At 41.3% G+C, this 144,179-nt stretch overlaps 1 protein-coding gene and 1 non-coding gene across 3 annotated transcripts; both read left to right on the forward strand.

Annotated features, from left to right (window-relative positions):
• The first annotated feature begins 22,815 nt into the window (after window positions 1-22,815).
• On the forward strand, window positions 22,816-105,431 carry LOC126262208 (RNA 3'-terminal phosphate cyclase). Of its 2 annotated transcripts, none has more exons than XM_049958632.1 (10): window positions 22,816-23,015; window positions 23,104-23,221; window positions 44,987-45,116; window positions 66,673-66,796; window positions 76,752-76,810; window positions 84,533-84,674; window positions 90,122-90,246; window positions 90,374-90,527; window positions 94,998-95,102; window positions 105,107-105,431. In XM_049958632.1, exons 1-10 carry the CDS (start codon window positions 22,971-22,973, stop codon window positions 105,185-105,187), a joined length of 1,083 nt encoding a protein of 360 aa, XP_049814589.1. In that variant the 5' UTR covers window positions 22,816-22,970; the 3' UTR covers window positions 105,188-105,431. The 2 variants fall into 2 exon arrangements, with proteins under 2 accessions (XP_049814589.1, XP_049814590.1); XM_049958633.1 differs by having other exon boundaries at window positions 22,922-23,015; window positions 23,104-23,163.
• LOC126191759 (small nucleolar RNA SNORA79) lies at window positions 76,849-76,975 on the forward strand. The gene has a single exon (XR_007538471.1). It is a non-coding gene; the product is annotated as a small nucleolar RNA SNORA79 (small nucleolar RNA).
• Window positions 105,432-144,179: the final 38,748 nt, after the last annotated feature.

The raw sequence follows: 144,179 nt of genomic DNA on the forward strand, positions 1-144,179 counted from the left end.
CTGGCTCTCCCAAGGCTGTCAGTAGTTCTAATGGAATGTTGTCTACTCCCGGGGCCTTGTTTCGACTCAGGTCTTTCAGTGCCCTGTCAAACTCTTCACGCAGTATCATATCTCCCATTTCATCTTCATCTACATTCTCTTCCATTTCCATAATATTGTCCTCAAGTGGATCGCCCTTGTATAGAGCCTCTATATACTCCTTCCACCTTTCTGCTTTCCCTTCTTTGCTTAGAACTGGGTTTCCATCTGTTCTTGTAAATATGAGAAATGACGGCTACAGCATAAAAGAGGAAGTGTAAAGAGTATCATTTCAGTGAGCACGGTTAAAAAAAACTGCATTTATAATGTCTCCTCTGCGCACCAATGTTAATCGTGAATCAACAAATTGTCGTCAGCCAACCGTGCATTTGACCACAGTTAACTCCCTGTATTGCGATCCAAGGTGCCCTCCACTTGCACAGATGTTAACAGGGGTACGAATCTGGACATAGACGTCTACATACATAAGTCTTCTGTACAACTGCTGATGAGTGATATCATTGTCACATGCTCTCACATTCGTAAACAACAAGATGTGTGTTTGTAACTCTCCACTAGTTTGACCGTTCATGTTCAGCGAAGTGGACAATAAAAGAAAAACCAAGTTTCCAAAGTATGAGATTGATACACTTCTCGATTTCGTAAGTGCGAACGCAAAAGTTCTTGTAAATATGAGAAATGATGGCTGCAGCATAAAATAGGAAGTGTAAAGAGTATCGTTTCAGTCACTATTTTGTCCGTTTTTTCCAGTTCAGTTCGAATACTTACATCATTTATATACGAGGGCATTTCGAAAAGTAAAGATACAATGGCTCGCAGTCCTTAAATAGAACATTTATTTAGAAAACGTCAGTTACATCTTATTAACTTGATTATTTGTTATTTTTCGACATAATCACCCCCTTTATCCGAACATTTATTAAGTCGCTGCACAAGCTTTTGTATCCCAGTTATACAAGGTTGCCGCCTGTTGTCGGAACCAGATTTCAACTTCATCTTTGATCTCTTCATCGTTGTGGGATAATTTTCCACCAAGATGTGACTTCAGGTAACAGAAGACATGGAAGTCGGTGGGCGCAAGGTCCGGGCTGTATTGCGGATGGTCCAATATGTCCCATTTGAATTGTTTGAGTAGTGCTTTGGTTACGAGCGCTGTGTGAGGCCGAGTGTTGTCATGAAGCAAGCGGACTCCACTTGTCAGCATTCCCCTGCGTTTGTTTTGAATTGCCCTTCGAAGACATTTCAAAGTCTGGCAATATGCAGTAGCATTAATTGTCGTTTCAGGAGGCATAAATTCCAACAGAAGAATGCCTTGTCTGTCCCAAAAAACAGAAGCCATGATTTTCTTCGCTGAAATCGACGTTTTACATTTCTTGGCTTTTGGTGAATTCGAATGGCGCCATTGCATTGATTGTTGCTTGGATTTAGGTGCATGGTGATAAACCCATGTCTTGTCACCTGTCATAAAGTGATCAAGGAACTCATCACCTGCTTCAGCAAAGCATGTGAGGAAGTCGAGTGCAAAGCCCACTCTTTTCTTTTTGAGTTCTTCCATTAACAGTTTTGGAAGCCAATGCGCACACAATTTCCTGTACCCTCACTTGACAGTCACAACGTCATAAAGAGTTGTCATTTACACGTCCGGTATAATCTGAGGCAATTCATTCAATGTGACACGTCTATTTGCACGAATTACTTCCTCCGTTCTCTGAAGAAGGGCATCAGAGATCACAAATGGTCGACCTGTTCCTTGTTCATCATGAACATTGGTCCTACCTTCAGAGAAATAACGACACCAGTTCGTTACATTTTGTCAATTCATAATGTTCCCATAAACGGAAACAATTTCTTTGTGAATATCCGCTGGTCGCTGACCTTTTGCATGAAGAAAACGTATGACGGAGTGCACTTCGCATTTGGCGGGATTCTAAATTGGCGCAGCCATTTTAAACACGACCTACTCCAAATAGAAGCAACGTTCAACTGCCGAACGACCGCGAGGAGAAAGCTAACGGTTCAAGGTTAACACCAGTGTTGCCAACCTGCTCGCCAAAACTCTTCTGTTTCTCTGGCGTACGGTGTATCTTTACTTTCCGGAATGCTCTCGTATAAAAGTCACCAAATATATACTAACTAACACATTTAATATTCATTTTTATCAAAAGGCACATCTTTCTTCTAAGTTGTAATGTAGTAACTACGTTACATAGTACTGTGTAAATATAACACCCTCCCCCTATTTTTCAGTTTCAATTTCATTTAAAAACTTCAAGAATAATATTTATAATAACAAAAATTGTTTTATTTGCTTTATTGTCCAAACAAATGTGAACATAAGGTGGTCGACTGGTCGAGTGCATGTAAAGGAACTCCGATTCATTGTTTCATGTATGAATTTCTACGTGAGCAAGTGCAATTGTAGTTTCAGTATTAAAAGACCCACACTGCAGTGCAAAATTAACTATTTACAGTTACTCTGAGTGAAGCCAGTATCAAAATTATGTTCTTCCAGTATAAATGTACTGTTCCAGAAGTGGCTAACGTACATAAAATTTGTCGAAGCAGTAGGGCCTGACTGATAGTGAAGAATAATATGTAAACGAATGGCGGATATGTCATCATATCATACACAAGGGAAGATGTTAGCCTGATACTCTGTCATTCGTGTGCTCTCGGATTCAACAATATGTGCCAAGTACTACGGTGATAGCAATCCTTTGCAGATGTCATTTGGGCTTTTTTAGAGGACAATGCGCCTCTTAATTACATTTCAGTTATCAAGGTAGATCTGTTTTCTTATATACAACGAACATTTTCATTTCCAGAATTACTTTATTTATTTATTTCTTCTCAAAAGAGACCATAGTGAATACATTGAGAGCAGAAGAGCGGGACTATCTTTGAGGGCAACTATTGTGAAGTAAAAAGGTTGTGGTCTGTGGTGCGCACTGTTAGCACACTGCTCGCCCTAATTAATGTAACTTGTTTCACACCCTGTTATCAAGTGACTAAACCCTGCCACCGATACATAGCAATAACAATCAAAATTATTGTGAACCATATTACAGGATTTGGTTTAGCCACCATGATAGTCAGGTGGAATAAGTCTCAGAGTGACAACATCTCCACCCAACCTGGTAACTATCAACGTGGCTACCGATTGAGGTGGCGCAGTGGTTACCACACTGGACTTGCATTCGAGAGGAGGACAGTTCGAACCTGCGTCTGGCCATCGTGATTTAGGCTTTCCCTGATTTCCCAAAAACACTTCAGGTGAATGCCGAGATGGTCCCCTTGAAAGGGCACAGCGGACTTCCTTCCACATCCTTCATTAATCTGCTGGGACCAATGACCTCACAGTTCGGTCCCCTCCCCCAAATTAACCAACCTTCCAACGTGGTACCATCATCTGGGAAAAAATTCCATTGTGACGCGAAGCACAGGAAAATTTCACTGCCTAAAGTAATGCTGAATGCACCCAGAAAAGGATGTACCTAAGTAAAACCGGCTAGAGAAATGAATCCAGTAATTTTAAAATTTTAACTTTAGCCAGATAAAGAGTAATTATTAATTATCAGAGAGTTTGAAGACAATTATCGGAATTCCTCAGTGTGAGCCATTGAATGGAATCATTGTCCTATAGTGAGAAATATATGAACCAGCAACCGTAGTGGAGAAGAAGTGATTGCATGCCATATAACAGTATGAGAGAGTAGTGGCAGTTATGGACTTTGGCACAGGTAGCAGCAGGTGGCTGAATATGTCACAGGACGCCGATGCCAGACAGGGTGTCCCTCAAGTACAGCATGTTACCACAGCCAGCAGAGGGGCAGCCTCGTCAAAAAACATGCGTTTCAAGCAGTACGACAGACCACAGGGGTCGACCACTTTCTGTAATGAGTGATTTCAATGCAGTGCAGTGGACTACTGCAAGACAAAGTTAAATGACAGAATTGTTTTGTTAGCGGAAAGTTATTTTAGTTATGAGTAAGAGAATGGCTGAGCGAACAGACAAAGATACGTTCTCACCTGTTGATGAGGTGTATGAACCCTTCAATAGTTTTAAGGATATTCAGATTAAGCAGAAGCCACTTGATGACAGTGTAAAGAATGTGGTGAAAAATGAAATGAGTAGTGTTTATGAAGTTCAAAATGTTCAAATGTGTGTGAATTCCTAAGGGACCAAACTACTTAGGTCATCGGTCCCTAGACTTACACACTACTTAAAGTAACTTATGCTAAGAACAACACACACACCCATGCCCAAGAAAGGACTCAAACCTCCAGCAGGAGTGGATGCGCAGTCCATGACATGACGCCTCAAACCGCATGGCCACTCCTTGCCTACAGTATGGAAGCAAAGGAATAGATACATTTCGTTATATGTAAGGGAAGATGCCGTTATATGGACAAATGGTACCATAGATACTTGCAAAACAGTACAAGAATTTCAGGTAAAGTATTTGCAAAACTACTGGTCGAAAGGAATATAGGAAGATTTAATGAGGGATTTCCTGTGTAGAGAGTGATATCAGTCATGATATGACTCATTAACTGATTTCTGCAAACGCTGGTGAGCGAAAGTATGTATGTACTCAGTAGAACAGCTCACAAAGGGAGGGAATCTCCAGGGTATACAGTCACTGTAAAAAAAACTTCTAAAGAAAAGGAGATTTTTGAATAATAGGTGTAAAACAAAGCATAAGGCTACAGATAGAGAGATTCTGAATGAAACGCACTTGGCTGTCAAGAGAGCAGCATGATACCTCCAGTGACTACTGTAGCAGCATATTGACAAATGACGTTTCACAAAATCCAAAGAAACTCTGGTTGTATGTAAAGGCTGCTAGCAGCACCAAAGTTAGTGTCCAATTCATAACGAACGCCGTTTTCAAATGTTCATTACAAAGGAAAACCCAGGAGAATTGCCTCAATTTAATCGCCATACCAAAGAAAATTTAGATGCAATAAGTATTTCTGTCAATGGTGTTCAGAAACAGCTGAGATCTTTAAAACTGAACAAAGCTCCATATCCAGATGCAATCCCTGTGAGATTCTATACTGAATTGTGGCTGAGTTATTCTCTCTTCCAACTATAATCTATGGTACAGCCCAGTTCTTGGAAAAAGGCTCAGTTCACACCTGTCTACAAGAAGGGTAGTAGAAGTGATCTGCAAAACTACCATCCAGTATCTTTGACATCGATTTGTTGTAGACTCTTAGAACATATTCTGAGCTCAAACATAATGAACAAATTTACCTCCTCAATGCCAACCAGCATAGATTTTGAAAAAATCGTTCATATGAAAACCAGCCCGCACTTTGTTCACATGACATTCTGAAAGCTTTGGATCAAGGCAACCAGGTACATGCAGTGTTCTTTGATTTCTGAAAAGCGTTTGACTCAGTACCACACCTACGCTTATTGTCAACAGTACGATCATATGGGGCATCATGTGAAATTTGTGATTGGACTGAGGACTTTTTGGTAGGGAGGACAGGGCATGTAATCTTGGATGGAGAGTCATCGTCAGATCTAGAAGTAAATTTGACTGTGCCCCAGGGAAGTGTGCTGGGACCCTTGCTGTTCATGTTTTATATTAATGACCTTGCAGACAATATTGATAGTAAAATCACTCTTTGTGCAGATGATACAGTTATCTGTAATGAAGTACTATCTGAGAGAAGTTGCATAAATATTCAATCAGATGGTGATAAAATGTCAACGTGGTGCAGAAATTGGTAACTTATCCTAAATGTTCAGAAAAGTAAAATTTTGCACTCCACAAAACGAAAAAACTTGGTATCCTATGACTATAATATCAGTCGTGGGTAAAGCAAGTGATAGACTTCGGCTTATTGTTGGAATACAGGGGGAAGTGAAGTCAGTCTATAAAAGATATTGCTTACAAATCACTTGTGCGACCAGTTTTAGAATATTGCTAAAGTGTGTAGGACCCATACCAAATAGGTCTAACAGGGGATATTGAAGAGAAGGGTAGTATGAATGGTCACAGGTTTTTTTGGTCCATGGGAGAGTCTCACTTTGATGCTGAAGGAACTGAACTGGCAGACTCCCAAGAAAGTCTGTTAACAAAGGTTCAAGAACCAGCTTTAAATAATTACTCTAGGGATATGCTACAACCTCCTATGTATCGGTGACATAGAGATCATATGGATAAGATTACAATAAATGCAGCACTCACAGATGCATTCAAACACAATAAATGCAGCACTCACAGAGGCATTCAAACAATCATTCTTCCCACATTCCATTTGTCAATGGAACAGGAAGAATCCCTAATAACTCGCACAATGGAACATACCCTCTACCATGCATCTAACAATGGTTTCAAGAGTGTAGATGTAGATGTAAAATTAATTGAAACAGGAATGAATGTCAAATCGTTTAGTTGCAATTTAGAGAGACTTTTGCCATATGATGTACAGGAAGCGATGCTATGAACACTGCAAGACACTAGCGAGGATTATTTTCACTATCTTAGTACAGTAGAGCGAACATGACTCTACAGATCGAATATGACTCTATAAGAGTGAATACATAAAACCATGTTTTTTGGTAAAGTGAGCTTTTAATGAAGAACGCCTTGGATGAACGAGTTAAAAGGACCTACCAACACCATTACACTGCATTTTGAGCAGCAGAATCCAAGTAGGAATAAGTGGCTACATTTTGTTCTCACTCTGCAAATAATGTGTACTGGCTTGCTGTAAGTACTGTGCAACTGCAAGAAACGTTATATTGACCAAGTATAGTAACAATAAATACTACAGTTGTGAAACCACTATTATTTGCTGCAAATTATTCTTTGGGCAGAATTACTTGTTCGCGGTGATAAACTGTGCTCTCCACCAAGTAAGAGACTCAAGTATAATTTTGTTTGTGAAGTTTAGTGTATCATGTACCGTGGGATAGGAACCCATCTACATCTATCTACACTTACATGGTTACTCTGCAATTCACACTGAAGTGCCTGGCAGAGGGTTCATCGAACCATTTTCATACTACTTCTCTACCATTCCACTCTCGAATGGCGCATGGGAAAAAGGAACACCTAAATCTTTCCTTTCGAGCTCTGATTTTTGTTATTTTATTCTGATGATAATTTCTCCCTACACAGGTGGGAGTCAACAAAATATTTTCACATTCGGATGAGAAAGTTGGTGATTGAAATTTCGTAAATAGATCTCGCCACAAAGAAAACCGCCTTTATGTCAGTGGCTGGCACCAAACTCGCGTATCATATCAGTGACACTTTAACCCCATTGCCTGATAACACTAAACGAGCTGCCCTTCTTTGCACTTTTTTGATGTCCTCCATCAATACTACCTGGTAAGGATCCTATACTACACAGCAATATTCCAGGAAAGGATGGACAAGTGTTATGTAGGCTATCTCTTTAGTGGGTTTGTTGCATCTTCTGCCACAATATTATGTATGTGGTCTTTCCAATTTGAGTTGCTTTTGTGCAATTTACCCTATACTCAAAATTTATCAGATTTCTTTTAGTACCCACGTGGATGACTACACACATTTCTTTGTTTAGTGCCAACTGCCACTTTTTGCACCATACAGAAATTCTCTTTAGATCATTTTGTAATTGGAATTGATTGTCTGATGATTTTACTAGACGGTAAATTACAATGTCATCTGCAAACAATCTAACGGGGCTGCTCAGATTATCACCTAGATCATTTATGTAAATCAGGAACAGCAGAGGACCTATGACACTACCTTGCAGAACGCCAGATATCACTTCTGTTCTACTCGATGATTTACCGCCTATCAATACAAATTATTATCTCTCTGAGAGGAAATCACGAATCCAGTCACACAACTGAGACGGTACAAGCTATTTCATTAATAGTCGCTTGTGAGGAACGGTATCAAAAGCCTTCTGGAAATCTAGGAATAAGGGATCGATCTGAGATCCCTTGTCGACAGCACCCATTACTTCATGGGAATAAAGAGCTAGCTGAGTTGCACAAGAGCGATATTTTCTGAATCCGTGTTGGTTATGCATCAGTAAGTCATTTTATTCAATGTGATTCATAATGTTCAGGTACAGTATATGCTCCAAAATCCTACTGCAAATTGAGGTCATTCATATGGGTCCATAATTCAATGGGTTATTCCTGTTTCCTTTCTTGAATATTGGTGTAACCTGTAGTACTTTCCAGTCTTTAGGAACAGATCTTTCGTCAAGTGAGCGCTAGTATATGATTGCCAATAAAGGTGCTATTGTATCTGCATACTCTGAAAGTAACCTGATAGGTATACCATTTGGACTGGAAGACTTGCCTTTCTTAAGTGATTTGTGTTGTTCTGCAACACCTAAGATATCAACTTTTATGTCACTCATGCTAACAGCTGTTCTGGTTTCGAATTCTGGAATATTTACTTCGTCTTCTTTCGTGAAGGGCTGTTGCTTGGTCGATTCTCGTCGTTTCTTTGCCCTGTACCATTGAGACTGGAGCCCTTTTTGATCTTTCCCGTGACTGTCTAACCTAAAAAACCGCCCAATCCACACCACACAGCCCCTGCTAGCTGTGTAGTCGCCTCCTGTCTGTAGTGGACATCTGACCTATTTAGCGGAACTCGAATCCCCACCACCCTATGACGCAAGTCGGGAATCTGCAGCCTACACAATCGCGTTTGACGACTTTTTTCTCTCAAATCTATAAAGTGCAGGCTTAAGCGACTGAATTTCTCGAATGTATAATTGTTTCAGTACAGGTTACTGTTTGCATAAAAGATCACATCTAAGTAGTTAGTGAAAATTGACTTCAGACTAAAGTAAGCAAATTATGTCAAAGATATGCTTAAGTTTATATCAAATAGTTGTACACTTTTCAAAATCTACCACCACAGTGGCTAAGCATCTTCATTGCTTAGCAGGTTTTACATTAAAATAATATTTCAGTGTACTTCTGCATGACTAATATATTTTATCATCGAATATATGTTTTGATGGAATCTTTGCTGAGTGATTTTATATCTGTTGCCCATTCATGTTAGTCACCAAACTGGTAAATGTCATCTCAAAGTTAGTTAGAAGTAGTTGTGCATACATTGGTTAGAAGCAGTTGAATGTACATCTTTATTGTATTAACTTCACAACAGTAATTATTTTGTGCCTTTTCCAACAATTATTTTTGTGTGGTAAAGTACTTGCTGTGGTTTCGGTAGAGCGATTAACTTTGGTTGTTTACTGAGTACTCTACAGGGTGTTTCAAAAAGAACTTTACAACTTTGAAAATTCGTATTAATTAATTCATACTACCTATAGAGGTAACTGTAATGTTAATTTGTAGGGAAATACATCAAGTTTTGTCCCGCCCAGTTCGCTAGTGCCGAATCGCACTACCAGGAGCGCTACCGGTAGTTGCATTAAAGATGGCTACCCTAAGTGGATCCGACCATACTAGTTTGAAGAGCATGCTGGTTTGAAGAATCGAAGTCGGCGACAACAGTTCAGCGTCATTTCCATATCAAGTACCCTAAAGATCCTACTAGTAGTCCTACAATTTATGAGTGGCATAAATGTTTTGTAGAAACAGGGTGCTTGGTAAGACATGGGACAGGTCGATCAAGCATATCTGATGATGTCGTTGAGCAAGTGAAATCACGTTTTGTCAACAGCCCTACAAAATCGCCTCAATTTTATAAATGAGGATTCATCAAGGATATCGTGTTTGTATCTCCTGTGCCGGCTTCTCTACCTGAACTTAGAATTTACGCTGCCACTAAACAAGTCACACCTACAATGCTACAGCGAGTTTGTAAAGAAATTGACTTCTGATGGGATGTGTGCAGGATAACCAACGGAAGCCACATGCAATATCTACAAAAAAAAACACTAAACCCAGCTCTATGACTTCTTTCAATAAATTTATAAAAAATTTTAAAATTGTAAAGTCTCTTTTCAAACACCCTATACTACACATGATTGTCTGGTCATACTTATGAATGAATCCGACCATCACTCATCATCACTTTAAGGAGCAAAACATTTATCCACATTAGGATAAAACTGGGTAGGGTATCGCAACACACTGTCCTTTCTCATTTCTTCAACTGTCATCTGCCATGGCGGTAGCCCCCATTGGCGCTACAGTCACACTGACCTCATGGCATGTGACTTCCAGCTTACTGTGCATGACTGGGAGTTCTCCAAAAACATATTTTTTTAACTATCATGTCGTTAAGTTTTGCAGAGCAGTGGGATTCAACTTGAGAAAGAAAATTTGAAAATGTAAGTCTGTAACATTGCATTGTAAGGAAAAATCATGGACTGTGGACAAACTGCAAAAGATCAGAATCGAAGCACTTGAGACAGGTTGTTGTGGAAGGATGTGGACAAATAGGTGGGCTGATAACCAGAAATGAGGAGGTTCTAAACAAATTCCATAAGAAAAGAATATATGATGAACACTGAGAAAAAGAAGGTACAAGATCACAGGGCATGCGTTAAAAAGTCAGTGAATAACTTCCATAATACTATGGGAGATGCAGAAGATAAAAACAGTAGGGGAAAGCAGAGACTGGAATTTTTCCAGAAAATAACTGAAGTTGGATGCAAGTACTACTCTGAGATGAACAGGTTAACACAGCAAAGGAACGCATAGTTGGATGCATCAAACCAGCTGGGAGACTGATGACCAAAAAAAAAAAAACCCTCTGCTATGCTAACAGCAAAGGGATGCTACTAATGAATTAAGTATCCATAGATGTTAGTTGAATTTTATTCAACAAGCTGCCACAGTGACTGAAGAGCTACAAGGAAGTTCTAAACTATAGCATACAAACTGAGACTTGACTGCTGAAAGAAATTAGCACATTGAGCAAAACTTTTATTTTCGGAAGGAACATGTTATTTATTTATAAATCGAAGTTCACAAAAGCTGTAATCACTGTTTTTGCCCGTTATTAGGACAACCAAAGATGATGTTTGATCTCTGAACGTTTGGGATCTTCAGCTTGTGAACAATTGATGTCATCTACATCACAGCTCAACGTCAATGAACGTTATCAAAGCTTCAGTTTCGCACAAAGTAACTTATTATGCATGTGTTCACTTAGTCATTAGATATAGTATATCTTCTGTGGCAGAAACAGACAAACTTACGAAAAAATTTTAAACTTGAAGAAGAGGGCAATTAGAATAATAACGAAAAAGAGTAAGTGGGCTCACTGCCCGAAAATATTTGAAGAACTGTGGATCTTGACTGTCCACTGTGAATACAATTTAGAAATATTACTGTATACCAGGAAAAATATTCCTCATAGTGCCACAAACTCTGTAGTCAAACATAAAATACGACCAGTAAATTCCTGCACCTAGAAAGAAAAGAGACACTCAAAATAGTAGGCATATCAGATACCAGGAATTGAAACTATACAATGCATTATCTCAAAACGTTAAAGAACAAGGTGAAATGGACAGTTGCAAAAAAACTGTTAAAATATAGTGCCTCAAAAAAGTTATTGCATAGTTAAATATTATTTAAATGAAATCTAGCAAAAGTAGCAATTGATACAAAAGTGCAAAACAGATGTACTGACAACATTTTTTGTTAAATAGGAAGCTGTATATTAGTATAGGTAGTATACTGTTATGTATATTTTCATTCCATTGAATTATTTGCCTAGTTATTAATATTGTATATATTATGTATACTTGTCAATTACACACACACACTCACTCCACACACACACACACACACACACACACACACACACACATCTGTGTGTGTGTGTGTGTGTGTGTGTGTGTATCTTAACATATATATTTATTATGTGTAGGTATCACATTAAATAAATCACACATGATGAGTGACTGATAAATCAATATGAATATGAATATCATAATTCATATTTGCTGCTGAAGAGGTGGTCTACAGTTGAGGCAGCTTAAGAAGATCCCTGACCGAACTCAGCGTCATTGCCAACTTTCAACTGTAAGTGCAGGTGAAAACAGTAGCCATCTACAGAGCTGTTACAATGCTGTGGCGTTGCCATTCACATATTTACAAAATTACATTATTGGTTGATGAATACACGCAAAACTGCCACACCCAGCCTACTGCAACTGTCAGGGTTCAACTTATGACGACTGAAGTACAGCAGCAGGCATTTTCTGTTGTGCATTTGGCGCTCTTATAACAGAACTAGTGGGAGGGCAAGGAGGAAGAAAGTGTGACATTCTTTTGGACAACTTCTATTTATTACAATTTTAAACATAGCAAACATTTTTAAATTCTGAGATCACCAGTAAGAGAAATAGTTAATATAATCATTGACACAATAAATGATAATATTGATAATATTACTAATAATCACACAATTTCAAACAACTGATTCCAGTGACATAGGTCAGTGGAACACATAGTTGAATGAGTTGAATGCTCCAACTAGTACACAAATAAATGATTCTGAGGATGCGCCACCATGAATCACGAAATATTTAACACTCCATTCATGAAGAAGACTGCCACAAAAGTTCTGCACCAAAGGCAGCCAACATTACATGTCTGTTTGCCAAAAGAACAAATTTACTTGCATGCAATAGTACCGGTACAATAAACAGACCCAGTTGCCGCCGAAATACATTTGCTAAGTCTTTCAGAAGCGCCCCACAGGTTCCAAAACCAGCAAAAAGTCTTCCATAACCGCTTATAAAAATATAACGAAGATCAATGGCAGCAGCACTGACACCATTACTGACCCAAAGGTTCACGCGGCGATGCGGCAAGTGACATGCTGCAAGAAGGCGAGCCGACTGATCGACCCTTCCAGGTGGACACCTGGACCACAAGAGAGCTCGCTGTGTGGCCATCAAGGACAAGCTGTGAGCAGATGGCGCCACAGTGACACCGCTCTCAGCACTGTGCCGCAGCAAGGGAATTCAAGTCGCCGCAACTCGTGACGACTTAATGTTGGAATAACTCTGTAGTATCGCTGAATGACTTTCCATGTCCTCAATTCGTTTCTCAAGATTCTCTCTACACCTTGGTTGTTTTTGTTACACCCTGTATATAAATTACTGAAAGCAAAGCGTATAGCATTCTAAGTAAACATCATACCAAGCACAGAAATATGGCGCAGTTTCTGTTTCTTTTATTTTAGAAAATTGCAGGCATTGTATATACATTGGATGATATTCAGACGACGTAGTTTCTCTAAGAATTAATACATAAAATTAAATGAAATACGGGTCTCCTGAAGTTCAACTCATAATGACCATCATGTCACATCACACTCTCAATTTAGTGCCAGTAAGCTTCATAACATACATTCTTTATCAGATTTGTGTGGGAAAGAGCTATAAAGTGAAACATTTCGGAACATCAACATTTATTTATTATCGAAAACATATATATACAAACCATAAAACGACATTTATAAGGGAAAAAATAGAGCCTGTTTACCTTATCCATTGGGTTTTTTCCGCACATAACAGATAGTATCACAAACAACATCTTTTTCGCCTTAATTAGCGCTGACAGTACAGAACTTATATAGCAACATGCACATTGGATGACATAAGTCACTGACAATGGACATAGAATAGTTTCAGCTGCTGCAAGATGTTTAATACTGGATGCATGGTGAGGGAGCTCTAGCACCAGACAGCATATGCAGAGGACAGCAACTTACCGGTGGCCAACATCAACTGACTGCACCAGCGTATTGCAACAGATTATGTAATCATTGACTTCACAGAGAAATCCAGAGCACAGAATTAAGGCGAGAGACCAGGCCAGCTACAAAATGAAAGAAGAAATCGCTTCTTGGCTTTTGACAAGCTTAATGTGTAGTTCATTTTACACATTGTCACATCTCTAATTTATACAGTTTCTTGACGTACTATACTTAAATACTATTATAGGAAATGATATCACCAGTCAAACCAATTTAATAAAATTTAAATTTGTTGGTGATATGACTGTTTATGGTAGTATTTAAGTGCGCCACAAATTTAATGAAGAATTAAAGTGGGTTCACACATGCAACTGAAATGATGGCACAGCATGTGGCATTCTGTTGTGGCAACATGAGCTACCGTTCACACAGAACACAACTAATTCTATTACCTTGCACAGTTTTCAATATGGCATTAACTGAAACCATATGGGCAGATATTAGTGTTATATTCCATGTTATGGCATTACACTAGATGGTGAAAATGTTGTGTACTATGGCAAACCAAACAACAGCTGGCGCATGAACAAGATTTTAGAATTTTATTGTATTCTTTAAGGTAGGAATTTCGAATACAGTATCTCTAATTTTTAGTTTAATAGCAGCCACATCACATTTAGCAGCTAATCCACTATCTATATGGTGATTGGTGTCTCAAACTACAAGGTTTATACCACTGCATTTTTGGTTGCAGCACATATTAAGTTTTTTTTATTTATTCATTCAAAAATCTTTCACAATTGTGCGACACACACACACACACACACACACACACACACACACACAGCAGCTGCAAAAAAAAAAAAAAAACATTAACATCAGGCTATTGTTGTAATTCCAGAAGCTGCAGAAGCATACCTGCGGACCACAATACGACAGTGAAAACGCACTAAAATCGAAAGGAGTGTAGCAGTAGTTATTCCATGATAACTAGTACAGAGTGCTGATGTTTCGAAATACAGCCAGTGTGTAGCAGTCAAATGATGCTATTCATTTGTGGGGGAAGGATAGCTACGCCATGACTGAAGCCATCGGCACACGGGAAGAGATAACTAACGTTGACGTGGAGCTCTACGAGTTTTGTGACGTCACTTCCTTCTGTTTCACTTGAGGAGCTATTTCTTCAGATTTTTCGGCGATATGTCGAGTAAAACTAATAGGAAATAAAAACGCTCCCTGCATCACAAAGCAAGACACCATACTGTATTTGTCGTTTTAGTAGAAGCCCATATTCGGTGGGTTTTATGTTATATAATACATTCTATGAATAAAAAAATTTTCCCATTAAATTGTGGCAAGGTACCACAGCAACAAGTTTCGAACTATTTCAGAATAAAAACAGTCTTGGTTGCAAAGTTTCACCCTTTTGGGGCTTCATCAGATTGTGTAAAAGTAGCTAAATATGTAACCATTCCATTATAAAGCCATATAAAATTCAAAATGGAGTGGATATGTAATCTATCCGTCATAAAATCATATAAAATGCAAAGTGTACCTAGAGCACACCAGCTGACTGCGGCATAGCGGTATAAAATAGGGCCATGATTACAAAATAAACGCTGTATGAGACGCATGCAGCAGAATGCTGTTCGCGTTGGTACATACAAAAATATTATTGTAATATATGTGTGCAAGCCAAACCAGCACTGCACTGTGTACTGCTCATATGGCGTTTATTTTCTAATTTGGCCCTATTTTGTACCGCTGTCAGCTGGTGTGCTCAAGGTCCACTTTGCATTTCATATGATTTTATGGCAGATGGATTACATAGTCAATCACTGTTGCGTCCAATTTCTATTTTATATGGCTTTATGACGGATATTTTACATGTGCAGCCACTTTTACACAATCTGATGCTGCCCCAAAAGGGTGAAATCATTCATTGATGTTAAATAACTTAGCAACCTAGACTGTTTTTCTTCTGAAATAATCCTATGAATATATGCTGTTTACGTCCATGATAGACACCGAAGAGATAAAATTTTCTATCTCTTCGGTACACAACCGAGCGAGGTGGCGCAGTGGTTTGACACTGGACTCGCATTCGGGAGGACGACGGTTCAATCCCCCGTCCGGCTATCCTGATTTAGGTTCTCCGTGATTTCCCTAAATCGCTCCACGCAAATGCCGGGATGGTTCCTTTGAAAGGGCACGGCAGACTTCCTTCCCTAATCCGATGAGACCGATGACCTCGCTGTCTGGTCTCATTCGCCAAACAACCCAACCTTCTTCGGTACACACATCGTTGATTCACTATTTCATCATTCTATGTCTAGATTTCTTTTTGTTCATTATCTTTGGTATAAATGTTACTCCCGCTGCGGTTGACAATGACAGGCGTCTAAAGCTAGCGAAATGAGGGATGCTCAACTACCGGACTTTACCGATAGATGGCTCTACCAGCTGATTACTGTCGTCTGTATTGACCGCCATATTCGAATTTGGCAAGAAGTTTCTCTCGGTCTGTACGGTGTATAAGGAATTAAGTATTATCGAAATGGTGATTTCTTGTTCCGATTTCAATTGTACGAAGCGATGGAGTAAGGAAAGTGACTTACCATTTCACAGGTAATAGGACTACCGATACAATACGATAAAAATACAGACTTAGTGCGTTTGCTAATGCGATGTTTTTGAACAGGTTTCTCCTAAAGCACCCAGAGCTGCTAAAGAAGTGTATTACTTCCGTGAAGCGGAAAGGTTTTAATCCTACGTCTTGCAGTTCTCTTTGCGGAAACCATTTGCGACAAGATGATTACGTAGTGAGCCCTAGAACGTGGAAGAAACGTCTCAAACCCGAAGCAGTGCCATCAGTTTTTGACTTTCCGACTCATTTGATGCCACCAAATAAACAGCGACGATGACATGTTGTTAGGATTTTGAGTGACAACGAATGCTTCTCCATTTGAGGTAGCTAATTAATTTCCTTGCTATGTGTGTGCTTTTTACTTTTGTGAATTTATTTCGTACGAACACAAATGAGCTACATAGGTCTAAGCAATGTTGTAATACAGGTCCATATTTTTGTTTTTAGCGTTCTGTCATAGAATCTGTGCTCGATTTGCCAGCTGCAGAACCTACTGATTGCGTGGAGAATGTTGTCAATGAGAATTCTTCCGTGGAAAGCATGTCCCAATTATCCAATGCAGAAGCTGCCAATTGTGTCAAAAACGTTAGTATAAGGGTGTTTTCACACGCCCAAAGTTTTCTTATAATATTTTTTCATCAAGCCTTGAGATATTTCAATCATATATAACGAAATTATTTCTTTGTTTCAGAGTGCAGTTGGTTCTTCAGCAATTGATTGTGGTATACAGTCGAAAGTAGAAATGGAAGACAAGGCGACCGAAACTTGCAATTTTTTCTCAGACATTGTGCACGAATTAAAACGTAAACTGAAGTGCGTCTGTGAAAAACTTCGAAGAAGAGAGAAGAAAGTATGTTCCATGGATGACATCATAAGTTCATTGAAGGAGAATGGGCATCTTCCTAAGAAGTTACATAATTTCCTCAATCATCAGAAAGGAACACAAGTGGAATTAGTGTGCAATTTAGTGAACAACTCTCTCTCGTCAAAGGGTAATAGATACACAACAAATGTGAAAATGTTTGTGATGACTGTGTACTTTTATTCACCAGCAGCATGTGATTACCTGCAAAAATTAATGCCTCTGCCCCATAAATCATTGATTTCCAAATGGGTGGCAAGTGTAGACTGTGAACCTGGCTTCTTAAAAGATTTTTTTAAGTACATTGATTTGAACCAAATTGTAAGGGACCAGTTCAGTGATTCATGTCTAATTGTAGACAGTATGGCAATTAGGAAGCAAGTAGTTTGGGACCGAGGAACTAAGCAATACACAGTTTTTTTTTAGACTTTGGTGGGGAAGTTTCTCAGTCAAAAGAAGTAATAGAGGCATCTAAGGCTCTGACTTTCATGCTTGGCTCTATTAAAGGCAAATTTAAATGCCCGATTGCATATTTCTTTATCAACGGTGTACAGGCAAATAATCAGGCCACACTGATAAAATCTGCTTTGAGAGGCTGCATAGTTCTGGCATTAGGGTTTGGTGTGTTACATGTGATGGCTGCAAGGTAAATATAAGCACTTGGCTGTACTTTAAATTTTTCCGAGGGTGATTTTAAAAGCCACTTTCCTCATCCTGTGGAAAAATACAATGTTTATTGTATCTTTGACATGTGTCATATGATTAAGTTAGCCATAAATGCTGTAGCAGAAGTATCTATCGAGTCTCCAACTGGCATTATTAGATGGCATTTCATTGAGCAATTGAAGAAGGTACAACAAGAAGAAGGTATGACATTTGCCAACAAACTATCATAGCAACATATAAGTTATGTAAATAGAAAAATGAATGTTTCATTAGCTACACAGACTTTGAATTCTAGTGTGGCAGATAGTATAGAGTTTTTGAGGAGGGTTGGTGAACCAAATTTTAAAGGAAGTGAAGCAACAGTAGAATTTTTGTATTATATTGATAGGATTTTTGATATTCTGAACTCCAGAAATCCATTAGGTAAAGGGTATAAGAGCCCCCTGACACTTGACAACAAATCTTATTGGCTTGTTATTTTCAGACACTAAAAATTATATCAAAAGCTTAAAAATTATTGGTGTTCCGTTGCTGCTCCATGCAAGAAGTACTTTTGCTTTTGGGATAATTTTCGATATGCAATCAGTCAGGCACATAGCTCTGTCAAGTATGCTTCGTGTCGACTCTCCTCTGAAGTATTTGCTGACATATAAACTGTCACAAGATCACATAGGGCTTTTTTTTCCTGCTTTCGGCCCAGAGGTGGTTGGAACAACAATCCAAATGCATACCAGCTCAAATGTGCCATGAGAAAGTTTCTCTTGGGTAACAGTGTCACTGTAATGAATGAGAATTGATCAAATTTTAATGTGTGTTGTTTGCCACCTGTTTATGATTTTCATGCAAGAGAGCATGTAGTAGAAAGTGATGAAAGTGTTGCAGAAAATGAAATAGAGAAGTGGTGTGCACTTCTTGATGATAAGATTAAGTTCTCATTTTACAAGCAAAACATAGTCTATTATATTGCAAGATATGTGTCATTGCGCTTGTCAAGGCAGATCACATGCAAAGACTGTCTTCACATACTGAAGCCACCAGTAGTTAAATTTGCATTAGAATGTGATGCTCTCTATGCTTTTCCCAATATGGCCAGTAAAAATGCATTTGTAAATTTTGTTAACCGGGGAGAACTGGTTAAAACAAATGGCTGCGTATACTCTGTTGTAGAATACTCAGATAAATTGTTTCAGATGTTTGTGATTGCTGGGGATATGCGACGGAAATATATACAGGCCAAGATTTTGCATTCTGTTAAAAATAATTTTGTAGGATTACCCATTTCCTGCTCTTGGTCATGATTACTGTTATGAAATTGGGATTGAGGACTTACATCAGACTCAACTTGTTTGTAAGATTGCATCCCTGTACTCCTGCATACGCTTAAAAACATATGGGAAAAAATGTCTGCTGAGAAAATTTTAAACAACTAATCAAGTATAAGGCAGAAGTTAAATAAACTCATATTGTTTAATCATGTATAGTGCGCAAATTGGAAAAGATTATGTAATGGAACATTCCATGCAGATGGGTGTGATATTTTGACAGCTTTTTTAAAACTTTGTCCATAGATTTGTTGTTGTGTAATGATGAACTTCAAAGGACGAATCACATTGAAGTAAAATTAACTCTTTACATCCTGTGTAGATATTGTAACAAAATTGTAATTGTTTATTATATAAGCTTATTTTAAGATGTTTGGTGTTACAAAATATGCACTTGCATTAAAAACAGGTGATTTGTGTGAAATTAATGGAAAAAAAAGTTCTGAGACTTATTTGACAGATGGCTTTCAGTGTGAGAAAATATTTCCCTCAATAACCATGTTAACTTGAATTTGATCTAATGGAGTATGCAGTGGCCCTATGTTTCAAACAGTAATGTTTGTGGATACTCTGCAACATAAGAGCAATAAAATTGTTACTCTGTCAGTTCTTGTTTTAATACTTCCTAGAATGAACACAATGTTCCAATTGATCATAAGCATTCTTTTTACTTTAGAACCATTCTAGAATAAGGGAGCCTGAGTCAGGTGAAACCTAATTCTCTGAATTTTGTCTTTATTTTGCTAGGAGGTCTTTCTATTATATTTTCCTGTGTTGGAGGGGGGGGGGAGATAATGCAAATAATCATATAGAATTATCTTTCTAGCACTACAAAGTACAGAATACAGTGATTGCAGTTGCACTTGGCAATCTAGGAAATTTCAGTACTTGTTACATGCCTAATTTTCATCATTTACCTTAATTATATGGTTGCACTTTTTGCTGATTTGAACTGTGTACTAAATGTTAAAAATATTTTGTTTGGTCATAGTAATAAAAGCATTTCATTTTGTTAGTTCATATGTCCCACATGGAACTGAAGTTATGGCGACAAAGGAAGGAATTAACATTAAGGAATCTTACTTCACAGAAATTATGTAACAATGGTTACACTTTTTGCTAGTTAACGTTAACATAAACCATTTAGTTTTCCATTAAGAGTGAAAGCAGTTGCACGAGTCACGTGTAGAACAAAGTTACCCATAGGGAACTAAAGTATTTTACGTTTGAGCTGTTGCAGGCCCAAAGTATTGTGCTCTTCATATTTCTATTTAAAAAAGTTTGTAACTCAAATTACCAGACAATTTGGAATCTGTACATACATGTGTGTAGCAAAGTACTTTTCATGTGCCATGTGGAACCTTTAATTTTCTGGTTTAAATATAATTTATTTCATGAATTACCTTTTAATACCAACAATGTCTGAATGCATTATTTACCATTTAGAAGAAGCAATATTAGTGTACAGGATAACAAACCTCATGAAAAATGGGAGAGATTGTTCTGTAGAGAACTTGGAATGGCTCTCTATCAATAGCAGGTAAAAAGAAGGCTTCTATTAAATGTTCAAAGAAACCAGTCAGCACCTCTTAATTATACAGTAATAAAACAATTTACTTTTTTCAGAATTTCTGGTAAGTATTAAAAGTGTGAAGACCTATTCAATTAGTATTTGCTTTACCAATAACCTGTAGTACAAGCACACATAGAAGCAGGTAATTATGGGAGTAAAGAGTTATGTTAAAATTAAAGATACTGACTGGTATTACTTGCTCACAGAACATTGTAGTTGCTGTACAGTTAATGCTGTAAGTGGTGTACCCAATGTGATTCCTGGAGGATATAATATTCTGTTATCCTATGGGAGTGCACTGGTACCACACCTATTGAAAGTAAGTTTTGCTGTGGAATAGTTGTATCAGACGTCTGTACCAGAAAACAAATCTCCACTGTGACACCCTTATGTTCTTGGTATGCTATTAGCTATTTATTACAGGAATACTCTAAACATGGAGGAGGGAGGGAGAGGGAGAGAGAGAGAGAGAGAGAGAGAGAGAGAGAGAGAGAGAGAGAGAGAATGAGAATGTTACTCTCTTTCCAGATACTGTTCTATTTCTTCAAACCAATTATGAATTTCTCAGGTTATTACATATTATTTACTGTACATTGTCCAGCAATACTTCTGTTGTACCGGATAGTTTGTAATTTGGCACTACCTTTGTGCCACTGGTATTGGCTAGTGTACTTTTGCAGATAAGAAACTCGGCTGGACTAGAATGTCCTGTCAGTATAGAACAAATTCAGACAATATGGAACTTTTTACACTAAATTTGCAATATAATGACACCCTTGTCTCTCACAGATTGTAGCAGCCATTGGAGTGCCTGTCTGGCCAGCTTCTGCAGCTTTCACTTTCAGGTTTGGTGTTTGCTTGGGCCCTATACTGACAACCAGTCATTCCAGTGACAGACACCATCTCAAAGATTGGAACCAAGATTCACAGAAATAAAATTCCATGGTTATAATTCATAGTGTAATTAATTTTGCTCACTCACATGTTTTGAATTCCATTTTAAAATAAAACCATGGTACCAGTCATTGTTTGGGTGTCAGACTGGAAAATTGGTTTTAAGACACCCCAACCATAAAATTAACAGCTGTGATCGATGTTATTTTCAGCAAGTTCCTTCACTTCCTACATCATCATGGATCAGTCCAATATAATATTAGTACTAGACTTAACTTCCAAATGATACAATTCATGCATTTAAGTGAAGCCTTAACGTTGGCCTTTGTGTTTGTCTCATTGAAATGTATTTCTTGTCTCGTATCAAAGACTGAAGCACTGTCAAAAACTGGTGCTTCTACCTTATCACTCAGTTAAAATACACCAAGCACGTACAGCAGTTAATAAAATCATGGCATTTAAATTTCTGATCAAAGAGAGAGCCAAATTCGTAAGTGCATGTTGCAATTACATTGTCAGCATATATGTAGATCGGTAATGCATCACTTCAGATAAAGAAAAATAATAAATTTTTCCGTTTATACGTAAGTAATACTTTGACAGTTCAGTTGTAATTTCTGTTGTCAGTAAAGATACCCCTAAGCAACCGGAAACGATGTCAACTTTTTATTTGAAGAGACGTCTTCACTGTTTTGCACACTAGATTTTTCGAATTATACCTGTAGTTAATAGCTTTGGCAAGTAAGGTAATTTGTTGACCTCCATTGAATCTTAAATAGTGTTTTAAAACGGGCAAATAAGTAAAGCACTCATAAAATTAATAGTAAATGATTTATAGGTCAGCTTGTCAAACTTCCAAAACACACTCGAATTTAGGAATTTCATAGCAGAACTGTCACTGTTTTTTCTCGCTAGATTAGAGACACTTCATTATGTTGATGTGTAGATATCTAGAACATCCAATATAAAAGACTTATGAGGGCGCAGAACGAAAAACATTTTCATCCGTGTTTTGATACTTCGTTTCTTGCCAAATTCAGATATGGCGGACACCAGTGATCTCTGGCGGACACTCAACGATATGAACTTTGGCCGGCACGCGCTAGAGCCATCTATCGGTAGTTCCGGTAGTTGAGCATCCCTCATTTCGCTAGCTTTAGACGCCTGTTTGACAGTGACAGTATTCGCCGGATTAGGAGGTTTGGTGTCGGCGAGCGGAGTATGGGAATGTGTGGGTGGAAAAACAATTGTGCAGAAATATTGCGTTGATAATAAGATTTCTGTTGTTACTGCTTCCGAAATGGCAGCACAGCCAGTAGACATAGATGGTGGTGTTTTGGAAGGCGTAAGTAGGATCACATGGAGTTATAAACCTGTTATTTGTCGTTTTAGAGTGATTCCGATTGAGATTATTTCACATTTATCTGCTCTAGGGTGGCCAAATCTTGCGTCTAGCAGCGTCATTCAGTTACCTGACGAAAGTACCTATAAAGGTGAGAAATATACGCGCTGGACGCAGCAAGCCCGGTCTTATGGCCCAACACTTGAAGGGTAATTAATCGCAATTTGCATCTTAACACCTAACGAATCTGTAATAGTGATGATTTGAGGTAGTAACTTCCTCGCAATAGAGCGGGAGAGTGTTCATACTTCTGTTCACATGATCAATCGTGAGCACCATTTGCACAGTATCTTGTGAATAACCTGTGTACATAGATCATTTTACACTAATAAAGTTTTTTAAATTACCATTCTTTACTGTCACAATTGTAAGTTAAGTTATAATTATTCTGTTTACTTCTTTTTTCAATAATTAAAAAGATGATATCGCCTTTGGGAAACAATGAAGTAACATACCTGTAAGTTTCGTTTTGTTAGAACTGTAATTAAGCAGCTGCGATTTCCTACCAGTGTTTACTATTTGATCCCGTTTTATAACCATACAACATACCTTCAGAAAAAGACATCCAAACAAATTTCAAAATTAATACGCCAACTTCGAAATCCCTGGCATCACACATTAACTGCCCAATAGTGACGTGAAAATTTGTGTATGCCCGGAGCGAATTCTCAATCAGCGAATAACTTTCTGAATGGTTCTTGCAGCTGCGGATTATCAACTATGTGTGTTCCTTCACAGTTTACGTTAGATGGTAACATTGTTTCTCAGAACAGCTTATCTTGCAGTTTGCAGTATATACCCTTTTGATTTCTTTACTCGGTTTAAGTCCTTTGCTGCCTCTGACTGTAACACCATTGGAAACCGCAAACGGTAATTTCATTGAAAGCGAAAACATAATGGGAAACTGAAATTCAGTATATTTTGTCTTCCTGTATATAAATAGAAAGTCAGGAGGTATGATTTTTGAAATAGTGTAAGGGCCCAATCAAATTAAAGCAAGCCAGGTTGAAATAAGTAAACTGTTTATTATTTCAAGAAGTAACCGCAATAACTGTCGAGTTTATCCCAGTGTGAGACTAGATGGTCAGTGCCTTCACATAAAAATGTTTGCATTTTCCAGTGGAACTATGATTTAACAAGGTGTGCATCTCTTCATCTGAAGCAACTTAAAAGCCATGTCTTTCTTCAGTGCTTCAAAAATATGGAAATTGCACGGGGAGAGATCAGGACTGTACAGGGGGATTTGTAAGGGCTCCCTAGCAAAATTCCTGCCTTGTAATCGAACATTTACATGGAACCAACATGTTGCCAAGGTTGTTTTAAGTGTACTGAAGTTTCACTAGGAAGCCCTTACACATCCTTCATACAGCCCCAAACTCTCCCCACGCAGTTTCCATATTTTTGAAGCCCTGAAGAAAAACATTGACTGTCTATATACTTTGTAGAGGTTAATACCTGGGTACAATCATGGTTCTGTAGTATAGTGCGGTCTTCAGTGCTTAATATTCAGTGATACGCCTTTGAAACTGGTGTTGATCTCTCACTTTAAGTAAATTGTGTAGAATTCCTCATTCACATCTAGAATTCTAAAGTATTGTCTTATTTCTTCAGTGGCATCATTGTCTCCTGTGGAATATGATGCCGGTGTCAAATCCTATTTCTTACGCAAAGCAACATTAACTGGTGAAATGACTGTTGTTTATGTGGCTTCCAATCATTATTCAACTAAATAAAGTTTCTAATCTGTGAAAAAAATATGTTCACTAATACTTGCACATGCTGAACTATTAACAAAAGGTGCTTCCCCCTTCAGCAGCACTAATAAAAACACCTCACCCCCGTAATGAAGTATACATTATGTTGTTAGTGGAAAAAGAACTGATGAACTACTCAAATAAAGTGGAGGAAAAAGTGATGGCTTTTGTTGCATTGCATCTTGGTACAAAAAAATTTCTTTGATGTGTAATTGTTCTCAGTTATTTAGATATCTTCAAATAATGTTTGGAAACACTTTACATTTTAGTAACTAAAGAATAAAGGAGTTAAGGGAATTCGTTCACTGTTACATCTGTAACAAATTAAGTGGAAATGTTTGCCTCATACCCTTGATTTTATACTTAATGAGAGAGAAAGTATACGTTTTTAATTAGCTATGACAAAATTGCAGTGAAGATAGTGTGCAACATATTACAGTTGGCAGAAATTTCTGAAGACACAAATAATTCCAAACTTGTTCCTGAAAAGATGTTCGACACATTTCAGAACTTTGGAAATATTAATGAATTCAATTCCTTGTCTCCCTGCTAAGGTGATCTCATCAGCAGGTATCGGTGGACTAATGACAAGACAGGATGTGAAGCAATTCTTTCTTTGAAATCATAAAAGCTCAGTGCTTTGAATGATTCGGTCTTGCTGATACACACTCGAGTGAGCATTATCCATGTGTCCTTTGATTATTGCTACAACTGCCATCAATGCACGCAAGACACTGGAAGGTTTCCCAAGCAGATTGGACACTTTCCTCCTTTCTAGCAACATTTGATGACCATCAGTTTCCTAGCATCGATGATAGTCACTCATGTTACGGAAGTTATTCTTACAGCTGCGGAACGTTCAGTACCTTCTACCTCTTCTTTGCTCCGGCATCCCGCCAGTTCCTTGGTGGAATGAGGCCTGCCATGACACAATACGGAATGGAGACGTGCACTTCACGGGGTTCCGTGTGTGATGCCGTCGCATCATACACGATAGCAAGAAGGCAAGCTGGAACTTCTTTACCAGCTCCTTTAACACTTCCACTCCCTCATCAGTTGTTCGGAGGTGAATCCGACAGATATCTAGCCTGTCCGGTTTTCCCCTGACCTCTGGGCTGTCACGCAGGATACCTTAGTGGACTCAGTCGCAATCTCTAATTCACTGGGTTGAAACTTTGTTTCTAATTACCCACCAGCTTTTCTCCCAAAGAAACGGGTAGTGGAAGAGCAACCTCTTGCTTTTTCCTCTCAAAATCGTGAAAGCAGTAATGCCTTTTTTCAATGCGGGACCTTAGACATGCATTCTCCTCGTCTGCTCCGGGATGACAGTATCCACGTCCAAATGTTGGTGCACCTAGTCTTTGCTGCCCCTTCGCCTTTATAATTGACTTTGTGTTGACAGTACCTTTCCCCAAAGATGGTGGGAAGCTATCATCATTCCTGTCATCTCCCCTCCAGCTATTGCCCAATCTCTCTCACGAGTAGTGTTTGTAAGGTTTTGGAGTGTATGGTAAATTGCTGTTTAGGCTGGTGGCTGGAGTCCCGAAACCTTTTAACAATGGCCCAATGCAGTTACTGAATGCATTGTTCTGCAATTGACCATTTTGTTGCTGTCTCCACGTATCTCGTGAACAATTTTCTCAAAAACGCCAAACGGTAGCTATATTTTTTTATCTGGAGAGTGCATACGATACCTGTTGGAGGACTGGCATCCTCCGCACATTGTTCTTTTGGGGCTTTCAATGTTGGCTACCCCTATTCATTTGTGAATTTATGACAGAGTGCACATTTAAGGTGCGGATGAACACTACTCTATCCCTACTTTCTTCCAAGAAAGTAGTGCCCCAGGCATTATTTGCCATCGCTATAAATCCAATTATACCTTGTCTCCTTCCCGATGTCTTGGGGCTCCCTCTTTGTCAACGATTTTGCATCTACTACAGCTCTCAACACACAGGACTTCTTGAAAAACTTCTTCAAGGATGTCTCAATTGTCTCCACTCACGGAGCTTCGAAACTGGCTTCCGACTTTCTCCCAGTAAGACTGACTGTGCAAAAGTTATGGCGTTGTATGGGGAAATGCAAAGGCTCAATCTAGATATAGTAGGGGTCAGTGAAGTGAAGTGGAAGGAAGACAAGGATTTCTGGTCAGATGAATATCGGGGTAATATCAACAGCAGCAGAAAATGGTATTACAGGTGTAGGATTCGTTATGAATAGGAAGGTAGGGCAGAGGGTGTGCTACTGTGAACAGTTCAGTGACCGGGTTGTTCTAATCAGAATCGACAGCAGACCAACACCGACAACGATAGTTCAGGTATACATGCCGACGTCGCAAGCTGAAGATGAACAGATAGAGAAAGTGTATGAGGATATTGAAAGGGTAATGCAGTATGTAAAGAGCGACGAAAATCTAATAGTCATGGGCGACTGGAATGCAGTTGTAGGGGAAGGAGTAGAAGAAAAGGTTACAGGAGAGTATGGGCTTGGGACAAGGAATGAAAGAGGAGAAAGACTTATTGAGTTCTGTAACAAGTTTCAGCTAGTAATAGCGAATACCTTGTTCAAGAATCACAAGAGGAGGAGGTATACTTGGAAAAGGCCGGGAGATAAGGGAAGATTTCAATTAGATCACATCATGGTCAGACAGAGATTCCGAAATCAGATACTGGACTGTAAGGCGTACCCAGGAGCAGATATAGACTCAGATCACAATATAGTAGTGATGAAGAGTAGGCTGAAGTTCAAGACATTAGGAAGAATAAATACGCAAAGAAGTGGGATACGGGAGTACTAAGGAATGACGAGATACGTTTGAAGTTCTCTAACGCTATAGATACAGCAATAAGGAATAGCACAGTAGGCAGTACAGTTGAAGAGGAATGGACATTTCTAAAAAGGGCCATCACAGAAGTTGGGAAGGAAAACATAGGTACAAAGAAGGTTGCTGCGAAGAAACCATGGGTAACAGAAGAAATACTTCAGTTGATTGATGAAAGGAGGAAGTACAAACATGTTCCGGGAAAATCAGGAATACAGAAATACAAGTCGCTGAGGAATGAAATAAATAGGAAGTGCAGTGAAGCTAAGACGAAATGGCTGCAGGAAAAATGTGAAGACATCGTAAAAGATATGATTGTCGGAAGGACAGACTCAGCATACAGGAAAGTCAAAACAACCTTTGGTGACATTAAAAGCAACGGTGGTAACATTAAGAGTGCAATGGGAATTCCATTGTTAAATGTAGAGGAGAGAGCAGATAGGTGGAAAGAATACATTGAAAGCCTCTATGAGGGTGAAGATTTGTCTGATGTGATAGAAGAAGAAACAGGAGTTGATTTAGAAGAGATAGGGGATCCAGTATTAGAATCAGAATTTAAAAGAGCTTTGGAGGACTTACGGTCAAATAAGGCAGAAGGGATAGATAACATTCCATCAGAATTTCTAAAATCATTGGGGGAAGTGGCAACAAAATGACTATTCACGTTGGTGTGTAGAATATATGAGTCTGGCGACATACCATCTGCTTTCGGAAAAGCATCATCCACACAATTCCGAAGACAGCAAGAGCTGACAAGTGCGAGAATTATCGCACAATCAGCTTAACAGCTCATGCATCGAAGCTGCTTACAAGAATAATATACAGAAGAATGGAAAAGAAAATTGAGAATGCGCTAGGTGACGATCAGTTTGGCTTTAGGAAAAGTGAAGAGACGAGAGAGGCAATTCTGACGTTACGGCTAATAATGGAAGCAAGGCTAAAGAAAAATCAAGACACTTTCATAGGATTTGTCGACCTGGAAAAAGCGTTCGACAATATAAAATGGTGCAAGCTGTTCGAGATTCTGAAAAAAGTAGGGGTAAGCTATAGGGAGAGACGGGTCATATACAATATGTACAACAACCAAGAGGGAATAATAAAATTGGACGATCAAGAACGAAGTGCTCATATTAAGAAGGGTGTAAGACAAGGCTGTAGCCTTTCGCCCCCTACTCTTCAATCTGTACATCGAGGAAACAATGATGGAAATAAAAGAAAGATTCAGGAGTGGAATTAAAATAAAAGGTGAAAGGATATCAATGATACGATTCGCTGATGACATTGCTATCCTGAGTGAAAGTGAAGAAGAATTAAATGATCTGCTGAACGGAATGAACAGTCTAATGAGTACACAGGGGGCCTACAGTCCTTTTATGGGTATGTGTGTGGTGCGCACTGGGCCCTGAGCTATTGCAGTTTCCTTTCCTTTCCAGGCTGCATTACTATCCCTGTTCCTCTCCCTCCTTTGTCCCTGCCCCTCTTTTCCCTTTCAGTGGAATTCTTTGTCGGCCTGGCTATCCCCGTAGCTTTGTTTTGGTCTGTGCTATTGTTTAATTTGCTGTTTCCATCTGCTTTTTGGCATTTTTGGTCCCCTTGGGATTTGACCTCCATTTCCAAAATTTTCCGTTTAGTGTGAGCCATTTGGGGATGAACTCCCTACCTAGCTTCCATGGTGCAGGTTCCTCTGCCCCTCCCCTTTCCCTTTGCATCCTGCCCTCCCCCCCCCCCCTCCCCCTCCCCCACTCCTGTTTGGTTACCAGCACAGTAGCCAGTGCGTGTTGTGGGTCTGTTAAGTAACCACTTGGCTGAGCCCCTGAAACCACAGGGATCACACTACTAGTACCTGAGCTGATAACGCCTTCTGTATGCCCAGGAGTCAATGCTCATCACTTTGGGGCACCAGAACTCCTGGCAATGGCCGCCACGCCAGATGGCCCTTGCTGTGGCTGGGTGTCGCCCACAGGACGAGCCCCTGATCGGAGTTGGTGGTACTAGGGCGGACGCCTTGGGCATGAGGCGACAAAGGCTTCACCATTCTGGCCATTCTGTGGCCGTCCTAAAAGTGGTAACAGACGTGACACTCATTCTTCCAGTCCTTCAGCCTTCCCCTCCCTGGTCACCCCCTGGGAGGAGGGTCAGGCTCTGCGGATTGATCTGAAACCTTTCCCTCGGTACCTGGTTTGTACCAGGACAGATGGTGGAAGTTTTGCCACGACCAAGCCTTTGTTTTTCGTGGAGATGATTGAAGATAAATATGTCAGAGTGGTATCCATGAGTAACATGTGGTCCAGTGCCCCACCCATCTTTGAACTCGGGACAGGGCGTTATTTTCCACTGAGATTTTCTTCTCCAAATTGACGATGCGCTCCTAACCTCGAGCAGCGAGGGGTTAGATTTATCTGCCGTGTGCAGCAAGGCCCTCCAAACAATCGCACCGCTTCGGCGCCTTTATCCTGGCCTTCGAGGGGGATGTCCTCCCAGAGGAGGTAAAGATCATGGTGTATCGGTGTGATGTAAAACCTTGTATTCCACCACTGATGGGATGCTTTAATTGCTTACGGTTTGGACACGTCTTCCCGCTGCACCAGTGATCCCCTCTGCGATGACTGTGGGTGCCCCCTCCGCCAGTGTGTGTAAATTGTCATGGCCAGCATTCTCCACGCTCACCTTCATGCCCAGTGTTTGTGAAAGAAAGAAGGATTCAAGAGTACAAGACCTTAGATTAGCTCCCCTACACTGTGACTTCTACTTTTGCTTCAGTTACATCCATCCCCCCTCCTACGCCCTCCTCTTCCCCACCTCACCCCATTTCCCCCATGCCTTCAGCCTCCTCCTCCCTCTCCCACTCCTCCTCCCCTCCCCGTCAGTACCCATACCCACCCCTTTGGGTGCTGCTCCCCCTCCTCCTCCGGAGAAGTTCTCCCCTCCTTCAGCGGCCGCTGGCAATGGAGCTCTCTCCTGGGACTCCTCTTCCCGGCACCTCCCAGAAAAGCGATCTACTGCTCCACATCGGCAGTGTGATCCGCGGCCGGTGGGCGTCAAGATTGCCCGGTATAATTCCGTGCCCGACCTCACTGCAGTCTGCCCTTCTCTTCCTTCACAAGAGGAGAAGCAGAAACACAAGAACAAGGACAAGGCCCCTGTGGTACCCCATGAGGTGCAGCCTTCCCCTCCTCCAGTCAATGAACCAACAGAGTCTAACCCCACCTATATGGATATTAGCCCATCCTTATTGGTAACGGATGGCAACTCAGCGGTGTGGCTGACTTGTGTCTGTTCGCTTCCCATTTGGACTCCTGCTTGAGAATCCTCCAGTGGAATTGTAACGGATATTTGTGTCACCTTCCAAAGTTGCAGCCCCTTCTTTCCTTCTACTCTGCCGCTTGTATTATGGTCCAGGAGACCCATTTTGTCAATTCATATTCACCTGCCCTTCGTGGGTCCCACGTTTTCTGTAGGAACCGAATTGGCCCCTTGCGGGCTTTTTGTGGTGTTTGCGCCTTGGTCCGCAAGGACATTGTTAGTAAATGGGTTCCCCTCCAAACCATTCTAGAAGCAATTGCTGTGAGGGTCCATCTGGCCACTCCAATCACAATCTGAAATCTCTACCTCCCACCTGACAGGCCGTCCACATCCCCTGCCCTAACCACCCTTCTTCAACAACTCCCTTCTCCCTTCCTGCTACTAGGGGATTTTGATGCCCACAACCCTCTTTGGGGTAGTTATACAACTACAGCTCTGGGCAGGACAGTTGAAGCTGTTCTGGCAGGTCTTGACCTGTGTCTACTAAACACGATGCTCCCACACACTTTAGTGTGGAACACGACACTTTCTCTGCCATTGACCTCTCCATCTGCAGTCCTGGCCTTCTTCCCTCCATTCAGTGGGGTGTCCATGATGACTTGCATGACAGCGACCATTACCCGATTGTTTTGACCTTCCTTCAGTGTCTCTGATTCCATCACCCTCCCGGGTGGGCCATCTCTAAGGCTGACTGGGGTGTCTTCTCCTCTGCTCCCCCCCCCCCCCCCCCCCGTATTACCACAGACTTTGACTACCGCCATCCTTTCAGCAGCTGTTAAGCAATCCCTTCTTCCTCAGGTTCCTCCCGCTGGAAGATGTTCCTTGGTGTTATCCGGAAATTGCTGCAGCCATAAAAGACCACCGCCATGCTCTTCAACACTTCAAGCGGCGCCCTTCTACTGCTCTTCTTCTGGTCTTTAAACGACTACGTGCCAAGGCCCACTACCTAATCAAATTTCAGAAACAGGTTTGCTGGGAACGATACTTAGCTGCCATAGGGCCACACACTCCCTATTACAAGTCTGGGCGAAACTCAGGTGAATTTTTAGTCACCAACCTCCCACCGGGGTTGCTGGAATTTCTGTGCATGGTGTTGTCCTTACCAATTTGGACTTTGTAGCAGAAAATGCCGCTCAACACTTTGCTCAGGTTTCAGCATTGGCTCAGTATCCGTCCACGTTCCTTCTCCTGAAAGAGTGCTCAGAACGACTGCCTTTGTCTTTTGTTTCTCGCTGCTCAGAGCCATATAATGCCCCATGTAGCGAGTGTGAGTTTGCCAGTGTCCTTGCCCTTTGTTTAGACACAGCTCCTGGACTGGATCGAATACATAACCAAATGCTCCAACACTTACTGATCCTCTTCAACCATCTGTGGAGTGAGGGAGTCTTTCCTATCCAGTGGCAGGAAAGCATTGTTGTTCCAGTGTTGAAGCCAGGGAAGCCACCTCTTCAGTTGGATAGCTACCGTCCAGATAGCCTTACTAACACCCTCTGCAAGCTCCTTGAACGCATGGTGAGTCGGCGGCTATTTTTGATCCTTGAATCCCACGACCTTTAGTCATCGACTCAAGGTGGTTTTCGCTGTGTCCGCGCTACGGTGGATAACTTGGCCCACCTGGAGTTTGCTATCCAGTCAGCTTTTGCCCATCGGCAACACCTCCTTGCAGTCTTCTTTGATCTGCATAAAGCCTATAACACTACTTGGCACCACCACGTCCCCACCACCCTTCACGAATGGGGCTTTCGTGGTGCTCTGCCCGTTTCTATCCGTAACTTCCTTTCTTGCCGCTCTTTTCAGGTCCAAGTTTTCTCCTCCTACAGCACTCCCCATTGGCAAGAAAATGGGGTTCCACGAGGTTCCGTGCTGAGTGTCCCTCTCTTTCCTATAGCCATTAATGGTCTGGTGACAGCTGTAGGGCCAACAGTGTCCCCCTCTTTGTATGCTGATGATTTTTGTATCTATGTTGCTTCATCCGTAATGGACGCTGCAGAACGCCGTCTACAGGGGGCAATCAGCCAGGCACACTCATGGGTTCTCTCCCATGGCTTTCAGTTTTCGGCGACCAAGTCGTGTCATGCATTTCTGCTGTACGGTCCATCCCCATCCGGAATTGTTCCTTGATGGCCAGCCCCTCGAGGTAGTGGACACCCATCGCTTCTTGGGTCTGGTCTTCGATGCCCAGTTGACATGGCTCCCTCATCTTCACCAGCTGAAGAGGATGTGCTGGTCCCATAAGTGTTCTTAGATGTCTGTGCGCTACCACCTGGGGTGCCGACCGCTCTGTTCTCATGTGTTTGTATCAAGCGTTGGTCCAGTCTCATTTAGACTATGGAAGTCCTGTCCGTGGTTCTGCGTTGCCTTCGCCATGGCAGATACTAGACCCCATCCACCACTGTGGGGTCCGACTTGCGACTGGTGCCTTCCGGACTAGCCCCATACTTAGCCTTCTCGCAGAGGCGGGGATTCCACCACTCTGATTTTTTTGCCAACAACACCTGATATCTTATGCGCTCCGCATTCGCTGCACCCCAAAGCACCCTAATTATGGTCCCCTGCATCCAGACATGGAGATTCCTCTGCTGCTGCAGCGGCGGCCACGATGTGGGCTTACCATGGCTGTATGCACTCAGTCGCCCTTTCCTAAGCTCTAGCAATTCCCTTGACTGCTTATGCATGTACCCCTCTGTGGTGCATCTCTCGGCCGCAGCTCTCAATCGATTCAAAGAATTCTGTCTCTCCGATGACTCTTCACCACCAGTTCTACTGTCTTCTCAGTTCTTTTCAGGTTTCAGAAGTGATCTATAGTGATAGCTCCGTGGTTGCTGGTCGCACTGGTTTTGCTTACACCTATGCACGACACATGGAAATTCGTTCCTTACCAGATGGCTGTAGTGTCTTTACTGCAGAATAGTTAGCCATCTTGAGCGCACTGGACCATATCCACTCCTGCTCAGGACTACCCTTCGCTATCTGTAGTGACTCATTGAGCTGTTTGCACATTATCGGCGAGTGTTTCCCCCGCCACCTGTTTGTCATCGCTATCCAGGACCCCCTTTCTCTCCTTCCTCAACTTGGATGCTTGGTGGTTTTCATTTGGACCCCAGACCATGTTGGGATTCCTGGCAATGAACTTGCTGATCAGCTGGCTAAATCAGCTACTACCAGGCCATCTCTTCCTATTGGCATTCTGGAAATAAACCTTTGCTCAACATTACATCATCAGGATTTGTGCCTTTGGGATGCAGAATGGAACACTCTTTCTTCGCCAAACGAGCTCAGGGCGATTAATGATTCTACAACTCCGTGGTGGTCCTCCTTCCGGACTTTCTCGTAAGGCCTCTGTTGTCCTATGCTGGCTCCGCATCAGCCAGATGTGGCTGACTCACGGTTATCTCCTCTGTCGTGAGGACCCCCCTTTCTGTCATTGTGGATCAATGCTGACTGTGGCTGACATCTTATTGGACTGCCCCAATTTAGCCACCCTGCGACGGACTTTAAGCCTTTCAGACTCGCTACCCCTGGTGTTGCCTGACAGTGCCTCAGCGGCGGATCTCATTTCCCGTTCTATTTGTGATGGGGGTTTTTATCGCTTCATTTAAGGGAGGGACCTTCCACCTTATCGGTGAGTGGAGGGGCTGGTTGGCTCTCTTGCTGCACCCTTCGCCCCGACTGGATTGGCTTCAACTGGGTTTGGTGGTTCATCCCGGCCCTCAGCTTTCCCCCTCCTTTCCTTATGGGGTCTGTTATGTCTTGAGCGGTCTCTGTCACCTGTCCTTCTCCCTTCATGCCCGTCATTAGTCACTTTCTTTCCCTCACCTTTTCTTCCGCCCTTTTCCTTCCTTCCCTGTCAATAGTTTATCATTTTATGGCCATTGTAGTTCCCTCTTCTAATGTGGGATTTTATCGGTTTTAGTTAATCCAAGGTTGGAGGGACTGATGACTGCGTAGTTTGGTCCTTTCTCCACCCAACCAACCAAATCCATGCCCCGGGTAGACAGGTAGGACACGTATGTACACCCTGCTAAAGGCCAGGCCCAGGGAGGGATGAGCTGGTACCATCCGAACGGGCCGATTGGTCACTCCATCCGTTTCTTGGGAGGTGTGATCTGAGGTGTGGACAATCGCTTAAGGCGGGAGTGCCCTCAGAGAAGGTCCCCACGAGGAAGGAGCGCACCATCGGAGATGCTGGTAATCATGGGGGATACTTTCGCCATGGCTTCCTACGTCTACAACTTTTGCTCACAAGCGAAAGCTAGATGAGTCTCAGCCACGGACAATTCTTCCATCTGTGCCAAAGTTAGTAGTTGTTTCTTTGTCTGATGAAGGTCAAGACTTTTCCACAGTCAACCCTTTCATTATTCAGAAAGGTGTCGACGCTATTGCAGGTCCTGTAAAGTCTTGTTCCCTATTATGAAATGTCACCTTGTTGTTAGAAACAGTCAGTTCCCTCCAGGCACAAAAATTGCTGTGAACTACACTGCTACACACCTTCCCTGTCCAGGTGGAAGCACACCGCACTTTAAATTCATCACGCGGGGTGGTTTATACACGCTCACTCAACGGATTGTCCGAGGACATTCAAAACTGCCTGTCTGACAAGGGTGTAACGGCTGTACATAGTCGTGAATAGGATTGACAAGGACTTGGTACTGACTGTACTTTCTTCTTGACGTTTGACAGAGTTCAACTTCCATAGAACGTTAAAGCCGAATATGAGATCATTTCAGTGTGCCCTTACATCCCCAACCCTACGGATTGCAATCAATGTCAGCAGTTTAAACATACCAGCCAGTTGTGTTCCAATCCGGCGAAATGCGTTACATGTGGCAGGGATGCCCATGTACGTGATTGTCCACCCCCATCCCCTCGTTGCATCAACTGTATGGGCGGCCACGTCTCTTCCTCTAGAGATTGCCCTATTTTCAAAGATAAACGAATTATTCAGGAAGTCCAAGTGAAGGAAAACGTGTCTACCTTTGCAGCTCGTAAGTTATTTGCCAGTCGAAAGCCCACTGTGCCCCCAGCGGGTAAAAATAGCACTGTCCTTGCATCTCCTCAGTCTTCTATGGAGGTAGCCACCTTTAGTGCCACAGTCGCCAGATTGGCCAGCCCAGAGAACCCACTTTCAACATCCCCACTATCACCTGCTCACTCTAAGGCTCATCCTTTAACGGCTCCTGCAAAATCACGGGGCCCCGAAATCGGACGCCCAGATTTCCAAAAAAGAGCCTACTTGTGAAGATTTTTTACGTACCCTAATTTCACAACCATCGAATCTTCCATAAGAAGGCTCATAAGAAACAGTTCCTCTCCTTCTCTGCCATGGTGTGTCTTATCTACGGTGCCTCGGCTGTCTTCCGTGTCGCCGAGACGTACCGCTGGCGGCCGATCAACCAGCTACCCCCGAACAACTTATGGATCAGGATTTTCTGCCTTTGGCTGAATGCCATTCCAAGCTGTTGGCCACCAGAGGTTGTTGAGTTGACAGCAATCATGGTGAGATTCTTCCCTTTTCTGTTCACCCTATGTCACTTCTCCATTGGAATGTCTGCGGAATTCGAGCCATTCAGGATGAATTGTTGATCCTCTTACGATCCTACTCTCCGGTCGTCTTCTGTCTTCAGAAAACAAAGCTACGTCCCCACAATTGCTTTGGTTTCCCCCATTTCCAATCAGTCCGGTTTGATGTCGCCCCTGTTGATGACACTCTGGGACACGGGGAACTTATGATTTTTCTCCGTAATACTGTCCATTATCACCCAATCCCTTAAACAGTCCCTTCCAAGCTGTCACTGTCCATCTTTCCCTTTCTGGATACACCTTATTGCTTTGTACTGTATACATTTCATCGCCCACACCGATGGTAAGAGCTGATCTCCTTCATCTCCTTGGTCACCTCCCGCCCCACTATTTGCTGGTTGGGACATCAATGCCCACTGCTCACTTTGGGGATCTCTGCATCCTTGTCGGCAAGGCTCTCTATTGATCGATCTCTTCCACGAAGTGGATCTTGTTTTCCTCAACTCTGGGGAATCTATATTTTTGCCTCCATCTCAAATTTCTCTCATTCGGACCTTTTGGTTGGTACTGTTCAGCTAGCTCAGTGCTTTGAATGGTTCGCTCTTGCTGATACACTCTCAAGTGACCATTTTCCATGTGTCCTATGATTACAGCCACAACTGCCGTCTATGCGCCCAAGATGCTGGGAGTTTTCCCAAGCCGATTGGACACTTTTCTCCTCTCCAGCGACATTGGATGACCGTCACTTTCCCACCATTGGCGATCAGGTCACTCATCACTCATGTTACGGAAGTTATTCTTACAGCCGCAGAACATTCAGTACCTCGTACCGCCCCGGCCACACGGCATTTCCATTTTTTCTGTGCAGGAACTCCAACACACTCTCTCTTCCTCTTGCATTTCTGCCCCAGGACCGGATTGAAGCCACGTCAAAATGTTGCTGCATTTATCATACTGTAGTCTGCCTTCACCTTTATAATTGAATTTGGACTGGCAGTCCCTTTCACGGATGGTGGGGAACTATCATCATTCCTGTTCCGAAACCTGGAAAGGACAAACATCTCCCCTCTAGCTATCGCCCCATATCTCTCTCGAGTAGTGTTTGTAAGGTTTTGGAGCGTATGGTGAATTGCCTTTTAGCCTGGTGGCTGGAGACCTAAAACCGTTTAACACCTGCCCAATGCGTTTTTCGAAAGCATATTTCTGCAGTTGACCATCTTGTTGCTCTCTCCACTTATATTGTGAACAATTTTCTCAGGAAACTCCAGGCGGTAGCTATATTTTCTGATTTGGAGAGAGCATACTATACTTGTTGGAGGACAGACATCCTCGGCACACTGTTTTCTTGGGGCTTTCTAGGTCAGCTACCCCTTTTTATTTGTGAATTTATGGCACAACGCACATTTAAGGTGCAGCTGAACACTACTCTCTCCCGTACTTTCTCTCAAGAAAATGCGATGCCCCAGGGCTCCGTGCTAATTGTTTTACCATTTGCCATTGCCATAAATCCAATTATGGATTGTCTCCTTCCCGACGTCCCAGGCCCCCTCTTTGTCGATGATTTTGTGATCTCCTACAGCTCTCAACGGACCAGCCTTCTTCAACAATGACTTCAAGGATGTCTCGATTGCCTCCACTCGTGGAGCTTCGAAACTTGCTTCCGCTTTTCTCCCAGTAAGACCATCTGTGTAAATTTTTGGCATCATATGGAGTTTCCTCCACCTTCCCAACATCTAGGCCCGGTCAACCTTCTGTTTGCAGACATCGCTAAATTCTTGGGCCTTATGTTTGACAGAAAACTGTGCTGGTCTTCCCACACTTCATATCTTTCAGCTCGCTGTCTGCAATCCCTCAACACCCTCCGTATTCTGAGTGATACCTCCTGAGGAGTGGACATAGTGGTCCTCCTCCTCCTCCTCCTCCTCCTCCTATATCGCACCTTAGTGTGCTTGAAATCGGTCTATGGAATCATAGTTTACTCCTCTGCACGGCCATCTATTCTTTGGTGTCTCGACTCTGTTCACCACCATGGATTGTGTTTAGCGTCTGGAGCTTTTTACACCAGCCCCGTGGAGAGCCTTTATGCTGAGACTGCTGAACCTCCGCTGTCGAGTCGGCGAGCAGTCCTTCCGAGTCTTTATGCTAGTCATCTGTCTTCCATGCCTGCTCATCTGGCCTATGCCCCTTTTTTTTCGACGCCTCCTTGTATTTAGGTATGCAGACCGCCCTTCCTCTCTACTACCACCAGGAGTCCACTTCCGTCAACTGCTACATTCTCTTTCCTTCCACTTCCCTAAAACTTTCTTGACAGCTGGAAGTTGTTTTCCCTGAAAAGGGCTCCAAATGACCGATGTCACCTCACTGACACTGATAAATGCAAGGACGCAATCGGCTGAGCGCGTGTCATCTGCTAAAAGGGAAGCCATATCAGGCGACATCTGTAAATGGGCATGTTGACTTTGCCTGCGGACCTGCCTTTGCCTTCTCCGTGACCTTTGTCAGCTTCCCAAGGACAGTACACCCCCCCCCCTCCCCCAACCTCTCCCCACTCTAGTTTATCGTCGGGAATTTGCTGCTCTATGCACACAAATGGAGCATGCCACATTTATTTACACCGACGGATCAAAAAACAACATTTGGTGTTGGGAGTGCCTATATTGTTGGTGGTACCCCTAGTAGATTTTGGCTTCCCATCCAGTGTTCCGTTTTTACTGTGGTGCTTTACGCTGTTCCCCAGGCTGTCCAATATATTTGTCGCCATAAGTAGCTACAGTATATTATATGCTCGGATTCACTCAGATCTCTCCTCAGCCTCCAAGCTCTTTATCCTGTCCACCCTCTGGTCCACCGGATTCAGGACTGCCTCCACTTGCTCCACTTGGGGGGCATCTCTGTCGCATTCCTCCGGATCCCTCGGCACATTCGTATCCACAGAAACGAGGCGGCTGATATAGCGGCAAAGGCTGCAGTCTCTCTACGTTGGCCCACTGTTGGCATGGTTCCCTTAGCCGATCTAGAGCGTTTTATGTTGTCGTGTTGCTCTTTTATGGCATGCACATTGGTCTACACTTCCTGATAATAAATTACAGGACGTGAAACGCCTTCCCTGTGCTTGGACTTCTTCCTACCGGCCTTATCATTGGGAGGAGGTAATTTTCACTAGACTCTGGATAAGGCACTATCTTTTTAGCCATCGACATCTTTTAAGTGGTGATCCTCCCCTGCTCTCAGCCGTGGACAGTGAGACACCTTTCACTTCAGTGCCCCTATTTTAATCCGCTACATGCCCAGTTACAGCTGTCGCCTGATATGGCTTCCCTTTTAGCAGATGACATGTGCTCAGCTGATTGCGTCCTTGCATTTATCAGTGTCAGTGAGGTGACATCGGTCATTTGGAACCCTTTTCAGGGAAAACAACTTCCCTTCAACGGCACATTTCTAAGATTTCCTGCCGTTTGTAGTTTGCTTCCGTTTTTAGTTTTGCTTCCATTGCTGCTGATTTATATTTCTGTTTTTACGCTTCACTAAGCCACAGCATGGGCGCTTATGACCATAGCTGTTTTGTGCCCTAAAACCATAACTAAAAAAAAAAAAAAGTATACTGTACACTACAGGCCGTGTCATTCACAACACTGAAAAGCCTGCTTCCTCAGTTCAGGACTCATGTGTTAGCCTGGGTTCTTTTGATATCCGTATGATGTTTCCTCATACGATACACCTATCAGTATCTTAGGCTCACTAGTTAAACTTTCAGGAGTAGGTCTATGTTTCATGGTTTGGGGACCCTAATTTCATGCAGTAACATTAAGCATCTCAGGCAACAGCTTCCATGTGTAAATTTTCTCAGCTAGTGTTTTGGAAGTATTGAAGAACATGATACAGCCTATAAACTTTGACCATTGATTTTGGCAGCCAGTATAGTGACTGTGATGTTAGGTATAACATCACATGTATTTTAAATATTGGGATATTATGACCTCAGCAGGAATAAAAGGGATTTTGGTGTGAATGATTGTGTTACTAACCCCTTAATTTAATGATCTTTTTTAAAGTCATGTTCCAAAAGATAACATATTATTATTAATGAAATCATCCTATAATGAATGACAATATGTATAGACCTACAAAGACAACTTTTAAAGCTCAAAATAATGAGTTACAAAATTTTGAAAATCGCTAGTAATGAACCCTAGTTTACTCGTGCACCAGACATTGACTAAAATATCCTGAAATCTGAAAAAATTTTTCATTTGTGTTGCTGTGAAATCTTAACTATGTCTTTCACAATAGTTTCCGTGTGCATAAATCCTGGAGAAGCTGGCTGGAGCACAGTGAATGTATTTATCTTGTACTACCAACGAGCACTTGTTGCTCAACTGACAAACTGTCATCACTTTTTGCTGATGAAGTAACATAATGTTCTTCTTCACTTTATGAGCTGCTAAATTCAGTGTCAAACTCTGGGTCACTAGTAATCCTTTTTTGGAAGGATTGCCTAAACAACAATATAGGAGTGTCTGAAAGTGCGTGTTTTGTTGAAGAGTATCCAAAACTGTGACAATAAAGATGATATATAGGGGCAACTACTTAACCGGAACACAATAGCCAGGCTACAAATGTAGTACCAGATGCTGTCTAGTGGCCAAATGTGTAACTGTCTGTGCTAAAATGGATATAAGTGGGTTTTTATGTTTTTGAAAGTCTCTTCTTAAGTTGCCAGTGTATACTTGGGATTTTAAATTTGTCAGAACAATAAAAACAAGGTAACTCATGGTTTTATGTTCAAACATATGGAATTGAAATTATCAGACCACAGTGGGAAAAATCTTTCTTCTTTACATGGAGAACATAATTTTAGCTACGAAAGGCGCAACTCATATGTAAGGGGCAGTCAGATGAAAAAGAAACAGACTGGAAGAGAGTGAGTGTTTATTATTTTGAAAGTGATTGCCATGACTTTTAATATATTTATCCTGCTATGGATAGTCAGTGCTTTCATGGAAAAATGTTTGTGGTTTGTACCCAGCCATGCACCTCTTTGAAACAAATCAATGCCATGAATGTATTTTTTCAGCTGTCCAAAAGTATGGAAATTGAATGGTAAGATATCGGGATTGTATGGGGAATGTGTAAGGACCTCCAGAGAAACTTCTACAACTTACTCAAAACAACCTTGGCAACATATGGGCTTAGCCACATTTCAACTCTGCTGCAGAAGATTCAGATTCACTGGAAAGCCCTTACTCGTCCTCTATATAGTCCTGATCTCTCACCATGTGATTTCCATATTCTTGGTGCCCTGAAAAGAAGACATTAGCGGTCGTTAATTTGCTTCAAATGAAGAGGTGCATGCCTTTATACAATCACTGTTCTGTAGCCAACTGCAAACATTTACCCATGAAGGCATTGACCATCTTGTCTCACAGTGAAATACGTGTATTAACAGTTATGGCAATAAATTGTGAAATAATAAACAGTTTACTTTTTCTTCTCTCATTTTCATTTGACAGCCTTGTACACATAAAAAAGATTGACATACATTTGTTGGCTATGTTGGTACATTACTAAACTGTCACCTTCCAACCTAAGCCAGACCTCGGACTTCACTAGAGATCAACTTCCATTCATAAAGTGGTCCCATTGCTGGCTGAAGTAGAACAGCTGTACCATGAGCTTCAATACACCCAGTGGTGATGTCTCAATTCATTATCTTTTACAGGGTGCCTGTAATTAAACTTTAACTACTTGAGTCAGTGTAGACAGAAAACTATTTACCTTATGGGTACCCAGCTTTATAGGAATTATGCTCAGCCTGTGCCCTGCAGGATTTGCGTTGTTAGTAGAGTCTGTGTCATGACTTGCCATTAAACACCAGTACTGGTATCGTGGCATAGGTCTGAAACACAAGCATCAGTGTGTGTTAGTTGTGGACAGTCAACATGGGTCTGGACAAGATGGGCAGAGTTTTACCAATAAAATTGTTTTATTAAAGCATATATAGAGCTGTTGCTCTTTGAGAGTGATGCATTGAGTGAGTGACCCAGGGAAGTGTATTGGGACACTTGCTGTTCATGTTGTATATTAATGGCCTTGCCAACAATATTGATAGTAACCTCAGACATTGGAGATGATGCAGTTATCTATAATGAAGCAGATGATGCATTTATCTATAATGAAGCACTGCCTGAAAGAAGCTGCATAAATATTCAGTCAGATCTTGATAAGATTTAAAAGTGGTTCAAAGATTGGCAACTTGCATTAAATACTCAGAAACATAAAATTGTGCACTTCATAAAATGAATAATAGGAGTATCCTTTGACTATAATGTCACTGAGTCACTGTTGGAATCAGCCAACTCCTGCAAATATTTGGGTGTAACACTTTTTAGGGATATGAAATGGAATGATCGCATAGGCTCAGTTGTGGTTAGAGCAAGTGGTAGACTTCAGTGTATTGGTAGAATACTGGGAAGTGCAATCAGTCTGCAAAAGAGGTTGCTTACAGATCGCTCGTGCGACTAGTTCGAGGATATTGCTCAAGTTGTAGGACCCATGCCAAATAGGACTAACAGGAGACATTGAATATATACAGAGAAGGGCAGCACAAATGGTCACTGGTTTGTTTGACCCATGGGAGAGCGTCACAGAGATACTGAAGCAGCTGAACTCTGGTAGACTCTAGGACAGACGTAACCTATCCAGAGAAAGTCTATTAACACAGTTTCAAGAATCAGCTTTAAATTGTGAATCTAGGAATGTACAACAACCCCCTATGTATTGCTCATATATGAATTGTGAGAATAAAATTAGAATAATTACAGCATGCGCAAAGGCCTTCAAACTATCATTCTTCCCATTTTCTGTATGTGAATGGAAGGGCAAGCAACCCTAGTAACTGGTAAATGGGATGTATGCTCTGCCATGCACTTCATGGTGGTTTTACAGAGTACAGATGTAGCTGTTGATTAAAGGAATATGGAGAGGTGCTCTTTCCACACACTGGTTGAAGAGCACAATTCGGAACTAAGAATTAAGTGGAGATTCAGCAATTGCTCCTGGGAGAGAGAAGCTAATGGCCTATTGCACCACAAATTGTTGAAGTTACTGTTGCCATGGCTCAGAATACTGGTCACAAGTACGATCTTCAAGTAGTGCATGGGCTATGTCACAACAGCTGAACAATCTGTGGTTCACTGTTAGAAAAGTGCTGCAAACAATTGTGAAATGGTGTTAGTGCTGTTCCAGGCTGTTGGTGGTGCTGTTGGTTGTCACATTGAGCAGTGCTTGTAATGTGGAATGTAAATATGTTATAGATTGTTATCCTCTCATGTGGAAAGTATAATGTTTCTTTGAATGGTTTATTCGTCATTTCTCTTCCACGTGCCTCTTCAAATGGTTCCAAAAAGTTTAATTGTCCTCCTGTCACTCCTTTCTCATGGGGCCCTATCAAGTAGCGAAAGTTTCATTATAACCACCTGGTAGTTCAAAATTGGTCAAAGCTATTGCCCTAGTCACAGGAGTGTAAGAAACTAGCTTACTTCTCTTCTTCACAGCTCCATTAACTTTATAAATAAACTTCACTCAATATACGGCTGTGCCTGGGTCATGTGTTAGGTTAATTCAGTGATCTGGCATGTTTTGGTCTTGAACATTTAGGTATTTAAGTTTCAACTTAAAGATTACTAATCAAACACTGCCAAATGTTCTCGCCACCTGCAGCAATAGATCCACCCATCAACCCTGAAATGAGAGGATTTAAAGTGTCTGGATAAGCTTTACTTGTTTTACAGGCTAACTTCCAACATCTGGAAACCTCAGTGATTTTTAGCATCAGGTACTGCCACTCTACCAGATACTGTCTTGTGGTGGTTGCATGTAAAAGGTCATCCAAGGAAAAATATTTATGTGATTAACTTTCACAACATTGAAATGATACTTAAATCGACACCCTAGCTGCAAACAGGCATTGATATACATAATTGGGAACATGTTGAAAATGTGTGCCCCGAACGGGACTCGAACCCAGGATCACCTGCGTACATGGCAGACGCTCTATCTGAGCCACTGAGGGTACAGAGGATAGTGCGCCTGCGGGTACTTACACCTTGCATGCTCCCCACGAGATCCACATTCCCAACATGTCCACACCACTACATTCGTAGTGGGCCTAATAGATGTTTGCCCATCACACTCTTTACATGTGGCAGATTAATCTACCATGTCCCTTACAAGTTGGGGCATAGCGTGAAGTTCAGTGGTAGGGCATACATTTTCAACATGTCCCCCATGGATATATATTAATGCCTGTTTGCAGCTAAGGTGTCAATTTAATTATCGTTTCATTCTAGAGAAGCTGCACGGTCATCAATGGTATCTGTTTTTACAGGAACAGATACTACCTTCACATATAGTTTCACATTAGATGTATGCACAATTGCAGACTTTTACTTGGCAGGTGTTGTCATTGTACAGACCAAATATTTGTTCAATTTACTAATCTTCTTTTTTTTCTACAGGTCTTGAATTGGTGCAGAAATTGAGTGGAGGTCAGCTTGTAGGAGCTGAAATGGGTTCAACAGAAGTCACGTTTTTTCCAGGAGACAGACGAGGAGGAGGAGAGTTTAGTGCTGACACCCAAACAGCTGGGTATGAAAAATTATTGCTGTTAAAATAAGTGCCTTTTCTTCTTTTTCTCCTCCTCCTCCTCCTCCTCCTCCTCCTCCTTCTTCTTCTTCTTCTTCTTCTTCTTCTATCAACCAGTAGATGTTACTGTTTGTTGTGACTTCAAATGTGCATTTAGACTCTTCCAGTTTGTTGCCACCATGTTCCTTCTTCCTCCTGGGTGGTTCTTTCAGGTAACCTTTAATTTGATACCCTCTACATATCTGCCCTCTTAAAGTGTAACAAGTAATAAATTCGTTAACAATTAATGAAATGAAATGGCAGTTTTGACGTTTATTAAGTAATGAAGGTGAAACAAATATTCCAACGTACAGTCCTTATTACTGGCTTCAGTTTCATAAAAAGGAGAAAGGATATGTGGCAGATGAAGATTATTAAGTTTAAAAAGAGGAATCGGCTAAGATATTTGATCATAATACTTGCATGACTACTTCTGAGACTACTGTCGTCATAGTGACATGGAAATCTGCAGCAATACAGAGTGCCTCCTATAGTTTAGTCAACAAAGGAAAATTATGGGGAAAAATTCGTGTAGTTGCAAATTTTTACATGGTGCTAGGAGGGAGTATTGAGAACAGTGCACTAAAAATCCTGAGTGGTAGGGTGTGAGCATTGGGATGTGGGGGTGTTTGAAGGTCACTTTTGTGCGATGCTTTTTCTTGTTGCAGGGGATGTAAAAAAAAAAATGCAGATGATTAAAAATATTGTTGTAACCTTGTAAAACTTATGTTCATCTTCAAATGAAGTGGGTTAAAATATTAAATGCATGTAACACATTCTAAGTGTAGTAGAGATGTATTAAGGGATAAGTTGTGTTTGGGGGGGTGGGGTGGGTGATAAGTGGAGTAGAAGCACGAGAGAAGATAGATCGCCAGATTGTGCTCATGCATCCCCCCCCCGCTCATGTGTCTGCAAACCAAAGGTTGAGCAGGTAATGCCCCACTCTGTCTAGCTCACTGTGTCACAAAAAGCTACTACAGGGTGTTCCACAAATTCATACCAAACCTCCACAGTGCTCCTTAAGCACTGACGATGCAGTGCACAGACACGGCGGGGTGTATATCTCCTACAAAATGCATTAAAGCTGCAAAGAGTGCAGTTATATACTAATAATACTAACACAGATGGACAGCACCTGTATAAATCTCTGCACTCTGTTGTACAGTGCCAGAGGAAAAATAGATTCTTAGTCAGCCTGTGTGGGATCTGTAATGTTCTTCTCGGAGAGTCAGCTTCCCCCACTATGAATGCTGCTGTATTTTCAGTTGACAGACTAAACCAACCTAGCATTTCCTGTCCAGTTCTTTTATATGGGTAAACAAGATAATGTCACTGAGCTCGTGTTTCGATTACTTTTTTGCAGGTGTTGAGTAACCTTCTATGTAAAATACATTCCTGTAAACAATGACTGAGAAGTGTTTAAATTATAAATGTTATGATGTGAGATGACCTGCATAATGTTTGTGGAAAAAGGGATTGGATTGGTGAATGTGACACCTTACTGCTGCTTATCATTGACAGTGTATTGAAAACTCGTGCAATTGTCTTGTACTCATATGGTGGTCAATTAATGAAAGACCAGAAAGTTACTGCACTTCTTCCACCTTTAGTTGTGTTAATGGTAGGCTGTGTAAATCTTCTCTATTCAAGAATTGCTATCACTTGTAGAGAGGTCTGCACTGAGTGGTGCCACTTATCTGACATCCATAGTATATCTTCAAGCATGGGTGTGAATGTGTCTTCTGGAATGGGACTGATTATGTTAGTGTAGAAGAGTAATCTGCTGTGAACCATTGCTCAACTTAGGCTGGAATACCTGAAGTTCTGTTACACATAGGTGACTTGTTGGAGAGTAAGACAATTTAAGCACCTGGGCCTCTTCAGTTGCTGGGTGAGCTGACACTGGGGTGATGCATTTGACACCCATAATGCTGTGAAAAGTATTCCAGCCAGTGATAGTGGAGACAGTGAAATCACCATTGTCGAATACGTATTGATTGTGTGCTACAATTGGGACAGGCACTTCAGTGTGGTACAGTTGACAGCTCTTGTCTGTCTGGTATTGTTTACATAATAGCTCTCTAATCAAATGCAAATACATGCTTAATCAACTGAAAATAACTCTACATGACTACGAGCTCAATGAAGTAATTTTGTCTACTCACATAAGATAACTGGACAGAAAATGTTGGGGATGTATGGTCTGTCTGTAAGCTGAAAACTGAGCCGCACTCATAGTGGGGAAAGTAGCCTTTCTTGGAAGAACCCTACAGTAATCGTACAGGATAACCGAGAATAAATTTGCCCTCTGGCAGTGTAGGACAGTGTGCAGAAATTTGTGTTGATTCTGTCCATGTGTGTTTTTGGGTTAGTGTTATTAGTAACTCACGTCTGCATTCCCTGTAGTGTTAACTCATTTTGTGGAACATAACTGTCCCCAGATATAATTGTGTCACCAGTGATTCATAGGGCAGGATCTGGAGGGTTAGTGTAACTTGTGGTGTAACTTTGTGAGGCACCCTGTTGCTGCTTGTTGTGATGTAGTGGGTAATCATCTGCAATCCTCAGTTTGCAGAAATATGAAGGAGGGAACTGTGTGAACACAATCCTACCCTCACATTTCTATACCCTCCCCACCACCCCCCCACCCCACCCCACCCCACCCCCTCCCCTCCTCTCCATGTTACCTCCTTGGAACACAGTTTATCACTTAATATGGCTCTGTTGAATATTTGTTTTTAACCCACTTCTTTAAGAGACAAACACAAATTTCATATGATTAAAACAATTTTTAATAAGTGATTCTACCATCCCTGGCAGTGTGGAAACTATTACTCCTAGGGAAAAAAATTAATAAGGCCTTTTTGAAGGGAATTTCATTTTGCACTGGAGAATATTTTCATTGAGAGCTGCAGTTTTTGACTTACTCGAGAAAAACACATAATAGTGACCTTCAAACAACCCCGCCACCCAATGTGCACACTTGTTCTGGTTAGGTTGTTCGTGATAGCAGGTAGAGCACTGTGCAAAAATTTGTGACTACATGATTTTTCCCCTACTCGACCTTTTTTGGTCTTCATTGACTGGGCCCCAGGTGAGCAAAAAAGTGACTGTCAGCAAGCTGATATATGAGCTTAAATCTGTCTGACTTTTAAAGTTATGTACATTTTGCAGGATATATGTGGGAGAAAGTAAGAAGTTGTTCAAACATTATTGGAACAGTGTCTCAGAATTTTAACAGTTAACTTGCCTTCTGTTGTGACGTCTGTCATTGAAGCTAGATGAACAATGCTATAACGCTTTCACATTTACTGATTTACCCATTATAATCTGTAGCTGTTCTTGGTATATTCTCCAGCTCCTCTGTTAATCCGACTCGCTAAGGGTTCCAAACTGCTAGCAACACTCAAGAATCAGCCGAACAAAGTTTTTGTAAGCTACCTCCTTTGTGGATGGATTAAACCTCCTTAGCATCTTTCCAATGACTCTCTACCTGCTATCAGCCTTTCATAGAACTAAATGAAAAGGAAGGTCAGCATTGGCCATAATATTGATGTTTTATTGATAGCAAAATCAATTTTCAATCACATAGTGATCATCTTCAGTGCTGGAAGTTAAAAATTTCACATAGCGATCAGTGAATAAAAACAAAAAATCATAAATACACCTGAGTATAAACCAACTGTTGGAAAGAACATACCTGTGGTGTACAAATTAAATTCAGACATTGGTATCAAGCCATCAGTGACAAAGACTGAGAAGCGATCACAATAACTGAAGCCACTGTTTACATTCATCTATACAGCAGACCTCGGTGTGACAGGGTCTTGGAACGCCCTCTATGTGGCGTGTGTCACGTGAAGACTTAACAATTCTTTATTTGCCAAGAGATTACCACAAAATACCTATGTGCACTTGCAAATCATTAATTGAATATTTCAATTTTAAAATTGTACATTAAAAACACATAGCAAAAAAGACGGGGGGAAATGCACAACTTGCCAACATACGCTGGTGTTATTTTCAAACAACTTAAAAAACATGTCAGAATAAAAATAAACAGGTGAAGTTATATGGTGTCAGATTACAGGACTATAAAAGGAGAAAAGTATACAAATAACATGACATCAAATATAACAGAATTTGTTGTAACACAGTAACCGCCATCTGGCATAGGGAATCAAAGATATAAAGTTCTTAATTTACGTAAAATATTACATTGAAACCAAGAAGTCAAATACAGAAATGTAATTATACAATGTATGTCACAATATAGCAGATCAAAATACCATGAAACTCATTACATGTTATAAAAAACATTTTTAGGGTGCAGACTAACAATTTTTTGTCGTATTTAACGACATGATAAACACACATCTCATTTATCCTGTTGGGACATGTGAACACTTTATATAAATTAAAAAGTCATCATAATTATGAAAGCAGAATGTTTTAAAAGCTCATTGTGACATACATTGTGTAATTACATTTATGTATTTGACTTCTTGGTTTCAATGTAATATTTTACGTAAATTAAGAACTTTATATTTCTGACCCCCTACGCCAGATGGGGAGTAGAAAACTTCAAGCAATCCCCCTTCAGCTTAACACATTTGTGGCATCTTTGTTCCAGTTTCTTTTCCCATCTAAAAAAAAAATTCAGCTGTGCAGGAAATTGCTCATCCATGCCCTTACTGGCTTTCTCAGTGATCAGAAGTCATCTGCCCTTGAGATGTGTCTTGAGGTTTGCAAACAGATAATAGTCTGAGTGGGCTAGATCAGATGAGTGGGGGTGGATGTTTGAGGATGTCAAAGTGAAGATCTACCAATTTTTACTGTGTGATTCCCCACCTCGCCAGGAGGGGCATTGTCTTGTGGAAATGAGCTTCCTCTTCTCAGTATTCATTGAAGTTCAGATACCAATTACTGCTTCAGTTTGTCGAAGTTCAACATATTACTTTGTCATGATGGTTTCGCCATGTTGTACGTAGTCAATAAGTAGGACTCCATCTTTATTCCAAAAGACAGGCCACTCAGGGATCTGTGGCAGTGAACAAGTCGATAGATTGGCTAGGATGGGGGCAACAACTCCATTTATTGGACCGGAACCTGTCTTGACAATCACCAAGGCTACGATCAAATTAGAACTATGGAACTGGCTTAGGAAACAGCACGTAGGATATTGGACCAAGGTCCATAAACAAAAATATGGTAAGGTAATGATGCCCAATCCATGTTTTAAAAGAAGCTCTGTAATCCTGGGATTGAACAGGAAAGAGATCAAATTCATGACTGGACTGATGACCGGCCATGGGAACTTCAAAAAACACCTACACACAATGGGTATAATGGAAGAGGACCCTAAATGTTGGATCTGTGATGAGGGTGAAGAAACTGCATCACACCTAATCTTTGAATGCATGGCATTGGAGAGTAAAAGATGCAGAATCTTTGGGACAACTAGACCTGAAGAAATTGTGTCTAACAAAAAACTGGTAGAGGGACTCCTTGCACTATTTAAGGGCACTGGTTGGCTTTACTAGATATACAGGGAGCGATACCGCACAATAAACCTAGTTTCGGTGCAGGCAGTAGCGGGTTAGACCTAAGCTGTTTTAGCTCTCCTGTTAAAATCAAATCAATACCAAAAGACAGATATAAACAACTCATCTGCCAATCATTTTGTTTTTGAATGTCTTTGGATGTGGAGAACCACTGTGTCTTCGTTCTTCTGACTCTGAATTATAAGTGTATATCCGTTTTCATTCACAGTGATGAAGCTATTAAAAAATCCTGCAGGATTCTGGTGAAATTGGACCAAATAGACTGTGAAGCAAACTCTTTTGTTTTGCATCAAGACATTGGAACACATTTGGCTGAGAGCTTTCTCATGCCCAAAATATCATGAGTAATTATGCACGTGTTCTCAGGACATCCCCAGTGTCTTGCTCGCTAGCAATTATCCTCTGATCATGCAGGATCACGGAATGAACATCATCTGCAGTTTCCAGAACTGTGACTTGAGTTGGCCTTCCAGGAAACTCATCATCTTCATTGCTGAAATGCTCTGTTTTAAATGCAGCAATCCAATTATTGATAGTGGAGTAGGAAGGGCCATTACCACCCAATGTACCAGACACATTACCATAACCCCTCCATGGGGTCCACAACTCCCTTGTGGATACATGTGTGGCAAGCACGGGAGCCCGAGCTAGTGCAGCTCTCTTTCCTTTCTGGGCTGCATACCTCCCCTTTCCACATCCCTTCCTTTCCCCGATCATCCACCCCCCCGCCCTCCACCCCTTCCCTTCCCCTTCACCCTCTTTGGGAGTATGTTTTGCACCTACATCTGGAGATGGATACATGTGAATGTAGGACATGGTTTTTCTTTTACCTCTGTAATGGAACGTCTCTATCCTTACTTTGTCCTCTTTTCCTAGATTCTTCTCTTTACCTTCTTCTCCACTGTGGTGTTTGAGAATTCTTCTCTTCTTTCCTTTTCTTTGTTCCTCCCTTTCTCTTTCTTTCCTCCCAGTGCATGTCTGTAGGCAGACTCATGCGTTCCCATGCATAGCTGGTGACAGGGTAATGCGTAATTCCCCACTCCAGGTAGACAAGCAGGACACATACATACCCCTGGTAAAGGCCAGGCCCAGGGAGGGGTGATTTCCCAAGCTGGTACCTTCTGAACTTGTCGATTGGTCCCTGGTCCCTCCCTGTTTATCGGGAGGTGTGACTTGAGGTGTAGACAGTCATCTAAGGCGGGAGTGCCCTCAGAGAGGGCCCCCACTAGTAAGGAGCACATCATCAGAGACGCCGGTAATCGTGGGGGATACTTTCGCAATGGTTTCTTCTATTTCTACAACTTCTGCCCACAATAGAAAGCTAGACTAGTCTCAACCACAGAACATTCTACAGTCAGTGCCAAAGTTCCTAGTTGTTTCTTGGTGTGACGAAGATCAAAACTTCTCAATAGTAAACCCTTTCATTATGCAGAAAGGTGTCAACACAATTGTAGGTCCTGTAAAGTCTTGTTCCTGGTTACAAAATGGCACCTTGTTGTTAGAAACAGGCAGTGCCCTCCAGGCATACAAATTGCTTTGAACTACACTGCTACACACCTTTGCTGTTCATAAGTTGTTCGCCAGTAGAAAACCCACTGTGCTCCCAGTGGGTTAATATAGCACTGTCCTCACCTCTCTTCGACCTACTAAGGCGGTAGCCATGCAGAATTGCGATCTCACCTTTGGTGCCACGGTCGTCAGACTGGCCAGTCCAAAGATGGTCCCTTCCATGTCCTCACTATCACCTGCTCACTCTTAAGGCTCAACATTCAGCAGCACCCGCTAAATCATGGCCCCCAAAATTGGATGCCCGGACTTCCAAAAAAGTGCCTACTCGTGAAGAATTTTTACGTCCCCGGATCTCACAACTGTCCACTCCTACTTCATCTTAACGTCCTGCTTCCAAGAAGGCTGATTAGAAAAACAGTTCTTCTCCTTCTCCACCACCGCACGTCTCTTCTCCAGCACCATCCAGTGGTAGCTGCCCTCAGCCACCACCCGCGTTGCCGAGACTCACCGTTGGCGGCCGATCAACCAGCTGATCTCTGCTGGCAGGAACTGCCCCCGAACAACCTATGGACAAGGATCTTCTGCCTCTAGCTGAATGCCATTCCACACCGTCGGCCACCGGCTCTCAGCGGTCGCTACGTTGACAGCAACGGTGGTGAGTGCTTTTTTGTGTGTGTGTGTGTGTGTGTGTGTGTGTGTGTGTGTGTGTGTGTGTGTCCATTGGAATATCTGTGGAATTAGCTCCAATTGGGATGAACTGTCGATCCTCTTACGATCCTACGCCGCCGTCTTCTGTCTTCAGGAAACAAAGCTACATCCCCAAGATCGCTTTGTCTTCCCACATTTCCAGTCAGTCAGGTTTGATCTCCCCTTTGTTGTTTGTGTTATGGCACACAGGGGACTAATGATTCTCCTGCATGATACTATTCCTTATCACCCAATCCACTTACGCAGTTCCTTCCAAGCTGTCGCTGTATGTCTCTCCCTTTCTGGATTCACCTTCTCTCTTTGTACCCTATACATTCCTTTGTCCACACCAATGTGAAGAGCCAATCTCCTTCATCTCCTTGGTCATCTTCCACCCCCCCCCCCCCCCCCCCCCCATTTACTGGTTGGGGAATTCAACACCCACTACCCGCTTTGGGGATCTCCTGTCAGAGAGGTTCCCCATTGATTGACCTCTTCCACCAATAGTATTTTGATTGCCTCATTAGTGGGGAACCTACATTTTTGTCTGTCTCCACATCAATGTACTCCCATTTGGACCTTTTGATTGGCAACGTCCGGCTAGCTCGATGCTTTTGAAAGGTTCGCTCGTGCTAATACACATTTGAGTGACCATTTTCCATGTGTCCTTCGATTACAGCCACAACTGCCATCAATGTGCCCAAGACGTTGGAAGTTTTCCCAAGCCAATTGGACACTTTTCTCCTTTCTGGCAACATTTGATGACCATCAGTTCCCTAGCATCAACAGTCAGATCACTCATGTTACAAAAGTTATTCTTACAGCAGCGGAATGTTCATTACCTTCCCTTTGTTCTCGCACCCCTAAGTTCCTTGCTGGAACGAGGTGTGCTGTGACGCAATATGCGAGCGGAGATGTGCTCTTCGTTTTTTCCACCGCCATCCTACATTGGCCAACTGTATCCGCTATAAGCAGTTACGTGCGTGATGCCGTAGCATCATACACAATAGCAAGAAGGCTAGCTGGGATTTCTTTACCAGCTCCTTTAATACCTTCACTTACTTATCAGTTGTTTGGAATCTACTCGGACGGCTATCCGGCACGTCCAGTTATTTCCCAATCTCTGGACTAACTGTCATGCAGGACACCTTAGTGGACCCAGTCGCAATCTCTATCTCATTGGGTTGACACTTTGCTGAGTTTTTGAGCTCTTCTAATTACTCACCAGCCTTTCTCCCAAAGCAGCAGGTAGCAGAAGAGCATTTTGCATTTTCATCTCAAAATTGCGAAAGCATAATGCTTTTTTTTAATGCGGCACCTTAGACATGCAGTCTCCTCCTCTCACTCTTCTGCTCTGGGACCGGCTGGTAGCCAAGTCCAAACGTTGCTGCATCTATTATGCCCTAGCCTGTGCTACCTCCTTCACCTTTATAACCGACTTTGGGTAGACAGTACCTTTCCCAGAATATAGCAGGAAGCTGTCGTCATTCCTGTTCCGAAACCTGGAAAAGCTATTGCGCAATCTCTCTCACGATTAGTGTTAGTAAGGTTTTGGAGTGTATGGTAAATTTCCTTTGAGGCTGGTGGCCGGAGTCTCAAAACCTTTTAACAACTGCCCAATACGGTTTCCGAAAGCATTGTTCCGCTTTGACCATTGTATTGCTCTCTCCACTTATATCATGAACAACTTTCTCAGGAATCGCCAAACGGTAGAAATATTTTTTGGTCTAGAGAAGGCACGTGATACATGTTGGAGGACAGGCATCCTCTGCACACTGTTCTCTTGGGGCTTTCTTGGTTGGCTACCCCTTTTCATCCATGAATTTTGACGGAGGGCACATTTAAGGTGCAGGTGATCATTACTCTATCTGGTATCTTCTCCCAAGAAAACGGGGTGCCCCAGGGCTCCACGCTAAATGTTGTTCTGTTTGCCACCACCATAAATCCAATTATGGATTGTCTCCTTCCCAATGTCTCGGGCTCCCTCTTTGTCAGCAATTCTGCATCTAATACAGCTCTCAATGGGCCAGACTTCTCCAATGACGTCTTCCAGGATGTGTCGATCACCTCCACTCATGGAGCATCGAAACCGGCTGCAAGTTTTCTCCCAGTAAGATCGTCTGTGTCAGTTTTTGGCATCGTACAGAGTTTTATCCACATTCCCTACATCTAGGCGCACTTGCCCTTCCATTCGAAGCTGTTGCCAAATTCTTGGAACTGAAGTTTGACAGAAAACTGTGCTGGTCTTCTCACGTTTCATATCTTTCAGCTCGCTGTCGGCAATCCCTCAACACCCTCGGTGTTCTGAGTGGTATCTCCTTGGGAGTGGACAGAGTGGTTCTCCATCTCCTATATCGCACCTTAGTGCGCTCGAAATTGGACTCTGGAAGCCTGGTCTACTCTGCATGGCAGTCGGTTCTTCAGTGCCTAGACTCTGTCCACCACCATGATGGATTGCATTTAGTGTCTAGAGCTTTATACACCAGCCCCGTAAAGATCCTTTACACTGAGACTGCTGAACCTCCAATGTCCAATCAGTGAGCTGTCCTTCTGAGTCATTATGCTAGTCATCTGTCTTCCATGCCTGCTCATCCAACCCATGTCCTTTTTTTCAACTCCTCCTTGGATTTAGGGTATGCAGGCCGCCCTTCCTCTCTCCTACCACCGGGAGTCCGCTTCTGTCAAATGCTGCATTCCCTTTCCTTCCAATTTCGTGAAACTTGCTTCACAACTGGGGGTACGCTGCCACCTTGGCTTCGCCCCTGGACCTGTCTTCTCTGTGACCTTTCAGCTTCCCAAGGATAGTACCACCCCCCCCCCCCCCCATAGTTTATTGTCGGGCATTTGCTGCTCTATGGGCACAAATTGAGGATGCCACATTACACTGACAGCCCCAAGACCACGTTTGGTGTCGGGAGTGCCTACATTATTGACGACACCCCTATTAGATTTTGGCTTCCCAACCAATGTTCGGTTTTTACTGCAGAGCTTTACACTGTTATCCAGGTTGTCAAATACATCCATCGCCATCAGCGGATACGGTATATTATATTCTTGGATGCGCTCAGATCTCTTCAGTCTCCAAGCTCTTTATCCCGTCCACCCCCTGGTCCACCTGATTCAGGACTGCCTTCACATGCTCCACTTGAGGGGGCCATCTCTGTGGCATTCCTCTGAATACTAGGGCATGTTAATATCTGTGGAAATAAGGCAGCCGATATAGCGGCAAACGCTGCTGTCTCTCATCCTCGGCTTGCTGTTTGCATGGTTCCGTTTGCCAATCTACGGAGCGTTTTATGTCTTTGTGTTGCTCTTTTGTGGCACACAACTTGGTCTGCACTTCAGGATAGTAAATTGCGGGACATAAAACCTCTTCCCCTTGCTTGGATCTCTTCCTCCTGGCCTCATCATCGGGAGGAGGTAATTTTAACTTGACTCCAGATTGGGCACTGTCTTTTTAGCCATCAACATCTTTTAATTGGTGATCTTCCCTGCTTTCTTCCCACTGGTCTTAATCACGGATGGTGAGACACCTTTTACTTTAGTGTCCCTATTTTAATCCACTACGTGCCCATTTACAGCTGTCACTTGATATATCTTCCGTTTTAGCAGATGACATGCTCAGCCGATCATGTCCTTGAGTCTGTAAGCATTAGTGGGATGACATTGGTGATTTGAGGCTCTTTTCGGGGAAAACAAACCCCCTTCAAAAGCACTTTTCTAAGATTAGCTTCCGTTTTCAGTTTCCTTCCTCCTTGAGTTTTGCTCCCGATTTAAATGTTGGTTTTTTACCCTTCTCTATGCCACAGAATGTGCGCTTATGACTATAGCAGTTTTGGCCCTTAAAACCATAATCAAATAAAATTATCATAAGTTTGTTTGCCCATTGTTCCCTTTGAAGAAAGATACTTAATCACAGCACGACTCTGTGTATTATCTACATTCTTGCGCCACAAAATATAAAAACCAGTGTTACCTCTATACAGGTACTGTCACATATAATGTAAAGGATTAATAGCAAAAATTCAGGACTAGTCTACAGTCATTTTAACTAGAGAAACCAAAGGACTTACCAGCACCTCTTAGAATGTGCTAAATATTGTGTTCAAGTAGAGAGGGGGACCTGCAACGCAGTCAATCTTTTTTAAGCAAAATTCCATAATGACGAATATTATCTGCAGGACAATTGTGCTGTCAATGACCTTTTTACAAACAGCTGTGACATATAATGCGTGAGTAATGCAAATCAATGCAGAAAAAATGTGCACTTCGGTTTATTGAAGTCCAAACATGAAGTTCAGAACTGTAATTGCATTTCTCTTCTTGTGATAAGTCGACCTGATACTATAACTGTGTGTAGTACTTTCTGACAGACATAAAATTGAAGGTTCAGAAAAAATGAACCACTGGTTGCCGGCACATAAACATTTATGTTCTCATTATAAAGTGATGGTGTTAGACCAAGAGCAATTGAACAGACACAAATACACATGTGCGTCTATGAATCAGCAATATTATGTTAATGCTGTGACTGGTTCTCTTTCAGTGTAAGGCAGAGATGACTCCAGTAAACAAGAATGGTAAAAGAACATACCCGCAAAATTACAGACCAATACCCGTAACTTCTGTTTGCTGCAGAGTTCTTGAACATAATCTCAGTTCGAATATAATAAATTTTTGTGAGACTGAGAAAGCATCGCTCATGCGAAATTAAGCTTGGTCTTTACTCACATGATAGACTGTGAACTGTGGATGAAAGGCAACAGGCAGATTCCTTATTTCTAGATTTTCAGAAAGCATTTGACACTCTGCCCCATTGCAGGCTGTTAACGAAGGTATGAGCATATGGAATAAGTTCAGATATGTGAGTAGCTCGAAAACTTCTTAAATAATAGACCCCAGTACGTTGTCGTCAAGTGTTCATCAGAGAGGAAGGTATCATCAGGGGTGCCTAAGGGAAATGTGATAGGACCACTGTTGTTGCCTGTATATACATAAATGATTTGGTTGATAGGGTGGACAGCAATCTGTGGTTGTTTGCTGAATTTGCCTTGGTGTACAATAAGGTGTCAAAGTTGAGTGACTGTAGGAAGATACAAGATGACTTAGACAAAATTTCCAGTTGGTGTGATGAATGGGAGCTAGCCCTAAATGTGGAAAAATGTAAGTTAATGTGATTGATATCAAATCTGTAATGTTCAGATAAAGTATTACTAGGGTCCTGTTTGACACAGTCAGGTCATTTAAATATCTGGGTGTAACACTGCAAAATGACGGAACGAGCATGTGAGAACAGTGGTAGGGAAGGCGAATGTTTGACTTCAGTTTATTGGGAGAATTTTAGGAAAAAGTGTAAGGAGGCCACATACAGGACAGCGGCCATGCCGCCTCCTCTCGGGAGTGTCCATTGTATCTTGCTGAGTGGGCTGTTCAAGAGATCGGAGTAAAGGAAAAGGTGCCTTATCCAGTTGCTTGCAAGTTAGTGGCTAGTTGCAAACCCTGCGTTCTCCCGTCTGGTACCTATAGTTCTGTTCTTGTTACCTCTTGCTCCATGAAGGACATGGCCACCAGACATGTGACCTCCAATTCAGCTCTGAGGTTGTGAAATCGCCCAGTGTCAAGGTAGCATTGTCATCCCCTCGTCCAGCTGTGCAACAAGCTGTCAAACTCTTGCCTCAAGGGGCGAAACCACCAGCTACACAGCTCCTGCTTCTGTGCCCTGTAGTAGCACCTCTTCCCCAGCTGTCAGCCGCCAAGGTGACACCCCTACGTCTCTTCCTCATCATGACTCTCCTCCAATGGAACATTTGTGGCCTTCGGTCCCACGGCGAGGATTTACGGCTGCTTTTAGCGTCACAGCATCCCCTTGTACTCTGCCGTCAAGAAACGAAATTGCGCTCTCACGGCTGCTTTGAGCTTTCACATTTCTTACCGATTCATTTTGACCTTCCCCCTGAGGTCGGCATTCCCTCTCATGAGGGCATCATGCTGTTCATATGGGATGATATTCGTAGTCAACCCATCTCTCTGACTGCCAATCTTCAAGCTGTTTCAGTTTGCCTTTTTCTTCCCCACCCGACATTTCCCCTCTGTACTACATATATATGTCCCTCCCTCATTCACTGTCACCGGGGCAGACTTCCTTCAACGTATTGGGAGCTACCTCCCCCATTTTTCGCTACTCGGTGACTTTAATGTACATAATCCCCTTTGGAGTTCTCCCAGAACCTGTCAGAGAGGTGCCCTCTTGGCTGACGTTCTTAAACAATTTAACCTCTTCTGCCTTATCACTGAAGTATCCACTTTCCTTTCTGACTCATTGCACATCTATTCCCATTTGGACCTATCCTACTGCACTGCCCAGCTTGCCCATCGTCTTGAGTGGTCTGTTCTTTCGGACACCTACTCTAGCGACCATTTCCCGTGTGCTATCCATTTGCTGACTCCTACCCCATCCACGTGCACGGCTAAATGGCAGATTCCTAAGGCTGACTGGCAGCTCTACTCCTCCCTGGCGAACTTCGAAGAACAAGATTTCTCCAGCTGTGATGGCCAGGTCGAATATCTCACAAACGTTATCCTTACTGCTGCAGAAAGTTCCATCCCCCTGCACTTCCTCTCTACTATGTCGTGTCCCAGTCCCTTGGTGGACTGAGGCATGCCGCGACACAATTCGCGCACGTAGATGTGCTCTCCGCATTTTTAACCGCCACCCTACACTGGCAAATTGCATTCGTTATAAACAGATGCGTGCAAAGTGTCGTTGCGTTCTTCAGGATAGCAAAAGAGCTAGCTGGATTTCTTTCACTAGTTTTTTTAAACAGTTCCACAGCTTCCTCTGGCGTGTGGGCCAACCTTCAACAGCTATCTAGAACCAAGATCCAATCCTCAATTTCCGATGGACAGTCGCTGACGATGTCATCGTGGACCCTATTGCTATCTCCAACACCTTGGGCTGCCATTTTGTGGATGTTTTGAGCTCTTCCCACTGTCAGCCTGCCTTCCTCCATCGGAAATGAGTGGAGGAGCTTGGGCGATACCCTTCTCTTCTCTGAATCGTGAGCGCCACAATGCCGCCTTTACTGTGAGGGAGCTAGATCTTGCTCTCAGTTCACTCCGATGCTCCACCCCAGGACCAGACATCATCCACATTCAGATGTTGAAGCACCTTTCTCCTGCAGGGCGAGCACTTAATGCTTAACACTTACAACTGCATCTGGGCAAAGGGCACATTTCCTGGACGCTGGAGTGAAGCCACCGTCATACCCATACCTAAGCCCGGTAAGGACAAAAACCTTCCTTCTAGCGACTGCCCCGCCTCTTACCAGATGCGTTTGCAAGGTGATGGAACGTATGATTCGTGCCTGGCTGGTATGGTGGCTTGAGTCTTGCCATTTACTAACGAATGCACAGTGTGGATTTCGAGCACCGAGTTCTGCAGTTGACCATCTCGTTACTTTGTCCACCTATGTCATGAATTGTTTTCTGCGGAAATCCCAGACTGTGGATGTGTTTTTCAATTTGGAGAATGCCTACGACACCTGCTAGATAACTGGTATCCTCCATACTCTTTACACGTGGGGCTTCCATGGGCACTTGACCTGTTTTCTTCAGGCATTTCTACAAGACAGAGTTTTCAAGGTGCGTGTGGGTTCTGCCTTGTCGGACACCTTTATCCAGGAAAACGGTGTGCCTCAGGGTTCTGTCCTGAGCGTCGTCCTCTCTTTGCTATTGCCAGTAACCCTATAATGGCCTGTCTCCCGTCGGGCATCTCGGGATCTCTTTTTGTTGATGATTTTGCCCTCTATTGCAGTTATCCACGGACCTCTCTCACTGAGCAGAGTCTTCAGCGCTGTCTTGATTGTCTTCACTCCTGGAGCATCGCCAATGGCTTTTGCTTTTCCCCTGACAAAAATGTCTATGAATTTCTGGCAGTGCAAATGGTTTCTCCTACCATCTCTACATCTTGGGCCTGTTACCCTTCTGTTCATTGAAACTACAAAATTTCTGGGGCTCATGCTCGATAGCAAACCTTGGTCCTCCCCTCTGGCAGCCTGCTGTACGCAGTCCCTCAATCTCCAACATGTCCTCAATGGTACTTCCTGTGGTGCTGATAGAACCATCATTCTCCGTTTGTACTGGTCCTTTGTCCATTCAAAACTGTACTGTGGATGCTTTGTTTATGCATCTGCACACTCATCCCTCATATGCCGTATCAGCACCATCACGGCTTCTGTTTGGCCATGGGCACCTTTTACACCAGCCAGGTTGAGAGTCTGTATGCTGAAGCTGCTGAACTACCACTGTTTTAACATGACGACTTTCTCCTCAGCAGGTATGCATGCCGTTCGACTGCCGTGTGGCCACACCTGCTATGCCTCCTCTTCTGATGATTCCTTCGATCGTCAGTATGGGGCTCATCCCTCTTCTGTTACCTCCTGCAGTCTGCCTTCACCACTTGCTACGGCAGCTTGCTTACACACTACCTGCAGCTTTCCCAGTGGATGTGAACCTTTCACCACCTTCGCTTCGTGAAGTGGCCCATGTTGACCTTGGCCTTCATTCGCTTCCTAGGGACACTTCTCCAGCCTCAATCTATCGCCTTCAGTTTCGCGATCTTTGCATGGAACTTGGTGATAGTACCTTTGTATACACTGATGGCTCTTCTTGGACTGACCGTGGGGTCGGGTGTGCCACATTCATTGGCACCCATGTCTTTTGATATCGGCTTCCCGCATGCTTCTCAGTATTTACAGCTGAGCTCTTTGCCTTGTATCAGGCCACAGAGTACATCCGATGACACAGGCATTCCAATTGTGTCCTTTGCTCAGACTCACTCAGTGTCCTCCGAAGTCTCTGTGCACTGTACACTGCTCGTCCCTCAGTGCAGCAGGTCCAGGAAAACTGTCACTTGCTCACTCTTGGTGGAGTCACTGTGATGTTTATGTGGGTTCCTTCTCATGTCGGTCTGCCAGGAAACAAGGCTGCTGACGCTGCTGCCAAGATTGCAGTCCTCTCACCTCAGCCCGCGAGTACCTATATTCCCTCCAGTGATCTCTGCGTTGCCATCTGTCAGGAGGTGGTGTCTCTTGGGCATTGCCAATGGTCCTCCCTTCATGGGAATAAGCTTAGTCTTATTAAGCCTCTCCCAGAACCTTGGACGACCACCTCTTGGTCCTCCTGTAGGGAGAAGATTATTTTAAGTTGGCTGCATATTCGGCACTGCCTTTTTAACCATCGTCATTTGCTAAGTGGTGCTACCCCACCACTTTGTACACATTGCGCCCAAATTTTAACTGTCCGCCACTTCCTGCTGGAATGCCCCTGTTTTAACCATTTACGCTCCAGCTAGGGTTTGCCATCTTATTTATCAGCCGTTTTAACGAATGACACATGGGCTGTCATCCGCGTTTTGCTTTTTATCCACCAAAGCAATGTGGCAAAGGCCATTAATTTTTAGTTTTGGACCTCCATTTCTGAATGGTGTTTTTAGCCCTTTTTCCATATGCTTGTTTTAAGCTGTCTACTATTCTCTCAATTGGGACTGATGTATAGTCATTTAACTCCTCTCTGTGTTTGTGTTCTATCGTTTTGACTTGAGCATGTATGACCCCAGTTGTTTTTTTGCACCCTAAAAAGAAAAGAAAAAAAAAAAGAAAAAAAAAACAGGACACTGGTGTGACCTATTCCTGAGTACTGCTAGAGTGTTTGGGATCCATACTGGGTCGGACTGGAGGAAGACATTAAAGCAATTTGGAGGCAGGCTGTTACATTTGTTACTGGTAGGTTTGAACAACACGTAAGTGTTACAAAGATGCTTCAGGCACTCAAATGGGAATCCCTGGAGGGATGGTTATTGAGAGAACCGGCATTTGAAGCTGACTGCCAAATGATTCTATGCTGCCAACGTACATTGCATTTAAGGACCACGAAGATAAGATATGGAGGCATATAGACAGTCATTTTTTCCCTCGCCCTATTTGCGAATGGAACAGGAAAGTAAATGACTAGTGGTGGTATGGGGTACCAGCCGCCATCCACTGTACAATAGCTTGCAGAGTATCTATGTAGATACAGAAGAAAGTTCATACAGTTTTCGTGAATTTGGTATGATGGTATCTCTTAATTTATTACCTGGAAGTCACAAAGTTTTAATACACAAGTTGTTGCTGCTGCTGCATAATCTAAAAATCAGATTTTTTATTTTTTTTATTTTTTTAAGTGCATTTTTATCCATTTGAAAAGTTAAATCTGAACAAATGTATGATATCATTTTTGAATGCTGGAGTGAAAACCTACTTAAAAATTTTAAACACCAATATTAAATGAGAAATGTGCAAATGTACTACAGCCATCTATGACTCATAGGAGCAGCAAAGACAAAATTACACTAATTGAGGTGTGCAAACCCCATTCTCCCTCCCCCCCCCTCGCTCCCCCTCCTCACTGCATGCCGCATGCCCCCCCCTCACACACACACACACACACACACACACACACACACACACACACACACACAAAGCATTTAAGTGGTTGTTCTTTCCACACTCCACTGAGAAGAAGATATAGTAGGTGATGCAGTGGGAAATACCCTCTGCCGCACACTTTCAGTGGTTTGTATAGTTTGTATGTAGATCTTGACTCTATTCAATGTGTGTTAATTTTAATCTATTTTACATACTTTTGTACTAGGCCTGAAGTGCAGACATATTAGTTTCACATGTAAGCATTGATACTAAACATCACCAGCAGAAAGTCATGTGTATCTTGCTCATCATTTTCAGCTTAATAACTGTGCAAACAGGATATTTTTCTAGATAACAAACATAGTGTATTCTTCATATTTGGACACGAGAGATGCTTTGGTACATTATGGAGAAAGTTACCAATGTTTTTCTGTATCGTTAAAGTTGCAATTGTGGACAACATTGTTGTTGACAAACCGCATGTCAATATAAATGATTCAGATGCAGTTGCTATGAAATTGTAGTAAAAAATATTGTTTTGGTGTAACTCAGATTGTGTCATCGCAAGTGGTGTCTCATAACGTATAGTTTTCATGGCTGACACGCACAGATTTGTGTAATATTGCAGTCTTATATTCCAGGATAGTACAAACACTGTTAGCTATTATATTTCTGATTTTGATCTTTTTTGTATAATTTGTAATATGTTTAATTCTGTACTTTTGTAAGACTTGAGAGAATATTTCGTTATGCAATATGTAAGAGACAGAGAAAAGTTAGGAGAATTGCAGTGGAGTTAAAGACTTGATGAAATTTACGAAAACAAAGGGTACTGACATACGGAGAAAGATGGTAGTGTGTAGAACAGTGTTTCCTAATTTTCTTGCATTCAGGAGGACGACGGTTCAATCCCGCGTCCGGCCATCCTGATTTAGGTTTTCCGTGATTTCCCTAAATCACTCCAGGCACATGCCGGGATGGTTCCTCTGAAAGGGCACGGCCGACTTCCTTCCCCATCCTTCCCCAATCCGATGAGATCGATGACCACGCTGTCTGGTCTCCTTCCCCAAAACCAACCAACCTAATTTTCTGTTGGTCAGGTATACATTGCTTTAGTGTCATAAATTACACATAAAGTATCAAAGATTTCATAATCATTCATAAGTGCAAGCCATAATGAATGGAAAAGCTTGCTTAATGCTTCAATATAATTTGAGACAGGGGTACTGGTAAACTTTACTTTTTATTCCTGGATTAAATTTTCTTTCAGTTTTTTACATACAAAGAAAGCAGGAAATACATCTCGTTGTTGCATGAAATGTATTCTCAAGTTTAATATTAGTACACGTAGAAAAAGGCAGCCACTTACCTATAGTGGATGGATGTATGGAGTGCGTAAGTGCGGGCACCGTGAACACTGTTACATGCGTCTACACTCCGCACCTCCAAACACCAGTCTGTCAGATGAGTGGTTTCCTTTCCTTTATTTTACATTTTGGTCCACCCAGGAATTTTCATTATTGTTATACACTAGGTATGTAATCGAAGATTGGTGGTGTTTTATGATTCTGTCCAATGTGTAAATATATGTTGCTGCTGTTTGTTGTATGAACAATAAAATAAATTTATGTACAGTCTTTGTTGTTGAACTATCTGCACAATAGTTGTATTGAAATTAATTGAGCTGTGATAGGCCCGTTTCACACTTTGTTGGCAACTGTCTCTATTCCACTGTGTACATGGCATGCTGCCATGGTGGTTCAGATTTATCCAGATGCTGTTGTACATGGCATGGCCCATTAACTTCCTCCATCTTCTTCTTCTTCTTCTTCTTCTTTCCCAGTGTCTTGGCACAACCCCAATGAAATGAAAAATAAACAGATGCTATCATGGGTTTTAGTTTATCTTTGCTTAAAAAGGGGAAACAGAATACAGTTCATTCATTGAATTAATTTAAAAATGAATGCTGACATTTCATACTCAATTTCAAGAGCTCTACAGTGATCCTGAGTAGTTCTGCCATTATGATTGAGTATAATATCAACATTCATTGAACTACATGAGAGACAGAAGGATTCGTTACAGTGCATGAATGTGTTCTTAAAGAAATATATTCAGCCCATACAAATATTGACTGTTGCCATCACATAAATAAAATAAAATAGAATAAAAATACTATTTCAGCATATGGCAAGGTCTTAATAATTTGTGCTCAGCACATCATAATTAATTGGGTAACCAACTACTGCAGGAACAGAGGTATAAAAAAATATTATTCAGAAGTTTCAAAAGCAGTTGATTTTCTTTACATTTAATACTGAGCAACAAATGAAGAATTTCTCAAATATCTTTGAACTTGGACCCTGATTTATCCTGTAGATATAAAAGCCTGTGTCACTTTTGCATAACTTTGGGCATGGCAGAGGTGGCTTTGAAACCAAAGATATGTTATCAGTAATTGGGCTTCAGGCACAGGCAATGAAACAGGTATATGGTGAAATTTTAGCAAATAATGAGAGGAACATAATGTTGGATTACTTTTCAACTTCAGTTGGTTCTGTAAACTGGCAGTTTTCTAAAGTATAGTTTTTTGTTCCATTCAGTGTAAATATGTTTTTGAAAAGGTACAATAAAACCTCTTCAAGTGATTGGACAACTTACTGTACTCACATTACTGTATTCATGTTATGAAATGATCCACTTAATACCTTGAGTACACTGATCCACACAATTTCTTATGAAACCTATCCTTATAATTTTCTAGGCTTTTGTCCTATAAAACTGGCCATTTTTCTATTACAGAAATTAATTGCTTGATGTCCGTTTTTGAAGCTGTATGTAGGCCTACGAGAAGTTATGAAAACAAAAAGAACGCCAAATAACCTTAGAACAGAGTAACTGATCTGCACCTTGTTGTGGCCTCAGTCCTCCATGCTGTGGCAGAAAGATGTGAAGGCATCAATGTTCCCTAAGCAACTACCCCACAGGTCACAATGCTAGTGAAATGGCAGGTTTCCATTGCAATGGGAGTGCTCGGCAGTTCCACGAGTGCTGTTTGCTGTTTGGATGGCAACGGCTCATGCCATGTAGATGTGAAAGGCTGTGTAGGGCTCTCCATACCATGGCCGTGTGCACAGTACTGTGTAGAGGGCTGCTGGACAAGTGTGAAATGCGTCTTGGAGTGTTTTTAAATTTATGCCTAGGTCTGGAAGCTGAATTATCAGATTTCATTTAAGTGTATTGCATTTCATAGTCAGAGCTAAAGGACATTGGTACAGATGAATGCCATTGCAGGAGTGTTGGTCTGCTGATTCAGGTGGCATTGCCGTGTGCTCTGTTCTCAACAACTACTACCATTCTTCAGTTGAGAGGAGGGACCAACGCTGAGATGGCGCCTCAGTTTGACTATACCACTGAGGTAAGTTGACATTACTACAGAACTTATTCTGCAGACAGTAAAGTGAATACATTTTCCACATGTGATACAAAATAAATCAGTAGAAAAATCTACTCACCAAGCAGCAGCAGGAGAAAATACTCACAGAAGCTACAGAAGTGTGCAAGCTTTCGGAGTCAGTGGCTCCTTCTTCTGACAGAAAGGTTGAAGGGGAAGGAAGAGTGATGAAATAAAGGGACTGATGCAGTCAAGTAAATAAGGAAAGTTGCAGAAAAGTCACCCAGAACCAGATGGGATGAGAAGGAAAAACTGATAATTGGGACTGTACCAAATGAGATTTGAAAGCCTGAGAGGTTAAAGATGGAAGGCAGGGTAATGAGGTAGAAGGAGATTACTGACAAAGCGTTGTGCAAGTGTTATTAAGAGTAGAAAGCAAAGTGCATTATACATAGCAGACATGTGGGATGGGAGGTGGGGATTGACAGGTCAGTAAAGAAGACCTACTGATAATAAATACTGAGAACGTTAGGTCAGGTGGGTGACTAGATCCAAGGACATTTTGTAACACCAGTTCCCACCTGTATAGTTCTGAGAAACTGGTGTCAGAAGAATCCAGATGGCACAAGGGATGAAACAGGCAGCAGTATCATGACTATCATGTTGTAGAGCATGCACTACGATAGGATATTGTGCGTTGCCAGTATAAACCTTCTACGGCCATTCATCCTATCTGATAACTTGGTGGTAGTAATACTGATGTAGAAGGCTGACACATACTTACATAACAGGTGGTACATGGCGTGTGTCATTCCACATGTGGCTCTCCCTTTGATAATGTTTTGCCAGTTACAATTCTAGAATAGGTGGTGGTAGAATGGTGCATAGGGCAAGTCTTACAGGGGGGGGGGGGGACTGTCAGAGGGGTAGGAACCACAGGGAAATAAGTGGAGGAGGAGCATAGGGTCTGACCAGGATGTGGCAGATGTGTGGTGATCAAAATGTTCGACAGAATGGACCTTGTTTCAGGACATGATCTTAAGAAGTCATAGCCTTATTGTAGTAGCTGATTAATACATTCCAGACCAGGATAATACTGAGAGACTAGTGGTGTACTCCTAAGTTGTTTTTTTGGAGGGATCATCAGTACCCGGGTTGGATATGGTGGACTGGGAAATCTGCTTTTGATGTAGGCTTGTGGGGTAATTATATCCTGTGAAGGCTGAGGTGAGAATGGCAGTGTATTGCTGCAAAGAGTCTGCATCAGAGCAAATATGTTTGCCTGGCTGTATGTGAGGGAATGTTTGATATGGAAAAGATGGCAGCTATCAAAATGTGAATACTGTTGTTTCATAGTAGGTTTAATGTGAACAGAATTGTGTAGCTGAGCCTCGGTAGGGATGGGGTCAAAATTAAGGAAAGTGGCATGGGAGTTGGATACAACCATGTGAAATTTAATTGGGAGTATGTATTTAGAGATTCCAAAATTTTAATAGATCATCCTTGTGTGAGGCTGACCTGTTAAAATTGTCATTCAGCATTTTCTTCCATTGTAGTCCTCTCCAGTTTCGATCATCTTTCGCCAGGTCTCTCCATCTGTTCATGATCTTCCAGTCTGTCTTCTTCCAGATTCTGTCCACTTCATCTTGATAATCTTCCCTTTACAATTCTTTTAATGTGGCTAAATCAGTTCAGCCAATTTCCACCCATAGTTTTCTTTTAGGGGATTGATCTGAAACATGTTTAGTATTGTTTCATTTTGTGTCTTGTCCCTTCTTGTCTTACCCAGGGATCCCATTTAGAAAGTGCATCTCTGTTGCTTGTATTCCACTCAGATATTTCGGTTTCTAGGTCCAACATTTTGATCAAAATTGGTAGATAATATGCATAAAATAAACAAAAGGCAACCACTTCTCCATAAAGGAATAGTGTGTGGCACACAGAAACACATAACAGGGGATATATGCCCAGGGAAATCCAGGAAAAAGAGAGAAATTTTTTCATCCAGGAAAAACCTGGGAATTTTTTAGAATTCCAGGAATTTTCCATTGTTTGTTTTCAGCTATTTTTTTGTAATTTGGACTGGTAAGAACTGATGTTCTAACAAAGAATTTTACTTTAGCCTACTACTAATTTTACTCTAGCCTACTACTCAGAATAATACTGTGGCAATAAGAGATAAATGAGTGAATAACACTAAAATAAAACTTTAGTTGCAAAGAAAATGGACCATTTACAACAACAAAACACAATGCACACACAAGCATCTGCCGACAGCGAAATGTGTAAAAGGCTGTAGGACGAAGACAGTACATTTCTAATGGGTCACTGAAAAATATTTGGAAAGGGGGGGGGGGCTGGTTTGAGAAGCGGTATTTTCAAAGTAAATTTCCTCTAATGAAAGATGAATTATGTGTGAGAACATTCAATGAATTTCTTAAATCACAGAGCACTTGACTCTCATTCACAACTTAACACTTTGAGGACCAGCAACTTAGAAAAATTTTGGGCCCTGAAGACCAGCCATTTATGCCATTATTTAAAATTCTTAGGGCACATTAGTGTTTGACATGTCTTAAAGGGTAACACACACTAAAGAAGGCCAAGCTTCAGTGTTAGTTTTTCACATCTATTTAAGTTTTTGCACAATAATGATAGCAGAAAGTATAATTATCCTTCAACAAAAACTGTGAGCTGAGTTCTTGAGCAATTTCACACATAATTGGCTATTCTGTGGAAATATCAAAGTGCTCAACAGAACATTTATTCAACAATTTAGGGAAAGATATATACCTACTTACTGTAAAGAAGACATGTTAAGTTCCAGACAGGCATAATTAACACACTTACACAAAGCTTTCAGCCATAGCATTCATCAGCAAAACACACACACACACACACACGACCACCAACTTCAGCAGCATGGGCCAGAGATGCTGGAGGTGGTGGTCATGGGTGTGTGAGGGGTACCTGCTTCTGTGTATGAATGGTGTGTTTATCTTTTGTTGATGAAGGCTGTGGCCGAAGTGTAAGTGTCTTTCAATTGTGCCTGTCTGCAACTTAACATGTCCTCTTTACAGTAAGTAGAGTTCTACCTTATCCTACATTTTTAATATTCATACTTCGAGTTTCCATTGCTTGGAACATTTATTCAGTCAGATAACCAACGAAATGTTTGATGCACAGCAGTGAAATTTGTAATTGTGCTTGTTAGAAATATTCAGCTGTTGCAGTGATTTTCACATTTCCTATGCTCTGAATATCTGTCGTCATTGGTTGGCGAGATCGTGTGACAGCAGCAATGATTGGCCAGGAAAAGCGCATCACAATCTTGATTCCAGTGCTTCAGAAGCTGCTGTGCTGTATTTGGCGGAATTTATATTTATATTTTCATAACACAGGAAATACGCAGTGTACATGTTAACATGCATCAAAGATTTTTACAAAATGTGGGTTTTTCTTTTTGCTGTGGGAGGTGGTCATTTCTTAGCACTGGGAAGTTGGATGCCAGAGTATAGAACCTTTACCATTCAAAGAATTGTTACGTTTTACAACTCTGAGGGAAAGTATGTTGTCACTTAAAATAGAAAGGTTGTACTTCCACCGATGGTATAATGTATTTTCAGCCAGGAAAAAGTGTTTTCCCTTGGAAATTCAGGAAATTTTTTTCTTATCTGTGTATACACCCTGTAATAGAAAACAACTTTTGAGTCCTTACTCTTTTATGTAGTAAGATTACACATTTACATACACAACCACATAGACATCCAAATGTAGATACCTGTGCTAGCAGCGAGGCTGATTACCGAATATCAATTATTGAAAGCAGTTGGCAGTAGATGGAGGTGGGGAGGGAGTAGCATTGCACTGTGAGGCACATGTTTCACCAGAAGACACAGCAGCTGCACAATAAGATGAAAGGAGTTCAGAGAATAGAGCATGTAAGGGGTAGAGAGAGGCAGAGGATGGAGAGGAAGGTGGTGATGAAAAGGGAGCAGGGAGGAGAAAAAGGGGGGTGGTGGTGAAAAAAGGGGGAGGCTAATGGGGGGGGGGGAGAGAGAGAGAGAGAGAGAGAGAGAGAGAGAGTGAGTGCTAGCTTACATGAATAAGGGGAGGGGGATAAAAGCCATGGAGAAACCAGTACATGGTTTGGAAGGGAAGAGGGGTGTGGACAGAAGAGAGAAGGGAAAAGGTGAGGCAGTGAGAAAGAAGTTAGCGGAGGTTTAGGCCAGGGGTATAGCAAGTTCACAGGTTATGCTGGGGTAAAAATTCCTACCTGCGTAGTGTAAAGAAACTTAAGTTGGAATGGAGTATCCAAAGGGTGTAGTAAAGCAGCTGTTTAAGTCATAATTGTTGTTGTGTGCAGCATGTTCAGCAACTGGATGCCAAGTTTGTGTTCTTCCACAATTTGGCAATTTTCAATAGTTCCTTTCTCATTACCACTAGTTTCTTTTGTTGCTCATAGTGGATGCGACATCCTAAACATCATACCCCATGCTACCTTTTGCACCATTGTCCTGATATTGAACCTACAATCTCTTCCCTTATCCTCCTAGCCAACAACTTCCCGACCCACAATTATTTAACTTTTGAAGGCCAAGTTTATTAGGTTGATGAATGATTTTGAAGTGTTTTTCCATAATTTTAATAAACACAATAGATACTCATAACAGAGAATTTAATCATCAATAGTACATTCCCCTCCACTATTTACAACAGTCTGTCAACACTGTTGTAAACTTTCAATTCCATGACTATGGAAATCGTGTGATTTTCAGGCAAAGAACTTGTCGAGCCATGTTCAGAGTGCATTTTCACCTGCTAAGGAAGTTTCTTGAAGGTTGTTCAATAGGGAGCGGAAAAGATGAAAATCTGAGGGCGTGAGGTCAGGTGAATAAGGTGTGTGCAGAATGACTTCCCAACACAATTCCTGTTTGGTGTTTTTTCCAGTCTAGCAGAATGTTGGCTTTATCGTGGGGTAGCATCATTTCACACAGTCGTCCTAGTTGTTGTTCGTGGATTGCATCTGCAAGACGCCTCAATTGTTTACAATAAATGTCAGCAGTGATGTTTACAACAGGGGCAAGCAATTCGTAGTATACCACACTGTCGCTGTTCCACCAGATGAACAATGTTATCTATCGTTGGCGTGCACAGCTGTTTGTGTGGGGAGCTGCTGCTTTGTTTGGGCTCAGACATTCCTTTCTTTCCCGTATATAAACGTAAACAAACTGTTTCTTGTCACCAGTAATGATACACAGGCCAACTGATGACAAGCAAGCAGAGCTGCACATACTGCCACCCATTAATTTTTATGATTTGGGCTTAGAGCATGCGATATCCATACACCCAAATCTTAAACCTTCCCAATTGCAAGCAGGTGTTGCACAGTGGTGGAATGGTTACAGTTCATCACATTTTCCAGTTCTTGAGTACACTGACATGGCTCATTGTGGATTAATGTGTTTAAATGATATTCACATCCTGAAGGTCTTCCCAAATGTGGAGAGTCACTAATGTTAAAATAATCCTCCATTACATGAAAGAACCATTTTCCAGCTGTGCTCTATGCAGTGGAATTATCCCCATACACTGCACAAATGTTTCTGCCTGTCTCTGCTGCTGTCATCCCTCTATTGAACTCAAACAGAAGAATTTGTTGGAAATGTTCAAATAGCTCCACTTCATACTCCATTTTCTTGTGAACAGCTCCACTCAGTAATGACAAATAACAAAATGTCAATGTATAAACTCAAATAGCAACAGTGAGCTAAAAAAAAAGAGAGAGAGAGAGAATAAATAAATAAATGTATAGCAACCAGAATACAAACATTCATAACAAAAATGCTATGAGCTTATGCACAAACATAATATAAACAAATATGTGGTACTCTGCCATTGGTACTCGCATGGCACCATCTTACTTATTTATGGGCCATCTGGAGGCTTTGTCGCTATACTGTCGTAGCCTAAGACCCTTGTCTGGTTCAGATTCATTAATGACATTTTCATAATCTGATCTCATGGCAGGGCCAACATTTGCTCCTTTCTCCAATCCTTAACACTTACTCCCAGATCTGCCCGCTTCTTCTCAGACCAAAGAGATGTTGGTCTCCACCTCTCAGATGGTTCCGTAAATATGTCCATTCATATCAAGTGCACCAACCACCAACAGTACCTTCACTTCGACAGCTGTCAAAGTCTCTTCCATAAACCCTTGCTACGTGTGAATGCTACACATGCAGGGGACAACAGGTTATTCACTACTGTCCAACTACACTATTGAATGCAAATTGCTGGAAACAGGATCTACCACAATTTCTGCAAGTAACTCTCCAGAACAACCTTCAGTGGAATGATCACATAAGACCAATTGTGGGAAAATCTTCAGAAATTTAACTCATCCACAAAGGAAGTAGATTATACAGCATTTGTTTTACCGATTCTTGAGTATTGTTCTTCACTCTAGGATCCCTACCAGGTAGAACTGACAGAAGAGAGAGAGAGAGAGAGAGAGAGAGAGAGAGAGAGAGAGAGAGAGAGAGAGAAGATCCAACAAAGAGTTACACATTTTTGTCATGGGATTGTTTAGCTATTGTGAGAGCATTACAGAGATGCTCAGCAAACTCCATTGGCAGACATTACAAGATAGGTTTTGTGCATCATGGAGAAATTTATAACTGAAATTTGTAGAGAGCACTTTTCGGGAAGAGATGGACAACATATTTCTTACCCCCAGATAGATCTTGTGTAATGACCATGAGGAGAAAATCAAGGAATTAGAGCCAATTCAGATGTGTACAGTCAATCATTCTTCACGCGCGCTATTTGTAAGTGGAACAGGGTTGGAGAGCTCAGTTAGTTGTACAAAAAGTATACCCCGCCACACACCTTTAGGTGCCATGTGGAGTGTGATGTAGGTCTAGATGCAGTTGTCGAAATGAACCGATAATCTTAACAGAGCCATCACTGACAGACAATATTCTATTTATATCATTGTAGAGAACTTGCATGTCATCCCTACCTCTGACATCACTAACCCTGTTAACTAGCCACCAACTGTTATCTCCTACCCAATAAAAGACAGGGTCCCATGTAAAGCATCCATGTTATGCTGCAATTACTGTGCAGCATTCTATGTGGATATGACAAGTCACCAATTATCCACTTGCTTGAACGCCAAACTGTGACAACCCAAAACTTGACAATCCAGTTGCCAAACATGTTGCACACCACAACGCAAATGACTTCCAACTGCTGCCTTGCTACACAGGTCAGTTGGATACTCCCAGTGCAAGATCCCCTGAGCTATGCAGGTCTAAATTGTCCCTTCAGCATATCCTGCACTTTCACAATTCTGCGGCTTAAAGCTTCCTAACATGTTGCCCATTGCCTCGCCATACCTTCTTTCTACTGTCCATACTACTCCTTCGCCACCCATATCATGTACTGTCTTTTCCTATGATCCCCCCTCCTATCCCATCCCCACGCCCCACCCACCCTCCCTCCCCTGCACTCGCAACGCCCCACCCACCCTCCCTCCCCTGCCCTCGCAACGCCCCACCCACCCTCCCTCCCCTGCCCTCGCAACGCCCCACCCACCCTCCCTCCCCTGCCCTCGCGAGGCCCCACCCACCCTCCCTCCCCTGCCCTCGCGAGGCCCCACCCACCCTCCCTCCCCTGCCCTCGCGAGGCCCCACCCACCCTCCCTCCCCTGCCCTCGCGAGGCCCCACCCACCCTCCCTCCCCTGCCCTCGCGAGGCCCCACCCACCCTCCCTCCCCTGCCCTCGCGAGGCCCCACCCACCCTCCCTCCCCTGCCCTCGCGACGCCCCACCCACCCTCCCTCCCCTGCCTCGCCTCGAACTCATTGAAATGTGCATCATGTTTAAGGGGGCAGTGGTGAATGTGAAACTACTGGCCAGTTATGATTAAAGAGCAGCTACTCACCGAGGTCCAGTGCGGGCTGTAATTATTGTATGGCAGCAAAACTTGGTAGATGCGATAGTGGAGTAATGCAGAACTGATTTATGCTTAAAAAATTTCTAAAAACACATTTGTTGCTATTGTGGCCATAAGGTACTAATCTGGTACTGTACATCATCTTGTCAACATCCCCGGTGCTCATATTTAACAAATTGTGTAAGCAGTAGTTAATAATACAGTCTATGTTATGCCTTTCTCACTTGTTCGACCTTTTCTGCATATGTCCATTCCTAATCTGTTAAATACAGAAACATTTATATATCAAACAATGGAAAATCCAGGATGGAATGTAACAATACCAGAGAAGGAAGTTACTACTCACCATATAGCGGAGATGCTGAGTCGCGATAGGCACAATAAAAAGATTCACACAATTAAAGCTTTCGGCCATTAAGGTCTTTGTCAGCAGTAGACACACGCTCACACACACACACACACACACACACACACACACACACACACTCACATGAACACAACTTGCACACACATCCGCTGTCTCACAGAGCTGTGGTCTCAGCTCTCTGAGACTGCTGATGTGTGTGCAAGTTTTGTTTATGTGAAACATGTATATACATCTTTCTCACATTCATAGCGCCATATTTGCATCTGGAGGCCAAAATTGGAACTAATTTTTTCCGGCATACATTAGTTCAGCATTAACGCTTTAGAATATATACCAATATACAATAATTACATTCCACACTGGATCTCTGTGAGTAGCTGCACTTTAATTATAACCACCCGGTACAAGTAAGACAACCTGCAGCTTTGCATCATGCAAGGTGGATGGCCAAAGAAATTTATTCATTGAAGACATTCCTCTTTCATCCTCATCTATCCATCAGTGTTAATGAATTGGGTTGCCTGAAAAACACTGTTTGTTGTAAAATTGTATGAAAAATAGTGGTTTCAGAGTTCATCAGCAGTCAGTACACCTACGAATTACTTAAAAAAAAAAATAACACTGTACGAAAAAGTAAATGCAAGGGTTTTTTAGAGTACTCTAAAGAAGTTTTGTCAGTGCATGTGGTGTTTAAATGAAGAGATTTGAGTGTTATCTCTGTCTGATAATGTTGCAAAAACACACATGGTTAGAAATCTGCAACAGGAAGCTTTGTGGACTGAAAGGAGGTAATGTTCCACCTGTTGCAGTTACAAAACATTTGGTAAGTCTAATTTTTGGCTTAATGTAATTTTATAAATGTAAGTTGGTACTTTGGCTTAGGCTTTTTGGAATGTATCAACATGTTTACTGGCAGATTGTGCTTAGAATCTCTCTATTATTTCAGACAAGAAAAATGATGAGTTTATTTCAGTCAAGAGTGTGGACACAATGAAAAATTAAGCATTGATTCAGATTTCTTAAATAAAGTTTGTATTTATTGGGATTCAAACCCTTGATACCTTAGTGCTAAAGAGTGCTGAAAAATCTTTAGGTGGAGAGAGGAGTGATGTTAATGCAAGATTCCAGTGGGCTATTAACAGATGATGAACAACAAAAAGAACTCATTTTGTGATGTCTGCAAGATCACTGGAGCCCATGACCTGATTGTAAAAAGACACTGAAAAGAAAGTTGTGATACAACTAGTATTGATTTATGCTGCATTCACACATTTGTTATGGTCTGTTATATAGTAATACTTAAATTTCTCCCATTAAAATATATTTAAGCATATATGCAAAACATACATACGTTGATTTCAGTTGTTTATAGCAACAGAAAAAAACACTTTCTTCCAGTATTTAAATCTTATCTAGATATTGAAGTCCAATGCAGCATGGGTTAACACTAAAAAATTGTAATGAAACTTTGCACATTTTCAAAACATGACAAAAAAGGGGGAGGGGTCATACACTCAGATCATTTGCCATTTTATGTAACCATCAGATAAGGACCACCCTAATATTTAGTAACAGATATACTAATGTGGAAAACTTTTTCTTAATATCATTTGTCATTAAATAGAAGTTAAGAATTTTTTTATTTTTTCAGGTTTTCAGACCACTGTTAGAGAGGTTTGGGGCAACATTCGATTACAAACTTTTAAGAAGGTAATACTTACTAATCTGTAAGAGTGATTAAAACTATTTGGCAATTGTTCCTCATGCAGTGCTTTCAGTAACTGCAAGATTTCAAATTGCCATAGAGCAAATATGGATTGCTTCACCCAGAATTGTTTTGTGTAACGCTGTTTGGCTTTGCGGATCCATACATTTCTCATGTTCTTTGGAGATTAATAAATTTATGACTTCTGTTTAAGAAATAAAATTTTTATCCAGTGATATCAAACATATCTGCTTGAGAAAAGTGGAAGATTTATAATTCTCTGTAAAGGCTGTCTGCTTTCTATTTTGCACTTTCATTTATTATATTTATGTGTAACGTAGTCAGTAATAAGTTTCTTAGAAGCAAGTTTCAGTGCTCAGTACTGTGTTAGTTCAGTAGACATAATTTTAAAATACTTCAGTGAATGAATTAGATAAAACAGTACTAGATTTATAAATAATAGGGGCAAAGTGTGAAGCTTGTTGTTCTGCCCAGTTTCAAAGTGGCATAGTGCTTGATTTTGAATTTTAATTTTTAAGATCTGAATTTTACAGTAACATTAAGTGTACTGATAGAATAGTACATGAAATGATTGTGAACTATCAGATGAGAAATATCTTGAGGTGACAAACACTGTTCTTCAAAGACAAAATGATTAGTGACTAAAAGACACACAAAAACTAGTAATTTTTGTTAAACTTCCAAACCTTTGTGCTTCTTCCAAGCATAGGGAGTTTGCACGTACAGATGTGTGCTGCTGCATGCAAACATAAGTGCAATGGGATATCAAATGCTTGATGTTGCATTTGTAGCATCCATGGGTGCCCAGGCTGTAGGGCGGAGATATTTATGTCTGGAATGGCAGCATGTATTTAAAGGGAAGTCCCTGTCATTGTCTGTATGTTTAATTTTGTCAAAGTTCATATGAAACAATGAAGAAAATTGAGACTGACATTGAGGAAAATAGTCCTCAGGTCGGAGGAATACAATAAAACATGACCAGTGAGCTAAGTGTGACTCTATTTGTGTAAACTTTGGTGGGAATATTTTAGCAAAATCATCATCTTGGACGCCATATTTGATAATAACAAGAGGAGGGGTAGGGTAGGTAGAATACCAGTAAATTTCCTTCTGTATGTGACCTGCTGAAGAGAAAGGTAGCGGAAAATAATTTACTCCTAGCTCTATAGTCCTCCATCAATTGTCAATAACTCTTAAACCTTAATTGTTTCTTCTGATGGTTGCAGGAAAATGTTAGTATTCCTGTTACGTATGCAGCACAGATGTTGAAAATTAAGCAAAGATCATCATAAAAGATTAACAGGCAGAACTCACATTCAAAACAGATGCTGAAATATATACCAATATCTCTTCTGCATGTTAGCAGGTGCATTTTCTGTGGCATTTTGCCAGTTATTACCAATTTCATTTTTGGAGTCAGCCCAAACAAGTTCTACTCATCACGGGTTTCATGTGACTATCGTCAAAGAATGTCAATTCTCATTGTAAACAAAATGTTTCTGGAAGTGCACTTGTATGTGCCTATTCAATAAAACAAACCCAGATTGGTGTAGTGTGAGACTTGTTTTCACAGTAAGTATTAATACAAAACATGAAGAGGAACCAGTGCTCCAGCAATGACTGAGTAGTGCTTGGTAATAGCAAGAGTGTGGCAACTCCTTCCAGTTTCCTCCACTAACAGCATGTAATCTTACCCTCCCACATATCACCTTTGAATTTCTCTGTCTCTAAAAGTTTTGAAAGCTTTGAGAGGCATAAGATATACAAAAGAAAAACTTTTTACTTCATTTTCTCTTTTTATTGGTTGCAGTTCTCACACCTAGGGGTACATTCTCGAGGCTGAAATTTTGATTTTGTAGGTTCCTGCTGATCTGAATTATGTTTCAAGATTTGCCTGTTTTGCTCTTGAATTTTATTTTTTGTCACATTTTTCAATATCACACCGTCTTTACAATTTACACTTCTTTAACACCACAAATTACATTGTTAGTGTCAATCATACAAATACGTCTGATTCCATCAGAGACATGCCCACTGCTACTTAAATTCTGCAATACTCGCAATATTCCAAAGAGTTTACAAAGCAGAGGAGTTTACAAACTTTCTTGTCAAAAGAATAATAATCACCAAGATATAACATTATTTTAGAAATGAATCAGAAATAAATCTAATAATTAGCATTAGATTGTGCAATGAATAACATGAATTTTAAGTATGTCAGATATTTCTTAATTTCAGATATTTCTGAAAGAAGAGTAATTTTAATCATTAGTACATATCAGTTGTAACAAATTAATATCTTTCTATAAATTTTAGCCTGAAATATAGTACATCGTTTACAAAATCGTATGAAGTTCATTCAGTTCACCTATTCAAGAATTGATAGTACACATGGTATTGGTTATTCCTATAAAAAAAGGTAATGTTAGAGGAGGGGGTCCTATTACAGGCAGCAGATGATGTTCCATGCCTACAAAAAAACAATGATCAGAGGGGCTCCTACTGTTATTTATTCTTGCCAATTTTGTATAAGCTTGGCAACTTGCAAGCCTTTAAGAGCAAAGGACGAAACATAGTCATTTCTTAAAGAGCAGACAGACAACACTTCTCAACTGAACCTATCAAACCTGGATGTCAACTTCACCCCGTAACGTGATTTGGCATATGACATCATAGGTGCACACACAGAAAAGTAACAGATCATTGACAGTACTTCCTTTGCGGCTGTATTAGTTTCTGAAATGTGAGTTGCAGTGACAGACTGACCTCTTGTCATGCTAGAGGTCTAGGTTGGGTTGAAACATCAAAGTTCAGGTGCGAGTTTGTGAAACTGTAAGACACTTCATTTGATTCGACAGTGCGGTTGGGGCAACATGAAAGATACTTAAACAGAACAGTCTCTTACACAATATTATCTGCTGCATTCTGCTATGCTTTGGGATTAAAAACCAGCCTGCTTTAGTGTCGTATGGCACTTCCATTCGCAGTGTGCCAAGTATCTTGTGCGCTGGAGCCTCACTGTCTGCATAATATTACTATATCTACATCTACATCTACATTTATACTCCGCAAGCCACCCAACGGTGTGTGGCGGAGGGCACTTTACGTGCCACTGTCATTACCTCCCTTTCCTGTTCCAGTCGCGTATGGTTCGCGGGAAGAACGACTGTCTGAAAGCCTCCGTGCGCGCTCTAATCTCTCTAATTTTACATTCGTGATCTCCTCGGGAGGTATAAGTAGGGGGAAGCAATATATTCGATACCTCATCCAGAAACGCACCCTCTTGAAACCTGGCGAGCAAGCTACACCGCAATGCAGAGCGCCTCTCTTGCAGAGTCTGCCACTTGAGTTTATTAAACATCTCCGTAACGCTATCACGGTTACCAAATAACCCTGTGATGAAAACGCGCCGCTCTTCTTTGGATCTTCTCTATCTCCTCCGTCAACCCGATCTGGTACGGATCCCACACTGATGAGCAATACTCAAGTATAGGTCGAACGAGTGTTTTGTAAGCCACCTCCTTTGTTGATGGACTACATTTTCTAAGCACTCTCCCAATGAATCTCAACCTGGTACCCGCCTTACCAACAATTAATTTTATATGATCATTCCACTTCAAATCGTTCCGCACGCATACTCCCAGATATTTTACAGAAGTAACTGCTACCAGTGTTTGTTCCGCTATCATATAATCATACAATAAAGGATCCTTCTTTCTATGTATTCGCAATACATTACATTTGTCTATGTTAAGGGACAGTTGCCACTCCCTGCACCAAGTGCCTATCCGCTGCAGATCTTCCTGCATTTCGCTACAATTTTCTAATGCTGCAACTTCTCTGTATACTACAGCATCATCCGTGAAAAGCCGCATGGAACTTCCGACACTATCTACTAGGTCATTTATATATATTGTGAAAAGCAATGGTCCCATAACACTCCCCTGTGGCACGCCAGAGGTTACTTTAACGTCTGTAGACGTCTCTCCATTGATAACAACATGCTGTGTTCTGTTTGCTAAAAACTCTTCAATCCAGGCACACAGCTGGTCTGATATTCCGTAGGCTCTTACTTTGTTTATCAGGCGACAGTGCGGAACTGTATCGAATGCCTTCCGGAAGTCAAGAAAAATAGCATCTACCTGGAAGCCTGTATCTAATATTTTCTGGGTCTCATGAACAAATAACACGAGTTGGGTCTCACACGATCGCTGTTTCCGGAATCCATGTTGATTCCTACAGAGTAGATTCTGGGTTTCCAAAAACGACATGATACTCGAGCAAAAAACATGTTCTAAAATTCTACAACAGGTCGACGTCAGAGATATAGGTCTATAGTTTTGCGCATCTGCTCGACGACCCTTCTTGAAGACTGGGACTACCTGTGCTCTTTTCCAATCATTTGGAACCTTCCGTTCCTCTAGAGACTTGCGGTACACGGCTGTTAGAAGGGGGGCAAGTTCTTTCGCATACTCTGTGTAGAATTGAATTGGTATCCCGTCAGGTCCAGTGGATTTTCCTCTGTTGAGTGATTCCAGTTGCTTTTCTATTCCTTGGACACTTATTTCGATGTCAGCCATTTTTTCGTTTGTGCGAGGATTTAGAGAAGGAACTGCAGTGCGGTCTTCCTCTGTGAAACAGCTTTGGAAAAAGGTGTTTAGTATTTCAGCTTTACGCGTGTCATCCTCTGTTTCAATGCCATCATCATGCCGGAGTGTCTGGATATGCTGTTTCGAGCCACTTACTGATTTAACGTAAGACCAGAACTTCCTAAGATTTTCTGTCAAGTCGGTACATAGAATTTTACTTTCGAATTCACTGAACGCTTCATGCATAGCCCTCCTTACGCTAACTTTGACATCGTTTAGCTTCTGTTTGTCTGAGAGGTTTTGGCTGCGTTTAAACTTGGAGTGAAGCTCTCTTTGCTTTCGCAGTAGTTTCCGAACTTTGTTGTTGTACCATGGTGGGTTTTTCCCGTCCCTCACAGTTTTACTCGGCACGTACCTGTCTAAAACGCATTTTACAATTGCCTTGAACTTTTTCCATAAACACTCAACATTGTCAGTGTCGGAACAGAAATTTTCGTTTTGATCTGTTAGGTAGCCTGAAATCTGCCTTCTATTACTCTTGCTAAACAGATAAACCTTCCTCCCTTTTTTTATATTCCTATTAACTTCCATATTCAGGGATGCTGCAACGGCGTTATGATCACTGATTCCCTGTTCTGCACTTAGAGTCGAAAAGTTCGGGTCTGTTTGTTATCAGTAGGTCCAAGATGTTATCTCCACGAGTCGGTTCTCTGTTTAATTGCTCGAGGTAATTTTCGGATAGTGCACTCAGTATAATGTCACTCGATGCTCTGTCCCTACCACCCGTCCTAAACATCTGAGTGTCCCAGTCTATATCTGGTAAATTGAAATCTCTACCTAAGACTATAACATGCTGAGGAAATTTATGTGAAATGTATTCCAAATTTTCTCTCAGTTGTTCTGCCACTAACGCTGCTGAGTCGGGAGGTCGGTAAAAGGAGCCAATTATTAACCTAGCTCAGTTGTTGAGTGTAACCTCCACCCATAATAATTCACAGGAACTATCCACTTCTACTTCACTACAGGATAAACTACTACTAACAGCGACAAACACTCCACCACCGGTTGCATGCAATCTATCCTTCCTAAACACCGTCTGTACCTTTGTAAAAATTTCGGCAGAATTTATCTCTGGCTTAAGCCAGCTTTCTGTACCTATAACGATTTCAGCTTCGGTGCTTTCTATCAGCACTTGAAGTTCCGGTACTTTACCAACGCAGCTTCGACAGTTGACAATTACAATACCGATTGCTGCTTGGTCCCCGCATGTCCTGACTTTGCCCCGCACCCGTTGAGGCTGTTGCCCTTTCTGTACTTGCCCAAGGCCATCTAACCTAAAAAACCGCCCAGCCCACGCCACACAACCGCTGCTACCCGTGTAGCCACTTGTTGCGTGTAGTGGACTCCTGACCTATCCAGCGGAACCCGAAACCCCACCACCCTATGGCGCAAGTCGAGGAATCTGCAGCCCACATGGTCGCAGAACCGTCTCAGCCTCTGATTCAGACCCTCCACTCGGCTCTGTACCAAAGGTCCGCAGTCAGTCCTGTCGACGATGCTGCAGATGGTGAGCTCTGCTTTCATCCCGCTAGCGAGACTGGCAGTCTTCACCAAATCAGATAGCCGCCGGAAGCCAGAGAGGATTTCCTCCGATCCATAGCGACACACATCATTGGTGCCGACATGAGCGACCACCTGCAGATGGGTGCACCCTGTACCCTTCATGGCATCCGGAAGGACCCTTTCCACATCTGGAATGACTCCCCCCGGTATGCACATGGAGTGCACATTGGTTTTCTTCCCCTCTCTTGCTGCCATTTCCCTAAGGGTCCCCATTACGCGCCTGACGTTGGAGCTCCCAACTACCAGTAAGCCCACCCTCTGCGACCGCCCGGATCTTGCAGACTGAGGGGCAACCTCTGGAACAGGACAAGCAGCCATGTCAGGCCGAAGATCAGTATCAGCCTGAGACAGAGCCTGAAACCGGTTCGTCAGACAAACTGGAGAGGCCTTCCGTTCAGCCCTCCGGTATGTCTTTCGCCCCCTGCCACACCTTGAGACGACCTCCCACTCTACCACAGGCGAGGGATCAGCCTCAATGCGGGCGGTATCCCGGGCAACCACAGTCTTAGTCCGATCGGGGGATGCGTGGGACGAGCTGGCCGTCCCCGACAAACCCCCATCCGGACCCCCACAGTGATGCCCATTGGCAACAGCCTCAAGCTGTGTGACCGAAGCCAACACTGCCTGAAGCTGGGAGCGAAGGGATGCCAACTCAGCCTGCATCCGAACACAGCAGTTGCAGTCCCTATCCATGCTAAAAACTGTTTTGCAAAGAACGTCTGAACTAATCTACAGAGAGCGCAAACAAATCGACAAAATTTAAACGGTTATTAAAATACAAGATTGCCTAGTAAATGCAGTAATGCTGCTACTTGCGCACTGCTGACACACTGCTCGACAGCGGAAGGAGACTATGCGATTTTACACTGTTCAGGTACTAAAATGCGATGCTACAACTCTCAAACACTATAATACGCCCGAAATTTCTGAATTAAACAATGCAAGTACCAAAAACACGCAAAGAAATTAAGAATTAAACTATGTAACAAATGAGTGAGCTAGGAGTATACGACTTGCTGCTGCAGCTGCTTATCCAACGGCGGCAGGGAGCACACTGACTGTGACCAACCGACACTGGCCGTTCAAAACAAAAACAGAAGACAAACGACTACGCGAATTTACACTATTCAGGTACTAAAACGCGATGCTACAACTCTCAAATACTATAATACGCCCGAAATTTATGTATCAAACAATGCAAGTACCAAAAACACGCAGAGAAATTAAGAATTAAACTACGTAAGAAATAAGTGAGCTAGGAGTATACGACTTGCTGCTGCAGCTGCTTATCCAACGGCGGCAGGGAGCACTGCTCAGTCACTCTTGGAGTACTGCTTATTTTTAACATTTTGTTGCCCCTGTTAGTACTACATTAAACTGAATATTGTATGCAAGCAAGCACGCACACACGGACTTAATGTTTCCCCCTTCCCAACAGCACTTTTAAGTTACTTATATCAAGCTATTTTTCACATGTCTTTGCTTTCATTACAGGGGCTACTTCCCACGTGGTGGTGGCGAAGTGCATATCAGGGTGAATCCTGTAAGACAACTAAAACCAATCAAAATGATAGATGGTGGAAAGATCCTAAGAATTTGGGGTTGGGCGTTTGTAGCAGGAACATTGCCAATCAAGGTAAATTTTTCCAGTGTCACTGCATTGATGAGCACATGATCTTTAATTAGCTCCAAACTCCCTAGTGTATCTACGAATTGGAATGATAGGAAAACTGCGTCGTTAAAAACATAGTATTATGTTTTTCTAGATAAGTACATATGGTGAATATGTATGTTTACTCTGATGTAATAAATTACTTGCATGGTTGAATGAATCATTTATTCACTCATTCAATAATTTGACATACTGATGGATACGTAGTGTATAATTAGATATGAGCCTTCAATGTTTTGATTTTACACTGCCATGAACGTAGTGTACTGTAAAGTTTGGTGAATATATAGAATGGATTACAGCATAATAAACAGGTGATATTTTACAGTGTATACAGTTGTTATTTACTTTAACATGCACATATGTTTTTATTGTTGTATGCTCATTTCATTATCATCATTCGTGACAGTGGCTCGCTTGGACTGTGTAAAAGATTGGATTGTACTGATCACCACTCAGTTGAGCACCCCACAAACCAAACACCACCACCTCATTGTTGTATTCACCAAAACAGATCCAAGCTGCAACACTCAAGTTAGCAGGAAGCGAACCCTGTACTACAGGCAATTTGTTTCTGTACAAGGCACTGGCAACAGATGTCATCACAGGGCATTATATCTAAAACAAGTAATACAAGCAACACAAAAGGAAACATTTAATAAAAGAATTTATTCAGAGTACTCAGCTTTTAGTGATTTATGGTGTGTGGCTCTGTGGTTAAAGCCCTAAATGCTAGTCTGACCTAACAGATTGAAAGAGAACTATCTAATCTAAAGTAGTTCAATCAGGACTGCTGTATTTAACATTTGGCTTCTGTCTATGAATTGAATATCACATAAACAATTGGCATTTAATTTTTGATGATCAGTCATTAATAGCAGTGATCTGTGATGATGGTGGCTGCTGATACGTGTCAGCTGGAACTGTAGGCAACAGTTTCTATTGAACTGGAACATAAACTGTCAGCAACTGCAGCTGGCAGTGTGTTTGAGGTGCATTTCCATTCATCTGCAACTGATGTATTGATGTCCGTTTGTGCTCTAGTAGTACATTCTATGTATCAGTGCCCTGTGTGGTGGCTGACATAACTATAAACATATGGAGAGCACTGTTTGGAGGTTCCATGAAAGAAGCATGAATTGGTTCCAGATTATGAGTGTCATGTAGGTGGTGACAGATCAAAACTGAGGGGTGCCTGGTGTGGGAAGTGCCTGAATGGCAGTGCCCTTTGGTGTTACAACTGTGTTCCATATGCCTGCATGTACAGCATTAATCAAAATTGAATTATGGTTACTTCTATTTTCTTGCTTTCGTGTTCATTGTACTTCGGGTTTACAATCCTGTATTTCTGACTGTGTGCTGTAAGGCATTAATACTCCTTATTTGGCTGATGCTGTTTGGAAGGCAATAGAATAAGTAAATCACCATATAAGTCTTTTCTCGTAACAACTTGGTCTGTGTGTGTGACACACACACACACACACACACACACACACACACACACACACACACACAGAGAGAGAGAGAGAGAGAGAGAGAGAGAGAGAGAGAGAGAGAGAGAGAGTTGTCTGCATTTGCCAGCTGTTCTCCATTGTCATTGGATTTTGCTTCTCCAGCAACAGAAAGGCAGTCTGTTCTTAAACCTGAGAGATTTCTTGTCAACTTCATTACTGCTATAGATCAGAGGGAAGAGAACACTTATCGTGTACCTTGGAGGAATAGTAAGTCACTCAGAAGTGATATGTATTGGTTATTTTGTCACGGAAAAGAGAGAGGTGGGTGGGCATGAATGAATAGTTTAAGGAAAGAATGAGTGTTGTTTGTATTGATACTGTAATTTTGAGAGAACGATTTGTGAATTATTTTTTGTGACCTTCTCTAAATTAATGAGGTGAATTATGAATAAAACAGAATATGGCCTGTTTCTCATGAATACCTGATACTGTTTGGAGTGGCTGGGAGAATGAATTAGTTAACCTTTTTTTAACTGAACAAAGAAGCTTTTAACACATTTTAGTTGTTCCTAGATCTCATCAAATTTGGGTGGTGCAGATATTGTCAACATGCCTAATTACTTGGTGCACCATGACACACAATATTCCCAAGACTACTGTCAAGAAAGAATAACCAATACCTCTTTTTTACTTTCTTGTTTTGTTTCATTCAGAAGCTGTCACTCAAGATGTTGAAGCATAGTTTTATTGAACAGCCTGAGGGCCACAGAGTTAAGCTTCCACTGTGCTCCCTTCTGGCAAGGCAGTCATCTTTCTTGTACATGCGCACAAAACCTAGACCAGCTATAATTAAAACTGTTTATGTCGATAAATTTAATCATCATTAATCAGTTTATATCATTTGAGGCTTCTTTCATCATTTCACTAATTATCAAATTTTTAAAACATGGAACTACCTCGGAGATAATGAACACATCACTTCATGAAATCAACTGAAATCTTAAAAAACTTAGTATGTGTAAAGATGCTTCCTTCAGGTGTTTCAGAAATGATTGTAGAAACACTGAAGTAGCTAAGTAGTTAAAATTGGCCAAAATTAACATTTTGGAGAAGTTTTTTCTTGGAAAAAAAGTTATTTGTACTTCAGGCTCATCTGTGTATACAACCATAGGTGTAACTGTATCAGTAAGTCTTGAAATTCTGAACTGGTGTGTAAACTTGACCTTTATTTATTTTACATTGAGAAAGATCACAGCATTTGTAATGCACCAAATTCTCATTGTGAGGCACAGGCTGATGGGATGGAATGCCCTGGAATATGAAAGCAGTCAGTCACAATTTTGTAATTACATTGCTGATAACTAGAGCCCAGATTTTATGTAATATCAAGTTAAGAAATGTGTACACAATATATAAACAAAATTTGTGAAATACTGTATGTCCATAAATATGTAATGAAGCAATTATATGTAAAATACAAAATTTAATTTTTTTTGTTAGAAAACATAAGTTAACAGGTAGTTAGTTCCTAAAAAATTCACTTCTGCTACAGAGTGTTTATGTAAAAGTGTTCCTATTCAAGTTTTTTTTTAAGTCACAAAGGAACAGGATGCTCAGTTAATTATAATATAATTTTCCAAATGCTTTGTAGCCATGCACAGTCTTATGTCTGGCAGTATGTTTTCATAAACAGAGAGGAGGACGACGGTTCAATCCCGCGTCCGGCCATCCTGATTTAGGTTTTCCGTGATTTCCCTAAATCACTCCAGGCAAATGCCGGGATGGTTCCTCTGAAAGGGCACGGCCGACTTCCTTCCCCATCCTTCCCTAATCCGATGAGACCGATGACCACGCTGTCTGGTCTCCTTCCCCAAACCAACCAACCAACCATAAATAGAGAAAGAACGCTCAAATTGATAATTCAATGGTGCATATTTATACATAGGGACTGTGCTACAAACAATGTTCTCAGGGTTTTCTAAAATAACACCATTAAATAAGCTAGATAAAGTAACAAAATTTTGAGAATCCAGGGTTCTTGTTGAACACAGACTGCAGTTTACTGGAAACTACACCATCTACTTCACCTGGTACAACACTGACTTTCTGAACTGCATCTTCCACTACTCCCACAGCCTCTTGGAGAGGCATACTTGAAGTCCCCAGTTTTTTGATACTGTTGGGAAGCCAGCTGAAGTGACTTGGAATGTATGAAACTGAACTGAGCACTTTAGAACTGTTGAATGCTGACAAGGATTTACTCAGAGAGACTGCAGGATCAGCAGAAAAGTTTTCCGACACTGACTTCAAAGCTTCAAAGTGCTTACTGTAAAAAATCACAGCTTGTATCCATGTTGACCACCTTGTTGTCACTGGCTCTAGAAGCAGAAGTACATCAGTTAGACATTGTTTGTGGTGTAAGGACATTTAAAGGAAACCACCTTTCTTGCTTATATCCGTGTATGAGAATTGATGCCTAACTGTCTCTGCCACTTGTTACAGTGTGTGAGCTGTACATGTAACATGCACTAAGGTTTGATAAAATACACTAAGTGATTTCCCTGTGTGCAACATGTATGGAGCTTCATCTGTGTACATCAGTAGGATGGTCTTCTTTTTTACACCATCTGGCCATAGTACCTTCAGTTCATCATTAATGAGTCTAGCAACTGTTGACCTGTGTGTTGCCTCCAATGGTGTACAATAAATTAAATTGGGTGTAGGTGCAGCCTCATAAAGAGTCCAAATTGAACACAAATAGATTAGCAGTGAAACAGCCTACTGCATCTGTCATCCCACCAACAGAAATCCTGATAGCTGATTTGCCAGTGTCAGCCCTGATTTTTTTCTAATATGTTAACGTAGCAAGAATGCAGGTAATTCTTTCTGATATTCTGCCCGTTTGGGATGTTACTGTTGCAGTATTTCTATAAGAAATGTTTAAATTCCAGTACCCATAGTTTGTTCCAAGGTATGTTCCCTGGAACCAGTGCAATACACATTTCTTTGCAACATTCATTGTTAGATTATGCAGGCTGTTCCTGCAGCTGTGTAAATAGAAACTATTTCTTTGAAGCAATCATTTGTTTATTCATAATATGTAGATTGCTTCATAAATGTTTTTCAGTTTAAGATTTCATCATACACCCTGTATGTTTATCACAAATTTGGCAGAGAACTATTTTACCATCAGTGGTTAAAGCACTATCAATAGAAATCCATGTTTGCAGCTTTCGTGGCAATGAAGAGGCATACATGGCCATGATTAACCTAAATGCAACTGACTACTAATCAATTTGATGTATTTGAGAACAAGAAAGGACAGCATTTAAAATGAGTCGTCGTTGTTGGTATCAAACTTGTGCAATTTAGCTTTGATTGTAATGGGACTTATAACAGTATGAGAAATGCAGTAACAAAACTTCATCTTTTTTTCCTTTCTTGATATATAAGGAAAACGTATGGGACTTACAAAAATGTATAATAATTATGCAATAATATTAAAATATGTAAATTATATAGTATAGTGTGAAATACATATTATGAGTACCACAGAATATATAATTAACTCTTGACATAAGGTCCTTTCAGTGTAACAGGTTGACATTCTCTTTTTTCTTATAACTAAGTCTGAAGGAACAGAATATGTTAATACGTAAATCCAGTCTCTACTGATAACTCTACTTTCTCATAATGTGGACTAAAGATTTCTTTTCTGTGAGAATGTTGTAGAACATTTTCCCTTCAATACTTTGGCTCACTCATCATGCTTACTGAACTTTTCCTGTATTACAGAGATCTTAGCTATTTAACATGTTGGATAGCTCCTTTGTACAATTTTTATTGAAACAATGTAAACAAGTGTGTTTTAAAAAATAGTCGGGTTTTTATATTTTTTGGATGTTTTTGGGACAGTTTTGAAACGTATTTAAGTAACATCTTTTTATTTCCTTGCAGTTGGCCAGTGTGATGGCAGACAGTGCAACAGTTGCCTTGCAGCGTGCGTTCAAAGGAGTGGAAATAAACATTGAGGCTTATAAAGAGAGGGAAGAAGATGCAGTTGGAAATGGTTCAGGGATCAAGTACGTATCTGGTATTGTTACATTTTCATAATGTTATGTGAATATATTAAATTACTAAGCTAGCAAATGACACATTTATATACTACTGTGGCTTCATTTATGCTCAGTCTTACCCCTCTCTCTACAGCATAGTTGCAGAAACGACTACAGGTTGCATTTTGGGAGCATCAGGCTTGGGAAAGAGAGATGTGCGACCAGAACAAGTAGGGAAACAAGCAGCAGATGACCTCATAAGCACTGTTGAAACTGGTGCCTGTGTTGATCCCCATGCACAAGATCAGGTAAATTGAAAGTAAATTTAACTCCATATTTTGAATGAAAAATTGACACTGTAATGTATCTGGACCATCGACTAGTTCATAAAAAGTCTGGGGAAATAGTTTGAAGCAGTGTCAGTTTCAACTGTTTCTGCACTTAGTTTGTGTCTCTTGACTTATATCTGAGTGTCATTTGCTCTGTTCATAATTTTTAATACACATTTAAGGCAGTGTAAAATCACTCTAATGTAAAACACTTGACTGAACTTAGTCAATTGTAGAGGACTGTCATGCTGTGGCAGGAGTTGGAAGTAAAGTTGGCTATCGAGGAGGTTTGACCCATCTCTCTCTCTCTCTCTCTCTCTCTCTCTCTCTCTCATCCACTTGTAACTCTGCAGGACATAGGAATAAGAGTGTAAATGTGTTAAATGATATGACATGTGACTAGGAGTATTGTAGGGTAGGTCATAACAGGTAACATCATAGAGGCTGGTGGGATTTTATTTTGGAATATTGAGCATATTTGTGTAGTCAGTCTCATTTCAAGGCACGACATAAGGTAGTTGATTGTGTGTGTGTGTGTGTGTGTGTGTGTGTGTGTGTGTGTGTGTGTGTGTGTGTGTGTGTTGCTGAAAAATAATGAAAGGAGTAAAAGTAATGATTCACCATATAGTTGACTGTGGTGAGGGGTGGAGTAGGGTGAAGCAGGCAAAGGGGGGAAAAAGTGAGGAGGGTTGAGGAAGAACGGTAGCAGGATAGAATAGATGGCAGGTGCATGGGACAGGAATGTGGGGTCAGTAAGCTTGCTCTTGTGGCACTGTGGCAGTTGGGTGCAATGCACAGCAATGTGGATTTGGAAAGGGGGTGGGGTGCAGTGGAACATGGATCAGAAACTGCAGAGAGGGGTTGACAATGCATCAGTGAAGTTAGGGTCTTGGGGGTAAGGCTGTAAGTGGGTTTGCGATAAAGTCTAGTGAAGACTGCCACAATGATTGAGTTGAAAAGGATTTGTTGCAAGGATTATTTGCCACTATGTAATTCAGAGAAGTTAGTCTTCGGCAAAGGAGTCAGATGGCACAGGTTGTTTGAAGCAGCTATTGAAATTGAGCAAATTGTGCCCAGCTACATGTTCTGCCACTTGGTGGTCAACTACGTTCTTTGGTGTAGTTAGGTGATGGCCACTCATTTGGGTGAACAACTTGTTGGTTGTCGTGCTCGCATAAAGTGCTGTGCTGAAGTTGTCCTCCCCCCTCCCGGGTGCCCCACATCTCTTTTTGTGAGTACCAGCCCTTGCAGCAGCACTAATTCCCTTTCTGAGCTGCAAGTATGTCCTACTATTCTTTTTCCTCTCGACCTTTCCATTGGATGGTTTTCATGCTGGATCAGAATTGTGATTTTCAACACTAGTTTTGTTTCCTTCCGATGTTCTATAACTTTTCATTAATTATATGGTCACCTCGTTGGGACTGACTTGCCATTTGTTTTCAAAATAATTTTCCAGAAGTGCAGATTGTGCAGGGAAGGTCACCCATTTCATCATATATTCCATCTTTTTGTGCCTTTCTTTCTTAGTACCCTTCTTTTCATTTAAAGGTACTATGCCCAAAACCCAGCTTGGTACCATTCTGTTGGGGGTGGGGAGGGGGTCAAGTATCTGCATGGGGGTAGCTCCTTGACCACACTGGGATTGCACTGTTGGTGCTTGAACTGGGAACTACCCATATAAGTCAAGAATTTTGTGTCCGTCATGACTGGGGTATAGGGAATCCTGGCAATGTTTCATTGTTGTACTGGTCAGGTTGCTGTGGTTAGGTGGCACTCGAGGGGAGAGTCCACATTTGGAGTGGGTAATACTAGGACGATTCTTCTGCAATTTGCATTTCCCTCCAAGCAACACACTTTACACATAACCATTCTCCAATACTCTGCGGTTATTATGCATTCTTTCGGAACTGTGCTGATCCTGAAAGGGCATCTGGAGGGTTCTGTACTTTGGTTGATCCAGATGATGTCGGCAAAATTCATTCCCCTTCGTACCTTGCTAGAGCTATGTCAATTTGACCACATTAATCCAGCCTGTCGCCCCACCCTTTCTGCTGCTTGGGGACTTCAATGCACACCACCACATGTGCTGAAGTTACGGCTTTCTAATTGACAAGCTTCTCACAGACCATGACATGTGCCTCTTTTAAGTAATACATGACCTACCCACTTCAGTGCTGTGCATGGTGCCTTTTCAGCTATCAATCAAATGATCTCTTTCCCCTAATCTACCAATTCAGTGGTTCTTGCAGAACCCCTTGTGACCCACCTTGTGACAGCAGCAGCACTCTCTTCCTACCGGGCTCCCTTTCTACTGCAGAAGTGACAAGTTGAAGACATCCCCTTACCTTTCTTTCTCCACCAAACTGAATCCTATAATGAACCCTTCACTGACTGGAAGCATTTGAGACTCTTGCCTCACCAAATAACACGGCCCCAGGCCTGGATTCAGTTCAGTCAAATGAGCCAACACCTGAATGTTCCCCAAAGGCATCAGGCTCTTCTACTGTCTTTGGCTCTAAGGTGCCTTTCCCTTGCAATGGTGAGACAGCATATTTGCCCCAATACTTATGGCAGGCAAGAACCCAGCACATGTTGATAGTTACCAGCTGATTAGTCTGACCAACGTACTCTGTAAGCTGTTTGAAAAGATGGTTGCCCGCAGATTATACTGAGTTCTTGAATCTTGGGGCCTTAACTGTGGTTTTCAGGAGGGATGATCTACAACTGACCACCTGCTTAGGTTGGAAGCAGCAATCCGACAGTCTTATTCTAAATGCCAGCACTTTGCCACTTTGACCTGCATGAGGCATATGATACTGCTTAACGTGCTCATATTCTACTCGGCCTATATGACTGGGGATTTTGAGGTCCCCTACTGATCTTTATTTATCAGTTTTTATCCCACTGGTAGTTCTGGTTTAGAGTCAGCTCTTCACCCAGTTCCACATCAGTCCAAGAGAATGGTGTCCTGCAGGGCTCTGTGTTGTGTCACTCGCTTCCTCATCGCTACTAATGGTCTAGTGACCTCTGTTGGGCCACTGATCGCCCTTGCATTGTGTATTGACAGTTTTTGTGATTTACTGGACCCAGGTTTCATCCTGTCCGGATTATGATTGCCAGATTTATAGCTTGACAGCTCCTTCAACCTTAAAACTTTTACACCCAGCATGTGTGTAGATATGTTTTTACATCCCCTAACATTATATAATACCATTTGCTGCTGGGACCAGTATTCATGGCAGAGCTGACAGCTGTTACGAGAGCCATCCACTTTATTAAACGGGCCTCCCTTTACTGTTTAAATATTTACTGATTCAATGAGTAGTCTTCAGGCTATTGACCAATGCTGTTCTTGTCACTCTATGGTATCTGCTATTCATAAGCTTCCCACTGACCTTCGTTGTGTTGCCTGCTCGGCCGTCTTTCTCTGGATCCCAAGTCATGTGGGTATCCTGGGTAATGAAATGGCTGACAGTTTAGCTACAGGAGAACTTACTCATTCCGTGTTCACTTTGCTGATTCCGGTTTCTGAGTTACGCTTGCACATAAGATCTCTGCTTGTTCAGAGCAGCATCTGGTTGACTACTGCCCCATATAATAAACTTTGCACAATCAAGGAGATTGCTGCAGCATGGGACTCTTCTTTCCACTTCTTCTGGAAGGAATCTGTAGTCCTATGTTGTATCCACATCAGTCATACGAGATTAACCTCTGTTTTTCTTCTGTGTAACAGACATTCCCCACATTGTGATGTTGGAATCTTACAGACAGTTGCTCATATTTCGGTGGAATGCCCCCTCCTTTGGCTATCTGTGCTAAGTATGGACTTAGGGCTCATTGCCCTAATATTGGCAGATGGCTCTTGGATGGCGGAATTGGTCCTTGGTGGTTTTCATTCTCAGTTATAACTACCTCAGGAGGAAGGGCAGGGCAGTTGGGGAGGATGTTTGTCCCACTGCATTCCAGGTCTGGGGAATCCCCGATCCTACCTCCTGGAATAGGCTAATCTTTCATCCCTGTTTTATTCTGTTATAATTACTTTTAAATGTGGTTTGCCTCATTTCTGCTGCAACTAATTTCTATTCTTTGTGTTACACTTTAATAGTGGGTGCCCTTGACTGTAATGGACAAGGGGTGGGACAGCTGTGGATGAGATGTGTCTTATTGAGAGACAGTACACAAGAACAAACCCTCGTTGAGTTTGAAGTGGATCAATGTGTGGAAGTTGTCCTTTTCCGTATTTACACTTCTCCTTTCTCTCAACAAAAGTGTTGATGTTATATACAAAAGCTATAAATTTGACCATATTAATTTGTCAGTGGACCCAAAACATATTGTGCGGGCGTGGATGTACGCAAATTTTTTTTTTCTCCATCATTAAAGTTATGTATGGAAATGGTTGTTGTGTACATCGTTTGATTTTTCTTCCTCATTTCTTTTGCTTTACAGATGGTAGTCCTCATGGCCCTAGCAGATGGCATTTCACAGGTGAAGGTGGGCCCAGTGACACAGCATACCGAAACAGCTATTTACATTGCAAAATCTCTAAGTGAGGTGAGTAATCATGTTTTCTATAAATAACACTGATAGAAATGTCACATTTGGAAACGTGATTACAATAATATGACAAATCCATCCCAGATTTTCCTTTCTTTAACTGCAGTGTTGCTTGTTTTCATGTTATGCTGTAAAACTAAATTTTTGCAATAAGTGGACCTATACAACAGAAAATCTTCTTACAGTTAAGGTAGTCAGTCATTTTACTGTTAGGAGCAAGAGAGAAACAAAAGAGGAAAAGAAAGATTAGATTTGTACTTGTGACGGAGAGGAAAAGTAGTTCCTCTCAACCTCACATCGGCTGAGACAATAAACACAAAATGGTTCAGAAGTAAAAATAAATTAACATCCAAGATTAAAGTTCCAAACTACTTATAATGCGGTGCACCATAAAAAGGCTAGTCCAGAAAATGTGTGCGTTACAGCTGCTATCCATGTCAAAGTTCACCATGTAGTGGTAGACAAGTATGGTTTATTTGAACAATACATTGTTCTACAACTGTGTCAAAGTTGTTTGTGAGGTCAACATACATTTTCACCTCAAACATGTGATGCATGGCACTTCAGTTTCCATAAAACTTACTAACAATTGTGCCATTAGTTTACCACAAAGGCATGTGCATAGTTCATAAACTTGGCTGTCTCAGAAATACTGCTATCCTCTGTAGAGAATTAGATGATCTTTTTTAACATCTTTCATCAGTTAATTTCATCTGCAAATGACATCAAGGAGGTGGTGTGTATGTAGCACGCCAGACCCCTGAAGTGTGGCAGTAATACAGATAACAACACATTTATATCGAGCAACACATTGCAAATGTCGTGCAGATTGCAGAAGGCCCAGTGTAATGTGCTAGTTTATATTTGATAAAAATGTATTGTCAGACTAAAGTAGTGGGGTATATTAAGTATGCAACAAAATCTAAGTTCCTTCCTTGGATGGAAAAGGGATAGGTTGGGGCAAACAGGTCACTCGGACCCTAGGATGGGAAAGGTTAAAAAGGGAGTATTGTTTACAAAACTATTTAGCTAACCAGAAGAATGCGAGGCAATTTGTAATTTTGTGTTTTTCTTTTGCTGTCCATACAGTCTTCATCCCCAGCTGCCAAAAGTATGTAATTCATGACTTAGTTAAATAATACTGCATTTTAATACTTCCTTGCAGTATGTTGATCAACCACTATTTCTGTTTTAACATTGAATCTGAGACTGACTTGGAAATTTGATCTGTCTAGTTCCTGTATTATTTCTTGCAAACAGTACAATGCAATCGGGAAAACGAAGGTGGTTCAGCTTATTCCCTTGATGCACAGTCCTTTCTTTGCACCTGGAGGAGTAGAAAATTTCTTTTATACAAAATGACAGTTTTAGAGCCTAGGTGTCTCCCCTACCCCCTCCGATGTGTTAAATAATGCCCCAAATGTTTTACAGCTATTAATAAAAAAGCTCATTACAAGTAACATAGTTTAATTGAATTCTCGGTTGTGTAAAAGGAAACAGGAGTCATCATTCATAAACATTCATGTGCAGAGTATGGCAATGTGCTAGGAGTGATTTCAAGTGATGGATTAAGAGAGTTAGTGCCAGGAAGTGCAGGAACAGAGCTCAGTGATCAGCTATGTTTAGGAGACCCTGTCACAGCCACTGCTGCTGACATTTGAATCACTCTGGCTTCCATTTATTTGGAACACACATGGATTCTCTACGAGGAATACTTCGAAGAAGGGAGTGTAATTCATGTAGAGAAAACATGGCCTCAAGCACAGGACAAGAGCTTTTACCAATGCGCAATATATGGTCTTAAACTTTGCTGACTTGTTGTTGTTGTTGTTGTTGTTGTTGTTGTTGTTGTTGTTGTGGTCTTCAGTCCTGAGGCTGGTTTGATGCAGCTCTCCATGCTACTCGATCCTGTGCAAGCTTTTTCATCTCCCAGTACCTACTGCAACCTACATCCTTCTGAATCTGCTTAGTGTATTCATCTCTTGGTCTCCCTCTACGATTTTTACCCTCCACGCTGCCCTCCAATGCTAAATTTGTGATCCCTTGATGCCTCAAAACATGTCCTACCAACCGATCCCTTCTTCTAGTCAAGTTGTGCCACAAACTTCTCTTCTCCCCAATCCTATTCAACACTTCCTCATTAGTTATGTGATCTACCCATCTAATCTTCAGCATTCTTCTGTAGCACCACATTTCGAAAGCTTCTATTCTCTTCTTGTCCAAACTAGTTATCATCCATGTTTCACTTCCATACATGGCTACACTCCATACAAATACTTTCAGAAACGATTTCCTGACACTTAAGTCTATACTCGACGTTAACAAATTTCTCTTCTTCAGAAACGATTTCCTTGCCATTGCCAGTGTACATTTTATATCCTCTCTACTTCGACCATCATCAGTTATTTTACTCCCTAAATAGCAAAACTCCTTTACTACTTTAAGTGTCTCATTTCCTGATCTAATTCCCTCAGCATCACCCGATTTAATTTGACTACATTCCATTATCCTCGTTTTGCTTTTGTTGATGTTCATCTTATATCCTCCTTTCAAGACACTGTCCATTCCGTTCAACTGCTCCTCCAAGTCCTTTGCTGTCTCTGACAGAATTACAATGTCATTGGCGAACCTCAAAGTTTTTACTTCTTCTCCATGAATTTTAATACCTACTCCGAATTTTTCTTTTGCTTCCTTTACTGATTGCTGAATATACAGATTGAATAACATCGGGGAGAGGCTACAATCCTGTCTCACTCCTTTCCCAACCACTGCTTCCCTTTCATGCCCCTCGACTCTTATAACTGCCATCTGGTTTCTGTACAAATTGTAAATAGCCTTTCTCTCCCTGTATTTTACCCCTACCACCTTCAGAATTTGAAAGAGAGTATTCCAGTTAACATTGTCAAAAGCTTTCTCTAAGTCTACAAATGCTAGAAACATAGGTTAGCCTTTTCTTAATCTTACTTCTAAGTTAAGTCGTAAGGTTAGTATTGCCTCATGTGTTCCAACATTTCTACGGAATCCAAACTGATCTTCTCCGAGGTCCGCTTCTACCAGTTTTTCCATTCACCTGTAAAGAATTCGCGTTAGTATTTTGCAGCTGTGACTTATTAAACTGATAGTTCGGTAATTTTCACATCTGTCAACACCTGCTTTCTTTGGGATTGGAATTATTATATTCTTCTTGAAGTCTGAGGGTATTTCGCCTGTCTCATACATCTTGCTCACCAGATGGTAGAGTTTTGTCATGACTGGCTCTCCCAAGGCCGTTAGTAGTTCTAATGGAATGTTGTCTACTCCCGGGGCCTTGTTTCGACTCAGGTCTTTCAGTGCTCTGTCAAACTCTTCATGCAGTATCTTATCTCCCATTTCGTCTTCATCTACATCCTCTTCCATTTCCATAATATTGTCCTCAAGTACATCGCCCTTGTATAAACCCTCTATATACTCCTTCCACCTTTCTGCCTTCCCTTCTTTGCTTAGAACTGGGTTTCCATCTGAGTTCTTGATATTCATACAAGTGGTTCTCTTCTCTCCAAAGGTCTCTCTAATTTTCCTGTAGGCAGTATCTATCTTACCCCTAGTGAGACAAGCCTCTACATCCTTACATTTGTCCTCTAGCCATCCCTGCTTAGCCATTTTGCACTTCCTGTCGATCTCATTTTTGAGACGTTTGTATTCCTTTTTGCCTGCTTCATTTACTGCATTTTTATATTTTCTCCTTTCATCAATTAAATTCAATTTTTCTTCTGTTACCCAAGGATTTCTATTAGCCCTTGTCTTTTTACCTACTTGATCGTCTGCTGCCTTCACTACTTCATCCCTCAAAGCTACCCATTCTTCTTCTACTGTATTTCTTTCCCCCATTCCTGTCAATTGTTCCCTTATGCTCTCCCTGAAACACTCTACAACCTCTGGTTCTTTCAGTTTATCCAGGTCCCAACTCCTTAAATTCCCACCTTTTTGCAGTTTCTTCAGTTTCAATCTGCAGTTCATAACCAATAGATTGTGGTCAGAATCCACATCTGCCCCTGGAAATGTCTTACAATTTAAAACCTGGTTCCTAAATCTCTGTCTTACCATTATATAATCTATCTGATACCTTTTAGTATCTCCAGGATTCTTCCAGGTATACAACCTTGATATTGCTGATATAAGCTCATAGAATGTGATGGAGATTGTAGAAAATAGTACACGTAAAAGAAATGTTGATTGATACTGTCAAAAATCCTCTCTTAAGAATAAATGTGTTCTAAAAAAGAAATTGCAGGGCATTAATTACTGAGTAACTCTCATAAAATTTTAGAATACTCAGTCCTAATTATGATGACATTCTAAACATTCTTTACTCCCCTTTATAACTTACCCTATTGCCCAGGTGGCTAAGCTATTTCAGTTTCTTATGTTAAGTTCACCCATGGTGAACATCTACATGTAGATGTAGATGGTCTGTGGGTAGTGTCTTTGATTACTAGTTAAAATGTCCTGGGTCCCAAGTTAGAACCCAGTCATAGCTTAAATTTTAAATGAACATCAGCAGTGGTGGCAGCCGATGAGTTCCGGCATAAAAATACATTATTCTGTCAATGACCTTCTCAGAGTGGTTGGAGGAGCAGGCTGAGTTTCATGGCACTCTCTTGCTTATAGGGTGAGAAACAGCTCTTATAACATGGAATTCTCAGAAATGATCAGTGGAATGAGGATGCAGAATGCAGTGGAAACCAATGCATTAAAGACCTCTAATTGAAAAAGTGCTGTGATGTTCTCTCCCAGTGGCAAAAGATGCCATATTAGTCCCTCATTCAGATCTCTGGGAGGGGACTGCCAAGGGGGAGGTGACCATGAGGAAAACATGGAATAATAAATGATGGGATAACTTTCTAAGAGTCTGAGCATAGAATGTAAGAAATTTGAATGTAGTAGGAAAGCTATAAAATCTGATGAAAAGGGAAAAATCAAAGGCTCAACGTAGGTGTAGTGGGGGTCAGTGAAGGGTAATGAAAAGGAGATCAGGATTTCTGGTCAGCCATATATAGGGTAATATCAACAGCAGCAGAAAATGGAATAGAAGGATTGGGGTTTGTTATTGATAGAAAGATTGGGCAGAGAGTGAGTTACTGTGAACAGTTCAGTGATAGGGTTGTTCTCATTAGAACTGATGCAAACTGACGACAATAGTTCAGGTACACATACCAACATTGCAAGTAGCAGATGAAGATAAAGTTTATGAGGCTATTGAATGGTTAATTCAGTATGTAAAGGGGGATGGAAATCTAATAGTTACGGGGTATCGGAATGTGGTTGCAGGTGAAAAAATAGAAGAAAGGGCTACGGGAGAATATGGGCTTGGCAATAGGAATGAGAAAGTAGAAACACTAATTGAGTCCTGTAATAAATTTCAGATCTTAATAGTGAAGACCCTGTTCAAAAATCATAATAGGTGATATACTTCGAAAAGATCCAGAGGCAAGGGACAGTTCCAGCTGGATTATGTCATGGCCAGTCAGAGATTCTGAAATCAGATACTGGATTGTTAGGTGTACCCAGGTACGGATATAGACTCAGATAATACTTTAGTAATGACGAAGAGTAAATTGAAGTTCGTGAATAGTCTGAAAGAATCAATGTGGAAGGAAGTTGGATACTGTAATACTGAGGGATGATGAGGCACATTTGAAGGTCACTAAAGATGTGGATACTGCAATAAGGAAAACCAGAGTAGGCAGTTCAGCTGAAGAGAAATGTACGTCTCTGAAAAGAGCATTCACAGATGTTGAACAAGCAAACGTAGGTACACTGCGAATAAACTTTGGGTAACAGATGAAATGGTTAAATTGATCAACGAAAAAGGTATATAAATGTTCAGGGAAATGAGAGGAATAGAGCAATACATGATCCAGTCACATTATGACCACTGCATATATTTGTCAACCTGCAGTAACCTCTCCCAGATGGCCAGTGGCAGCTCCAGCAGTGGAGGGTATATAAAGCGTTTCAAGGTGCTGAAAACAGTGCAGTCATTATTGTTCTGTTGAAATGGAGCAATTTATCTGATATCCAAAAGGGCATGATCATTGGCTTCAGGGCCGAGGATGGAAGCATTTCCAAAAGTACTAAGTTTATGAACTGTTTGTGTGCTGCTGTGGTTAAAGCAAATGGTTAAAAAAAATCAAAATGTCACTATCCAAAAATGGTGCCAAGGCAACCGTGGTGTTCTAAGGGCCATAAATGACAGGTGAACAATAGCTGTGGAGAGGTGTACAGGCAAATAGATGTCCAACTGTTCAGCAACTGGCGGCCCAGATGAACCAAGGGGCAACCTGAACAACTGTTCAGTGCAGGCCTCCACATCAGGCACCTGGTTCATGCACCCGTGCTGACTGCTGTTCAGCAGTGACAAAGGCTAGAATTGGGATTCCAATTCCACAACTGGATGTCAGCTGACTGGCAACAGGTGGCTATTTCAGATAAATCTCATTTTGTGCCCCATTGAACAGATGGCAAACACGCTGCAACAATTGTCAGAAGGGTCCAGGCCAGAGGCGGATGCAGTAAGGTCTGGAGAATGTTTTTGTGGCATTCCCTGGGTGAACCCGTCATTCTGGAAGCCACAGTGGATCAACAAAAGCATGCATCTATCCTTGGAGACCATGTTCAGCCCTACATGCAGTGTGTTTTTCTTTGGCATGGTGGCATATACCAGCAGGACAATGCAGAGTGTATACAGTTTGCAGTATATGTGCATGGTTTGAAAAGTACCAGGATGAGTTTACCATACTCCCATGGCTACCGTACTCATGGATTTAAGCCCAATGAAGAATCTGTGGGGCCATCTCGACTGGGCTGTTCGTGCCGTCGATCCTCAGCCAAGAAATCTAGTGCAGTGAGTCGTGGCACTGGAGCTTGCCAGGGTCCACCTTCCTGTTGGTTCCTCTCAGAACTTCACGGTCTCTCTTCCTGCACGTCTTGCAGCAATCTGCATGGCAAAAGGTGGTTATTCAGGCTGTTGACAGGTGGTCACATTAATGTAACTGTACGGTATATAAATCATTTAGGAATGAAATATAGCAAGTGCAGGGCAACCAAGGCAAAATGGCTACAGGAAAGATGTAAAGAAATTGAAAAAGAAATGATCACTGGAAGGCTGACTCGGCACAAAAAAAAAAGTCAAAACAACCTCCGGTGAAATTAAAAGCAAGGTTGGCAACATTAAGAGTGCAATGGGAATTCCAGTGTTACACAATTCCAGTGTTACACACAGGAGAGGGAGAGAGAGGGCAGGGGGGGGGGGGGAGGGAGGGGGAGAGAGAGAGAGAGAGAGAGAGAGAGAGAGAGAGAGAGAGAGAGTTGGGGGGGGGGGGAGAATACATTGTAGGTGTCGGTGAGGGGGGAGTACTTGTCTGATGGGATAATAGGAGAAGAAATTGGAGTCAACATGGAAGAGATGGTCATAATTTAAAAGAGCTCTGAAAGACTGGAGATCAAATAAGGCAGAAAGGATAGATAACATTCCATTGGAATTTCTAAACTAATTGAGAGAAATGGCAACCAATGTTGGTGTGTAGAATCCAAGACTGGCGACGTACCTTCAGACTTTCAGAAAAATCCCATCCACACAATTTCGAATATAGTAAGGACACACAAGAGTGAAAAGTACCACACAATCAGCTGTTAAAGTTGATGCATCCAAGCTCCTTACCAGAATAATATACAGAAGAATGGAAAAGAAAATTGAGGAACAGTTAGATGACAATCAGTTTAAGAAAGGTAAAGGCACCACAGAGACAATGCTGACATTGTGCTTGATAATGGAAGCAAGGCTGGAGAGAAATAAAGGTATGCTCAAAGGATTTGTTGACCTAGTAAAATCTAAAATGGTGAAAGAGGTTTGAAATTCTGAGAAAAAAAGGAAGTAAGCTATAGGGAGACAGTCCTATGTTCAGTCAATTCATAGTTTCTCAAGGCCATTTTGTACAGATTTTCTTGAAACTGGAGTCGAAAGCTTTCTCATAATACATGGATCATTGACAGAGCAGTAAGTCATACCCATTGTTCGAGCCTGTAATTTCCTTTGTGACTTTCAAATGGACCATTGTAATGTCTGCATGAAAATCCAGCTTGTTAATATGTTTGTCAGATTGAAACCCAATGTTCTTTCTCGTGGTTGGTGATGTTGCTGCAGCCAGAGCTCACTGCAGAGTCGTAGAGGTCAGTCGTACATCAGCGCTCTGAGGTACATGCATTTACTAAACAGTAGTCCCTTAGACCAGTATAATTTACTAAACAGTTTAGTGAAATAATTTATAAACTGGATAAATAAATCCTGTGGATTTAATAATGTTGTTGAAACAGGAGAATTGTTCTTTAAACCCAGTAAATATTTATTGCAAGTAGTTCACACGATTGTGATTCAAGGCTCTATGTAGTCATAGATTCAAATGAAAACAAAGATATATAATTAATGTAGATGACAGAGCACTGTAAATAGAATATGTGCGTTGGAAAGATCCTTTAAAAACCCATGAATCGAGAAATTTCAAAGCAAGCACTCATAGTCAGACAGCACAATTTCTCAGTGTTTCTTGCAAGATTAAAATGATGCTCAATATCCTAAACAATTACTTCAAAAACGAATAAAAAAGTTCATCACATGACGCAAGTCTCAATACAAACAGCTGCTAAATAATTAAAGATATCAGCTGTCTCGAGTCTCGCATATAATGTCCTTATTGTTGCTCCTCGAACTCAATCACCAAAAGCCAATGTCCAATATTTTTAAGTCAAATGATTTGTACCCAAACAAAGCTGCTTCACTGCCTAGACAATCTTGACTACCGTCAAGCACATCCACTGACACAGTACCATTTGCAAAAGACAAAACCTTCCTTTTCGAAAGAATGAAACCAGAAGACCAGTGTCCACACATGCACTGCTGCTCTCCCTTAAAGCGCACGCACACGCACTTTCTCTCTCTCTCTCTCTCTCTCTCTCTCTCTCTCTCTCTCTACTGAATCCATGTTAAATATTGAAACAATGACCATCATTAAAAATTAAGGCTATTTGCATGTATTTACTTATTATTGGAATAATCCCACAACTATTAAGGTCATTTTGCGACCTCTCACTAAAAAAAAAAAAAAAAAAAGAGGCAAAATCCTTAAACGTGCTTGCATCTGTTTTTAAAATGTGAACTAGTTAGTCACAGTTATACATATGGCCAGCTTTAGCAAACTGTTGTTCTGACCTCTAGATATATTTGCTTTCATGCAAATGTTAAACGTTTTTTTATACACACTTCCATAGCCGTTCAATATAACTTCTTTTTATGACTAGTTACACAATCATTTAAAGCATATTTAATAGTTGGCTGTAGATATTATCTGGCAAGACACAGTGAGGAACTAGGTAACTCATTCTGCCCTCACACTACATGTAGCTTGTGGAGGATTTGACTTTGGCACATTTGCATATCTATATTTTAGGAAACCAATTGTAACTTTTAATATACATGCAGGATTTGGAATGTAGCTTGTTGTGATGTTTGCTGATGTAATCAGCTTTCGTTTGATGCCTTATATTATGTGATGCTTCAATGGTTTAATTTTCCAGCATAATATTCATAATTAAAAACAGTTGTAACTTTCTTAATACTTATTGTAGAACTATACTTGCCACTGGTTTCCATTTTTGTGAATTAAGTGTTGTTATGGCAGTGTTCCAGTTTTTCAGGAATTGTACTACTATGATACTCTGCAAATAATTTTGCTAGTTTGTTTCAATTTTCCTCCAGCTTTAATCTTCACTGCTGAGAAACCTTTTTGAGGCACCTTTATTTACTTCAGACATATTTGTGCCTCATCTGGCATCATTTTGAAACTATATTATTTTCATTATTCACCATCTGCACGTATATTGTGCTATACAGACATTTAAAGAAATAGTAGAATCCTCAATACTATAATGTAATTTTGTATGTCATCTGAAGCTATTTTTGTTTGCAGGCAAAATTCAACATCATTAAGCAAGGACCGAATTCGAACATCATAGAGTGCACTGGAATAGGCCTGCTTAATCCTGTTTAATAGCCAGCTGTGATCATAATATTGAAATAATGTGTGGCATTATCCTAATTATTTTGGAAACAGATGAAGTTCCCTTTTTTAATATCTCATATTTATTCCTATAATAACATATGTTGAACATATGACTTGTGTGCCCAAAAAACTGATATCTTACACTAGTGGTATCATTAAAAGAAACCTTATTGTTGTTTGCTGATTGTGATAAGCAAAGCTGCGTGAAATATACTCTCTTAAAGTACCAAAATTATGTTGCCTTTATTCCTTCACTTCCTTGTGCTAGTTTTGTAGCCCAGTACAAATAGCTATATATTGAGTAAATGACATAATGTAACTGTTAGTGTAGAATAATATTTAGTACATATATTTAAAAAAAATTGTGGAAGGAAGGTTCACAGCTGGAGACAGATAATTTGATGGTAAGGCCATTCGAGGGCATTCCATGAGCCAAGCTACAACGCAGGAACAGTACTTGGGGCTATGGATAAGGAAACTTTGTGTATTGATGCAGATGGAAACAGAAAGGATCATGGTGGTGGATAAAAACACGTAAATATAAGTAGATATAATTGGTAACAAGTGCTCTTTCTGATCTTGATGCACGGTCAGTTAGGATAAATGATTGTCTTAAAGTACAGATACTCTTCATGGGAAATCGGAAAAAGTAATGACACCAGGACAAATGTTTCTAAGAGGAGTTACCAGAGATGATCTGGAATCAAATTTATAATGAGACAAATATTAACATAAATTTAATCTATTCCATAATAAATTCATATCATTATTTGAAAATAGCTTTGGTGTGACGTCATAAGCGCGTGACTGCGTGTGAGATCGCTCTCTAAGTTTTCATCTATTTTTAGGTTGCAGATATATATTTTAACGGTTTTTGTGATAATATTTACTATATAAGTGACTTATTAGTGGTTTCTTCATTCACCTCTGCCTTTCTTGTGTTGTGACCTGATATTTGTGAGTGTTTTTTATCGAGCAACTTAACCTCTTACCCGTGTTTACATTCCACGCTGACCAGCTTCAGCTGTAGCGGCGCATCGAAAGCTAAGTACTAATTAATTGTTTGTGTATAGTAGTTTATTTAGGAACTTTAGTAGTCTTCAACCGGTGTTCTTGGTGTTTTCCGGTGAAATAACTTCAGAAGAAATTTTTGCGAACTGCTTTCAGTTTCGTTACTGTAATTAGACGTTTGATTTTCTTTCTGTGTTAGTATTTTGTTATATTCTCATTTGTTGTTGATTAATACTGTCAATAATAGTAGTAAGTTTCCTTGTAGAGCAAGTTTGTGATATTGTAGTCAGTTTTTAACATCATCTTATTGTAGTAGCGGAACTTAGATAAAGTTGTTCTCTTGTTTCAATAACTGTAAAATTTTACTATGGGTGAGAAGTGTGGGCTTTGCCGTAGGTTCGTGAGTAGTGGATTGTGGTGTTAGACTTGTTCGAAGTATTTTCACTGGGGGGAATGCAGTGGGGAAGCCAGTGGGCATTCTGGTGAGATCGTCTCCTGGAACTGCAGGTTATGTAGCAAGAGTAAGTTGATAGAGGAGCAGGAGCGTAAGATCTGTGCCCTTCAGGTGCAGTTGAAAAATGCACAGGAGCAAGATAGGATGAGGAGGGAGAAGGGGGTTGGGGAATGGGAGCTGGCTGTTGGCAAGAGATCTGTTAGGAGGAGGAGACTTTCAGATAGTTTTACTATTGGTGTTTGTAATAGATATGACCAACTGTCAGAGTCTAGTGGAGAGGAATCTCTAGTAGCTGTAGATGTAGGAAGTATGCAGCAGACCTCAGTAGTTACGGTGGCTAGGACAGTTGCAAAGTCTAAGAGAAAGAAGAAGGTTCTGCTGTTAGGTAGTTCTCATGGTAGAGGTGTAGGCCAGCAGTTGCAGGAAGTTTTGGGGAGTGAGTACCAGGTCACCAGCATTGTGAAGCCTAATGCAGGATTGGCTCAGGTGACTTTTAACATAGGGGGGTTATGTAGGGATTTTACAAAAGAGGATCAGATAGTGATTGTGGGTGGGGCTGGTAATAGTATTGGTAGGGATGGGGAGTATGAGATAGATGGTGACCTGGAAAAGATAGCCACTCAGACTGGCAACACGAATGTGCATTTCATGGAACTGTTTCAGCGTCACAATCGGCCTCATCTTAATACAGCCATCAGGCGTAATAACATGAGACTTGGGGGTGTGCGAATGACAGAAGGCATGAGTCACATTTCAGTGGTGTCGGTGGAGTCTATCAGCAGGACGGGTTTCACTAGACATGGCCTGCACCTCAACAGGTATGGAAAGGGGAGGTTGGCAAAGCTTATAGGTGACAGCATAGGTGGGGGTGGTGGGATCACTCATGGGAAAATTGCGGTAGTTGTGTGTGTTAGAGCTGTACCTTTTTTAGATTGAAGTCAGCTGACAGGTATTCCTGCTTAAGGGAAGTCTCTCTAACAAAGAAACCACTTTCGACAAAGCTTAGGTATCCGATTAATGAGGGAATTAGTACATTTCATCAAAACATACAAGGCATTAGAGATAAAGTTAGTGAACTGCTTATAGATGTTGACTCTGAAATTATTGGTATATCTGAACACTTCTTAAATAAGGAGATAATTCAGAGGCTTCCTTTACCAGGATACAGGTTGGCTAGCAGCTTTTCTAGGAGCTCTTTGCGGTGTGGGGGAGTAGCCATGTATGTGAAAAACTGTATCCCATTTGAGTCAATCGATGTTTTAAAGTACTGAACTGAAAAGGTGTTTGAATGTTGTGCAGGTGTGGTTAAATTTAGTGGAGCTAAACTTCTTACTGTTGTTATTTATATATCCCCAGACTCCGATTTCACAACATTTTTGCTAAAGCTAGAGGAGGTTCTTGGTTCACTTTATAGGAAATACAAAAAGTTAGTTATACGAGGTGTGGCTAGAAAAAAACCGGACTAGTACTGGTGAAACAATAAAACGAATGCAATAAGGCTGAAAGTCGCGTGGCCTGTCACGTGACTCTCGCTCCGCCTACTGCTCGAGTTTCATCTGCCTCGTGCGCTCAGTCTGCCCGTGGCGTCTGTTTTAAGTAGTTGACGTTTTGTCTGTGCGTCGGAAAATGTTGAGTGTACAGAAAGAACAGCGTGTTAACATCAAATTTTGTTTCAAACTAGGAAAATCTGCAAGTGAAACGTTTGTAATGTTACAACAAGTGTACGGCGATGATTGTTTATCGCGAACACAAGTGTTTGAGTGGTTTAAACGATTTAAAGATGGCCGCGAAGACACCAGTGATGACACTCGCACTGGCAGGCCATTGTCAGCAAAAACTGATGCAAACATTGAAAAAATCGGTAAACTTGTTCGACAAGATCGCCGTTTAACAATCAGAGCAGTGCCTGAGTTAACAGGAGTTGACAAGGAAAGTGTCGAACAAGTTTACCGATTTTTTTCAATGTTTGCATCAGTTTTTGCTGACAATGGTCTGCCAGTGCGAGTGTCATCACTGGTGTCTTCGCGGCCATCTTTAAATCGTTTAAACCACTCAAACACTTGTGTTCGCGATAAACAATCATCGCCGTACACTTGTTGTAACATTACAAACGTTTCACTTGCAGATTTTCCTAGTTTGAAACAAAATTTGATGTTAACACGCTGTTCTTTCTGTACACTCAACATTTTCCGACGCACAGACAAAACGTCAACTACTTAAAACAGACGCCACGGGCAGACTGAGTGCAGGAGGCAGATGAAACTCGAGCAGTAGGCGGAGCGAGAGTCACATGACAGGCCACGCGACTTTCAGCCTTATTGCATTCGTTTTATTGTTTCAGCAGTACTAGTCCGGTTTTTTTCTAGCCACACCTCGTATGTGGTGACTTCAATATAAATTGTATAAGTGATTGTGCAAGGAAAAGGATGCTGGTAGACCTCCTTAATTCATATAATCTTATGCAAACCGTATTCTTTCCAATGAGAGTGCAAGGGAACAGTAGAACAACCATAGACAATATTTTTGTTCATTCGTCATTACTAGAAGGGCATTCTGTTAGCAAAATGGTGAATGGCCTTTCAGATCATGATGCACAAATTTTAAGTCTAAAAGATTTTTGTGCTGCAACACATGTTAAATATAGTTACCAACTTTTTAGGAAAGCTGATCCAGTTGCTGTAGAGACTTTTGTAAACCTTATCAAGGAACAAGAGTGGCAAGATGTTTATAGTGCTGATACAGTAGACAATAAATATAATGCTTTCCTCAAGACTTTTCTCGTTCTCTGTGAAAGTTGCTTTCCGTTAGAACGTTCAAAACAGGGTACTAGCACAAACAGGCAGCCTGGGTGGCTGACTAAAGGTATAAGAATATCTTGTAGAACAAAGTGGCAATTATATCAAAACGTTAGAAACAGTCACAATCTAAATGCAATAGCCCATTACAAACAGTATTGTAAGGTGCTTAAAAAAGTTATTAGGAAGGCAAAAAGTATGTGGTATGCAGATAGAATAGCTAAGTCTCAGGATAAAATTAAAACCATATGGTCAGTCGTAAAGGAAGTGGCTGGTCTGCAGAGACAGGTCGAGGATATAGAATCAGTGCGTAGTGGGAATGTCCGTGTTACTGATAAGTCGCATATATGTACACTATTTAATAATCACTTTCTGAATATAGCAGGTGAACTAAATAGAAACCTAGTCCCAAGAGGGAATCATATAGCGCTCGTAGAAAAAAGTGTTCAGAGACTGTTACCTGAAATGCTCCTCCATGATACTGACAAGAGGGAGATTGAGTTAATAATTAAATCACTAAAGACCAAGAATTCTCATGGATATGACGGGGTATCTAGCAGAATACTGAAGTATTGTTTCATGTATGTTAGCCCAGTACTTAGCCATATCTGTAACTTTTCCTTTAGGAGTGGTCGGTTTCCTGACCGATTAAAGTACTCGGTAGTGAAGCCACTTTATAAAAAGGGAGACAGGGATAATGTTGATAATTATAGACCTATTTCTATGCCATCGGTGTTTGCTAAAGTTATCGAGAAGGTTGTATATACAAGGTTGCTGCAGCATTTAAATTCACATAATTTGCTGTCAAATGTACAGTTTGGTTTTAGAAATGGCTTAACAACTGAAAATGCTATAGTCTCTTTTCTCTGTGAGGTTTTGGACGGATTAAATAAAAGTTTGCGAACGTTAGGTGTTTCCTTTGATTTAACGAAGGCTTTTGACTGTGTTGACCACAGAATATTACTACAGAAGTTGGAACATTATGGAGTAAGGGGAGTAGCTTACAATTGGTTCGCCTTTTACTTTAAGAACAGAAAGCAGAAGGTAATTCTCCGCAATATTGAGAGTGGTAATGATGTTCAGTCCCAATGGGGCACTGTTAAATGGGGCGTTCCCCAAGGATCGGTGCTGGGGCCACTGCTGTTTCTTATTTATATAAATGATATGCCTTCTAGTATTACAGGTGATTCAAAAATATTTCTGTTTGCTGATGACACCAGCTTGGTAGTGAAGGATCTTGTGTGTAATATTGAAACATTATCAAATAATGTAGTTCATGAAATAAGTTCGTGGCTTGTGGAAAATAATTTGATGCTAAATCACAGTAGGACTCAGTTTTTACAGTTTCTAACTCACAATTCAACAAGAACTGATATTTTAATCAGACAGAATGGGCATGTTATAAGCGAGACGGAACAGTTCAAGTTCCTAGGCGTATGGATAGATAGTAAGCTGTTGTGGAAAGCCCATGTTCAGGATCTTGTTCAGAAACTAAATGCCGCTTTTTTTTACCATTAGAACAGTATCTGAAATAAGTGATATTTCAACACCAAAAGTAGTCTACTTCGCATATTTTCATACGCTTCTGTCATATGGTATTATTTTTTGGGGTAATTCTTCTGATTCAAAAAGGGTATTTTTGGCTCAAAAACGGGCTGTTCGAGCTATGTGTGGTGTAAGTTCGAAAACCTCTTGTCGACCCCTATTCAATAGTCTAGGAATTTTGACATTGCCCTCACAGTATACATTTTCTTTAATGTCGTTTGTTGTTAGCAATATTAGCTTATTCCCAAGAGTTAGCAGCTTTCACTCAGTTAATACTAGGCAGAAATCAAATCTGCATGTGGAATGCACTTCCTTGACTCTTGTGCAGAAAGGAGTGCAGTATTCTGCTGCATCCATTTTCAATAAGCTACCACAAGAGCTAAAAAATCTTAGCAGTAGCCCAAACGCTTTTAAGTCAAAACTGAAGAGTTTCCTCATGGCTCACTCCTTCTACTCTGTCGAGGAGCTCCTGGAAGAGCTAAAAAACTAAACAAATTCCAGTGTTACATTCTCGATTTTCTTTATTTAAACTAACGACGTGTTGCCTGAATATGTTTCTTATATTTCATTTTATCTGTTTCTACAATTGTGTTGTAATTTCATGTATTGACTTGTTCCATGACCATGGAGACTTCTCCTTAGTGTGGTCCCACGGAACAATAAATAAATAAATAAATTAAAAATATATAAAACCTAATCAGAAAGGACATTAAACAACCATGTAAAAAATCATGGGTCGCTAAGGGAATTAAAGTAAACTATCTGTTTGCAAGAACAATAGAGCTTACGCAGTTGTTGCACACTAGAGAAACTCCGCAAAGTTCCAAAAATCGGTAAACTTGTTCGACAAGATCGCCGTTTAACAATCAGAGCAGTGTCTGAGTTAACAGGAGTTGACAAGGAAAGTGTCGAACAAGTTTACCGATTTTTTCAATGTTTGCATCAGTTTTTGCTGACAATGGTCTGCCAGTGCGAGTGTCATCACTGGTGTCTTCGCGGCCATCTTTAAATCGTTTAAACCACTCAAACACGTGTTCGCAATAAACAATCATCGCCATACACTTATTGTAACATTACAAACGTTTCACTTGCAGATTTTCCTAGTTTGAAACAAAATTTGATGTTAACACGCTGTTCTTTCTGTACACTCAACATTTTCCGACGCACAGACAAAACGTCAACTACTTAAAACAGACGCCACGGGCAGACTGAGTGCAGGAGGCAGATGAAACTCGAGCAGTAGGCGGAGCGAGAGTCACGTGACAGGCCACGCGACTTTCAGCCTTATTGCATTCGTTTTATTGTTTCAGCAGTACTAGTCCGGTTTTTTTTCTAGCCACACCTCATATATATATAGTTTTTAAATATGTCTGCTTGTGTCTGCATATGTGTGGATGGATATGTGTGTGTGTGCGAGTGTATACCCGTCCTTTTTTCCCCCTAAGGTAAGTCTTTCCGCTCCCGGGATTGGAATGACTCCTTATCCTCTCCCTTAAAACCCACATCCTTTCGTCTTTCCCTCTCCTTCCCCTCTTTCCTGATGAGGCAACAGTTTGTTGCGAAAGCTTGAATTTTGTGTGTATGTTTGTGTTTGTTTGTGTGTCTGTCGACCTGCCAGCACTATCATTTGGTAAGTCAAGAGAGATGATGTGACTTACCAAACGAAAGTGCTGGCACGTCGATAGACACACAAACATACACACAAAATTCAAGCTTTCGCAACAAACTGTTGCCTCATCAGGAAAGAGGGAAAGACGAAAGGATGTGGGTTTTAAGGGAGAGGGTAAGGAGTCATTCCAATCCCGGGAGTGGAAAGACTTACCTTAGGGGGGAAAAAAGAACGGGTATACACTCGCGCACACACACACAAATCCATCCACACATATACAGACCAAGCAGACATATTTAAAGACAAAGAGTTTGGGCAGAGATGTCAGTCGAGGCAGAAGCGGAGAGGCAAAGATGTTGTTGAATGACAGGTGAGGTATGAGTGGCAGCAACTTGAAATTAGCGGAGATTGAGGCCTGGTGGATAACGGGAAGAGAGGATATATTGAAGAGCAAGTTCCCATCTCCGGAGTTCGGATAGGTTGGTGTTAGTGGGAAGTATCCAGATAACCCGGACGGTGTAACACTGCGCCAAGATGTGCTGGCCTTGCACCAAGGCATGTTTAGCCACAGGGTGATCCTCATTACCAACAAACACTGTCTGCCTGTGTCCATTCATGCGAATGGACAGTTTGTTGCTGGTCATTCCCACATAGAATGCATCACAGTGTAGGCAGGTCAGTTGGTAGATCACGTGGGTGCTTTCACACATGGCTCTGCCTTTGATCGTGTACACCTTCCGGGTTACAGGACTGGAGTAGGTGGTGGTGGGAGGGTGCATGGGACAGGTTTTACACCGGGGGCGGTTACAAGGGTAGGAGCCAGAGGGTAGGGAAGGTGGTTTGAGGATTTCATAGGGATGAACTAAGAGGTTACGAAGGTTAGGTGGACGGCGGAAAGACACTCTTGGTGGAGTGGGGAGGATTTCATGAAGGATGGATCATATATCATAACTATTAAATTATTTGAAATATGTGTGTGAACAACATACTGTTGGAAAGGGGAAACTCTTGAGTTTTACATTGTTCCCACTAGGCAGCAGCAGGGTGCACCCAGTTAAGGGGACCACACCATGGTTCAGGTTGGAAAACATCGATTTTCGGTTTCCATCATATTTTGACAAATTAAGGTTTTATTTAAGTACTCTGAAATGGATTTTGCTGAATTATTATATTTTTTATTTATTTATTTATTTATTTATTTATTTATTTTTTTTTTTGAGCATTTAAAGAGCACTTTCCTACCAAGTGTGTGTATGTGTCACGCCCACTTTTCTGCATATATTTTAGATCTTTATATCTCCTACATTGCACGTTAGGTTTTTTTTTTTTTTTTTTTTTTTACTTCCGAGTGTGTTGGCTATTCTTGGAATGCAACAGTCGGTATTCTTTTATTTCTGCTGTTTGTAAACAACACTCTTTCAAACACGCGGTTAGTTTTGTTCAAGTGTGATTGCGAGTAATTTTTATACTTACATTAGCAGTGCTTGTTTGTGTGTTTTGTTGTGTTTATTGAAGATGACGAAACGTAAAGGCATTTTCAAGAAACGACAATTTAGAGGAAACAATTTTAGAAAGCTTTCTGTACAAGAGGCTATGTCGCCTGGTAACGATGTTTCTAATTGTAATTCTTCAACAAGTGCATCATCAAAAAAGCTCTCTCCATTTCAAGAGAGTTTCAACGAATTTACTGTAAGTGACAAGGGGTGCAGCAATGTTGTTATAAATTTAAGAATATTATCAGATGTAATTTTTAAATTTGTACAATGTAGACAGTGTGGTGAGTCACAGAGTGTGAAAATTTGTGTACGGTACACTAAATATTTGGGCGATGGTGACAGTAAGCCATACAACAATGTGGTGAATTCTAAGCCATATAGAGATACCATTATTAGCAAAATAGAATGTGTAGGCCATGTTCAAAAATGTTTGGGAACAAGGCTGAGAAAACTAACTGTTGATATGAGAGGAAAAAAATTAGAAGATGGGAAAACTGTTGACCCGGCAGGGTCGGTTAACTAAAACTTTTTTTTTTCATCAGTCTGCTGACTGGTTTGATGTGGCCCGCCACAAATTCCTTTCCTGTGCTAACCTCTTCATCTCAGAGTAGCACTTTCAACCTACATCCTCAATTATTTGCTTGACGTATTCCAATCTCTGTCGTCCTCTACAGTTTTTGCCCTCTACGGCTCCCTCTAGTACGATGGAAGTCATTCCCTCATGTCTTAGCAGATGTCCTATCATCCTGTCCCTTCTCCTTATCAGTGTTTTCCACATATTCCTTTCCTCTCCGATTCTGCATAGAACCTCCTCATTCCTTATCTTATTCCACCTAATTTTCAACATTTGTCTACAGCACCACATCTCAAATGCTTCAATTCTCTTCTGTTCCAGTTTTTCCACAGTCCATGTTTCGCTACCATACAATGCTGTACTCCAGACGTACATCCTCAGAAATTTCTTCCTCAAATTAAGGCCAGTATTTGATATTAGTAGACTTCTCTTGGCCAGAAATGCCTTTTTTGCCATAGTGAGTCTGCTTTTGATGTCCTCCTTGCTCCGTCCATCATTGGTTATTTTACTGCCTAGGTAGCAGAATTCCTTAACTTTATTGACTTCGTGACCATCAATCCTGATTTTAAGTTTCTCGCTGTTCTCATTTCTACTACTTCTCATTACCTTCGTCTTTCTCCGATTTACTCTCAAACCATACTGTGTACTCATTAGACTGTTCATTCCGTTCAGCAGATCATTTAATTCTTCTTCACTTTCACTCAGGATAGCAATGTCATCAGCGAATCGTATCATTGATATCCTTTCACCTTGTATTTTAATTCCACTCCTGAACCTTTCTTTTATTTCCATCATTGCTTCCTCGATGTACAGATTGAAGAGTAGGGGCGAAAGGCTACAGCCTTGTCTTACACCCTTCTTAATATGAGCACTTCGTTCTTGATCGTCCACTCTTATTATTCCCTCTTGGTTGTTGTACATATTGTATATGACCCGTCTCTCCCTATAGCTTACCCCTACTTTTTTCAGAATCTCGAACAGCTTGCACCATTTTATATTGTCGAACGCTTTATCCTGGTCGACAAATCCTATGAAAGTGTCTTGATTTTTCTTTAGCCTTGCTTCCATTATTAGCCGTAATGTCAGAATTGCCTCTCTCGTCCCTTTACTTTTCCTAAAGCCAAACTGATCGTCACCTAGTGCATTCTCAATTTTCTTTTCCATTCTTCTGTATATTTTTTTTCTTGTAAGCAGCTTTGATGCATGAGCTGTTAAGCTGATTGTGCGATAATTCTCGCACTTGTCAGCTCTTGCTGTCTTCGGAATTGTGTGGATGATGCTTTTCCGAAAGTCATATGGTATATCACCAGACTCATATATTCTACACACCAACGTGAATAGTCGTTTTGTTGCCACTTCCCCCAATGATTTTAAAAATTCTGATGGAATGTTATCTATCCCTTCTGCCTTATTTGACCGTAAGTCCTCCAAAGCTCTTTTAAATTCCGATTCTAATACCGGATCCCCTATCTCTTCTAAATCGACTCCTGTTTCTTCTTCTATCACATCAGACAAATCTTCACCCTCATAGAGGCTTTCAATGTATTCTTTCCACCTATCTGCTCTCTCCTCTGCATTTAACAGTGGAATTCCCATTGCACTCTTAATGTTACCACCGTTGCTTTTAATGTTACCAAAGGTTCTTTTGACTTTCCTGTATGCTGAGTCTGTCCTTCCGACAATTATATCTTTTTCGATGTCTTCACATTTTTCCTGCAGCCATTTCGTCTTAGCTTCCCTGCACTTCCTATTTATTTCATTCTTCAGCGACTTGTATTTCTGTATTCCTGATTTTCCCGGAACATGTTTGTACTTCCTCCTTTCATTAATCAACTGAAGTATTTCTTCTGCTACACATGGTTTCTTCGCAGCTACCTTCTTTGTACCTATGTTTTCCTTCCCAACTTCTGTGATGGCCCTTTTTAGAGATGTCCATTCCTCTTCAACTGTACTGCCTACTGCGCTATTCCTTATTGCTGTATCTATAGCGTTAGAGAACTTCAAACGTATCTCGTCATTCCTTAGTACTTCCGTATCCCACTTCTTTGCGTATTGATTCTTCCTGACTAATGTCTTGAACTTCAGCCTACTCTTCATCACTACTATATTGTGATCTGAGTCTATATCTGCTCCTGGGTACGCCTTACAATCCAGTATCTGATTTTGGAATCTCTGTCTGACCATGATATAATCTAATTGAAATCTTCCCGTATCTCCCGGCGTTTTCCAAGTATACCTCCTCCTCTTGTGATTCTTGAACAGGGTATTCGCTATTACTAGCTGAAACTTGTTACAGAACTCAATCAGTCTTTCTCCTCTTTCATTCCTTGTCCCAAGCCCATATTCTCCTGTAACCTTTTCTTCTACTCCTTCCCCTACAACTGCATTCCAGTCACCCATGACTATTAGGTTTTCGTCCCCCTTTACATACTGCATTACCCTTTCAATATCCTCGTACACTTTCTCTATCTGTTCATCTTCAGCTTGCGACGTCGGCATGTATACCTGAACTATTGTTGTCGGTGTTGGTCTGCTGTCGATTCTGATTAGAACAACCTGGTCACTGAACTGTTCACAGTAACGCACCCTCTGCCCTACCTTCCTATTCATAACGAATCCTACACCTGTTATACCATTTTCTGCTGCTGTTGGTATTATCCGATACTCATCTGACCAGAAATCCTTGTCTTCCTTCCACTTCACTTCACTGACCCCTACTATATCTAGATTGAGCCTTTGCATTTCCCTTTTCAGATTTTCTAGTTTCCCTACCACGTTCAAGCTTCTGACATTCCGTTACCCGACTCGTAGAACGTTATCCTTTTGTAGATTATTCAGTCGTTTTCTCATGGTAACCTCCTCCTTGGCAGTCCCCTCCCGGAGATCCGAATGGGGGACTATTCCGGAATCTTTTGCCAATGGAGAGATCATCATGACACTTCTTCAATTACAGGCCACATGTCCTGTGGATACACATTACGTGTCTTTAATGCAGTGGTTTCCATTGCCTTCTGCATCCTCATGTCGTTGATCATTGCTGATTCTTCCGCCTTTAGGGGCAATTTCCCACCCCTAGGACAAGAGAGTGCCCTGAACCTCTATCCGCTCCTCTGCCCTCTTTGACAAGGCCGTTGGCAGAATGAGACTGACTTCTTATGCCGGAAGTCTTCGGCCGCCAATGCTGATTATTTATCAAAATTTAGGCAGTGGCGGGGATCGAACCCAGGACCGAAGACGTTTTGATTATGAATCAGACGTTACACCTAGACCACGGGTACCACCTAAAACTACGGGCAGGCAATTAGGAGAAATAAAGAAAATCTGGAGGCAATGAAGAGAGATGTTTGGGACATATTCTTCCATAAGTCCTCTGCTGATGATAAGCCATGTCATGGATTGTGTCCATCAGGAGAAAATTCGTGGTGCAACTACAATAGGGCTTAGGCAACTGGAGAATCTTATTCTCACAAGCATTCTCTTCCTGCTGCCATTATTAGAGCAATTATTTTCAGAGACTTAGCTCATCCTGACCTTCTAAGGGAAAGCCTGCATGGGGAGACACAGAACCCAAATGAATGTTTCAACAGCATAATTTGGAACTGCCTTCCTAAAACTGTATTTGTAGGCATGCATACAATGAAACAAGGAGTTCATGATGCTGTTATTACATTCAGTTGTGGTAATATTGGAAAGTGTTCGATACCGAAAAAGCTGGAAAGTAATCCTGGTGAAAATATGATCACTGGGCTGCAACATTGAGATAAAATGAGGATAGCCGATGCAGACAGGTCTGCATCTAATATGGCCAAGAAAGCAAGACAAACATCCTGGAAGGTGAAAAAGAAGCTGGAAGACCTGCTAGAGGCCAAAGAAGGGCCCATCATATGCAGGAGGACAGCTTTAATTAACTGTAAGTAACAAATTTCAAAAGTTTTTTCCTTAAAGTGAATTTCCCACAAACTAAAATTTTCAGTACTTATGCCCCATTATATCAGAAACTATCATAGATAAATGAATGAAATTTTCAGAGACTCTACATAACATTTGATTGGAATACTCTCTTTCAAATTCTGAAGGTGGCAGGGGTAAAATACAGGGAGCGAAAGGCTATTTACAATTTGTACAGAAAGCAGATGGCAGTCCTAAGAGTCGAGGGGTATGAAAGGGAAGCAGTGGTTGGGAAGGGAGTGAGACAGGGTTGTACCCTATCCCCGATGTTATTCAATCTGTATATTGAGCAAACAATAAAGGAAACAAAAGGAAAATCGGAGTAGGAATTATAATCCATGGAGAAGAAATTAAAACTTTGAGGTTTGCCGAGGACTGTAATTCTGGCAGAGACAGCAAAGGACCTGGAAGAGCAGTTGAACGGAATGGACAGTGTCTTGATAGTAGGGTATAAGATGAACATCAACAAAAGCAAAACGAGGATAATGGAATGTATTCGAATTAAGTTGGGTGATGCTGAGGGAGTTAGATTAGGAAATGTGACACTTAAAGTAGTAAGGGAGTTTTGCTATTTGAGGAGCAAAATAACTGATGATGGTCGAAGTAGAGAGGATATAAAATGTAGACTGGCAATGGCAAGGAAAGCGTTTCTGAAGAAGAAAAATTTGTTAACATCGAGTATAGATTTAAATGTCAGGAAGTCGTTTCTGAAAGTAATTGTATGGAATGTAGCCATGTATGGAAGTGAATCGTGGACAATAAATAGTTTAGACAAGAAGAGAATAGAAGTTTTTGAAATGTGGTGCTACAGAAGAATGCTGAAGATTAGATGGGTAGATCACATAACTAATGAGGAGGTATTGAATAGAATTGGGGAGGAGCTTGTGGCACAACTTGACTAGAAGAAGGGATCGGTTGGTAGGACATGTTCTGAGGCATCAAGGGATCACCAATTTAGTACTGGAAGGCAGCGTGGAGGGTAAAAATCGTAGAGGGAGACCAAGAGATGAATACACTAAGCAGATTCAGAAGGATGTAGGCTGTAGTAGGTACAGGGAGATGAAGAAGCTTGCACAGGATAGAGTAGCATGGAGAGCTGCATCAAACCAGTCTCAGGACTGAAGAGCATAACAACATCAACTACATAACATAAAAAGCCACCTCTGGTACTACATTCTTTAATATTCCCACATTAGGAAGTTCACAAAATAATATTTTCTTCAGAAAAAACTTAATATTTTTTGTTAATAAATTTAAAAAAAGTATTTCTTAGAAACTATAAAATGGATAAAGTAGAGTTTACTACAGTTGACAATATTAGACTCATGTAACATTCAGGAAAAATATTAAGGTCCTGCATCAAATAGTTATTTTCAGGAATCAAATACTTGTCTAAATTAACATGGGTTAGATAGGCAGGGTGTGGGCCCCTTAAGTTCCATCAGAAGTGTTGCCGGGACAACTGAAAGCATTTTGTGTTCTATGTTTTGCACAGTGCGTGTCAGTAATAACTGTTCAGCGTGACTTTTGTATTAGGTATGGTGTGGACCCTCCTACAGCACAGAGCATTAAATGATGGCACGAACAATTCCGAGAAACAGGTTGTTTGTGTAAAGGCAAATCGCCAGGCCATTGCCGAGTGTCTGACACAGACGTCGAACGCATGCACCATAATTCACGAGTAGCCCGCAGAAATCCGCTCGCCGTGCAGCCTGACAGTTCAACTTGCCACCAATGTCTGTCTGGCGTGTGTTGCGTCAACATTTACACAAGAAACCATACAAAATTCAGCTACTGGAAGGTCTTTGTGGGGGTGACTAACAACAATGTGTGGAGTTTTGTAATTCCGTTCTTGGCAAGATGGAGGATGACAGTTTACTTCCACACTTAGTGGCTAGTGACGAGGCAACATTCCATTTAAATGGAAATGTGAACCGTAATAATGTGAGAATATGGGGTATGGGGCAACCACAAGTAGTTGTAAAACTCGAGAGGGACACTCTAAAATTTAATGTGTTTTGTGCAGTTTCAGGGGGAAAGGTGTATGGTCCATTTTTCTTTACCGAGAACACTGTTACAGGAAGCACATATCTTGATATGCTCGAGAACATCCTTCTCCCACAGCTAGAGACTGATTCGAACGACTTCATTTACCAACAGAATGCGGTACTGCCACATTGGCATCTGAAAGTATTGGAATTTTGAAATCAAAGGATCACTGAAGGTTGGATCGGTCACACTGTACCAAATGAGTCACTCTTACGTTACTGGCCTCTGAGGTCACTGGACTTAACTGTATTTGATTATTTATTGTGGGGTTTACAAAAGACTGTGTTTATGTGCCTCTGTTACCAACAACAATGAATGAACTGAGACGCGCATAACAGCCGGTAATTAAACACCTAAGAAAAGGTATGAAAAAAAACTTTTTGAATTTCTCATTCTCAAAAAACAAAATTCGTTGTATATGATTATTAGTTTCAGAAATATATATGTGGCAAATAGGATGATACTTTCAGATCCATCATGTACTATGTTCCTTGCTGGCACAAAGTCGCTGCTAATATGCAGTAGAGCTTTACACACACACACACACACACACACACACACACACACACAGTTCCATATTGCACGTGAGAATGCCCAATCTCTACCAGCTCATCTCGACAAGTTCCTTCATATATTTCAAGTTACAGACATCGATGTAATACTTCTGTCAGAGACCTGGCTCAAACCAACTGATCTTCAAGTTCAGTAAATCTAGATGGCTACTTCTTTCTAAGACATGATGGATGTAACTTAAGGGGTAGAGTAGGGGCATAATGTACTCTGATTTATCATCTACTGTGCTACAAACATCCAACAATAATGAAGATAAAAATGTGGAATTCATGTTCATAAAGATCAAATCCCTTAACAGAAAGTGCCTGATACGTGTCCTCTACAAGCCTAACATAGGTTATTTGCCTGCTTCTAAACTGCTCTTTCTACCTGAGTGGTCAGCGCGACGGACTGTCATGCCAAGGGGCCTGGGTTCGATTCCCGGCTGGGTTGGAGATTTTCTTCACTCAGGGACTAGGTGTCGTAGTCGTAATCGTCATCCTAATCTCATTTCCATCGACATGCAAGTCGCCGAAACGGTGTCACCACCTAAAAAGTCTTGCACCAGGCGACCGGTCTACCCGACGGGAGGCCCTAGCCACACATTTCATTTCAAGTCCTGAATCGACATAAGAGAATATAATTACAGCTGGTGACTAACAAATTTTTCCCAATCAGAATAATTCTTACCCCTCATGCATGCACCCGACACGTCTGATCATGACATAATTTTCGTGATATACTCGGTAGAATGTCTTGGAAAGAACGCACAACTGACTACATAATGAGATTTCAAACACACAAACGTATCAGAACTTGGAACTGAGGTGCAAGAAATAGTCTGGAGGACATCATCTAGTCCCTTCTCGGACATACCGGTAACTGAAAATCTTCTTACATTTACTAACGAAATTACTACGTTAAATGATAGATATGCTTTCTAAAGAGTGGAAAAGTGAGAAAGAAACATCCATCTTGGCTAACTGATGAACTGAAACAGCTCGTGAATCTCGGAGATGGTGCACACTGGGCATACAAACTACGCACCTGCCTGAAAATCATATTGCGTAAAGCAGAAGTGCAACAGTCAGTCAAGCCGTGAGGAATACAAAACTGAGGCATGCCCATTAGGGTGTGCTTTATTTTCCGACTTCATTATTTTTTAAGTGCTTGCTCTCCATCGTTGTTTGAATGACTCCAAAGCATGTCTGTACAAAATTTTGTTGTGATCAAAGCATGAGGAACATGATCTTCCGCATTGTTCACATCTGCCATCCAGACTTCACATCAGCTTATCTGTACGTGCACATACAGGACAGTCAGTTGTTTGTTACTGATAGTGTCGCACAAGTTTTGAAGTCTTAAGATGACTATCTAATGCTAACGAACATGCCTGTTTTAGTAGGTGTAAAATGCCAAATAACGGAATACAAATTATCATCAAATGGAAAAGCGCCTTAAGTTGTAACATATGAGAAGCGAAATTAACCATTAGTGAAACTGCTAATCTTGTGGCTCGCGAGTGAATTATGTTTTGGGAGAAAGCAAGAATTCTGACTACCTATTCAGTCAAAATTATTCACAAAAAAATTACTTTCTTGCATTCAGGGTGGCTAAAATTGCAAAAAAAGTGCCTGGATGTGTTTTAAGAGCAGTGAAGAGAAGTTATAAATGATTTGGACAGTTTATTTGATATTGCAAGTGCCAATATTCTGCAAACAATCTAGCTGGGAGAGAGCCTGGATGTGAAACCTACCGTGGAGCAGCTGACTGAAACTTGCAAATAAACAAGAAAGGGCGAGGCAGAGAAAATTGGAAGATGAAGAAAAGCAAGAGATACAAAAGTGCACAGCATCTACTTCTACGTCTTCTGCTGTCCTTCCTTCAGCTGATGAATTGGATAGGCATTTTCAAGACCGGCCGCAGTGGCAGAGCGGTTCTAGGCACTTCAGTCCGGAACCGCGTGACTGCTACGGTCGCAGGTTCGAATCCTGCCTCGGGCATGGATGTGTGTGACCTTAGGTTAGTAACAGTCATGAGACAGATTACCCATCATCTCACATTGGGTCTGACACACTTCAGATGACGACCACAACCGTTGAGGACGGTCAGAACGGGCGCGGACGGCAGTCGGAACATCCGCGACTGGAGGGGTCCATTGAAGCCGATTCAGACGGGCGCGGACCACAGAGGGAACACTCGACTCGGCGCGGACCGATTAGGTATGCCCAACGTGCAGCATCGCTGAGATTCATGAGCATTAGGTTAGTTAGGTTTAAGTAGTTCTAAGTTGTAGGGGACTGATGACCTCAGATGTTAAATCCCATAGTGCTCAGAGCCATTTGAATCATTTGAGCATTTTCAAGTTCAGATGAAATTGACAGCGATGGTGAGTTCTTAGAACTTACTTCTGAGAACAGTTCACTGGATAATGCAGCAAGTCAAGGTACCAAGGAATGTTGGTGGGTCCACCCCAACAATATTCCAGGCATAATTGTGATGGATCTACTATCAGACAACTTGTGAATCCTATCCCAAATATACTCTCGACAGTAGGGCGCCTACAGGAAACTAACACAATAGCCTGACTGAGCTATAGTTGTAAATAACAGGATGAAGTCAACACTCTACCTCCACAGGAATTAATGTATGTGTGTGCTTGGCTTTGGCGTTTAGTGCTATGCGGGTTGACCTTGGAAAGAAGTATAGTTCGTAGATACGCTAGCAGGACTGGGACTCCGTGTCACAGCTGCATGGTAGAGATAGTTCTACATTTACATACATAATATGGGGAATACGAAAAATTTGTAGGAAAACAGAAAAAAATGGAAAATGTAGAAAATATGGAAAAATGCGGAATATAAGTAAAACATAGAAAAACCTATAATTGTGTAAAATCTGGCGAAATCCAGGTATGGAATGGTAATACTGGATATCTGTATTTATGCAGAGGAAGCAGTCGAAATTTGTGGCATAAGCACTAGATCAAAGTGTCTGATGACGTCTTGGATATTTCCCTAGAAAGCTACAACTTTGTGCCAAGAACGACAACTATTACAACAACAGTACCATCTGCTCCCAAATGATTGAGAGATTTGGACTAGAGGTTGAGCGAGCTTGCAGCGCACTTGAAAAAAAGCAGAGTTATACTCAGGAAGTAGTCAAAATTTGCGGCATAAGCAGCACACACAGACAAACACACAGCGTAAGTCAGGTAAGACGTTAACACCCCTTTTATTTCGTGAACGGCTAGACATATCGAAACGCGGTTTTCGGCAAATGTCCGAGCGTCGCGGGACACGTATGTTTTTGTTTGGTTAATGTTTTTAGCGTTAATATCAGATATGATAAAGAGCGTTTTCTTTTTTTATTGGGAATGTATACCTTTTGTAACTGCATTCGATAGCTCTCGCGAAGACAGCTACAGTGATAATAGCGTTTGTTGATGTTGACGTTGAAGCCTATCCAAAACAAAATTAGAGAAGTGTCCTGGAATGTGAGAGTATGGTGGCCGGAAACCGCATTTACAGTGCAAACACTGCTAAGCAGGAGCCTCGGACCTGGCTGCGCTACGAGAATAAAGCTTAGTGTGCGATTAGGTGTGCAGCGTAAGACTACACACACAAGAAATCCATACATGTTGCTTGTCATTGCTGTATCTACTCCCGCAACCTTCCTCTGGACATGGGGTATCAACATTATAGCACACACAAAATAGCGTAACTGGGCTAGGAGTTTACACTTGGATTGCAAGGACATTCAGCTTCATTTGATTGGACGTGTCATCATCATGGTATTTACGCAGCAGGTTTTGGTACTGGTACAAATAATCATCACCAAAAACCATTGTCTGTTGGTAGACGTTCTGATCTTATTGTTATGCTAAATTGCAAACCAGTGTATGTCCTACACATACACAAACGATAAAGCTGACTCACATGGGATCTAAACCAGCATCTTTCAAAGAGTTGCAGTAAATAATTGGGAGCAATAATTGATTATAAAACTATGCTCTGTATGTCTATAGTTCTAATTATTTAATGTGGAAATCGATTGTACAAACTACCATACAGTGATGACGACAGTTCAGTTGTAGACTGTATCTTGGAGGAATTCTATGTTGCATATATAGATAACTGTCTGTTCATCATGTGCAAATTAATTTCAAAATCAGTATGCAATGCATATGGATTACAATAATGTGGGTTGTAAGGTGGCAGAATAAATGACGGTCACTTTCGCACGTTACATACGAACTTCATACTTTGCAATGGGAAGGTAAATATGACACCTAACTTAATTTGGGGGTAATGAGCAAGTTTGCCTCTCAGTATGTAATGCAAAAAGGGATGACACTCAATTGACGCTACTAACACACCAATCCTATATAATGCATGTCTATGAGCAGAAGGTGGAACAAGCAGCGAGAGGAAATGTTTTGGTTTGGAAGCAAGGGCGGGCAGAGGCGAATGCCGCGCCACAGGGGGTACCACAGAAACCATTTAAGGTGAGAGTCAACGACCGACCGACCAGGTGACTCAGATGGGAGAGAGAGTAATGGGCTGCGCCACCAGGAGGAGGTCAGAAAAAGCTTTAGAAAACTGTTTCAGAATTCCAAATGGATACGAGCAAAACCAGTGACGCATCCGATCATGTGAACTGTGAGTGGTACACACGTGATACATACATGTAACTTTTTAGGCGTCTGGAGTGGGCACAAAACGTCCGATTGGTGGAAAATGCACTGGGAAGGAGTAAAATACCGAGATTTCGACGCAGTTTAATGGAAGGACCCTTGTGATTGGTAGAGAGAGTTTCCACAAAATAAGAGGAACGCTCCTATTGGTCGAGAAAAGCCGTGACATGGAGAACGAGAGAACTGAGGTGGGGAGACAGTTCGGCTATGAGAAAGACGGAAATTTTCAGGGACTTTGCTCTGAACTGGCGCTTAGTGCAGAATGGGGCACATAATGCCCTGTACGACACAGAGGAGAAATTTGTGTGAACACTGCGTTCACAGCGGCTGACATCCAGCTAGAAATTAGCTGTAGCATCGTTGAGCTCCAACTGTGGAGAAACGAACCAGCCAGCTAGTTAATTGTTCTTGCGAGAAGTGAGAGGGCATTATAATATGCATGCTGCTCCAGCCATGCGCATGTATATCACCATAGTCTGAGACTAGGGATGAGTTCATATTTTCTCACATATTGAGAAACATAGGGAGAGTTTCTGCTGGAAAATTCAGCAAACCTTTAATTAGTTTTATAGGAATTTCAGAGGGTTGGAGCAGCCAGGTAGCCGACAGCTCATTGCAGCTAAGGTAAATACCGCGTACAGAGTCATAAACTCGTTGGTTCACCAGCTTGCGTCCACTGTAAACTCGAGCGACCTTGGGTAATCTTTTGCTCAACTTGCCACAAAACTAACCATCCTCTGTAGACTTGATTGTCATCCTAAAAAGAGTACCAAACTTTGAACTGGAATCGGATGATTCATCGTTGTACTGGTCAACATTATAATATAATTGTAAGAATAATTTTGTAATGAAAATTCTAGTTAAAATTTATTATTGTTGTCTTTAGGTTTATTTAACTTTCTGAGAGTTAAAATTTAATACTATTATGTTTAGGATTAGTTCACCTTCAGAGGCCGAGATGTGTCATTTTGACAACTGTCTTAACATTGTCACACTGTAAACTGTGTAAAAGTGTGTATTTCCGTGACAAGATTGCAATATTAAACCATTTAATTACAGGTTACACACTTGTGTTCAGTCATAGAATAATAAACCACCTAATCATAACCTTACAGGGTTTAACAGAACATTTGTTGATGGTGGGAGTGGATGAATGACTAGCTGTTCGCCTGTGTGTAAATCGATTTGTTAACCAAGTTACTGTAGTCGGATACCTACTATAGAGCCAAGACAGGGTAGTGTATGATCCCGGAAAACATGTTTACCAGTATTACTTACACTCACTCCCATGTGTGGCAAAAGCTCAGAGGTTTTTGCTAGTGTTAAGAGTATATTGATAGCCTTATGTAATCATGACGTCTCTTCTGGTTATGAGTCCTATGCTGTACTGCTTTCTAAGGTAGACTAACAAAAAGTCAGTGCTCATAATGTTTGGGCTCATCAGTGTATATCTCAAGAAACGTGTACACAGTTAACGTTATTCAAACAGACCCTACATGGACTTTGACTTCTGTTAGCAATTAGATCTATTGTAACTACTGCCTTCTGGTTTCTAAATACCCAACCATGTACATTGAAGGTACTCCACCCCAACGTCCGGTCACTGGTTCTAAAGCAGTTCGTATTTGCCATTACTTACAGCACTATTTCTAATGCTTTAGCAGATGTTTTACTAATCCATTCCTTCTTTTGCCATGGATTTTCAATAGAACCCTTTCTTCATTGATTCTTCCCAATAGTTCATCCTTCAATGCTATATAGGTTCACTTAATTTTAAGCAGTCTTCTTTACAGTCACATTTCAAATGCTTCCAGTTTCCTCTTAAACAGTTTCCCTGAATCTTATATTTAACTGTTTCAGAAAATTCATAGCTGTATTTCACACTGGTGAAGTACATGTGCAGAAGAAAGCACCTGTCTGTTTACGTCGTATCCTTTGATTTAGCTGTTTTCTGTAGGTAACAGAAAATTCACAGCTGTATTTCAAAACGGTATAATCGAAAGGAAGATACTGCTAGGGTCTGAGCGGTGAGTATTTGCAGTGGCCCTGCCCAAATTTGTTGTGATAGGGCCCTGCCTTCAGTCATGTAGGGGAATAAGGCAGCGCAGCATGAGGAAATTTAGTTTGCCATTGTGGCGGACTTTGGTCTTACACCATGATATTTGAACATATTTCAGCCCTGCAATAGGATTTCAAAGGCAGCTAGCTTGCCCACCTCATCATGGGTTGGGAATCTGCACGGAACCGTATTGCTGCAACACTTCTTTCTATTTCTACTGCATCAAAAGTTATGCATTATAATTAATCAATTTTATGATTGGTGGAGGGGAACCATTAATTTTGTTCCTCAAAGTTGAATATTGAGGCCTCTGCTGTTTCTCATATATGTTAATGGTCCTTCATTTAATACACATCACCGGAATGACACAAGTATTACAGTCAAATCCAATAGGCGAAGAGTAATAGTGGAAACTGTAAAACCCATATTTAGCAAGATTGTTAACATATTTTCTGCAAATAATCTTTCTCTATATTTTTTGAAAATAGCATGTATTCAATTCTGTACATCAAAGCGTACGACAACAGTGATGCTTATAAAGAATGAGGAGGAATCTTTGGGTTCACATACTGGTGAGAATTTAAATTGGAACACATCCTATTATAGCGCTTCTTAAACAACTTAGTGCAGTCAGTTCTGCCCCTCCTGTTATTGCATACTTTGCTTATTTTCATTCAGTAATGTCATGTGCAATTGTAGTCTTGGCAATTTAATATCCAAGAGAAAAAGTCTTCCTTCTGCAAAAACATGTCATAAGAGTAATATGTGGTGCCTCGCTCATATATCTTGTAATCACTGTTTGAGGAGTTTCGTATTTTAACTGCAGCATCTCAGTAAATATTTTCTCTGATGAAATAGTTTGTAAACAAGTCATTAGAGTTCAGAAGAAATGATGACATGCATAATCAGAATACTAGAGCAAATAATTACCTTCTTTCCTCTTCATTAAAATAGACTTTATCCCACAAACGATTCAATAATGCTTCTGTCAAAAATAATTGATCACTTACTCAACAATACTAAAATATCTGACAGACAGTTAAAGCAGATCTTGACGTAAGGCAACAAACTTGTAGCACATTTACTGTGAAAGTGTTATTATCCAGAAAAACGAGCTGAAGACCAGGTTAGGGTCACAGCACCATCGTATTCACACCCAAGAATGAGAAAGGAGCAGTGTACACTGCAGTATTACCACATGTGGAACATTGTCACACATTATATGTCTGTACGCTAATGCCCTTGCAGGGTGACTAGATCTGCAGAACCAGTGATGTCACCTTGCGTTTCATTCAGTGACAAATAATTAAGCTTTGCGCATATAATGTAACATTTCAGCGAACTATGAACTTAAACCATATGCCATTTAGCAGTTTGATTAGAAGAAAGCAGTACTCAGAAAAATAAATTATTGAAGCAGTATTGCATCACAAATAATGACGTCACCCGAGAAGATATATCCATGGGGATGGGTGTGAAGCAGAACAGCTGGTGCCAGAGAGGAGCTGTGGGAAGCTGAAGGAAGCTGAAGACAAGAGGAAGTTGGGACAGGACATCGTGTATGAACAGTGGCGAGTTAGGCCGAATGGAGTTAAGGAATAGGGAGATGACAGTTCTGAGACTGATACTGAATATTGGATATAAAAGTACTCGAACAAGTTTATTTTCTACAACGGTTAATATACTGAAAACGTGTGGTGTAATAAATAATAACAATACATGATAATAGTTGGTGTGATAATACAGGGTGATTCAAAAAGAATACCACAACTTTAGGAATTTGAAATTCTGCAACGACAAAAAGCAGAGCTAAGCACTATCTGTCGGCGAATTATGGGAGCTATAAAGTTTCATTTAGTTGTACATTTGTTCGCTTGAGGCGCTGTTGACTAGGCGTCAGCGTCAGTTGATGCTAAGATGGCGACCGCTCAACAGAAAGCTTTTTGTGTTATTGAGTACGGCAGAAGTGAATCGACGACAGTTTTTCAGCGTGCATTTCGAACGAAGTATGGTGTTAAACCTCCTGATAGGTGGTGTATTAAACGTTGGTATAAACGGTTTACAGAGAATGGGTGTCTGTGCAAAGGGAAAAGTTCTGGACGGCCGAGAACGAGGAATGAAAATGTAGGACGCATCCAGCAAGCATTTGTTCGCAGTCCAGGAAAATCGACTCGCAGAGCTAGCAGAGAGCTGCAAATTCCACAATCAACTGTATGGAGAGTCCTACGAAAAAGGTTAGTTATGAAACCTTATCGTCTGAAATTGGTTCAACTACCCGAGGCGATGGATCGGCCGCCAGGCAGCCCGTGACAGAGCACTTCATCACTGGCCTCCAAGAAGCCCTGATCTTACCCCCTGCGATTTTTTCTTATGGGGGTATGTTAAGGATATGGTGTTTTGGCCACCTCTCCCAGCTACCATTGATGATTTGAAACGAGAAATAACAGCAGCTATCCAAACTGTTACGCCTGATGTGCTACAGAGAGTGTGGAACGAGTTGGAGTATCGGGTTGATATTGCTCATGTGTCTGGAGGGGGCCATATTGAACATCTCCGAACTTGTTTTTGAGTGAAAAAAACCTTTTTAAATACTCTTTGTAATGATGTATAACAGAAGGTTATATTATGTTTCTTTCATTAAATACACATTTTTAAAGTTGTGGTATTCTTTTTGAATCACCCTGTATAACAGAAAAAATATCAGGTAATAAGGCAAAAGGTATCGGTGTAACTCTCTAATTGCCTACAAGTTTAATTCAAGAAAGGATCGACACACTCCTTTGCAGCTAAACTCATCTTTAGAAACAAAGAACAGGTTTTTTTTTTTTTTTTTTTTTTTTTTTTTTTTTTTTTTTTTACTTGGATTGCAGATAGCTCTTCAGACGAACAAGACACCTTCAAGAGAACAACTTCGGAATGCCAGTGTCGTTTACATGCCGCAGAATCTCTAAATTGCATCTCTTACAATCAGACTCCATTTATAAATGCAGTCATATTCAATAATATGGACAGATATATAAACTTCATTATTCATAAGCATTAAAATTGACAGACAGATGACAGTACGAATGTTGTACATATCTAGCCTGTCCCGTGAAAGATAGAGTGCATATTCTACTTGGGTTACTATAACTGACAAAAAAGAAAACATATGTAGCAAAAGGGCACTTCGCACATAGTTGGTTCAGCCTGCCAGGATAATAAATAAGCATCCACATTATATCTGCCATCCACCCTTTGTCAGGATCTGGTACAGTGGAAACACTTTGACTAGCAATTAAAAATTGATCAAGGTTAGCCAATAAAAGTAATCCTAAATAGAAGTACTTAAAGAAGTGTCTGATAGGTAAGTACATGTAGACGCTCCCAACTTTCGTAGTCACAGAATCCAGCCCCATGAAGAGTGGATGTCGTCAACAAATAATAAATGGCAGAGAACTGGGGTGAATAGTGAAGGTGATGAGTAACTATGGCAAAATAAGTGGGGTTTAAATGTAATACAAGAAACACAAAATGGGGTACCATCAGTGGAATTTATGTCTGAGAACCGCAACCCAGTAACGAGCCACATTACTACAAAGAAAAAACTCTCTCAGATGGATAAAATTATGCAAGATTAAAAATCTTGAAAGTAGTCTACTGTGGTACACTTGTGTGTGGTACCCGAATATGATAATAACACTAATGTGAAGTAAAATGAAACTATTATATTATAAATGATGTACGTCTCTGATAGGCTTTATAAAGCGGATCGGTGACAGTGCACGACTGCAGAGCTGAAGATACTGCTTGTTTTCTGAGATCTTAGTGTTGGAGTAAGAGAGAGCTTGCCGCACAGCAGTGGATATCTGTCTGTGAGCGAAAGAGGATGGAGTAGGCAGTTCTTGTAGTGTGCTTTGTGAAGCCACCAAGTGGTAGATTATAATATAGGAATCATGAGTACATGTATTACTGGAAATGGAAACGTGAAAGCAGAAGTCTTCTCGCATGCAAGATAAAGATGTTAAATATTTAGCGCTTTAGTGCAGGTGAGTTGGCTGATAATTGTCAACTGTTGAGCATCCCCAGAATGTACGTAAACAGATTTAATGTAAAGGCTAGTTGGATATTTCCCTTTCGTATTGTTTCTAATATTTGTTAACACAGGTATATGTAATTTGATGATTTGTATTTATGGTTTTTAGTGACGTATAAATGTCACTGTTGTGACTCAGTTACTAAAAAGGAAGTAATTTTTCAGAGTAATGTAATTTCAATTGTCAAGTGTTTTGAAAAGCCAGACTTAACTTCGTATGCAATTTCATATTGAAAAGTCAGTGCTAGTAATTCATCCTAATAAGTACCGTCTCCCTGTCCAGGTCATCCGTTTTTCAAAGACATTGAATAATTATTCAATGTTTTCATATATCAGCCAAAAGAATTTCATGTAAATTTCAAATGCACATTGCTGAGCCTGTAGCTAGCATATTTTATTTATTTTTTCATGAGAGACCAGAATATATCGCGCTCCACCATTGCTGCTTTAGAGGTAAGACAATTTTATTTATTTTGATATGTGCACAGGGATCAAAGTTACCAGTTTTGAACAGGTCCAAAGGATTCAGTACCTAAGGGGCTGGATGTATTTTGCAGTGACTGTATTTCTTTATTGGTATTGGGAGTTGCATTGCCCAGTCAGTTAGTAGAAAATTTTTGCTAGCAATAACACAGTGTAAGCACACCACTTACAGTTACAACACGCTTTACGATAAATCCAGGTTTCGTATGTATTCATTCAATAATCACAAAAAATTTTTTTAAAGAACTTTACAATCTGGAAACAAGAAGTTAATGAAGTTGTTGGGCCTACATGTACATTCATGTGCAAAGAGATTGTAGATGAAAGACTAACCGTATTAAAAACTTTATAAGACTACAAAACTTTATTTAAGTCACTTACTGAAAGCTAATAAGAACCGAGAATGAACATCAGATATTAAGGGACCCAGTTTATAAAGGCAAACCTAGGAACCATAAGAGCGGATTAATGAACTGCCTAACATAACTTCAGTGCCCTGATATAACAATATACGAAATTTACATATGCTATACTTGGTTGTCTGGACGGTAAAGCACAAGAGGAGATCGGCTGCATATCATAGCTCGTTGCATCTGTGGGAATGTTAGAAATATATTCATTTTTGGTGCCTTATTCCCTCACTATTTATATTTCGTTGAAGTTCGTTGTATTAGTGGTGATAGTAGAAATATTGTGAAGCTGATTCCTGCATGTGGTGCCCCTGCATAGGTACTTGGAATAGATTTTCCAGTACTGAACCGAGCATCAGCACTCCAGAGGTAAGAGTACAAGCAAATGATGTCGTCTGTTGTACGTAGGCCTTTCTTAAGGCCAAAGTTAACTATACTGACTTCTAATGTAGCGGGACTGTCATCTCCCAAACAAGAGCTTTTGGATGAACTCTGCCAAACTAACTGTAGCGATGTTCTGTGCCTACAAGAAACCCACAGAGATGATCAAATGTGTCGCCCCAAAATACCTGGAATGAGACTTGTTGCTGAAAGACCTCATAAAAAATACGGAAGTGCCTTATTTGTACGACCCGACCTCCACATTGTGTCTACATCCATCTCTGAACACAATGATACTGACATACAGTAGAGCTTAATAACTGCACTGTATTGTCTATCTACAAACAACCTAATGTCAAGTTCTCTTTTGTAACCCCTGAGAACTTCAACAAACACCAAACCAAGTTTGTAGTTGGAGACTTCAAGAGCCACAGTATAGTTTGGGGCTACTCACAAAATGATGACAACTGGGAAGAAGTGTTGAAATGGTCTGACACCTTCCAACTAACTCTTATCCACGATAGTAAACTCCCCGCATCTTTCAACAGTGGACGTTGGAAACGTGGATCTAACCCAGACATAATCTTAGCACGTGAGCACATAGGCCAACAGTGTGTTAAGACAGTTTGCCACCCTGTACCCAATTCTCAACACCGCCCTGTGATGTGCCAAGTTACTGCAGTATCCCAACCGAGAACCATTCACTTCAGCAGAAGATACAACTTCCGTAAGACTAACTGGGAGCTTTTTAGTTCCGACCTGGATAAAATTGTAACTGAATTCCAGGCAACACCAGAAAACTGCGATAAGTTTGTGGATGGAGTGCAGAAGGTACCACGGTCATCTATGCCACGGGGCTGCAGAACACAACACCTCCACGGATTAACAACCCAGTCAGCAGCTCTAATGAACAAATACCTGTCGCTGTTTGAACAAGATCCATTCAATGAGCAAATCATCTTGGCTAGTCAAGAAGTAATGTCTTCCATAGCAGAAAATAAAAGAGAAAGATGGATTAAACTTATGGAAGAAACAGATGTTTCAATTAGTAGCCAGAAGGCCTGGAAACTGCTGGGAAAACTAAACAACGATCCAACCAAACATGCCAATCACGCTAACATCATTCCAAATGAAACTGCTACACAGATTCTTGAGAATGTTAAACCAAGCTCTTCTATCCAAAAATTGGACTTCAAATTAGAGTTTAAGGAGCAATCCGAGGAATAATAACCTGAATAGACCATTCAACCTAGATGAATTAGAAGAAGCCATTCACAAATGCAAAAATGGCAAGGGAGCAGGATTAGACGACATGCCTTATGCTATTCTGCAGGAGAGTATGTTAGTCCAGTGTGGTACAATTCAGTACATGCAAAGCAGGTTGATGTAGCCTTAAATGACAGCTGTAGGATCGTTACAGGCTGTCTGAGGCCAACCCTCATGGACAAAGTTCAATGTCTCGCTGGGATTGCCCCATGTGACACCAGAAGAGAGGTCGCCGCTAACATCGAGAGGCATAAATCAGAACAGTGACCTCATATCCACTGTTTGGACATCAACCTGCCAAGCCAAGACCGAAGTTCAGGAAGAGTTTCCTAACATCCTCACAGCCCTTAGAAGGATCAGCTGCGGCTACCCGACTCACCAAGCGGAAAGAAAGATGCCAACACCTGTCAAACTGGATGACACCACAAGAATCCCTGCCGCCTGGACACAGTGGAGAAGTGGGTCATCTGGAAGTCCTTGAACAGACTACGGACCGAAGTCGCAAGATCGAGGGACGATCTCCATAAATGGAACTTCCAACTGCCAAATGCCAACACAACATTGTGCGAATGCGGTGAATTGCACACAACCCGGCATCTCTTCAAATGTAACTCATGCCCAACCAGCTGTAGCATGAAGGACTTAACGTCTGCAGCTCCCATTGCTATCAAAGTTGACCAATTCTGGGTGAATACTGTATAGTTTTCTTTGTATGTATTGTATATGTGTTCATTTTAGTGTGCCTCTGACACGAATAAAGAATAAGACTAGAAATACATATATTAATTTTTGATACCTTATTCGCTCACTACTTATGTTTCTAGCATTCCGAGTAATTCAGGGAGCTATCCTGACGATAGTCTCGCCTTCATTTTTACGATGTTCTTTGGTGCATAGACGCAATGTTCTACCGTTAAAGGCTTCCCAGCTTGTGGAGTTGCCGCCGCGCCTATCGCGTGTTGTGGTCTTCTGTGGTACACTAGTACCGGTGGTCGTATATTGATCCCCGCCAGTTTAGTATACAGCCGACCGTCGACCGTCTCCAGTGCTTTACCCTCGCGCAGCCAACATACAGGGTATGTGAATTTCTTTCATCGTTATATTAGGGCATTCAAGTTAGGTTAGGCGGTTCATTAATCTATTATTCTGGTTCCTAGACTTGCCTGTATAAATGGGGTCGCCTATTATGTGATTTTCAATCTCGGTTCTTATTGGTTTTTGATAAGTGTTTTAAATAAAGTTTTATAGCCATCTAAAATTTTTTATACGGTTAATCTTTCAACTACATTCAATTTGCACATGGCCGTACATGTAGACCCAACAGCTTAATTAACTTCTTGCTTCCGATTTCTAATCTTATGTAATTTTACCCATCTGAGAAGGCAGTAATGTGGCTGCTTAATGGGTTGCGCTTCTGAGACAGACATGCCACTGATGATAGCTTATTTTGTACTTCCTGTATTAATTTAAACCGTATTTATTACAGTAACTACGATTCTTGTTCCCATAGTTACTCATCACCTGCAGTATTCGCCCCAGTGCTCTGCCAATTATTATTTGTTGATGACATCCCCTCTTCATGGGGCAGGATTCTGTGACTACGAACGTTGGGAGCGTCTCTGTGTGCTTATCTATGTGAACTACTGTAAGTGCTTCTATTTAGGTTTACTTTTATTGGCTAACTTTAATCACTTTCTAACATACAGATTACAAAGATCTTTCCTTTCCATGTACAACCACCTAAAGATTCTCCTTAATGCAGCGAAGCCATCGTTAATAAATCTTAACTCAACAGCTGTTTGCGCTTTTATTCAAGTTCAATGTACCATTTAAAAGAAGCGTACTGGAAACTTTTGATGGGGCACACAACATATTTAAAAGTGAGCGTGTAAAAACTCTGAACATAAACGGGAGAATAGCCTCAGGATCAACATCTCTGTACGCTACAAGCAGCCCACTCAGAAGTAAAGCTCTGTCAGTCATCACTAAGATAAAGATATGTAATACCATCGTCTACCCAGTAGTACCGTATGATTCGGAAAGCTGGACGCTTATCAAGAAATGAAGAGAAAAACTGAATGTTTTAGAAAGAAAGGTGATGAGAAAAATGTGAGGACCTGCGTTGGAGAATGACATGTGGAGAGGTCGAAAGAACATTGAGATTTATCAGTTAATGAAACAACCCGCTATCGACCAGAAATTAAAAAGTGGGAGATTGCAATGGGCTGGGCATGTGGGTAGAATGGAAATCAACAGAATTCCTAAGAAGGCATTTGAGGGCACTCTCCAAGCAATAAGACCATTGAACCGACCTCGCACGCGGTGGATAGATGACACAGAGAAGGACGTCGCAGCGTCAGGAATCCCCGCAGGGCGGTTCAAAATGGTTCAAATGGCTCTGAGCACTATGGGACTTAACTTTTGAGGTCATCAGTCCCCTAGAACTTAGAACTACTTAAACCTAACTAACCTAAGGACATCACACACATACATGCCCGAGGCAGGGTTCGAACCTGCGACCGTAGCGGTCGCGCGGTTCCAAACTGTAACGCCTAGAACCGCTCGGCCACCCTGGCCGGCCAGCAGGGTGGAGACAGACAGCGAGAGATAGAAGAAGATGGAAGCAGATCGTTGAAGCAGCGCATGATCTACAGGACCTTTGATCACTGAAAAGAAGTTTAGTATTTAAAGAAATATGTACTTTTGTTGGATGTTATAGAATAGTATCACTGCCGGAAATATTGAAACTGGATTAGAAACTATGCATCAAACTATCTGCGCCTCGCAGCATTACTTGCGGTTAAAGAGTTATTTATAAAGAAATGTTAATACCGAGGTTCACTACCCACGATTATGCACAAAAGTTATCTCTTGGAGAACCACTAGAGGCAACAACGCCACATCGGAAAAAGAAGACACCAGATTTTGAGAATATGGCAAAAGCTGATGGAATGCATATCGCGTACAACTCACTCGTTCACTTAAAATGGTTCAAATGGCTCTGAGCACTATGCGACTCAACTTCCGAGGTCATTAGTCGCCTAGAACTTAGAACTAATTAAATCTAACTAACCTAAGGACATCACACACACCCATGCCCGAGGCAGGATTCGAACCTGCGACCGTAGCGGTCGCTCGGTTCCAGACTGTAGCGCCCAGAACCGCACGGCCACTCTGGCCGGCTTCGTTCACTTAAGGAAAAACTAATCCCTACGCTAAACTTAATGCATTCATTAGATAGTTAACTTTCACGGATGACCTCTTTAGTCACGTTACCTATCTCATGGGAACACTAGTCACGTTGACCCATGAGAACAGTGTTTTTTTTTCGGAATGAAAGATAGCCTATGTGTTAATTCGGATATAGGCTCTCTCAATTTCAGACTTCGTCCAAATCCGTCCAGCCACTTCGGCGTGAAGGAGGAACAAACATACTAACTCGAAAAAATAAAGAAAATAAGCTATTTCTACTTTGGTGAAGCGCAAATTTTATAACATTTGTACGAGCAATAACATCACTCGCCCTAACGTGTGTGCCTCGCATATCACAATCAAATCCAGCCTCACTAAAAGGCCTACCACGTTGTACATATAACGGCAAAATGTCTCTCTGTCGTATAGTATTTAAATGACGTCATCGCTGTGGGTCTTCAAGCGTTTCAGAAGCTATAAGATATGCCTGAGGCTCAGCGGCTTAAGTGCAATAAGGTTGTATGGATGTATGGATTAAACACTTTGAGGATAGTATAAGCATTGTATTCACTATGTTAAATCGTTTGTGTAAGTCATATTAAACAATAAAAGCATTTTCACAAATATGATACAGTCTAATAATCAAAGAGTAAATAGCTTTTACTAAGAGCAATATTATTGTTCCTCATTTCGCGTTATATTCCTCAAATGAATAAATATCTTTTACTACGGACATTTAAAAGTAGCGTATTAGTTTAGGCAGGGTGTAAGCTAATTCCATTCCAAATTTCTTTCAAGTCCGTCCAGCCGTTTCAGCGTGAAGGAGCAAGCAATATACTCACACACAAAATTTAGCGTTTATAATATACAAGGACGGGAAAAAAATCGCAGCACCAAAAGTTGATTAATATAGAGTAATAAAATTTCAGGAATACATTTGTCCACGTAACATATTTAAGTGATTAATACAGCAAGATCACATATCAATGTAAGTACGAGGTAAGTCGTTGCAGCCGGCTGCTGTAGCCGTGCGGTTCTAGGCGCTTCAGTCCGGAGTAGCGCTGCTGCTACGGTCGCAAAAAATCAAATGGCTCTGAGCACTATGGGACTTAACATCTATGGTCATCAGTCCCCTAGAACTTAGAACTACTTAAACCTAACTAACCTAAGGACATCACACAACACCCAGCCATCACGAGGCAGAGAAAATCCCTGACCCCGCCGGGAATCGAACCCGGGAACCCGGGCGTGGGAAGCGAGAACGCTACCGCACGACCACGAGATGCGGGCGCTACGGTCGCAGGTTCGAATCCTGCCGTGGGCATGGATGTGTGTGATGTCCTTAGGTTAGTTAGGTTTAAGTAGTTCTCTAAGTCTAGGAGACTGATGACCTCCGATGTTAAGTCCGATAGTGCTTAGAGCCATTTGAATCATAAGCCGTTGCAAACGTGAAATGCTGGTACATTAATAACCGGTATGACAACAGGAATGTTGAGTGCAAGTGTGCAAACGTGCGTGCATTGCGTCGTACAGGGGTCGGCTGTCAGTTTGTGTGTGCCACGCCTGTTGCACTTGGTCGGTCAATACGGGGTGGGTTAGTGCTGGTTGTGCGTAACAGTGGAGCCGTCGTCTGATGGATGTCCCATATGTGCTCGACTGGAGACAGTTCTGGTGATCGAGCACCCCAAGGCAACATATTGACACGCTGTAGAGAATGTTGGGTTACAGCAACGGTACGTGAGCGAGCTTTATCTTGTTGGAGAATACCCTGTGGAATGCTGTTCATGAATGGCAGCGCAACAGGTCCAATCACCAGACTGGCGTGCGAATTTGCAGTCATGAGAGCGCTCGTGCTGTCATACGAAATCGTACCACACTCCGTAAGTCCAGGCTTAGGTCCAGTGAGTCCAGCACGCAGACAGGTTGGTTGCAGGCCCTCAACTGGCCTCCTCCTAATCAACACACGGCCATAACTGGCACCGAGGCAGAACCAGTTTTCATCAGAAAACACAACTGATGTCTACCCTGCCCTCCAATGAGGTCTCGCTTGACACCACCGAAGTTACGAATGGTGGAGTCAGTGGAATGTACGGTACAGGGCGTCTGGCTCGGAACTCGCCTTGAAGTAATCGACTTGTAACAGTTCGTTGTGCGACTGTGATGCTAACTGCTGCTAAAATTGCTGCTGCAGATGCCGTACGATGCGGCAGAGCCATACGCCGGATACGATGGTCTCCCCTCCCGGTACTGCCACGTGACCGTCCAGAGCTCGGTGATCTTTCGAGCTTACATTCTCGTGACCACCGCTGCCAGCAATCATGTACAGCGGCTACATTCCTGTCAAGTCTTTCTGCAGTATCGCAGAAGAAACATTCAGCTTCTCGTAGCCTTATTGCACCTCGCTCAAACTCAGTAAGGTGTTGATAATGGCGACTTTGTCGCCTTAAAAGGTATTTATTCTTGTTTAACGTCAACTCACCACATCCAATCTGAAACGTACTAACGCTCGCGACCGTTACAGAGTGTGTTTAAAGCAAACCTGATTTGCAGCCTTGTAGCGGTGCTACTAGCGCCACTTTTATAAGTCTCGCCCGTAGTTTGGAGAGACATCATCTTCATTTACGTCGCACAACTCCTTCTTGGTGTTGAGATTTTTTTTCCGTCAATGTGTATGTGGAATGTAAAGACAGCACAGATAACGTAGTCGTAAGGAATACCGAACTCTGAATTGAAGAACGGTAAATTATTGGAATAGGTAATAGGGATTGCAATTAAAAGAGAAGTTGGAAGAGTCGAAAAAGACGCCAGAGGAATGTGACATTGCAGAAAAGATGTCACAGGCAGCGGAAGAACGTAAGCAAGACAACGTCTTGAGCAGTTGGTTTCTCTTAATCACACAACAGACCACCCAGAGTGAGCACGCTGAAGCCAGCATGACAGGGACCCGACCCACATAGGATATTGCCCCACGGGGCGAGCATGGCGATGTGGAAGTCCTTGGGCCACACTTGTGGAGGCCGTAGGGTTTGCACTTGACCAGGTCAGCTATGCCTACAAGCAATGACAAAACAAGGAGAAGCAATGGAAGGAATTAAAAGATAGATTAACGACTAAAAAGATATCTTATTCCAGTTAAAGCAGCCGGGAGAAGAGAGATTTAGAGAAGAACGTATAACGATGATAAAGACTGAGAACGCAACACGAGGCGTTAAATTGACTTTACAGGATCTTGACAAAAGACTGCCCGGGTTCCCGGGTTCGATTCCCGGCGGGGTCAGGGATTTTCTCTGCCTCGTGATGGCTGGGTGTTGTGTGCTGTCCTTAGGTTAGTTAGGTTTAAGTAGTTCTAAGTTCTAGGGGACTTATGACCACAGCAGTTGAGTCCCATAGTGCTCAGAGCCATTTGAACCATTTTTGACAAAAGACTCGACAGTCGCGACGTAAAGGTTAGTGAATTGAAAAGTGTGCTTCAGGATTCCATTATAGAATTAGTTCATTAAAGTTCGACTGAGGAAGGCAAAAAAGTTCAGCATCTGGAAAAATGAAACAGTAAACAGGAGGTACTGTACAAGAGCAGACTACTGGTTTTAGCGAACAGTTACAGAAATTAAGCGAGACCTAGGACAAAATAATTAGTGAAAAGTGTCAAAAATACCAGTCGGCGCATGATAATTTGGAACCTGTAGCAGTTGGCACTACTAATGAAAATCAGCAAAGCCAGAAACATGTGACTGAAGGTCCTGATACAGATACTGTTCATGCAGAAAGGAGTCTTGTTCAGACCACCGGAGAAAACAACTCTGAGTCAGAAGTCAGTGAGTTAGAAGAGTCTTCCTACTCTTTCTCTGCCTCGTGATGACTGGGTGTTGTGTGATGTCCTTAGGTTAGTTAGGTTTAAGTAGTTCTAAGTTCTAGGGGATTGATGACCACAGCTGTTAAGTCCCATAGAGCTCACAGCCACTTGAATCATTTTTTTTCTTCCTACTCAAAGACGTGCGTAAAATTTTGACAATCGATTTACAGACTATTCAAAAGAAACCTGAAAAGGAAAGAGTGGAAGTGGTACGGATAGATGAAGAAAATAAACGATTTAAATCCAAACGTGCTGATGTGAAAAGGTAATTAAGTACAACCAAGATGGTAATAGAAGAGTGGGAAAAAAGAAACGTTCATAATTCAAACCTGATTGACCAAAATAGAAACGTGACTTAAAATCTACATGAAGTATGCAAAGAACTTCAAACCTAATGATTTCGTGATGCCTTTAGCTGACATTTTCTTTATTTGATGTACGGTTTTAAAACTTCGGCCTTAGATCATTTTCGTCTATCTAAAACGGAGTAACTATACATTGGATGCATTGCTATCGCTTTGAATTTAACACAGGAACTAATCATATCCCAAGATATACTAGGAGGATTATAGCTTACTTTATGGACAGTTCTTTAATTGTGTATTATGTCATGTACGTCTTTGCTCCTATGACTGCATGTAATTATTATGTGTTACGTACAGTATGCTCAATTAACAAGCGTTAAAGGAAATTCAGAAACTATGCATATGGAAGGGTAAAACTGACGCCCATCGAAAAGCCACACTTACTTTTCTTAAAGAAACAAATGATTTTTAAGAAATCAGAGATTTCTTCTTCTTGTCAGTTACTTCCGTTTTCACCGTCCAAGTAGTAAGAGGTGATTTTGTCGAATCGCATATTTTGTAATTCTTTGAAATAATAATGCTTTCATTCTAAAGTATCAAGTATCTGCCAGTTACTGACTCTAATGATTTGGTTAATGAATTCACACTGATGAACCAATCGTTATGACCTCTACCCATCGCGATGCTGGATGCCGTCTGGTGACGTTACAGGCACGTGACGTGCTATGAAGGTATGCAAGCGCAGCAGAGACGGTTGGGTGATCGCCCTAGCGATGATATGGGCTCCAAATGGGGACATCCACTGAGATAAGCGACTTTGTCAAAGGACAGATTATTATTACGCAAAGCTTGCGAACGAGTACCTCGAAAACGGCGAAGCTGTTCGAATGTTCACCTGATATTGCCGTGAGCATCTACGGAAAGAGGTAGAAGGACGATGAAACTACCACTAGGAGCTAAATGGTTGGACGTCCACGAATCTTCGCAGAATGTGTGGTTCGGAGGCTTGTCTGCCACCTCTAGTGTTGACGTGCTGATCCAACGACGGTGTCAATTATATTGCAGTGGGCACGGGGACATCGGGATTCGACCGTCGATCAATGGAAACGTGTCATGTCTTTGGGAGAATCACACTTTTGCTACACTAGGTCGATGGTCGCCTCCACAAACGCCGCCATGACGCAGGCGGGTGGGAGCAGTATTGTGTTATGGGAGACATTCTGCAGCGCTTGCATGGGACCTGTGGTAGTAATTGAAGACACGCTGACAGCTGCGAACCAAATGCATCCCTGCATGCTTCATGTCTTCCCCAACGGCTTTTTCATCTTCCAGCAGTGTAATTGTCCGTTTCTTGGAACCAGAACCGTGCTACAGTAGCTTGAGGAGCATTCTGGTGAAACGATGTCTCGGCGACCATATTCGCGAGATGCAAATCCTATGGAAGCCCATCGGGGTTGCTATCGGGCGCCAACATCGCGTACACAAATTAGCGGCTCGTTAGTTACACGAATTACGTGACCTGTGCGTAGACATCTAATGCCACATACGTCCACAAACTTACCAGAAAACTGTCGGATCTTTGATAACCAGCATCACTGATGTATCTCGTTCCGAAGACGGGCAAACATGTTATTAAGCAGGTGGTTATGATGTTTTGGCTCATCAGTGTACATGTTAAAGATGGATGTATCGGGAAATTATGCTCACACTGCTTGAAGGCAAAGCGACCGTTGCTCATCGCATCGTGTCGTTTAAGTATTTTATTATCTACAAGTCGCATCTGCAAATCTGCGCTCGCGAAGTCCGATCGAATATTCGTTACCAACTTTTACGTGGAAGACACAGTAGTGTTTTATGGTCAGCAACCCTTCAAACAATGATGTTGTGCAATAGCCATCAGAGCCCGATGCATCGAAGAAATATAATCATCGATGAGACAGAAAGCTAAAAAATAATAGTGACTAAATGTTCTCTAAAGGTTACAAATATATACCGATTTGAGTTAAACGGCATATCACATCGCGCCATCACATTTGTAACGTGTCTTTCCGGAGGCGTACTCGTATACGTGCACAGCACATTTTTTTATTTTATTAAACATTCATCTGTCTTTTACACGGAAAGATATGTTACAGACTTCAAAGGATGTTATATTGTTGACAGTATGAGTTGACAGTCAGTAACAGAACGACTGAGCAAAGATAAAGGGGAAGACGCGAGATGCAGA

This window comes from Schistocerca nitens, chromosome 6, assembly GCF_023898315.1.
Source record: "Schistocerca nitens isolate TAMUIC-IGC-003100 chromosome 6, iqSchNite1.1, whole genome shotgun sequence".
Lineage (NCBI taxonomy): Eukaryota > Metazoa > Arthropoda > Insecta > Orthoptera > Acrididae > Schistocerca > Schistocerca nitens.

Excerpts from the sequence above, each read along its gene's own strand:
- LOC126262208 (XM_049958632.1), top strand. The coding sequence starts at position 22,971 with ATGGCAGCACAGCCAGTAGACATAGATGGTGGTGTTTTGGAAGGC. Across the intron at positions 66,797-76,751 it reads AGTTTGACTATACCACTGAG|GTTTTCAGACCACTGTTAGA; the intron begins GTAAGTTGACAT and ends TTATTTTTTCAG. Across the intron at positions 90,528-94,997 it reads ATCCCCATGCACAAGATCAG|ATGGTAGTCCTCATGGCCCT; the intron begins GTAAATTGAAAG and ends TTTGCTTTACAG.